The sequence below is a fragment of the Microcaecilia unicolor genome, chromosome 11, assembly GCF_901765095.1.
Source record: "Microcaecilia unicolor chromosome 11, aMicUni1.1, whole genome shotgun sequence".
In the NCBI taxonomy this organism is placed as follows: domain Eukaryota; kingdom Metazoa; phylum Chordata; class Amphibia; order Gymnophiona; family Siphonopidae; genus Microcaecilia; species Microcaecilia unicolor.
In genome coordinates, this window is record NC_044041.1 from 19,487,815 (window position 1) to 19,631,993 (window position 144,179).

A 144,179-nucleotide genomic window follows, 5' to 3' on the forward strand; every position below is an offset into this window, starting at 1 on the left:
ATCAAGATTTCTTTCAGTTCATCTGCATCGTCAAAACCATTTCCGACATAGGTGTTTTCTCCTTCCCTCTGAGCTACATTCATAGTATATTTATTTGGATTTTGCTCACACCTTATTCAGTAGTAACTCAAGGTGAGTTACATTCAGGTACACTGGGTACTTCCCTGTCCCTGGAGGGCTCACAATCTAAGTTTGTACCTGAGGCAATGGAGGGTTAAGTGACTTGCCCAAGATCACAAGGAGCAGCAGTGAGATTTGAACCAGCCACCTCTAGATTGCAAGACCGATGCTCTAACCATTAGGCCACTCCTCCACTATAGCAACATTCCATGTAGAATCCCAAATAGCAGCAACATTTGATGTAGAATCTTAAATATTTATTTAGATTTTGCTCACACCTTTTTCAGTAGTAGTTCAAGGTGAGTTACATTCAGGTATTCTGGATATTTCTCTGTCCCAGGAGAGCTCACAATCTAAGTTTGTACCTGAGGCAATGGAGGGTTAAGTGACTTGCCCCAGATCACAAGGAGCAGCAGTGGGATTTGAACCAGCCACCTCTAGATTGCAAGACCAGTGCTCTAACCACTAGGCTACATGATTGTGATGTAGTATATGCATGCTTGTTCTTGATCTTTCCTTTCTTTTCTCGGGTTACAGACCATAGAAATCTGCCTGGCACTGGCCTCATTATCCAACCACTGAAGCTGCCCTTGTACGGTATCTTAATTGTGGTGATCGTTGTTTATTTTTCTTAAGGAGGTTTGCAATAACATATGTTCTTTTGGTTTTAAAATATTGTCCCAAGACTACATCATATTTAATAGCCTATAGTGATTGGCATGATTGCAAATTGGCAACCACTGTTTAAGCATGAATGACTATAACCTACACAGAGTGGTGTGTACAGCTTTGCCTTTGTTGGGTAGACTGGATGGGCCATGCGGTCTTTTATCTGCCATCGTTTACTATGTTACCGTGAATGGGGTCTTCATTCTGCCTTTGCCTGCACAAATTAAGACAAATTCAGATTATTGAAACAAATATTTTTCTCTTTCTCTCTGCCCCTTGCCGAGAGGCGTGCCCTAAGTCACTCTTGACAAGTAGCTGTTGAAACAGAAAGGGTGCCCCAATTCTCCAACAAAAGAAACAATATTGCCCGGGTTTTCCCCCTCATAAGGTCAAAGGTTACAGTTCCCAGAAGAAAACAATGGCTTCTCAGGAGGTTTTGTGTGTGTGTGTGTGTGTGTGTGTGTGTGTGTGTGCATTATGTGTGACCCTCTTATCTAGATTTCACTGTTTCCTTTGTGGGCATGCATTCCTGGTATACTATCATCTGTCACAAATGTTTATTTTAAGAGCAGGAGGTGAGCTTTAGAAAGCCCTATCAAATAACTGAAAACCTGAACACGTATTGTGAAACTTACTGCATTTCTTACGATTTCTTACATGCTACTCTTGTCATCCCAGGAGCTCATCAGCCTTTGAGCTTGAAGGTGTAGGGTTTCATTTGTAACAGACAATTCTTTTGGTACATACCTATAAGAAAACAATGTAATATTATTCTAATAGAGTGTAGTTGAAATAGGACAGATTTAACAAAACGGCTTGAAGTTTTTCTCTATCATTCTCTCTTCCCTCTATTTTTTTCCCCCTAAATTCAAGATGTAGAGTGAGGGGGATGTGAGAAGGTGTGTGTGATTTTCTGGCAAATGTGAGCTAGACTGCAACTACCAGAATTGCCGTTTGCAGGGCTGGTTTAACCTATGGATCAGGTAAGAACCTGGCTCAGGGTGCCAGAGACAAAGAGGGGCATAATCGAACGGGGCGCCCCAGTTTTCCTGAGGGCGTCCTCGCAGGACATCCCCGCGAAGGGGCGGGGAAACCCGTATTATCAAAACAAGATGGGTGTCCATCTTTCGTTTCGATAATACGGTCGGGGACGCCCAAATCTCAACATTTAAGTTGACCTTAGAGATGGTTGTCCTTAGAGATGGTCGTCTCCGGTTTTCGGCGATAAAGGAAACCGAGGACGCCCATCTCAGAAATGACCAAATCCAAGCCATTTGGTCATGGGAGGAGCCAGCATTCATAGTGCACTGGTCCCCCTCACATGCCAGGACACCAACCGGACACCCTAGGGGGCACTGCAGTGGACTTCATAAATTGCTCCCAGGTGCATAGCTCCCTTACCTTTTGTGCTGAGCCCCCCAAAACCCACTCCCAACAACTGTACAACACTTCCATAGCCCTAAGGGGTGAAGGGGGGCACCTAGATGTGGGTACAGTGGGTTTCTGGTGGGTTTTGAAGGGCTCACATTTACCACCACAAGTGTAACAGGTAGGGGGGGATGGGCCTGGGTCCGCCTGCCTGAAGTGCACTGCAGTACCCACTGAAACTGCTCCAGGGACCTGCATACTGCTCATCTCTACAATCCAGTGTATTACATTTCATGAGTTTCACTCGTATTACCCACCATACACCTATGCAGTCGCGATTAAGTCCATACATTTATTCACGTTTTATTTGATAATAAAACCTAACCCCAGTGACACTCTATAAAGCTATGCAACTTCAACGATGATTGATTCAAATTTACTTCTTTTAAATTGACGTATTGACAGTTCACTCGTGACATATTCAATAACATTAGACACGTGACATATGCACGTCACCATACCACCACGATCGTCAGTAAAATACTTACAGAAATTTAGTTTTTTCCAATAGATGCAATTTCCAATATGGTTCCTAAAAGAAAGCGATATTTGTCCTCTCCAACTGCATTTTTTAATAAAAACACAAAAGTGAAAATCTCTAAGTTACAAACATTCATTCAAACGTCACTTCCTGAATATCAGTGCTTTAAACTTGTCCCACTCATGAATCCTCTCCGTTTACGTTGTTCACGCCATAGATGCGTTCTACCGTCACGGTGTACAGCAGCACTGGATTTTCTCAGTTTAAGGGTAAATTTTTTTCTCTCTTCCGATTTGACAATTTTTAAAATTTTTTAATTTTTATAGCTATACGCATTATGTACTTCATAGTCATCTTCACTAGTCTATCCGACTAGTCTAGTCCCTATGAAGAAAGACTAAGGAGGCTAGGGCTTTTCAGCTTGGAGAAGAGACGGCTGAGGGGAGACATGATAGATGTATATAAAATAATGAGTGGAGTGGAACAGGTGGATGTGAAGCGTCTGTTCACGCTTTCCAAAAATACTAGGACTAGGGGGCATGCGATGAAACTACAGTGTAGTAAATTTAAAACAAATAGGAGAAAAGTTTTCTTCACCCAACGCATAATTAAACTCTGGAATTCGTTGCCGGAGAACGTGGTGAAGGCGGTTAGCTTAGCAGAGTTCAAAAAGGGGTTAGACGGTTTCCTAAAGGACAAGTCCATAAACCACTACTAAATGGACTTGGGAAAAATCCACATTTCCAGGAATAACACATATAGAATGTTTGTACGTTTGGGAAGCTCGCCAGGTGCCCTTGGCCTGGATTGGCCGCTGTCGTGGACAGGATGCTGGGCTCGATGGACCCTTGGTCTTTCCCCAGTGTGGCATTACTTATGTACTGATGTACTGCACGCTGTTCTGTTTGAGTTTTTTTGGCGCCAATTACTTTTCCTCTTTCTGAATCCTTACCATAGATGCCGCACTATACATCCGCGTCTATTCTAGTACATTGAGGCATATGTCTCCGCAGCATTCTAACGTGACTCAAAGTCCGTCATATATTTCTGATCCGGTAGATTGTCACCACCGTTTCTTCTTTTTTCTTTATTTACCATTCAAATTATTGTCGGCCATACTTTTCAGCGTTTTAGTGTTTTATTTAGAGACTCATTTTTTCATCCTTTCAAAACATTGGCATCAACCATTGCAGTTCCACTGCATGTTAAGTTTGATACATTCAGGTTTGTCTAGATATATACTTTTAAATGCCTTAACCCTATTTTTCTATTCTTCAGAAGACTAACAGCTATACTTCTCTTGACTACGCCATCAGCCAAACACAAGAGGTAAAAATCTTTTTTCACATACATTTACAGATATTTATTATTAGGTCTGTGTGTACACACTACTGACAGCATTTTCACTCGTTTTTAGTTCGCACCCTTTGTTCCGATTTTAAACATATTGGATTGTTTATCATGATTACCTCTAATACATAATGTACAAGCCATGACTCGTCTTTTACCTTTGAATTTTTTATACTTTTCTAATTTCTGTATATCTACTATAATAAAACTCACCCTCAACGTTCTGAAGACAACGTTCTGAAGTCACTCAGTCACTCCCTGAAGGGTTCATGGATTCATGGTGGTGAAGCCACAACACTGACCATGTCTCTCAGCCCCGCCCTCGCATGACGGACCAATCAGAAAAAACACCCTCAACATTCTGAAACACAAAGGACCATCACAACACCGTTCCCAGGCAACACTAGGCAACGTAAGATGGACCAATCAGAGGAAACTACGTGACAATAAGGGAGGAGCAATCACCTGCAGAATGGCTCATTATCTGTGCAGCACGGAGAGCACAGAACCACCGCTTGAACGAGAGAAGAATATTCCTGCTGTGGGTATGTGCAAAAATAGATCGGAAGGGGGGGGGGGGGAAAGAAATTTTTTAATGCATAATGCCGGTACTGAAGAGTGCTGGAGGGCCTATAGCACAGACTATATTTGGGTTCGCTAGACGTGGAGTTGGTGGAGCCGGAGAACAATGTGCCCCTCACCATCTGGGACGTGGGCGAACAGGACAAGCTGTGGCCCAGCTGGAAGGATTACCCACGACCCAGCCAGCAGCAAATTTCCCTACTCCTTCCCTGCCTAGGAATCGCTGGAGACTGGTTGCAAAACTAACGAAACAACCGCACACCGACACACCACTTCCATCATTCGAAAGGCATCCACTCTTTCTACAACAGAAATGCAAACTAATAATACAAAACAAACAAAGAATACCCGGTTTCCCACGCGGCTGCAGGTAACTCCCTACCCCCTTCCTCTTCCCCTTTTGCTGAAGCGGCCAAGGACATGCCCAACCATCCCCAGCCTCAGGCAAGCCATCTCCCACCTCGGAGATTCCCTAAGCACCCGGAAAAAGACGGCGCTGCTTCCTGCAGCGCATAAATGTTTCAGCATTCCCCTGCAGCAGGCCTGAAATGGACAGAACATACCGGATCACCCCCTGACGGCCCGAGACCGTGCTCCTTTCCCTTCCGCCAACTTAAAACAACCATCCGCGTCCTCAGGCAAGCCGTCTCCCACCTCCAGGATGCCCAGAACCCCAGCCCAATGGAAAAAGACGGCGCTGCTTCCCACAGCACATTTCACTTCCAGCGTTCCCCTAGAGCAGCCCTGAAATGGCCAAAAAATACCGACAGATCAAGAACCTGCTCCTCTACTTTCCGCCCATCTAAAACAACACTGCTGCCTCAGCACAACACAAAAAAAGAAAACCCGGAAAAAACAATCCACCACTCAGCAAAGGCTGACCCCCCTACAACCACATTTACATTTCACCAACAGAAAGACCCCCATCCACAAACCTCCTTGACAGACAAAACCACACACACACAATACAACAGAAACACACCCTCAAAGCCACACACCAATCCATCCCACTTTGCTAGCACAGCACACACATCAACAACCTGCACACACACCCCACCCTCACACACTCACACACACACACACACACACACACACACACACACGAAAACTCTGTGACACATACACACACACAAAAAAAAGCCACATGCTAGCACCCGTTTCATTGGTTTCGGAAACGGGCCTTTTTTACTAGTATACTGTATATATATATGAATGCGATTATTGCAGAAGTTGATTTTATATATGTTACTATTTTATATATGTCACTTTTGTCTGATTGCATTACTTTTAATGTAATTAGTTATTTTGTTTTCTATGTAGATCTAACAGACCCCTAATGCAGGCCTTGGAGCCGAAACACGGCCATGTCGGGTCGTTTTTTTACCTGTTATATTAAAGACTTCTTGACATCCTCCTTCAGCTGTCCTCACTTTTTTTGTTCCATTGCCTTTGTTGCACGTGAGGGTTTCTTCTTCCTCTTTTTTGTTAACATGGAGACAAAGGCATTGCAGATGCACTTAAAGCCACCTATAGCTCCACATTATCTGCTGCCTTAAGACTTAATAGGGTAATTCAATACAGGTCATCTAAAGTTAGGCACTGGGATGCCATGTGTTAGACACAAATTCTATATCAGCAATTATGCTCCTAATTGCTGTTTGTTGAATACTAGTGTAAATTGGTACTTATACACCAACATTTAGCGCAGTCAATGGCTGGTGTAAATGTCTGTGACTAAGGGGAGAAGTTATCAACACGGGCTACTGTCAAGTCGAGTTGTTTTACCACAACTTGGGTTACTTTAGCACATTGGGTTATTTTAGCACAGGGTCCCATTTTATGCAACGAGACCCTGTGCTAAAGTAACCCAACTTGACAGTAGCCCATGTTGATGATTTCCCCCTAAACGTTGCAGTTGTGCCTTTGACTGTCAGTATTCTGTAACCTTAGTGTGTCTTTCAATCTCTTGTTAAGAGTCACTGGTTTCCAAAGAAGGAGAAAACCAAACACTCTCAAGGAAAAAGAAAACAGGTTGGGAATGACCAATAAGGTGAGCCAGGATAAATAACCAAGTCCTTTATTAAACATATGCAGCAGCACTTGCTTGAAGATAAAACATCAAACGGACTCAATAAAAATATTTGCTTGAAGATTGCTCAACATGGTCTATGTTTTGGCTAGCACGTCTTCGTCAGAAGTCCAGTTTCTCAACAAACAACGAAATGCATCATCGCTGCAATTACCTAATGGTGATTAAGCTGAAAGTGTTCCATGTAATGTACATCTGTAGTGCATTCATTGCTTGTTGAGAAACTGGACTCATGACGAAGGTGTGTTAGCTGAAACATGGACCATGTTGAGTCCATCTTCAAGCACATGTTTTTATTGAAGGAGGAGAAGAAAAAAAAAAAGTAATGGAGAAACAGGGTGATTAGCTGGAGGGTAAGAGAAATGTTTTTGAGAAAAGGAGGTTTTTCAGTGATTGTTTGAATAGGACAATGGAAGGTTGGCTTCTAATGTCACATGGAAGGTCATTCCAAAGCTTAGGCTCAAAGTACCTGTAAGTCGTTTCACTCTGTAGACTTTAGCTACCAAGGTGCTAAGTGGTGGAACTCACTGCCAATGGCAATCAAGGGTCAACCTGATTAATTTGTATTTTGCAAAAGACTGAAATCTTTCCTCTTTGAGAGGTTTCTACCCATTGATGGAGTGTGTTAGATTGTAACTGGCCATCAATGGTTTATTATTTCGTTCTTATTTGTATCTTATTTGTGCTACTCTGCTCTTACTTAATATTTTGTTTATGATATTGTAAACCTTGTTTGTCATTTTATTTATTGTAAGCCACTTTGAATTTGAATATGCTCGGATAATGCGGAGTATAAATATCAAAATAAATAAACCTCAAAGCGATATTTGGTACTGCTTGCGATCTTCTATTGATACACTTTGAGCACACCAATTATATCATGTTGCAATAATCAAGGTTGGATAATAAAAGAGATTGAACAACTAGTCTGAATTTAGCTTGCGGTATAAGGCTCCGAACATGCCTTAACTTGCAAAGTTAAAAAAAACAATTTTATAAATTTACTTGTGGTTCCAACGTTAGATTGCAATCAAGGATCACACTAAGGGGGGTCTTTTACTAAGGCGCACTGGCGTTTTTAGCATGCGCTAAATGCTAGAGATGCCCATAGGAATTAGCGTCTCTAGCACTTAGCTCGCACCTATTTTTAGCGCACGCTAAAAACGCTAGCGGGCTTTAGTAAAAGACCCCATAAGCATCTTTAGGGTAGTTTCTACTTTGAAAGATGTTTTATCTATGATCAGACAGCAGGTATTGTTATTTAGAGAAGTGCTTTTAATATTGACCCATATATTATTATTCGTAATGGGCTGAAAGACGGAGATCCTTTACTAGAGTTTTATTTATTTATTTATTTATTTATTTACTGCATTTGTATCCCACATTTTCCCACCTCTTTGCAGGCTCAATGTGGCTTACTTAATGCCGCCATGACAATTGTCATTAGCGAAATAAGAAGAACAAAGTATTATTTCAGTTAAGGTTCATAGGAAATCTACTACTACTACTATTTAGCATTTCTATAGTGCTACAAAGCGTACGCAGCGCTGTACAAACATAGAAGAAAGACAGTCCCTGCTCAAAGAGCTTACAATCTAATAGACAATAATAATAAAGCCAGCAAATCAATTAATGTGTAGAGGAAAGAGGCAAGTGGCTACAAGTGGTTACGAGTCAAAAGCAATGTTAAAGAGGTGGGCTTTTAATCTAGATTTAAAGATAGTCAAGGATGGGGCAAGACGTAGGGGCTCAGGAAGTCTATTCCAGGCATAGGACGCAGCAAGACAGAAGGAGCGAAGCCTGGAGTTGGCAGTAGCGGAGAAGGGAACAGATAAGAAGGATTTATCCAGGGAACGGAGTGCACGGGAAGGGGTGTAGGGAAGGACGAGTGTGGAGAGATACTGGGGAGCAGCAGGGTGAGTACATTTACAATAAAGAAAATGATTAATACATTACAGATATGCAAAGAGTAAAATGACAATATGATTAAACTAACCAATTTAAGGAATTCAGTGTTGATTGTTCTAATACAAATGTGAAGTGAGTCTTTTATGAAGAATTCATATTATAGGTCTTGTTGAATAAGTGCGTTTTCAGTGACCTCTGGAAAGTTGCTAGGTCGTGTGTTGTTTTCAAGGTATTCGGCAGTGCATTCCAACATTGCGCGCAGATGTAGGAGAAGCTGGATGCATATAATGATTTGTATTTGAGTCCTTCACAATTAGGGTAATGGAGGTTTAAGAAAGTACGTGAATAACATTTAGTATTTCTTGCTTATAGGATGAGATTATGAAAATAGAAAGATGTTTGGGGTCCATATTCAGAAACGAAAGAAAGCAACACTGGGCCTTCAGGGTTGAGATAAATGCAGTCCTTTTTATTCAGAAAATGACCCAACACGGGCTGTGTTTCGGCATACAAACGCCTGCCTGAGGGGTCGACAGTCCTTATGGGTATAATCACAGAAAGTTGGGGGAAAAAAACGAACAGTCAGGGTCCATATTCAACATAGCTTAAGGGAGCATGAGAGGCTCCTACCTGGTTAAACCACGCTGACCATGCTGGGCGCTGAAATTTAGCCACACTTAATCATGTAGAGCCACAGAATGTAGGCTTTGACAACCGCCCTGGCACAATCTGCACAGTGCAGGGACAGTTTGAGGGTGGAGTTGGGACATTCCCTGGAGTTTTACAAGCACCTGGTTCCTGAATATCTAACTGGGCAGGAAGGACTGCATAAAAAGCCGTCCTATCTTTGCCCAGTTAAGTATACAGGTGCAGACATTGAATAGTGGCTGGCACCCCGTAATTTTTGGGTCCGCTGAAAACATGACCATTGCCTGGACATGGCTTGGCATTGTGAAGCACCGGGATACATGACAGACCTCATCGGTCTGCCAACTAGAAACACACACGATCATTCCTAAACCTCCACTACCCAGCAGCAAGGGACTCAAGTACAAATCCACCTATGCATCCAGCTTTTCCTACTCAAGTGCACAAATATGGAACGCATTGCCAAAAGAAGTAAAAACTATGTTCGACCATCTAAACTTCCGGAAAGCACTAAAGATGGAACTGTTCAGAAGAGCATACCCCACCAACCCAACATAAAAACCTGGTCAACAGCGACACATCATAACCAAAGATCGCAATGAACTTGTACCTCATTCCACCACATTATCACTTTGTATTCATTCATACCATGTGTTTGTTCAGACCGGAATCGGCTAACACCGCTAACGGTAATACGTAAGCCACATTGAGCCTGCAAATGGGTGGGAAAATGTGGGATACAAAAGCAACAAATAATAATAATATCCAGGTCTAATTGAGCCTACGACTATCAGTGGGTTTAGAACTGCTGACTGGCACAGACTGAATATCGCCTGGGTTGCTTTTAGGAAATTTGTTAAGTGGTTTCTTTAAAATATTGTATTTATATAGATGTGGTTGTTGGGTGGGATATTATTATATTTTTTTGTTTTATTTGCAATATGATCAATTATAATGTAATTCATATAGGGGCCCTGCAGGGTAAAAAACACTTCCGCAGGGCTTGCTCAGGTGTCCGTTTTGGGATTGGCGCACACTTCCTATGCTCTAAAAAATAGACTTTATTTTTTAGCGCTGGGGTGGAGAGTAGGCGTGTACTATGCTAATCGGTTAGCGCATCTAAACCACCAAGCGCCAACCAATTAGCATATGGTTAGCACGTGAGCCCTTATCGCCTAGAAAATAGGTGTTTGTAAGCATTCATGTGTTAATGGCCGTACGCTAATGGGGAAATTTGCGCGTGCCCATTAATAGGGAGCATGGAAAATGAGGCCATTTTCCTGCCACGCTAAAAGTGGCCTCAGTGCGCGGGGAAAGACTCATGTTTTTAGAGCAGAGTGGAAAAACAGCCCCATAGAGATTTATTGATTGCTTGTAACCAAGTTTTAATAAACAGATTTATAATACAGTATAATTATATTTAGTGAGCATAGCTGCTGCTGTGTGAGTTTTATTAGATTTTGCAGATGGCTGTTCAGAGCCAGTGATTTGGGATTTGAACGTCTTCAGCCCCTGCCAGTGTAACGGGAAATGTATAGAAATGTGAAACCACTGTCAGTCCACATCCCTGTGAGTTGCTGAGTGAACTCCGGTTTCCTATCTTGCACCTTGAAGCGATCTGAAAACCAGATTTCTAATTTAACGTATCAGTGTTTTCACATGACCACATCCATAAAAAAGGGATCAAGATCTTTGCAACGTCATGCCCTTTGGGTGCACTAGAGTGTTCTGATGGCATGGAAGCAGGCTGGGTAAATTGGTGGTTTTCAGCTGCGGTCTCTTGTTTCTGAATTGTGGGTTTAAGTTTTGGGTTGCCTCAGGCTGCCGTGTAGGAGGACTTTGGTTTGATTGACTTTGGATGTGTTAGGGAGGTGGTATGTTTCTCCACATACATCAAAAGTAGCTCTGGGCAATAATGGACTTCATGTTAGGCCCTGCCAGCTTCAGGTTTCCAACTGCCTGGTGTAAGAAGCACATGCATGCCAGTAGTTGCGACGGGGGTGGGGGGTTGGGGGGGGGACATGCTTCTTTCATGCAATAGTGGTTGTGTCACACTGCCTGAGAATATATCTGTGCAAGTAGCACAGCGGCAGGCCTAGACTAGAGGGTGCGGCTTTTGCTGCCACTGTTGGAGGTGTAGAGATGTTTCCATTGCAGCAGGCTGTACGGAGAGGAGCTGCTGCCATTACATGAAGTGAGGAGCTGCTTCTGCTGCCACCATCATCATCTTCCTGAGGCAAAGTAGTGGAGAATTAGCATGGATGAACAAAACGAAACAAAAGAAAAGTATGTACAAGTACAAAAATTAAATAACAAGCAAGCTAGGTGATGCAACATAGGCGTAGGGTGTGGATTTTTTTCCTTGGCCAAGCCAGAATGTGATCATATGCATTGGGGGGGGTTAAGCAAGGGTGCGAGGAGATGTGATGAGTGGGCAAGAGTGAGTGCTGAGCTCAGAGGTGCTGCAGTGAGTGAGGAAGTCAGAAAGGGAGTGACAGGATGGGAAGACAAAGAGTGAAGGGATCAGGATCCCCTATTTCTCTCGTCCCTTCTCTTTGTTCTCTGATCCCCGATTCTTCCAACATACCTTCATTCCCCTTCCTTCCCCTATCTCTACCCCCCCCCCCCAAAAAAAAGCAGACAAATTTAACTGGAAGCGTCAGAAAATGATTTAATTTTTTTATAAAAGAGCAAAAATGCATATTATAAATCAATATGCAAATTTATGCAAAGTACCCCTTCCCCTTGTTGGCCAACATATAGTACTTGTTTTTTTTTGCAATGTGGCCTGATTTTGAAATGAGTTTAACACCCCTGCTGTAGACAGAAGCTTATACTTAATTCACTGCTGACCCAGCAGCCAGTGTAGACCAATTAGAGAGGGAGTGACATGCTTGACTTATCCAGAGCCCGTAGGAATCTGCCAGAGTTGTTCTGGGGTACCCATAACACCAGCAGCATCGATTTTGCTAATGTGTGCTAACAGCGCTGTGCAGTCTCTATTTACTAAATTGCTTTAAGGTTTTGCCCATGGTCATTGCCAAACTGGGCATGAAATAAGTGAGGACAATGGCTTACAGTTTATGAGGAGGTAGTTACCACACGTTAACTGCAGATATGGCAACTAACACAGCCCGGTAACCACCTCAAAGACTGTAGCTAACTGCATTCTGTTATCTGCAGTGGCGTTCCTAGGGCGGCTGACACCCAGGACGGATCGCCGATGCGTCCCCCCCCGGGTGCAGCGCCCCCCCGGGTGCATTTTTACCTGCTGGGGGGTGCCGCGCGCCTGTCGGCTTCGCTCGTTCCATGTGCTCCCTCTGCCACGGAACAGGAAATAACCTGTTCTGTGGCAGAGGGAGCACGGAACGAGCGGCGCCGACAGGCGCGTGGTACCCCCCCCAGCGGCATGCACCCGGGGCGGACCGCACCCACCGCACCCCCCCTTAGGAACGCCACTGGTTATCTGCCATGCTTGATAACTGCAAAACCTCTCTGTAAACTGTCAGGGCTGTTCCCAGCATCTTGTAACACATTAGCTGCATGGCAGATTTCGAGGTGGTTATTGTGTTGTATTATGTGCCACGTTAACAGTTACCATGTGCTACTTCCTTGTCAACTGTAAGCCATAGTCCTCACCCATTCCATACTTCCTTCCACGTTAGGTGGTTACCGGAAAAATGACCATGTGCTAACTGCTAAGGTGTTACGTTAGTGCATATCTATGGCCTGCTCCAAATAGATATCACAGCTTAGTAAATAGGGTCCTAGCTGTTTAATGCAGGCTTTAACGTGCACGAGTAATTTGACCCAGAACTTAGCTGTTTCTTAATGTGCATTACAGAGGTCATTCTATAATGGGATGCCTTCTTTAGGCACTCTGATGCCACACGGTGAAAGCTTATTCTTTAATGGCACCTGAGTGCCCAGAGTTTGCTGTAGGATACTCGAGCATAACCCAGCAATGGAGTGCCTAAAATCTAGGGGGTCGATATTGAGACCACAGGAGGGAGCCCGGCTAATTTCCGTGGTTGGTGGTGAACCCAGAAATTCAATGCCAGAGCTGTATCTGGCGACTGACATTGAATTTCTATTGTTACAAGCTATCAGTGGTCTTCAGGGGGAGGGTGGAGGTCAGATCTGTTTTTCTGATCCTAGGTTTTTGTTGCAAAACATTCTTATCTTATATGTTTGTATCTGTTTTCAGCAAAATTAATAACTCTGAAATTCATCATATCATGCTACACCAATATCCCTTGGTCAAGTCCAAGGTCGAGATGAATCGGGCTCCTCCCAGTCACTCGATGAGATAATCTACCCTTGGCATTGGATAGGCCTGTAATTTGGAAACAGCGTTCACCTTCCAGAAATCAACACAAAACCGGATACTCCCATCTGGTTTTGGCACCAGCACAATGGGAGATGACCAGTTACTGGTTGACGCCTTGATGACACCCAGCTCCAGCATTTCAGTGACCTCTTTTGCCACAGCTTGCTGCTGGGCTTCTGGAATCTGATAGGGACATTACCTCTTGCCTTGACTACTGCAACCTACTCCTCACTGGCCTCCCACTTAGCCATCTATCCCCCCATCAATCCGTTCAGAACTCTGCTGCACGTCTTATCTTCTGCCTGGACCGATATGCTCATATCACCCCACTCCTCAAGTCACTTCACTGGCTTCCGATCAGGTACCGCATACAGTTCAAGCTTCTCCTACTAACCTACAAATGCATGCAATCTGCAGCCCCTCATTACCTCTCTACCCTTATCTCCCCTTACGCTCCTACCCGAAACCTCCGCTCACAGGACATATCCCTCCTCTTTGTACCCTTCTCCACCACCGTCAACTCCAGGCTCCGCACTTTCTGCCTCGCCTCTCCCTATGCGTGGAATAAACTTCCTGAGCCCATACGCCAAGCCCCCTCCTTGCCCATCTTCAAATCCTTGCTCAAAGCCCACCTCTTCAATGTCGCCTTCGGCACCTAACCATTATACCTCTATTCAGGGAATCTAGACTGCCCCAATTTGTTTGACTGCACATTTTGTCCATTAGATTGTAAGCTCCTTTGAGCAGGGACTGTCTTTTTTGTTAAACTGTACAGCGCTGTGTAACCCTAGTAGCGCTTTAGAAATGTTAAGTAGTAGTAGTAGAATTATCACTCTCGGCTCAGTGAGAATGTCATGAGTTGCAAGATGGGTCCAGCCTGGCACTCCAGGAAATACATCCTGATTCTGACATACCAACTGCTCTAGGTCAGCCTTCTGCGAGATGGAGAGCTGGCTGTTAAATGGAAACTCCAAGGACACGGTCTCTGTTGCGACCTGTGGCCCAAAGTCATCTGTTTGGACCAGTGCTGCAGTTGTGGGGACCCACTTCTTCAACAAAGTAATGTGGAAGACCGTCCCCTTGTCCGATTGGGCCACCTTATAATTGAGAGGTCCTGTCTTTTCCACAACTCTATAAGGACCTTGACACTTGCATAATAGTTTACTCTCTGAGGAGGGTAAGAGGACCAAGACTCTGTCACCTGGCTGGAAGGTTCTCTGCATTGCTTTATTCCTTCCCTGAGCCTCTTTAACCCCAGTTTGACTGTACCTTTTATACTTCCTGGTTCCTGCACCTTCTGCTCAACCCCTCCCATCACACTTCCTTGCTGGGTGGGACTAATGGTTTTAAGGTGGCTCAGGCTATCTGAGGGCTTATCCTTAAGGATGAGGGCAGTGTTCTGTATACCCCGTCACAATCATCAAAATCGCATGTGCAATTTAAAAGGAATAATGAGCCAATTAGTGCCAATAATTGGCTTTTTAACAAGCAATTATTGGCACTAATTAGATTTACTTGGGACTTGCCTGTGTAAAGTTAGGTGTAAGAATCTGCGCCTAAAATTTACGCACAGCCTCAAAAAGGGGGTGCGGAAATGGGAGGGTCATGGACATTTCCGAACAGATTGGGGTGTGGTTTTGAGTTACGCATGCAATTGTAAAATAACCGTACTCCATGCTTAAACTGAGGCATGGACATTTGCACCACGCTTTCGTTGGTGCAAATGGCTGCACCTAAATTTACATGTGACCTCTCTGCTTAAGCATTAATTCTATAAACTGCACCAAATTTTAGGCACAGCTTATAGAATACTATTTATGCATGTGGGGGGGGGGGGGGGGTTGGCGCCATTTATAGAATCTACCCCTAAGTGTGTATGTCACCACGAAAGTGCTGGTATTCTGAAACATTAACATATGCAAATGGCATGTAAATATGAGTGCCCAGTAGTAGAGCTGCCCTTCACATGCAATGTACACAGTATAATTTTCTTTTTTTTTTTAATACTTTTTACTGTGTTATATTTGTGTTGTTTGTTTTATAGTATAAATGTTCACTTCCATTTCGCCTAGGTTATTAGCCCAGCAGCCCAGCGGTAGTTCTCTCCCCCTTCACATTCCATTTCTGGCACTGCAAAAATATTTCAATTTTGGTAGCACCAGTGTGTAGACGGCAGTAATCGGGCAGCCCTTATAGGAATGCCCCCAAAATAGCTGGTTTTCAATTCAGTGCTAACCGGTTATTTTCAGCAGAACAAACTGGTTAAGTGCCACTGAAATTTAGCAATTAGCCCTGAATAGGCGATTTAACCGGTCAGGAGCTGTTTCCGGCTGGTTAAATTGCTTTGGATATTGACCCCTTTATAATACAACAGAGATCAACAAGGCCTTTAACCATCTTCAGGTCAAAGAAATACAATCAATGAACATAACATAAGTAACAGGATTTCACAAGAATTCGCCGTGTCATACTTATTGAATCAACCGGGGTAAAGAACTCCCTCCTCCCCTGATGTGCTCTGATCCAGAGGGGTACATAACACATAAGCACCGCCATACTGGGAAAAGACCAAGGGTCCATCAAGTCCAGCATCCTGTCTCTGACAGCGGCCAATCCAGGCTTCAAGAACCTGGCAACCCCCCTCCCAAAAAAAAATTAATAATGTTCAATGGACTTTTCCTTCAGGAATCTGTCCAAATCCCCCTTAAACTCCGTAAGGCCAGCTGCTGTCACTACATTCTCCGGCAACGAGTTCCAGAGTCCAACTACACGCTGAGTAAAGAAAAACTTTCTCCTGTTTGTTTTAGATCTACCATGTTCTAGCTTCATCTTGTGTCCCCTGGTTCTATTATTGTTTGAAAGTGTAAACAAACGCTTCACATCTGTCCGCTCTACTCCGCTCATTATCTTGTAGACTTCTATCATATCACCCCTCAGCCGCCTTTTCTCCAAGCTGAAGAGCTCTAACCTTTCCTCATAGGGAAGTCGTTCCATCCCTTTTATCATTTTCGTTGCCCTTTCCAATTCCTTTATATCTTTTTTGAGGTGCAGCGACCAGACTTGGACACAATATGCGAGGTGACTGCAGCATTGCATTTTGTCAACCCCCACAGCCAGACAACTATGCAACACACACTAATACACGGACCACACATACATACTCCTACCCCTCCCCTTCCCCCCCTTTTCCCCAAACTCTGGGATCACACTTTGTGTTAGGATTTCCATCAAGTCTCTTCTTCCCCACTCTCCCTCAATCTGTCCTTATCAGAATGTGAATGCTTCTTGGTGAATTTCATCTTTTATAAATTAATGTGTGGATTTGGGTTATGGGCATTGCCATCTGTAATTGTTTAAGTTTGCGATTAGAAAGAGAAATAGCAAATGCGTTCAAGATGGAAAAATAAATGGGAGAATCAGGATAAACGTGAACATATTATGAAAATATGCTAGCAGCAAGTTAAATGTTACCACAGGTAACAAGAGTTTACATCATAAATCTGTGGCAGGAAACCGGCAATTGGTATCATTACTTCTAAGATAGCTAAATATGCTTCTGACGAGTGAAATGCAACTTTTTGGATCATAATTTTATTAAAGGGCATAAAACCAAAGAAAAATATGTTTCATGGAAGCAAATGAGGAGCAGGAGGTGCAGCCACAAATGCTTAAAAAAAATGGTGGGCAATCAGCTAGTAAATTGATTTTCCCAATTGGATTCATTTGCCAAAATATATTAAATTGGAAGTGGTTATACATTTTTGTTCCTTTTATATCCTGTCAAATCAAAAGAAAAAAAGCAGATCAAAAAAGACAAAAAAATAGAACAGGAGGGTAACAGAAGAAGTGGTTTATTACAAGTTACCCGACGTGGCCACGTTTCGCCCTCAGGCTGCGTCAGGGGTAAAAAAACTACAAAATAAAAATACATAATGAGTAAAACATAAACTTCACCATTGTATATTTGATAATAAAACATATCTAAAAACACTATCACATCATATAAAATAAAAACAGATCAAATCTAAAAACATAATACAATAAAATATAATATCAAATCAATATCAGTTAAAAACATTCAGATTAAATATGCATGCAATAAAATAATAATTTTAATACAAGACATGATAACACAAAATATAATAATATCAACACTAAATGTATATCAATAGAACTGCATCGGACAAATAGGTGGAGATATACAACACTAAAATAACTAAATGACCATACATACTAAATATCACCTACCTAATAGGGGTAAAAAGCAAAGTGAACCCCTAAAAGTAGTCCTACAACCACCTAAAAATACAAAATGAAATAAATAAATAAAATCTCACAATGCTTGGCCTCAATTGCCGTCTTTTAAGCACATTCAATGATCTAAAAATATTGAAATTAATATTCACTTTGTTAAAAAGTGAGAATCAGTGGGTTTCCATGTTCTAATAGATAGCAACTCAAATCAATAGAAATTGATACAAAGTACCTAAAAACATCATACTGTTCTATGACAATCACATGTATCCTGATGATGATATCATTCAAAAGAACTCCACAGTGGCCATGAAAAAAACAAAAAACTGATTACAACTCACAGGCAATCCAGCACTCATTGCTGTTGTTTGAATGTACAAACATCAATTGAAATTGTGCTGCTGCCATTAGAAAAAACTTTGTAATGGATGTAGCAATACTGATTCAGAGGCGCTCAGCCAAACTCACAGGCAATCCAGTGCCTTATGTTGCTATATCGCTCAGCACAACTGGCATGTAATGCAGTGTTCTTTACTGACACTTGAATAGGTAGATATACAATCATCTGTTTCAATCATAACTGTGGCAACATCCTAAACCCCCTCTAAGTATTGAAACTAACAGCACTAAGCTGATCAGATCACTTTGCTTTTTACCCCTATTAGGTAGGTGATATTTAGTATGTATGGTCATTTAGTTATTTTAGTGTTGTATATCTCCACCTATTTGTCCGATGCAGTTCTATTGATATACATTTAGTGTTGATATTATTATATTTTGTGTTGATATCATGTCTTGTATTAAAATTATTATTTTATTGCATGCATATTTAATCTGAATGTTTTTAACTGATATTGATTTGATATTATATTTTATTGTATTATGTTTTTAGATTTGATCTGTTTTTATTTTATATGATGTGATAGTGTTTTTAGATATGTTTTATTATCAAATATACAATGGTGAAGTTTATGTTTTACTCATTATGTATTTTTATTTTGTAGTTTTTTTACCCCTGACGCAGCCTGAGGGCGAAACGTGGCCACGTCGGGTAACTTGTAATAAACCACTTCTTCTGTTACCCTCCTGTTCTATTTTTTTGTCTTTTTTGATCTGCTTTTTTTCTTTTGATTTGCCATTTCTGTGGCAGATCTTTGCCTTTTTTTTGTTTCTGTCTCCTTTTATATCCTGGTCATGATTGATCTGTGTTTTACAGACTTTGCAGTATCATGTATTCAATGCTTTCGCATTCTGAATTCATTGCATAGCAGGCGAATAGTATCTTCATAAGCCCATCAATGGTAAGCGGGGGGAAGAGGGGTTGGAGGTTGAGAGGCTAGGATAGGGGAGGGCAGACTTATACGGGGTCTGTGCCGGAGCCGGAGATGGGAGGTGGGACTGGTGGTTGGGAGGCGGGAAATACTGCTGGACAGACTTATACGGTCTGTGCCCTGGAAAAGACAGGTACAAATCAAGGTAAGGTATACACATATGAGTTTATCTTGGGCAGACTAGATGGACCGTGCAGGTCTTTTTCTGCCGCCATCATCTACTATGTATATATTTCCATGTCACAAATGCAAAAGTTGGAGAGCAAAAATATAAATAGAATCAAAATAATGCTACAAATTTTTGCTCAAGACGACAACAACAGAACATTGCCAGACTTTAGATTGTAAGCTCTCTTGAGCAGGGACTGTCCTTCCCCATGTTTTAACTTGTACAGCGCTGCGTAACCCTAGTAGCGCTATAGAAATGCTAAGTAGTAGTAGTACCACATAAAAAACGTAAACAAACAAAACCTCAATTGGCTAGGAAGCCTACTTAGATTTATTTATTTAACACATTTATACCCCACATTTTCCCACTAGTTGTAGGCTCAATGCGGCTTACACAATACCGTAGTGGAGGCTACAGTTCAGTAAAATACAATGAAACAATGTAATAATAAGATAGTAATCATATATGCAACGTATAAAACAACAGAGATAATAAAAGATAATAGAGTCCATGAATTTTGCTGTAACACAGAAGAAGTAAGTTAGGCTGAGTCTGGAAGTTAAGCCTTCTGGAACAGGGTGGTCTTCAGTAATTTCCTGAAATTTAGATGGTTCTGAATTGATCTTAAGATTTTGGGTAGTGCATTCCATAGCTGTGTGTCTATGAAGGAGAAGCTGGATGCGTAGGTAGATTTGTATTTAAGGCCGTTGCAATCTGGCTAATGTAAATTTAGGAAGGATCGGGAAAAGCAGGAACTGTTTCTGGGTGGAAGATCCAATATCGACTTCTATCACAGGTTTCATAGGACGCTCTGAAAAAAGCCACAATAGAAAACAACTCTCTATTATGAAGAAAAAAAACTATTGTGATCAAAGAAATAGAGCAGACAATAGTAACATAGTAACATAGTAGATGACGGCAGAAAAAGACCTGCATGGTCCATCCAGTCTGCCCAAGACAAACTCATATGTGTATACCTTACCTTGAATTTGTACCTGTCCTTTTCAGGGCACAGACCATATAAGTCTGCCCAGCAGTATTTCCCGCCTCCCAACCACCAGTCCCGCCTCCCATCACCGGCTCTGGTACAGACCGTATAAGTCTGCCCTCCCCTATCCTCGCCTCCCAACCACCACCCCCTCTTCCCCCCAACTGCTCCGCTAGAAGCATAGCAATATTCTGTGCACAGTGAAAAAGTCAGTTAGGGGTCCTTTTACTAAGGTGCACCGAAAAGTGGCCTGCGCTGGTGTAGATACGTGTACTGGGCGCACACAGGTCCATTTTTCAGCGCATCTGCAAAAAAGGTCTTGGTGCATGTCCATTTTGGGCCCGAGACCTTACTGCTACCCATTGACTTAGCGGTAAGGTCTCACACGTTAATCAGGACGGTAATCATCAGCGTCCATACAATGTCAATTACCAGCCGGTTAGCTCTGCACACCGGAAAATTTCCAGCGCGCCTACTGGACGCTTGTACAAAATGAAATTACCACCAGGGCCATGCGGTAGCCAGGCGGTACTTCCAAATTGGCATGCGTTGGGCACACATAGATGCCTACGCAGTTTAGTAAACTTGCCACAAGGATTTCCAAAAAATGCAGCGGCTGTCAGCAACGCAATTCAGTAATCCAGTTCAGGCTATAAGGACATCTAAACATCACCATGACACAGGTCCATCCTCGACAAGGGACCCCCTTGTTTCATTATCTACATCAAGAGGAATCCACCAAACGTATCATCAGCTTGGTTACAAAACGGTGATGGCTAGTATAAAAACGCTCTCAGAAAACTCCGCCCACTTCACCATGTCAGTTCGAGGGGGCGGTTCTGCCAAATTAACGAACAATAACTCAACAGAAAGCATCCCATTTCATAGGTCCATTTAAACCTTTTGGTGCCATTGTTTGCAATTTGAAAATCCACTTTTGCTCTTTTTGATGTAAAAAACGGGAGATGTCTCCCCTCCGACAATTATCTTTCAATTGGTCAGCAGCCATAACTTGTAATTGATCAAAAGTATGTTGCATCATCTGACAATGTTTAACCAGAGGCATATTGACTTTACTAGCATTGGTACAATGTTTATGCTCATTCTGGTTTTTAATATGCGCATTGTTTGGCCCACATATTTCAATCCATAGGGCAAATAAATATATCACTGCTTTCGATATACATGAAGTAGAACATTTCATGTCAATCCATTTCTGTTGCTTTTCAGCTTCTATATAGGACTTCAATTGAGTCGAACATCGCTATGCTTCTAGTTGTTATATAGGTCTGCTCTGTTTTTTTTGGTCACAATAGGTTTTTTTCTTCCTAATAGGGAGTTGTTTTCTATTGTGGCTTTTTTCGGAGCATCCTATGAAACCTGTGATAAAAGCCAATATTGGAATGCCATCTATGTAGGCTTCCTAGGCAGTTGAGGTTTTGTTTGTTTAATAAGTTTTTTATGTGGTAGCTGGCAATGTTCTCTTATTGTTGTTCTAACAGAACAGTGGGTTTTTTTTAAGCCTGTAAACCTGCCTTAATTAATTCTTGAAGTGTATTTCTCTAGCTTGGCCAGCAGGTGGTGCATGTTTATGCTTAAAGATATTACAGAGAAAAAATCTGCAGTGCTGTGGCCAGCTTTGTTTTCTTCAACTTCTTGTGCTGGGCTCTGATTGGCCCAGGAAATCAATTTCATTTGTATTGTGCTGTGGTTTACCCCAGTCTTAGCCTGGGAGAAGAGTGAGACAGATCTCTTTGCTGAGGTCCTGTGATCAGTTATATTTGATAATCTGTGAGCAGCATATTTCCTGATCTCCCCAGGTACTTTTTAGAAAGTAAACAAATGTTTAGATAGTGTTATATAATTGATCCATATTTCAGTTACCTCTTATTGTTTACTTATTGCACTTTGTCTGTTCATTGTTCAATATTTTTTAAGACAATAAACAATTTTCAGTTTATTGCCTCTGCTTTCTGGATTGATAAAGAATCCTGGTGGTTTGAGTGTGGCCTCCATTAACCTAGAAATCACTGGGGATAATTTGAGAGCGGGAGACTTGCCCAGAGGCAGTTGAGACTCAGTCAGTAGGAGGAGGGTGCTAGTAGAAGAGCACAAGCAGCAGGTGCAGGCGGACCTGAGCTGTGCTGGGGACAGACCCTCTAAGTGGTCGTGGGGTAGCCCCAGGTGGGTGGCTAGGCGTTTCATGACAGTCATCTTGAGCAAAAAGCATTATTTTGATTCTATATATTTCCATGTGCAATAGGCAACTTGGTCATCAGCTGGATAAATTCTTAAATATTCCCATATGGTCAGGGTCCTGAGGCTCTTTAGATACTAGTTTTCTTTTCCAAAGTTTGATCCCATTTATGACACTATTGAGTAGCACATGAAAAATGTGGAAATATTTGAATTTGTACAATGACACAAAGTGATCGGGTTGCATTAGCCATGCCTCCTCTGCAGTGTTGCATGTTGTAGAGCTCTCCTCCTAGTATGAGGCTGTGAGATGTGGCCCCTCGATGACTGGCTAAAAAGTGGTTTTCAAGTCTGGCTATAATCAAGATGACATCACTACAACTATTCACTTTAATCATAAAGTCTTTGATACAGACACTAGTGAAAGAGGATGTAAGACACCATATTTGTTATGTGCTCATGAATACTGAGGCGTTCCACATCTGCGGCATTTTAGTGAGGTGGCATGATTTAAATAAAAATGTGATTGATTGATTCAAGATACTACATAAATGCCAAAATCATAATTCAACACTAAGAAAACTCTAGTTTCAAAACATTATGTTATTTTTTTAAATGAACAACTGATGGTTCTATCTGCCAACAGGCTAGTAGTGATTCAAAATACTAAAAGATGTACATATTGCTTTATGTACGACATTAGTTAGAAATAACTCTACCACCGTTTATTCTGAGAAAAAACAGATTCACTCAATAGAAGATCTTAGTCCACTTTGTTTCAAAAGAAAATGATAGAGAACCAATTTGTCTTCTATAATTAAGAAAAGACCTCAGTAACACACCTATATGTCTTCGTTAAAAAGCTCCTTTAAAACAGAAGTTACTTTGAGGGTAATTCTCTACAAGTTGCCTAAAGTAAGACTCTGGAATGCTGGCACTAAGCACGAATGTACATAACTGCCATGATAGAATACTAGTATAAGTCCACTATGATGGATTCTATAGGATGCTGCCCCTCTGCCTTGATAGCATTCCCTCACAGTGTCAGAGTCACCTTAAAACTTACAGTCCCACCCAGAAGGGAAGTGACATAAGAGGGGTGGAGCCAGAAGGCCATGGTCCAGGAAGTATATAAGTTAAGGCAAAGCTAGGTTAAGGAGGCCCAGAGGGAAGCAGCAATACCCTATGGCATATGCCTCCATCACGTATGTGTGAATTGCAACTGCTAGAGTCAAGTAGGCCAAGCTTAGGGTTACCATACGTCCGGATTTCCCCGGACATGTCCTCTTTTTGAGCACATATCCGGGCGTCTGGACGGGTTTTGGCCAGCCTGCCCATTTGTCCTGATTTCTGGACAAATGGGCGGTCTGACGCTGGCATGCGGTCGGGCGGCGGACCTCCCCTCCCCTTACTCATGATCTTCCCTGGTGGTCTAGTGACTTCAGGGCAGGAAAGAGCACCCTCTTTCCTGCCCGGCGCGCTGCTCTGCATCCTGTATGCTGCCTGTGACAGTCTCGGTGAGATTCAAAATGGCCGCCGAGAATTGAAGCCTTGTGAGGCCGCTTCAATTCTCGGTGGCCATTTTGAATCTTGCCGAGACTGTCACAGGCAGCATACAGGATGCAGAGCAGTACTCCGGGCAGGAAAGAGGGGGCTCTTTCCTGCCCCGAAGAAGTCACTAGATCACCAGGGAACATAGTAAGGGGAGAGGTGGTGACGGGGCCGGAGGGAGGTGAGGTGAGGGGGTGACCAGGGGGAGGGGAAAATGCGACAGGGGGCCGGGGTGAGGTGCGACAAGGGGCGGGGCGTAGGTGGAGCAACTGTCCTCTTTTTTTTTTTAAGGACAAAAAATGGTAACCCTAGCCAAGCTCCATGAGGAACTTTGCAGATTTTGTATTTGTGACCTGAGCAGTTGCTAGAGACTACACTAGTAACTTTGAGGAACCAGGCCAGGGCCAAGTAAAGTGTGCAATTGGACTGAGAGGCAGTAAGTTACATGGTGCCCCTGGAGGACCAGGCCACATGAGGACATTGTTATATGTATGGACTACTTTTATGTTGCCTTTTCCTCTTACATGTAGATGGAACAGGACTCCTGACCTAACAGCTTTAATAAATGTTATTTTCTTTCACCTGCAACTGCTGTGTGGCTCTGGCTTACCTGTGTTCGGGGCTTGCCCTCGTTCACATTACCACATCCACATTTATATGCCTAACTTTAGGCGTGACCACATATGCCATGTCAGACTGGTGTAAATGCTCACACCTAAATTCTTTCAGTATGTGCAGAACTGTAAATATTCTACAACCTTAGCGTGTAAGTGCTGAGCACGCCCTGATCCAGGGCTGCCCCTACCAGGCACGGCCTCCAAAGGGGGCCCGGCACTGGCAGCCCAGGTGAGATCCAGCATCTTTCCCTTCCTTCCAACCCCTTTGGTCCTCTACTTGCCTGGAGTCATTGAATGGCAGGCAACAGTGATCAAGAGGTACTGCTCTACCAGCCATGGGTCTTTCTTCCTGCTAGGTGGGGCCACCTAGCTGCCTATGTGGAAACAGGAAATTACTTCACAGGAGGTGGGATGTGGCAGGAAGAAGGACCAGTGGCTGGCAGAGCAGTGTCGCTCAATCACTGCTGCCTGCCACTCAATGTCTCCAGGCAAGTAAAGGACCTCGGGGGGGGGGGGGGGGAGAGGTAGCAGCAGCAGGGGTGTGGTGGTAGTGGGCCCCTTAACATTATTTGCCCCAGGCCCAGCTTTGTCTCTCGGCAGCCCTGTTCTGACCTGCTCGTGTCCTTGCAGGCAAAAGTAGAGGCTGTCAAAGGAAGAAACACCACCGGAGATATGAATCAACAGTCTTTATTGAAATATTCCAAAAAAAGGACCCAACACGGGCCATGTTACGATGCACGCAAGCGTCTACATCAGGGGTCAAACAGAAAACTCTGCTGTGGTTTAAAACTGTGGACCATACACAAATACTGTAGGAATCAAAGCAAGCTGACAAGCTTATTACAATGACTGTAGGAGCAAAATTCCCATGTCTGCACCTCCCTTGCAGTTGCTCACTATAGAATTTAGGTGCTCAGGTTATAGAATTACTAGGTGCAGTTATGCACATGAATGCAAATATGTGCTAATTAGAGCCAATTAACACCAATTATCACCAATAACTGGTTGTTGGTGTCAATGAGCAGTTAATTAGTCAATTACATTACACACATAGCTTTAGGTATTCTGTAACCTCTGTGCACAATTTTGCCTCCCAAACATAAAAGTGGGGGCACAAGATCATAGAATTAGAGGGTTTAACCATATGTGTTACAGTGAGCATTGGTACTTTTACATATGTTTTATAAGATACTTAAATAAATGCTAATTCCAACCATGCTCCAACTATTCTCCATCCCTGAAAATGCCTATGCATGAATGACATGAATGGAGGCACTTGTGTGGCAACTTAATAAACAAGATGCTACCATTTACCCACACATTACATGCACAAACACACTTCGAAAGTGCTTAACCTCTTCGAGAAAAGTTGCATTGACTCCCAATCAAAGAATGGATCATCTTCAAAATCTGCACCTTAGTCCACAAAATCATATACGGCGTAGTCCCAGAATACATGACAGACCTTATAGACTTACCAATAAGAAACAAAGTCAGATCATCAAGATCTTACCTAAATCTACACTACCCAAATTGCAAAGGACTGAAATACTACTACTATCATTTCTAAAGTGCTACTAGACGTACGCAGCGCTATACACTTGAACATGAAGAGACAGTCCCTGCTCGACAGAGCTTACAATCTAATTAGGACAGACAAACAGACAAATAAGGGATAAGGGAAAATTAAGTGAAGGTGATAAAATAAGGGTTCTGAACAAATGAATAAGGGTTAGGAGTTAAAAGCAGCATCAAAAAGGTGGGCTTTTAGCTTACAAAACAACTTACGCATCCAGCTTCTCCTACATAAGCGCACAACTATGGAATGGCTTCCCAAAAGCCCTGAAAACAATCCATGACCACCAGAACTTCAGGAAATCACTAAAAACCTTCCTCTTCAAAAAGGCCTACCCCAACAACCCCACGTAAACCTCTTCACCCAGCAACACAGCACAACGTTGATCGTACTGGACAACATGCAATCTTCATCCATCTCGACCCTCCACATATACCTCATACGATCACATTTCAACCTTGTACTTGTTATCAACCGACTGGGCAAACGTCTTCACAGTACTATGTAAGCCACATTGAGCCTGCAAATAGGTGGGAAAATGTGGGGTACAAATGCAACAAATAAATAAATAAATAAATAAAGTTTAGAATATTAGCATGCATGTGCCTATGTGCCAGCATGCCACCTAAATGCTATTCCACAGATACCCTCTTAACTTTCATAGTGCATATTTGTAAGAGGGCATGCAAAGGAAAGAACATAGGTGGGGCTCCGACTTACCCCTGCATTCTATATATGGCACCCGGATCTGCACGGCAAAATTTGTGAGCATGCTCGAGATGTGCTCACAAATTAATTGGCTAATGAGCAGTTAACCATCAATAATTGGGTGCCATATTTTGTAAGGAAAGGTACCTACTCCCATGACAAGTATCTCAAAAGGGGTGTGGTCATGGGAGGGGCAAGTGCATGTCACTTAAAGGAACATGCAGGACGTGCTGCACAGATCAGTGAAGTCGACGAATGCGCCGGAGACCGGCGCTGAAGAAGACTAAGGCTGACGGGGGTTGGGGAACCCCGCCAGCAAAGGTACCTTGCAGCGGCGGTGACGGTGGGGGAGTCGAAAGTGGAAGGCCAGGACTAAATCTGTGGGGGCCCATGCCCCCGTGGCCCCACCTAGCTACGCCCCGAACTCAAATAAGGAAAGGGAAATGTGACTTGATATCCCGCCTTTCTGTGGTTTTTACAACTACATTCAAAGAGGTTTACATTGTATATGCAGGTACTGGGGCAATGGAGGATTAAGTGACTTGCCCAAGGTCACCAGGAGCTGCAGTGGGAATTGAACCAAGGTTGCCAGAATCAAAGCCTGCTGTACTAACCATTAGGCTACTCCTCCCACTAAGGAGAAAGCGACATTAAGAGGTAGCAACTGTACTTTTGCGCCCACATTTATACCAGCTCCATGACTGGCATAAATGCCGACGCCTAAATGTTATGCAATGTATCCCCAGTTGTGTCAGTATTCTCCAGGTGCCTAATTCTAGATGCCCTGTTATAGAAGCGCCCACAATATTTTCCTAATGCCAACTTTTGTGTGTGTAAACACCGGAGTAATTTTATGTCTACTTCCGTGTGTAAAACACTGTTCTCTTCACTCGAGTCGCTGATAAAACCAGTCCCTTAACAGCGGCAGGATGATCGATTTGATATGTACTACTTTCATTTGTTTGCCTTTTAAAATATTAAACAAGAAATTATAGCGTTTTGTGGGCTGTCTCTTTGTGTGTTTTCTCACACTGCTCTTGAATTGAGCTGTGCATGATGCAGAGAAACAATGAATGTTATGTCACTCAGCAGGGTGAATGCCGACCTCCCCCCCCTCCCAAATATCCCTCATTTCTCTCTCTCATGTCCTCCCCTTCTCCTCCTCCTGCCAGCCCCCTGCTGCACTGTTGCTGATGAACCCCCCATGAATGGCACAGATGTTTCTCCTAACTAGCTGCATAGCTTCTGTTTATGCTGCATTTTAAAGACGAGAAACCCAGCGCCGCTGCTTTCTTACTCATCTAGGAATGAAAATAATACATTAAATTCCTGTACAGGTGTTGCTTATCCTGTATGTTACTGATAAAGGAGAGTTGCCAATGTTTTGTTGTTAAGCAACCCTGTCTCCATCTGGCCAAAAAAACTCATCTCCTAAAAGTTCCCAGTCTTCAGTGGAAGGAAGAACTAGAAAACCATTTTAAAAATTGTGAAAAATTGCAGAGCAGTTCATATGAGCCTTTTTAAAAAATGTTTCCAACCCAACGGAAGTAACCACTTGTAACCACTCGCCTCCACCTACCCTCCTCTCTTCCTTCCCGTACACATTAATTGATTTGATTTGCTTACTTTATTTTTTGTCTATTAGATTGTAAGCTCTTTGAGCAGGGACTGTCTTTCTTCTATGTTTGTGCAGCGCTGCGTACGCCTTGTAGTGCTATAGAAGTGATAAATAGTAGGTTAGTAGTCTCTTGTAACCAGAGCTAATATTGTGATGTCATAATGCCTCAGGCCACCAATAAGAGCCAACCTCATCAGTGATGTCACAATGGCTTGATTGTCCTATACTTGGCTCACTTTTATTACATAGCTCTTTGAGCAGGGACTGTCTTTCTTCTATGTTTGTGCAGTGCTGCGTACGCCTTGTAGCGCTATAGAAATGCTAAATAGTAGTAGTAGTAAATGGCCCTTCTCCACTACTGCCAGCTCCAGACTTTGCGCCTTCTGTCTCGCTGCACCCTACGCCTGGAATAAACTTCCTGAGCCCCTATGTCTTGCCCCATCCTTGGCCACCTTTAAATCTAGACTGAAAGCCCACCTCTTTAACATTGCTTTTGACTTGTAACCACTCGCCTCCACCTACCCTCCTCTCTTCCTTCCCGTTCACATTAATTGATTTGATTTGCTTACTTTATTTTTTGTCTATTAGATTGTAAGCTCTTTGAGCAGGGACTGTCTTTCTTCTATGTTTGTGCAGCGCTGCGTATGCCTTGTAGCGCTATAGAAATGCTAAATAGCAGTAGTAGTAGTCTCTTGTAACCAGAGCTAATATTGTGATGTCATAATGCCTCAGGCCACCAATAAGAGCCAACCTCATCAGTGATGTCACAATGGCTTGATTGTCCTATACTTGGCTCACTTTTATTACATAGCTCTTTGAGCAGGGACGGTCTTTCTTCTATGTTTGTGCAGCGCTGCCTACGCCTTGTAGCGCTATAGACATGCTAAATAGTAGTAGTAGTAGTAGAAGTAGGAAAGAATTATACAAAAAGGGCCCAGAAGTCTCTCTCTCTCTCTCTCTCTCTCTGTCTGCCTGGGGACAAAATAACGAAATGGACTGAAACTTGTCAAGAGAGAAAAACCAGTACAAAGATACAACAGGTTTGAAAATAAGCCAAATCGAACTTGACAATCCAAAGAAATAAGCACCCCCCCCCCCCCAAAAAAAAAATGTTCCAGCTTCTGCAGCATAGATAAATTAATAGTATGGGATGAAACTTGATATGTGGGAAAATTGGTAAAAAGATACACTGAGTTAAAAAAAATGAGTGAAATGAGCCCCCTAAAATATGTCCCAATCTATTTTTATGGGAAAAGGAATTCTAGCTTCCATAGCACAGAAACTGATACAGTGAAATGTAGCAGACAGAGAACAGGACAAGGTGGTTTAAAAGATGGAATTCACTAACTTTCCAAACCCCCAAATTGTCCCTATAGCCCAAACGTACCTCTCCCTACGAATTACCCCATACGCAAAACGTACCCCTGCAAACTACCCCATCCAGAAATACTACCCTCCTACAACTGCTTTACTACCCCCAAAATTGCCCCATCTCCAAATCCAGTCCCCCACAACTACTCTTCCATTCTATGGGCAGGGCCTTGAGTAAGCCATTGGTGAACTCTGACTGTACTTTGTGTCCATATGTTTAAAAGGGCCCTGGAGAATGGCTCATTGCCACTACAGTAGCCCTGCCCTCTTATGTGAGGTCAGTAGTAGGAAGTGCTGGCCCTTGAGTTTTGGAGCTGCATATGTGTCGGCCAGTGGCGTAGCTACATGGGGCTGGGGGGGCCTGGGCCCCGTAGATTTGGCCCTGGACCCCCCTGCCGACGACCCTTTCGACCTCCCTCCCGCCGCCAACCCTCCCCCACCATGGGCTACCTTTGCTGGCGGGGGACCACAATCCCCGCCAGCTGAGGAGGTCCTCTTCTTCCCGCGAAGGCTTCGTTCTGTTTCTGACATCCTGCACATTGTACATGCAGGACATCAGACTCACAGAAACAGAACGAAGCCTTGCAGATCAGCCAGCGAGGTCCTCTTCTTCAATGCTTCATTCTGTGAGTCTGACGTCAGAAACAGAACGAAGCCTTCGCGGGAAGAAGAGGACCTCCTTGGCTGGCGGGGATTGGGGTCCCCCGCCAGCAAAGGTAGCCCACGGCGACGGCAGGGGAGGGTTGGCAGCGGGAGGGGGGATCGAGTGGGTCATCGGCAGGGGTCATCAAAGTTGGCAGCAGTGGTGGGGGTGTGGCAATGGTGGGGGGGGGGGGGGTTGGCGGCACCGGGGGAGGGCTAAAATGTGCCCCCTCACCTCGGGCTCTGGACCCCCCTCCCACCGAAGTCTGGCACCGATGTAACAAAGCAGTATCAGCCATAGGGCAGGCTCCCTCTGCTCATCATCAGCTCCACGTTCTATGCAGTGGAGGAACAACATGAGCAACTACTGAAAGAAAGAAGCTGACCTAGCCACTTGGGAGAGGGGGGTGACATGGACAAATGGGTGGCGGCCCCAGGCACGGCTAGGTAAAGAGTCGGCGGGTGTAATAAGTAGGTAGGCAGTTTCAGGCAAGAACAAGGATAGAAGGTAGGGATAACTATAGTTAAAGAAAAAAGGGAAGTCTGAGAGGTGAGTTGAGGGGCAGGCTGCCAGGAGCATAAAGATGGGCGTTGGTAAGGGTGCAGTCGACACCTTGGCTCCTGCACCAATAGTTCACCCACCCACCTGCCCAGCCAGAGCTAGGGAGTTAGGGGTCTCGGCTCAGCGTTCGGCGGTGAGTCCTAGCCTGAGAGAGTACACTGCAGTATGTTTAGACCAAATCAAGCTGAAATAGTGGTAAAATGTGACGTGGTTTTGTCACATGCTAGAAATGAAATGGACAATGTCAAAGACCAGGAGCAGACCCTCTCTTCTACGGAGGGGGGCCAGTTCCAGGGTATCCGATGGACGGTGGTGCCTATCCCAAACGTGGACAGAATGCAGGGCGGGGGGCCAAAAGCATTAAGAAAAGGGTCAACGGTTAAGGAGGGGAATCTGCTTTTACAGCAACCCCTAACGAAGGAAGTGACGCTAGTGCCTTCGCACCTCTACGGTTTATGCCCAGATGGGGAAAAATACGCTCAGCCAGTAAGGCTGGAACTGTGTGACTTAAAGGCTAGGCCAGCCGCCCTGAAATACTCTAGATAGAAGATCGACAAGGTTTCATATAGTTTATTGACGTAGTTCGCATGTATGAATGTAACTGCATGACATTGTAAAATGCATGAATATATGTATGTAGTAGAATACTGTGGCCATAATAAATCCCACTTGTCTTCTCGGATGACTTGTCAAGTGCCGATGTTTTGGTGTATAAATATGGGGACAAATGGAGTGTGCCAAAGTGTCGCCTGCCCTGTTTGTGTTGCATGACAGCTCACCTAAGTCTCTTAGAAGGAACAGTGTGTATGTTTATTTCAGTTTCTACCTTTTGCATAGAAATACTTATTCTTAAAATTGATCGCTATGGGTTTAATAGTTGCAAAGGTGAAGGGCAGTTCTATAACAGTGTGTCTGCAGTGCAACTAAACGACCAGAATATTGGTGCAAGACAACAAAACCACAAAGGGCAAAGTCAGACCCCTACAAAGAGCAATCCAAAACCAAAGAGTAGGGTTATAAGAAGGGTAATCCAGGGAGAGTCCAGGCGGACAGTGACAGTCTCAACATTTATCGAGGACAAATAGAATACAAAGTTGTGTCTCGGCGATCAATCGCCTGCTTCAAGAGTCATGTAATCTACAGAAACACATTGAGGTGGCGGTAAGGGCTCCTGCACTAACCAGGCAGTGCCGATTACCGCCAGATAAGCATCGGTGCTACAAAAGTAGAAAATATTTTTGTAGCGCCAGAAATGGTGTGCACTGGCGATGGGAGCTACCACTGGGCTCCTGCAGTAGCTCGGCGATAGTTCCGGATTGGGGCGCTGCAAGCCTGTTGCCTCACGCCAACCCTTTAGTAAAAGGGCCCCTACAAATAGACACACAGTTCAAGTATTACCCCTGTGCAATGCAGTGGGTTAGAATGTCAGTTCCCTCCTCTATAGAGTGGAATTCAGCATTCGATAATGTAGCACACAGCTAGAACAAACTCTTGTCTATATCTTGCTGAGCTATGCATTAACCCAACTCTACGGTGTTGACTCAAGCTCAATAGGAGTACAGCATCCAATGGAGGAAGCTAAGTACTACCTAAACGAGACAAAAAGGATGAATTCTTTCCAGTGAGGATGACACCATTTTTGGTCTAATTATTCTTGGCATGTTGCCCATCACAGATCTGCTTTGGTGGAGAGAAATAGCAGTGTGCTCAGGAAACACTCGGAAAGACAAATTGCTATTAACAAACCTGTTAAATGGGAACTCCCTACTGAGGCCCTAAATAGAAGTTTTAAATATTTGTAATTGCAGGAATTGAGCAGTATGGGCGTGACATTTTCTGTGCTTTTGGTTTCATCTATTTCTTCCTTAGTATGCAGCAATGCTGATCGTTTTTACTTAAACACAACTGGTGATCTGAGACTTTCTTAGGAGTGTTTTACATCTCTCAACTATTGTACCTTGGAGGGTGCACATGTGAAAAATAACTTTGCTTTGCGTTTATTTATTTATTGGGATTTATTAACTGGTTTAATGAAGAGATTCACCCAAGATGGTGCACAGCAGGTGCAGTTTTAACATAAAACCAGGGCTTTTCTTGAGGGGGTACTTGGGGGTACTGAGTACCGGCACCTTTTCCATTGTCTGCTTAAACTGACCTAAGGAACCCAAGTTTTAATGAAAGAGCTCAGGCTCTACACAACAATTCTGCCTTGTCATAGATTCTGTGACTGGTTGCAGGGGGCCTGGCTATTGTGGGGAGGGTCCCTCAGTGATCACCCCACCCCTGAAGGGTGGCCTGGCATTTGAGTACCGGCACCTATTTTGCTAGAAAAACTGCACTGCATAAATCATATATATTAATAGCATAATGATGGTAAAAGGATTAAATATAAACATAAATACAATCGGGGGTCTTTTACAGATGTGCGCTAGCATTTTTAGTGCTCGCTAATGATTAGCATGCGCTAAACGCTAGAGATGCCTGGATGTATGAATGTAGGAGTATATGGGCATCTCTAGCATTTAGCGCGTGCATATTTATTTATTTATTTGTTACATTTGTACCCCGCACTTTCCCACTTACAGCAGGTTCAATGCGGCTTACATAGTAGTAGGATTACAACGTATAGTGTAGAGAAAGCAGGCAAAGCTTATGTCAGGTTTTCAAGGCAGAAACTAGGTTCGTGAGCCCATGGGCCACTGCCGTGGAGCAGCAGTGGCAGGCAAAACCACCCCACACCAGAGACAAGGCAGAACTCTGACAGGGACAGCTAGACTTCACCTGCACTTGACCGCTGTTCCTCAGGAGTTGAGCCCCTGGGTGCAGGCGGCCAGCAGGACTTACCGGACAGGGCAGGAACTGGATACCCACTAGGCTGAACAGGGACTGAGGGTCAGAGGGGAAAGGAATAAACATGGGCAGCAAAGCAGAAAACTGGGCTAGGACTCACAGACAGACAATACTACACTAGGCAGGAGATGAACAGGTTTAAGGGTCAGGACTGAAAGCTGCAAAGCAGCCACTAAGAAAGGAAACACAGACAGACAAGAGACAGAAGTGAAAGCTGCCAGGCAGCCACTAAACAAGAAACACAGACAACCAAGAACTAGACAGAGAAATACAAACAAGAAACAAGACTGGGAAACAAGCACTATAGTACAAGATAATCTACACAAAGACTAGACTAGAATCAGGCAAGAATCTCAGACAATAAACTGGACTAGGCAGAAGTGCACAGTGCACACCAGCATACCAGGGACCTTAGGCGATGCAAAGGCAAACTCAGAAGGTTCTAGGTGGTAATAAACCCATCAGCAGCTGAACTCAGCTGCAGGAATCATGAGGCAGCTACGGGTGAGGCTAGCTGCCAAGCTTCAAACCAAGTCTGGAGGGCTGGAATATCTGGACCAGACCAGAAAGAAAGTCTGGAAAGTCTATGGCAGCCACCGGTTCTGGTCACTAGAGGGCAAGAGGAACACAAACCAAGACACAGGCAGAAAGCATACTGAAGCACAGAGAGGCTTAACACACACCGGTGCAGTATAGTGGAGTAATCAGAGCCATGCTGGAAGCAGCCAGCACACAGAGACAGAGACAGAACTAACTCAGGAAGAACAGACAGAAGCCAGCTCAGAAGCTGACCGCTGGAAATAAGGTGAGTCTGAGAGGGGTCACGACCACAATCGTGACAGCTTATCAGAGTAATGGGGATGTATAGATAGGTAATATTATAAGGGAGAGGGGGTAGAGGAGAAAGGAGGAGGTGCTAGTATTAGGCTAGATTGAGATAATCAAGGGATAGGGTCATGGTAAGCATAGGGAAAAGTTAGAGGAGGCACGGTCTGAGTTATTGCCGTTGTTGGAGGATCAGGTGATGAATAGGTGGTTCATAGAGTTAGGTCATGGCGTTTGGATAAGCTTCCTTGAATAGATGGGTTTTCAGCGATTTTCTGAAGGGTAGGTAGTCTTTAATAGAACGAATGGATCTGGGTAAGGCGTTCCAGAGTTGACTGCCTTTAAAGGAGAAGTTGGAATCAAACGAGGATTTATACTTGAGTCCTTTACAGTTAGGGTAGTGTAGGTTGAGGTAATTCGAGAGGATTTCGAAGTGTTTCTGGTGGGTAGGTCGATCAAGTTGGTCATGTAGCTCGGAGATTTAATGCACGCTGTAAAAACACTAGCGCGCCTTTGTAAAAGGACCCCTCAATGAGGTAAACTTGGAAATCCAAATTGAAACCTAATAATTGGATCAACATGAAATAACATCAGCACTGTGGAACAAACATTTAACAGAAATATGATAAATGTCAGTACAATACAAAGGATACCATAACATACAGCATGGAAGAGCATTCAAATAACATAGGTATAATGCACTGTCAGCATAATACCAAAGAAACACCTAATAAGCACACTTTAGAACATTCAGATCGTGTAGCTACGACGTTATTCTGCAATCCAATGAAACATCTTAATATGTATTTGAGGTTACAAAGATGAGTAGTACAAAGTCAATTAAGATAAATAGATAGGTGGTTAAACTGAAGGCAAATTATTTGTACAGTGTGAAAATGACGCACGGCCATCAAAATTACAAGCGAACTAAAGACCTATCTGTTTTGAAAGGCCTACCCTATTGATTCTAGTTAAATGGCTCAACTCAGCAATGCATCTATACCTACATTGCAATGAATATATTATTTCTTATTTCCTTGTCCCTTATTGTATCCATTTACCCCTACCTTGCCTGATCCTTTTTCTAATTGTGTTTGTTTAAAACCTACCGTACTTGGCGTCCACCATTATGGTATTTTGTAAGCCACATTGAGCCTGCTAATATGTGAGAAAATGAAGGATACAAATGTTACAAATAAATAAATAAATAAAATAATAAAGTTAACTGTTTCTTGGACATCGTCTTCTGCTCCTTCTTTTGTCACCCTCGCTGTGATTGACTTGTTTTAAAAAGAGGCACATCTCTACAAATTCTCTATACAATGGCGGCAGTTTTGTAAAATGGGGCTTAGAGGTAGGCGCCACTTACGCATGTCACAGACGCCATTGTGCACTAGGCACTATTCAATAAGGTAGTACCTAAGTGCAAGGAAGGGGGGGGGGGGGTCGCACATGTGGGCGGAGCATGGACATTAACTCAAAAAAACTTTCTTACTGGCAGGGGCGTAGCCAGATGACAGATTTTGGGTGGGCCAGGGCAAGAAGTGGGTGGGCACCAAGTGTTCTCTTCCCCCCCCCCCCCCCCCCACTGCCAAAAAAATATCTCAGCTGGCGGGAAAACACTTCTTTCCACCTTGGCAGTCTGCAGCAGGCATGTGCTGAAAACTGAGCACGTGCAGGTGCCGGTATCGTGGGGAGTAGAAATTTTGTTACCATCGGGGGGGGGGGGGGGGAAGTCTTCAGCTGGTGGAGCTAAGGATCCCCACCAGCTACTGCTAAATGTGTGCTACTGTTGGGTGGGCCTGAGCCCTAAGTTGGCAGGCCCCTGCCCACCCAGGCCCACCTGTGGCTACGACACTGGTTACTGGTAACGCATTTATGAGATAAAATGAGGGAATCTGATGCACTCAAGATAATTGCATAAATCAATCCAGAACACCTAACTACAGTCTATAATAGCAAATGTCACAGTCCCTTATTCCCAAATCAGTGAATATCAAGCTGCTAGTGCTTCCAAATTCAGGGGTCCTTTTACTAAGGTGCGCTGAAAAATGGCCTGCGCTGTTGTAGGCGCGTGTATTGGATGTGTGCAGGTCCATTTTTTCAGCATGTGCAACACAGTTTCATTAAAACACGCGTGTGGGATGTGTGGGGAAGAGAGAGCAGGGCAGGCAATGTGGTGGAGACCAGCGCTGGAGAAATGTTTCAGCTGGCGGGGGTTGGGGACCCCCCAGCAGCCAAGGTATTTGCAGTGGGGGAGGGGGGGAGGCGGACCAAAATGTGCCTCCCCCACTTTGGGCTCTAGCCCCCTCCCACCTTGAGTTAGGCATATACTTTGTAGAATACTATGAACTATTCATGTCACTTGGCACATCTATGTGCTCCAACTCATGTCTCCAATTGGCCAACTCATGTCTCCATGGCTGCACCAATGCTGACCTTATGCTAGTACTAGTGGAACCATGCCCGTTTCCTCAACAATGAAACGGGCCCTAGGAAGGCTGTCATGTAAGCTTTTTTTCTCTCTCTCCCCTGCCTTCCCCTCCATGTCCATTAATTCTTCCCTCCCCTTCCCTCCATGTCCAGCGATTCTCCTCTTCCTTGCCCTCCCATCCGTGTCCCGCGATTCTCTCCTCTACTGTCCTCCCATCCCATCCATGTTCATCAATTCTCCTCTGCCCTGCTCTCCCCTTCCCTTCCCCTCCCTCCCTCCCTTCGATGTCCCGCGATTCTCTCCTCCCCTTGATTTGTACCTGAACGTTCTCTGGCTGGCTGGTGCTGGCTTCCGTTCCGTTCGTAACATCCCTCCTGACGTCAACTCGCCTCCAGCGTTCCCTTCCCTCTCACTGTTCCACCCTCTGACGTCATTACGTCTTGACGCGAGGGCGGGACAGTGAGGGGGAATGGAATGCTGGAGGCTGGCTGACATCAAGAGATGTTACGAACCCAGGCAGCCAGACATGGAATGTTGGAGGTGCAAATTATTATACAGGATTCTATAATGGAATCTTGGCACCAAGATGCCATTATAAATTGGCAATAACCCCCGGATTCTACATAGGGTGTCTAGCGTTCCTTGCTGAAATTGAATGGGGGCAGACTCAGGAGTAATGTCAGGAAGTATTTTTTCACAGAGAGGGTGGTGGATATGTGGAATACCCTCCCGTGGGAGGTGGTGGAAATGAAAACGGTAATGGAATTCAAACATGCATGGAATAAACACAAATGAATCCTGTTTAGAAGGAATGGTTCCGTGGAATCTTAGCGGAGATTGGGTGGCGACGCCGGTAATTAGGAAGCAAAACTGATGCTGGGCAGACTTCTACGGTCTGTGCCCTGATCGTGACTGAATAGATAGGGATGGGCTGGAGTGTAAATTTTAAGGGGCTTCGACGTTAGCTTCAGAACTTAGTACAAGAACAGTGCTGGGCAGACTTCTACGGTCTGTGCCCTGAGAAAGGCAAGGACAAATCAAACTCGGGTATACATATAAAGTATCTTGTTGGGCAGCCTGGATGGACCGTACAGGTCTTTATCTGCCGTCATTTACTATGTTACTCTTTGGGGTTCTACATGGAATGTTGCTACTAATTGGGATTCTGGAATCTTGTAACTCTAGGATTCCAGAATCTTCAGAACATTTAGTACAAGAACAGTGCTGGGCAGACTTCTACGGTCTGTGCCCTGAGAATGGCAAGGACAAATCAAACTCGAGTATAAAGTATCATTTTCATTGGTGTAAATGAAGGTGCTTAGTTTTAGGTGTTGTAATATCAACTAAGCATATTCTAGGCACCTCTTATAGAATACGCTTAGGTGGAAATGTTTTCCACGAGGATTTTTAGGCGCCATATATATAGAATCTGGCCCTAAGCGCACAACACTGAAGCACCTGGACTGAGCTGCCAATTTATAGATTTTCCTTTAATATTTCTAACTAGTAAAACATGCCCGTTTCTGGAGCAAATGAAACGGGCGCTAGCAACGTTTTCCTCCCGAACCCCCCCCCTACCCACCCCTTTGGCATTGTGAAGCCACTGACTGCCATTGTTCCGGACCTCGTCAACGCACGCCACCTTCATCTCCCGAGTCCTTGTTGGTTGTAAAGCCACTGACGCCATTGCTCCGCCCTCGACGTCATCACGTTTGACGCGAGGGCGGGGCCCAGACACAGCGATTTCGGTGGCTTCACCACCACGAACCCTTCGAACCAGAAGGAAGTGCCGGCAGGAACTGACAGTGACGTCAGTGTCCTCAGAACGTTGAGGGATTATTGAAAGACTCAACAATCTCACTCTTGCCTCAGCAGGGTGAATGTCGTGCTACAGCTGCCTTGAAGTCTTGTAGCTACATGGTCATTAAATATTCTAACCCTTTGGTTATATATGAAAATGAAGCTTTCTAATTAGTGGAAATTATCCTTCATCAGATCTTATTTACCATTTTGCTCTATTAAATGATGTCAATAATAAATGGAGAGACCCAGCTTAGCCTGAGTATCTGGGAATTCCCAGGACATCTGTAGCCAGCCATCTGTCTGTAACTTTGTTTTTCTTTCTCTTAAAAAATGTTTCTCCTGCCTCCTTCACATTTGACTTGCCATACAGCCATAACCTGAAGTGGAAAAAATCTTTAGAAAACTTGGGCACTAGCCAACAATTTTCACAAGCTTAGGGAATTTTTTTTTTGCTCTTATATTTAGTTTTGAGTTGCTTATTTGACTTTTTTCCCCACTTTTGAAGTCTTTGCACTTTCTCTTCTCCAGCTTCTTTTCCTCTTCCCTCTAGCTTTTGTTCTTTCTCCTTCCATCAGCTCCCCAATATTCTTCTATCCATTAGATGTTTCCTTCAGCCTCTTTATTTGCACAGGCTTCTCTACCTGGCAGTGACGTAGCTATGTGGGGCCACAGGGGCCTGGGCCCCCGTAGATTTGGCCCTGGACCCCCCTGCCGACAGCCCTCTCGACCCCCCCTCCCGTTGCCAACTCGCCGTCGCTGTCGCCTACCTTTGCTGGCGGGGGACCCCAACCCCCGCCAGCCGAGGTCATCTTCCGGCGCAAGGCTTCGTTCTGTTTCTGACGTCCTGCACGTACAACGTCAGACTCAGAAACAGAACGAAGCCTTGCACCGGAAGAAGAGGACCTTCGCTGGCAGGGGTTGGGTCCCCCGCCAGCAAAGGTAGGAGATGGTGGTGGCGGGGGAGGGTTGGTGGCGGGAGGGGGGTCAAGAGGGTCGTTGGCAGGAGGGGGGTTAAAGTTGTTGTTGGTGGTGGCGGGGGAGGGGGGTTGGCAATGGCAGGGGGGGGCTAAAATGTGCCCCCTCACCTTGGGCTCTGGACCCCCCTTCTGCCGAAGTCTGGCTGTGCCCCTGCTACCTGGGGACTAACCCCATAGCAGGTTTCCTATATTCAGGTCAGGCTAGAGCTCTTCCGCCCCGGTGGATATCAAACACTGAATTTTAGGCACTGAGGCACCTGGCACCCAGAGATTTTCTAGGCTTGGTCATAACACACCACCATCGAAAGAGTAGGAAAGCTGGGCTTACACATGAATGCAAAGAAAACCAAGTACGTGACATCAGACAGCACAAAAGTTGATCTACTAGTCTGTGGCATGCCAATAGACCAAGTGAAGGAATTTAAATATCTAAGATCAATGACCTCAGTGTTGAAAATCAGGGCTGCTGAGAGGGGGTGGGCAAAATTCTCCGGGCCTCCAAGGGGAGCCTGGTGCCAGGGTCTCTCTCACTCTCTCCTGCTTCTGACGGGACCCAAGTGATCGCATCCTGACAGTAGCAGGAGAGAGAAAACTCTGGCGGTAACTGGGGGGTAATGGTCTACATGCGTAAAATGCCAATTACAGCCCATGCGTCAGAAAATAAAAATATTTTCTGGCACGCGTCAAAAATGAAACTACTGCAAGGGCCACGCGGTAGCCGGCCAGTAACTCAATATTGACGCTCACTGGGCACGCACAGGGCTGCCCAGAGACTAGGCCGGGTCCGGAGCAAGGCAACCCCGCCTCCGCCCCCCCCCCCCGCTGCTCCCCCCTGCCGCTGCAGTCTGCGGTCTCACCTGCCTGCCTCCACGGCTCTAGGCCCCCTTCATTCAAAGCGGCAGTCGCAGATCGCCTCTCTTCTGGCCTTCCCTCCCTGTGTCCCGCCCTCGTCTGATGTAACTTCCGGTTTCCGCGAGGGCGGGACCCAGGGAGGGAAGGCCAGAAGAGAGGCGATCTGCGACTGCCGCTTTGAATGCAGGGGGCCCGGAGCCAAGGAGGCAGGCAGGTGAGACCGGGGACTGCAGCGCCGGCAGCCTGACCCCGGCGCCGGGCCCCCCTTGGAGGCCCGGGCCCGGGGAATTTTGCCTCCCCCTCTCGGCGGCCCTGGGCACGCGTGGGAGCCTACGCAGCTTAGCAAAAGGGCCCCTGAGTGTAGGATTCCTTTCTGATGGAATTTGTTCCCTTGGGACCAAAGCCCATGAGTGAGGTGGCAGATTTGCTCCTATAGGAAAGAGAGTCAATTGTCTGTCTATTATTATTATTATTAGCATTTGTATAGCGCTACCAGACGCACGCAGCGCTGAACACCTAATACAAAGAGACAATCCCTGCTCAAAAGAGCTTACAAACTAAGTAATACAGATAAACAAGACAGTTACGGGTGAGAGAAGTAAAGGGTGAGAAGGGAGGAAGGGACAAGGGGAGGGCAATTGTGGCTAGGAGCTAAAAGCAGCAGTGAAAAGGTGGGTTTTCAGCATAGATTTGAAAACAGGTAGAGATGGAGCTAGACGTAAAGGTCCAGGAAGTCTATTCCAGGCATAAGGTGCCGCGAGAGAAAAGGAGCGAAGCCTGGAGTTAGCAGTGGAGAAGAAGGAGGACGACAAGAGAGATTTGGATCAGGCGACCCTCAGGGGGAGGAATGCTGGCTTCGGCCTAACCCCTGGTAAGCCTTTCCTCAGCTGAGAGGTACCCACCTCTACCACCGGCTGCCTTTCAGGTGCTGTGGAGGACTTGCAGCTCATCTGCATATCCTTACAGCCTTCTCCGGGGTGACACCCAGGTCCACCCCGATCCACTCAGGGCCTCCGCTCTAGGTGCCGCGCGCCATCAGGCGCGCGGGGCATTTTTCTCTTTGTATCTAATCTTTTTCCAGTTGCTAAAGTACCTTAATCGTTTATGGCCCCTATTCACATTCTCTTCCTAGCTCTGTCCCTTCCTAATCTTTTCCCTCACCCCCTACCTCTCTCCGCTACAGGAACTCACTTCCCATCCATTGACTTCATCACCTCACCTTCTCTCCTACCCTCTTCCTCCCTCTTGGCTTTTAATCTCCGTCTCTTTCTTCCCTCCATTTGCCTTCCCCATTCCACCTAAATACCTCTCGCCTTCGACGCCTTCGTGGCCACACCTCTCCTACTCTCCTCCGCTCTCTTTTACTCCTTCTCTTACTCTCAGCTGGTGACATCAATCCCAATCCTGGCCCTCCTCACCAACTATTATCCAAACTCTACAGATCTCACCGTGACCTCTCTAACCTCATCTCTATTCCTCTACTCCCCTCCTCTTCTCTGCCCTTCTCTTGCGCCCTATGGAATGCCCGCTCTATCTGTAACAAACTCCCCTATATCCAGGACCTCTTTATCTCACGTCACCTCCATCTGCTCGCCATAACAGAAACCTGGCTCTGCCCTGATGACTCTGCTTCAGTCGCAGCCCTGTGCCATGGCGGTTATCTATTTTCACATACTCCTCGCCCTGCTGGCCGTGGGGGCGGTGTTGGACTACTTCTCTCTCCCTCCTCCAGATTTCAACCCCTTCTTCCACCTCAATCTCACTGTTTTTCCTCCTTTGAAGTCCACTCTATCCGCCTTTTTCTCTCCTCTGCCTCTTCGAATAGCGGTCATTTATCGTCCCCCTGATAAGTCCCTTTCATCCTTTCTCAGTGACTTTGATGCCTGGCTTGCCTTCTTCCATGATCCTTCCTCCCCCTCTCTCATCCTTGGTGACTTTAATATTCCTGCTAATGATCCTTCCAACTCTTATATTTCCAAGTTACTCGCTTTAACGTCGTCCTTTAATCTCCAACTATGCTCCACCTCCCCCACTCATCAAAATGGTCACTGTCTTGATCTCATCTTCTCCTCCAACTGTTCACCCTCTAGTTTCCTTGCCTCCGATCTTCCCCTCTCTGATCACCATCTTATAACTTTCACACTTAAATCTCCTCCCTCCCAGTCCCGTCCTATCCTATCTAATTTATCTAGGAATCTTCACGACATTGACCCTTCATCTCTATCCTCCCATGTTTCAAACCTCCTCTCTACTGTGGCACCATCCACGTCTGTCAACGAGGCTGTTTCTTCTTACAACAATACTCTATCCTCTGCCTTAGACACTCTTGCACCTTTGATGACCCGCCCTGTAAGGCGTACAAAACCCCAACCTTGGCTGACTTCTAATATCCGCTACCTACGTTCCTGTACCCGCTCCGCCGAACGCCTCTGGCGGAAATCTCGGGCCCTTGCTGATTTCTTACACTTTAAGTTCATGCTGACCTCCTTCCAATCTGCTCTTTTACGTGCCAAACAGGATTATTATATCCAACTGACCAACTCTCTTGGCTCTAATCCTCGACTTCTCTTCACCACATTGAACTCTCTCCTCAAGGTGCCCCCTCCCCCAACTCCCCCTTCATTATCTCCTCAGACCCTTGCTGAATTCTTTCACAACAAGGTTCAAAAGATAAACCTTGCTTTCTCTACCTCACCACCTCTCCCTCCACTAGTCCGTTCCCCTCTCTCTCCTTCCCCTCATTCCCTTTCCTCCTTTCCTGAAGTTACTATTGAGGAAACTACACTTCTCCTTTCTTCCTCAAAATGTACCACCTGTTCCTCTGATCCCATTCCCACCCACCTTCTTAATGCCATCTCTCCTGCTCTTATTCCTTTTATCTGTCACATTCTCAACCTCTCACTTTCCACTGCGACTGTCCCTGCTGCCTTTAAACATGCTGTGGTCACACCTCTCCTTAAGAAGCCTTCACTTGACCCTACTTGTCCCTCTAATTACCGACCCATCTCCCTCCTTCCTTTTCTCTCCAAATTACTTGAGCGTGCTGTTCACCGCCGCTGCCTTGATTTTCTCTCCTCACATGCTATTCTTGACCCATTACAATCTGGTTTTCGCCCTCTCCACTCAACCGAAACTGCGCTTACTAAAGTCTCCAATGACCTATTACTGGCTAAATCCAGAGGTCAATATTCCATCCTCATTCTTCTTGATCTTTCCGCTGCTTTTGACACTGTCGATCACAGCATACTTCTCGATACCCTGTCCTCACTTGGATTCCAGGGCTCTGTCTTCCTACCTCTCCCTCCGCACCTTTAGTGTTCACTCTGGTGGATCCTCTTCTACTTCTATCCCTCTGCCTGTCGGCGTACCTCAGGGTTCTGTTCTTGGTCCCCTCCTCTTTTCTATCTACACTTCTTCCCTTGGTTCATTAATCTCATCCCATGGCTTTTCCTACCACCTCTATGCTGATGACTCCCAAATCTACCTTTCTACCCCTGATATCTCACCTTGAATCCAAACCAAAGTTTCAGCGTGCTTGTCTGACATTGCTGCCTGGATGTCTCAACGCCACCTGAAATTAAATATGACCAAAACCGAGCTTCTCATTTTCCCCCCCAAACCCACCTCCCCGCTCCCCCCGTTTTCTATTTCTGTTGATGGCTCTCTCATTCTCCCTGTCTCCTCAGCTCGAAACCTTGGGGTCATCTTTGACTCTTCTCTCTCCTTCTCTGCTCATATCCAGCAGACCGCCAAGACCTGTCGTTTCTTTCTTTACAACATCCGTAAAATCCGCCCCTTTCTTTCCGAGCACTCTACCAAAACCCTCATCCACACCCTTGTCACCTCTCGTTTAGACTACTGCAATCTGCTTCTTGCTGGCCTCCCACTTAGTCACCTCTCCCCTCTCCAGTCGGTTCAAAACTCTGCTGCCCGTCTCATCTTCCGCCAGGGTCGCTTTACTCATACTACCCCTCTCCTCAAGACCCTTCACTGGCTCCCTATCCGTTTTCGCATCCTGTTCAAACTTCTTCTACTAACCTATAAATGTATTCACTCTGCTGCTCCCCAGTATCTCTCCACACTCGTCCTTCCCTACACCCCTTCCCGTGCACTCCGCTCCATGGATAAATCCTTCTTATCTGTTCCCTTCTCCACTACTGCCAACTCCAGACTTCGCGCCTTCTGTCTCGCTGCACCCTACGCCTGGAATAAACTTCCTGAGCCCCTACATCTTGCCCCATCCTTGGCCACCTTTAAATCTAGACTGAAAACCCACCTCTTTAACATTGCTTTTGACTCGTAACCACTTGTAACCACTCGCCTCCACCTACCCTCCTCTCTTCCTTCCCGTTCACATTAATTGATTTGATTTGCTTACTTTATTTATTTTTTGTCTATTAGATTGTAAGCTCTTTGAGCAGGGACTGTCTTTCTTCTATGTTTGTACAGCGCTGCGTATGCCTTGTAGCGCTATAGAAATGCTAAATAGTAGTAGTAGTAGTAGTAGTAGATTTGTCAAGCGATTGTCTAGTATTGGCTAGCACAGCCCTCCTGTTCTACCTGCAGTCTCTGTATCAAGGAACAGACAGATATGGCTAAATAGAGGACAAACTGTGAGATTAATAGAGAGAAGACACCGAGTTTGCCTGGTATTAAGGGCAGAGAGGAAATTCATATCTCTCACCTCAACCTATTTAGCAGCCGTGTCACAAGCGACTGCCAGAGACTGCAATTATCAGTTCTTATCAAACGTTCTGTGGCTGTGACCCCGTTATCACAGTCACAGAAAGCATGCAACCCCGGGAGGTACCAGCTGATGATGTTTCTATTTACTACCCACACGGGTCATGACCCAAAAATGTGAGTTTTGTGACCTGGTTTGGGGATGCAGATCCACAATTTGGAAAAGTCCTGCTCTAGACAGCAGATCAGTAGGAAAGACTCATGAAGAAGGGGATAGTACTCTATAAAGAGTCCCCCATCTAAGAACATTCCGGGCCTCTGTAATTTTGTTGAAATAAATAAATGAAAAAAAAACAAAAAACCCCAACCTTACTATACCAGCTGCAAAAATGTACACATGGTAAGTGCAAAGCCTGTGTGGTTAACTGTTAAGGGCGGGGGGGGGGGGGGGGGGGTGTCAGAATGTGTCCTGCAATTACTGCACAGAGCAGACATTAACTAGGGAATTTTACAAACATGTTTATGAGACCCGTTCCAATGGATGCAAGGCGACAAAATGGCAGATCGGTGCGTAGGTGCATTTTAATTTTATTTATTAGGATTTACTTACCGCCTTTTTGAGTGAATTCCTTCAAAATGGCGGTAAATAAGTCCTAAGAAATAAATAAAACATAAACACACTTGCATGCCCAGTTGCAGAATAATGCCAAAATGCATCCGTGTGCAACTGCAAAGGGACGTTCCCGTGGGAGGGGCATGGGCGGGTCGGAGGGTTCTGGAAAACCGCGCAGCGAGTTATAGAATATCGCACATGCATGCCCAACTTGTGGGCTAGAATCTTCACCTGGTTTCAGTCGGAGGAAGTCCTCACACCCAAACTTAGTTGTGTAATTCGGCTTCCAATGGGATTCTATAAAGAGCACCTATCCTGGAGCGCTCTCTATAGAACAGCGCTGGACACCATTTATTGAATCCCGCCCTTACCGCATGTAAACCGCTCTGAAGGCCCTTGCCCTAGGGTGATATATCAAGCCTTAAATAAACTTGAAACTTGTCAGTTGCACACCCAACTTAATTTAATAAATAGAGTTAATAGCCAATTATTGGCTTAAATTGGTGTTAGTTGGCACAAATTGACAGTTGTGCACTTAACTGACCATAGTCACTATTCTAGAAGCTGGAAGATAAAATTTCTGTTGCGTGCAGCTTCTAGGGTGTGTGGCCATGAAGTGGGTTAGGGGGAGGCATGGGCAGGTTAGGGACGGGCCTATGAGCCACACGTGCAAAGTTTGACATGGAATAAGTGCTTATACCTAAGGTTGAGGTGAAATAGTGAACTTACGCTAGAATTCTCGCTCAGTGTGCATCATCCCAGCACCATTTCTTTAATTTATCCCATAGCATGCAATTACAAGAGGGACATGGACCTAGGAGGGGCATGGGTGGATTGGGACATGTCTAGCACTTGCACACACATGTTACAGAATACTATCAATTAACCCCCGGATTCTATATATTGCACTGAAATCCAAGCATATTCTATGACAATGTGTGTAACTTAATTGGCTCAAGAAACTAATCAGCGTTGATAACAGAACTTAAGAAGCAATAATTGGCAATAATTAGAAGTTACACGCAGTGGCGCACTTAGGTCGTCTGCCACCCAGGGCGGATTGCCGCTGCACCCCCCCCCCCCCGGTGCAGCGGTGTCCGTCCCCACAGGGTACAGCACGACACCCCCCCTGGAGCAATGACACCCCCTCCACTGCGCATCAAGCCCCCCCCCCCCCCGGTCTACACCAATGCATAAGACATAAGCATAAGCATCGCCACACTGGGACAGACCAAAGGTCCATCTAGCCTACCACCCTGTCTCTGACAGTGGTCAATCCAGGTCACAATCACCCGACAAGACAAGATCCACGGAGCAAAGCATTTTGTACTGCTTGTCCCAGGAATAGTGGATTTTTCCCTACGTCCATTTAATAACATTCGATGGCCTTTTCCTTCAGGAAGCCGTCCAAACCTTTCTTAAACTCTGCTAAGCTAACCGCCTTAACCACATTCTCCGGCAACGAATTCCAGAGTCGAATTACGCACTGAGTAAAGAAAAATTTTCTGTTATTTGTATTAAACTTACTGCACTCCAGCTTCATCGCATGCCCCCTTGTCCTAGTATTTTTGGAAAGCGTAAACAGACGCTTCACATCTACCCATTCAACTCCACTCATTATTTTATCGATCTCTATCATATCACCCCTCAGCCGCCTTTTCTCCAAGCTGAAGAGCCCCAGCCGCTTTAGCCTTTCCTCATAGGAAAGTCGTCCCATCCCCTTTTTTCGGCACACCTTAGTAAAAGATCCTTCAGTGGCATTCCTAGAGGGGCTGACACCCGGGGCGGATCGCCGATGCGCCCCGCCCCCCCGGGTGCAGCGCCCCCCCCCCCGGTGAAAGGACACCCCCCACCCCAGCGAAAAAACCCCCCGGGTGCACGCCACTGGGTGGGGCCGCACGCCAGTCAGCGTAGTTCGTTTCCATGCTCCCTCTGCCCCGGAACAGGTTACTTCCTGTTCCGGGGCAGAGGGAGCATGGAAACGAACGACGCTGACCGGCACGCGGCACCCCCCCCCCCCAGCAGCATGCACCCGGGGCGGACCGCCCCCACTGCCCCCCCCTTGGTACGCCACTGAGATCCTTATTTATTTATTGCATTTGTATCCCACATTTTCCCACCTATTTGCAGGCTCAATGTGGCTTACAGAGTTTTGTTATGTCATAGTCATTACAGGATATCAGATAAGATTAGTAATATATAAAGATTAAGTATGGGAAGAGAGATGAAGGTTGTAGGCAGGTAGTATAGAAGGTGGACATTAATAGTTGAGTGGGTTGGTGAGGTAGTTTTGTAAGGTTATGGGTTCTCTTTGTAGGCTCTATTGAAGAGATGTGTCTTCAAAGATTTGCGAAAGTTGCTTAGATTGTCCATAGTTTTTAGGGCTGGTGGTAGCGCATTCCATAGCTGTGTGCTTCTGTAAGAGAAGGTAGTGGCGTATGCCTGCTTATATTTAAGTCCTTTACAACTGGGGAAGTTCAAATTGAGGACTTTGCGGGCTGATCTCTTGGCGTTTCTGGGCAGTAGGTCCACTAGGTTTAACATAGAGTCGATGAGTATCCTAATGGTTAGTGCAAGTGGACTGGGGAACTGGGTTTGAGCCTCACTGCAGCTCCTTGTGACTCTGGGCATCTCCCTTGCCCCAGGTACAAAATAATACGTCAAGCGCTTTGATTATAACCAGAGAAAGGCAGGATATCAAATCCCATCCCCTTTCCCTTTCTCAGAATGTGAGTGGTCTTTTCAATTTCAGCTGGTTGGAAACCAGGAATATAATATAACTGATTTAGGAAGAGCAATTTTAAAAAGCCATTTTACCCAAGTAAATACTAATGTACCCAGGAAAATTAGCTTTTACCATTTTCTGCTATGGCCGAAATTAACAATGATGCCAACCTCAATGGTTTCTGCATGATAATTCTTAAGACTGCCAAACATGACTTTTATCTTGAGCAGACAGAATCGGATCTTTCTCCGTGCATCTGTTTTCCCTTTTCTCCATGGAGGCAAGTCCCTCCTTGTCAAAGAGAAAGATGCCGTTTCTTGTGTTCTAATTATTGCTCTGCCATTGGCACCATAGGGTCAGGATCAATAGAGCCTCTTTACTAAAATGGCGAAAAGGAATCGTAATGAACAGTGTCTGGGATTTAATTAATTACACGGGTTAAGTACTTTAAAGTAAGCTAATCAGTGACTTCAGTTCTTCATTCGCTGATCATTTATTTGTCTGAGTGAAAAATAAATATGGAATGCTTTTAGAAATCTGTGTCACCAATTAAAAAGGGATGTGAGAACACTTCATAGTGCATTTCAGCTTTGACCGTTAGAAGCCAGGAAGTAAAGGGAATACGTGAAATAAAATAAAAGATTTTTTTTTAAAGTATGATTTTGAAAAAGAATTTTATTGTTTTCAGCACAAATGACATCAGGAGAGTAACCTCTCAAAGGAAAATTATCTTGTGATGACTCTAAATATCCCGTTATATCCAGGTTATCAGGAGAGGCAAATAAATCTATTCTACTCTCATGTTCATTTGTCACATGGACATTTTTAGACATATGGGGCCCTTTTACGTTACATTACATTACAATTTATTTTTACAGTCCACAATAACCACTAATTTCTATGTGGATTACAGTGTCAAAATAATCTAGGTAATTCCTGGAGAATTACAAATTACAATAATACCATACTGCAATTAACAAGATAAAAATTTCTTTAAAATGATTTTACAAATTTTATAAATTAGTCATAACTAGTTAAAGTCCTTAACTGAACCAGCAAAGTGTTCCAAACCTGAGCTGCTAAAAATGAAAAGGCAGTGGAAAATACTGATTTCAGACAAACATTCCTTTGACTTGGGTATTTTAACAATAAAGGATTCCTAGACACCCTAAACCGGATGGGAATAGGGAAACCTATTAATTCATAAGTACATAAGCAATGCCACACTGGGAAAAGACCAAGGGTCCATCGAGCCCAGCATCCTGTCCACGACAGCGGCCAATCCAGGCCAAGGGCACCTGGCGAGCTTTCCAAACGTACAAACATTCTATACTGGAATTGTGGATTTTTCCCAAGACCATTTAGTAGTGGTTTATGGACTTGTCCTTTAGGAAACTGTCTAACCCCATTTTAAACTCCGCTAAGCTAACCGCCTTCACCACGTTCTCCGGCAACAAATTCCAGAGTTTAATTATGCGTTGGGTGAAGAAACATTTTCTCAGATTTGTTTTAAATTTACTACACTGTCGTTTCATCGCATGCCCCCTAGTCCTAGTATTTTTGGAAAGCGTGAACAGACGCTTCACATCCACTCCACTCATTATTTTATATACCTCTATCATGTCTCCCCTCAGCTGTATCTTCTCCAAGCTGAAAAGCCCTAGCCTCTTAGTCTTTCTTCATTCCAGCATGTAAAATGGAATATTACCAAATAAAATATTAAAAATTATTACACAAATGTTTAAACTCAATCTTAGCCTCTACTGGCAACCAATGCAAACATATTAATAAATGGGTAATCCGCTCACTAACAAACACTGAAAATATTAATCTGGCAGCGGTATTTTGTGTTGGCTGCAATGTTTTTTAAGGAGAAATTTTGGACAACAAGGTTGACCAATAGTCCATCTAGCCCATTATCCTGCTTCCAGCAATGGCCAATCCAGGTCACAAGTATCTGACAGAATCCCAAGTAATAGCAAGCTTCCATGCTACCAATTTCAGGGCAAGCAGTGGCTTCCCCTATGTCCATCTCAGTAACAGACTATGGACGTTTCCTCCAGGAAATTGTCCAAACCTTTTTTAAACCCAGATACGCTAACCGCCATTACCACATCTTCTAGCAACGAGTTCCAGAGCTTAACCATTGAGTGAAAAATATTTCCACCTATTTGTTTTTAACGTATTTCCATGCAATTTCATTGAGTTTCCCCTGGTCTTTGTACTTTCGAATAAATGATAAATTGATTCGCTTCCACCCGCTCCACACTACCCAGGATTTTGTGGAACTCAATCATACCTCCCCTCAGCCATCTCTTTTCCAAGCTGAAGAGCCCTAACCTCGTTAGCCTTTCCTTATATGGAAGCAGTTCCATCCCCTTTATCATTTTGGTCGCTCTTCTTTGAACCTTTTCTAATTCTGCTATATATTTTTTTGAGATACGGCAATCGGAATTGAATACAATACTGAAGGTGAGGTTGCACCATGGAGCGATACAGAGGTATTGTAATATTTTTGGTCTTATTTTGTATCCCTCTTCTAATGATTCCTAGCATCCTGTTTGCTTTTTTTGGCCACTGCCGCACACTGGGCAGACACTTTCAGCATATTGTCTACAATGACACCTAGATCTTTTTCTTGAGTGCTGACTCCTAAGTTGGACCCTAGGATCAGGTAACTATGATCAGATTATTCTTCCCAATGGCATCATTTTGCATTTGTCTACATTAAATTTCATCTGCCATTTGGATGCCCAGTCTTCCGGTTTCCTAAGGTCTTCCTGCAATTTTTCATGATTTGCATGCGTTTTGACAACTTTGAATATGTTCGTCTCATCTGCAAATTTAATCAACTGACTTGTCAGTCTGATTTCCAGATCATTTATAAATATTTTAAATAGCACATACTACATTATAACGGCAAGCATTAATGTGGTAAGTTGAAAGGGTGGACAGTAATTACTGGTGGCAATCCCTGCACTAAAATGTACTTTACCATGTGTTAAGAGGGGAAATGGAAATGGGACTTAATATACTGCCTTTTGGAGGTTTTTGCAACTACATTCAAAGTGGTTTACATATATTCAGGTACTTATTTTGTACCAGGGGCAATGGAGGGTTAAGTGACTCGCCCAGTGTCACAAGGAGCTGCAGTAGGAATTGAACTCAGTTCCCCAGGATCCAAGTCCACTGCACTAACCACTAGGCTAGTCCTCCACTCCAAGGTCATAGTAACATAGTAGATGACGGCAGAAAAAGACCTGCACGGTCCATCCAGTCTGCCCAACAAGATAAACTCACATGTGCTACTTTTTGTGTAGAGCTTACCTTGATTTGTACCTGTCCTTTTCAGGGCACAGACCGTATAAGTCTGCCCAGCACTATCCCCGCCTCCCAACCACCAGTCCCGCCTCCCACCACCGGCTCTGGCACAGACTGTATAAGTCTGCCCAGCACCATCTCCGTCTCCCGCCACCGGCTTTGCCACCCAATCTCCACCCTGGGAAATTCAGAGATCTTCAAGTACTATATACAACAGTAAATCCTGCAGAAATGTTCCCTCAATGGCCCAATATATCCCTGAATAATCTGATATATCACTTTTGCAACAGGAGAAAAAAAAATATGTTACAGGCCAAATATCTGAAGATATTTGGTTATTTACATGGTGTAAGTAGTCTTTAGAACTGAGACGCTGCTCCCCGGTCCAGGCATAAATTTTGGTCTGTGCGAAGTGCTTTGGATTGCAAAACCTCTAAATCAATAAAAACTGCTTTCACTTATTTTCAGGAGAAGATACATGTCCTTTGGATGGCTACCAATGCACCCAAATTAGTGAGATGGAAGTTATGGACCTAACGAATGGGATGTATTGAATCTCTCTGAATTATGTAAGCTGAAAATTGGTCAGTTGGGCTGATTGGTTTGAGGTTATACACAGCTCAAGACTAGTGCAGTATTCTCTCACATTTTGTACCCATAGAAACGGGGCTTCAGTTGAACAAACTTTTAGCTCCAAGCCAAGGACATTTTGGGAACAATTTTCAAAAGCTTTTTAGAGAGACTAAACAGAGGTAAATTAACTCAGTACTGCAGGTTAGTAACTCCCACAGTAAATATTTGCATTGTTATAGCCAGGAGTATGTTCCTGGTTGCAGTAGTACAGATAGCAGGCCCACTATCTCTTAAAGGGGCTGTGATAAAAATATCCCACTCCCCAACCCTCTGACACCCCCAACCATACGCCTCCTCCCACCCACAAACCTCACAGGTCCCCTCCCTGGCATTTACTGGGGCTTTTCTGATGTCCAGCAGATGAGAAGGAGTGATCCCCAGTCACTTCAGCCCTGTCAAGTGCCTGGGTTCAAAATTGGTGCAGTCAACCTCTAATGGTAGTCTCATGGTACTACAGTAGAGGTCAAGCTGCCAAATAAGAGGAATGTGCAGCCTGACAGTTAGATTCAGGAATTCAGATGATCTCTTCACTTTTCTGCTTATTCCACACCCTCTTCAGCACTTTGGATAAGCACAGAGAATCCGTAGTAGAAAAAAGTGAAAAGAAAGCAAAAGAATTAGCAGCAGACAAAAGATGATGGCAGAAAAAGACCTGCACGGTCCATCCAGTCTGCCCAACAAGATCAACTCATATGAATATTCCTTTATTTCAGCATTTTATTGTGGCAGGGACCAGCCCCCCCTTCCTGGGGAGTTAGAAAAGAAGGGGGCAAATGAATAGTCAGTTGCCACAGGGGTCCTTGGAGGTCTGGTCCACCCTCCCCCCCCCCCCCCCACTTTGGGTTCAGGCCCCCTCCAAAATAGTAGCTCTTCCCCTTACCCAATCATGCGGGTTCAGCATTGATAAATAAAGCTGCTTCCTCCCCCCCCCCCCCCACCCAGAGAGGGATCCAGCATCTATCTGTGCTTCCACCCTCCCCCAGGAGTCCTCTAGTCATGGTGTGTGACCGGTAAAGGCAGTGAAACAGACTGCCTGCGGCAGGTCCTGCTGGGACCTTTCCTCTATTGTGTCCACCCACAAGAAGTTGCATCACAAGAGGCAGGACATGACAGAGGAAGGACCCTGGAAGGACCGGCCTCAGGCAGTTGGTTTCACTACTTCTGCCAGTCACGTGCCAGGACTGGAGGACTGCTGAGGGGGGAATGGGGAGCAGAGAGACACCAGACTTGCATAGGGGAACAGTGCAAGCAAGCAGCTGCAGAGATAGATGCTGGACCCACACTGGAGGAGGGGGAGCAGAGAGAGATGCTGGGTCTGCATGAGGGGGTGGAAAACAGGAGGAAATACATGCCCCTCCCCCCAAAATGGACTGCTAGCTATGCCCCTGGTAGGTGATGAAATGGTCAGGTCCTGAATAATGCCCAATACAGGTGCCATTTTGGTTTGCCTTATGATCAGAACACTGAGAGGAAACTTTAAAACAATCCAGTAACATAAGACCATTGAAGATAAGATGATGAAATATTTTGACACTTACCAGACAGGACTTAACACATTATAATCCATAAAATTGTGCTTTGTCACCTTATGATCTCCTACCCATTTCTTCTTGTTTCTCCACGCCCTGCCCTCCCCCCCCCCCCCCACCTACCTTTCTCTTCAGACTATCGTTGGAATGATTTTATGTTTCACTTATATATTTTGATACTGTCGTATTTTGCTCATTGCTGACCCGGGCAAGAAAGCTCTGTCTTCATAAACTTGTCAAAAATATTTTGTTTATAGTAACTATAGTAGATGACGGCAGAAAAAGACCTGCACGGTACATCCAGTCTGCCCAAGAAGATAAATTCATATGTGCTACTTTTTTTATTTGTACTGTCCTCTTCAGTGCACAGACCGTATAAGTCTGGCCAGCCCTATCCCCGCCTCCCAACCACCAACCCCGCCTCCCAACCACCAGCTATGGCACAGACCGTATAAGTCTGCCCAGCACTATCCCTGCCACCCACCACCGGCTCTGGCACAGACCGTATAAGTCTGCCCAGCACTATCCCTGCCACCCACCACCGGCTCTGGCACAGACCTTATAAGTCTGCCCAGCACTAGTCCCGCCTCCCAACCACCAGCCCCAGCACAGACCGTATAAGTCTGCCCACACTAGCCCCACCTCCCAACCACCAGCTCTGCCACCCATTCTAGGCTAAGCTAAGCTAGAATGGGTTTATGTATTTATTAGGATTTATTTACCACCTTTTTGAAGGAATTCACTCAAGGCGGTGTAGAATATTATTTATTTATTTACTTACTTACATTTATACCCCGCGCTATCCCACACATAGTAGGCTCAATGCGGCTTATATAGTAAAAAGTAAATAGAATTACAAAGTCTTGAAAGAGATTATTACAAATTGTAGTAAACGTAGAAATAATGGGAGTAAAGGATAAGTAAATTGAGGATGGAAAGGTAACAAAGATAGGATGCGTAAAAGGAAAAGTGTATGCGGAAACGGATAGGAAACCAGTGAAGTGACTTGAGGAGAGGGCTAATATGAGCATAACGACCCTGGCGGAATATTAGTCGTGCAGCAGAATTTTGAACAGATTGAAGAGGAGAGAGATGGCTAAGTGGGAGACCTATGAGGAGCAAGTTGCAATAGTCTAAGCGAGAGGTGATGAGAGCGTGGATGAGGGTTTTGGTAGTGTGCTCAGAAAGGAAAGGGCGAATTTTGCTGATATTATAGAGAAAGAAACGACAGGTTTTAGAAGTCTGCTGAATATGGGCAGAGAAGGAGAGGGAGGAGTTGAAGATGACCCCGAAGATGACTCTTTGTAGTTAAGTAGCTAAACACATAAATATATTAAGTTAATCCAATAAAAAAAGTTATCATCTTATTTTCCTTTTTATGTTTTGCTTCATTTCTATTTATTACCTAATGTGGACCACAACAACAATCACACAACCAGTGTGTTCTCTTTCCTCCTCAGGAAAATCAGGTGGCTAATACATGGCCTGATGCTCCTAGGGAGTCTTTTAAATGGGTTGGTGTTGAAAACAATTAACTGCTCACCTCTATTTCCATATACCGTATTTTTCGGACTATAAGACACACTTTTCCCCTCCTCTAAAACCTAGGTGCGTTTTATGGTCCGGTGTGTCTTGTCCGAATGCAGGGCCCCTGATCTCTCCATTTTCCAGGGCCCCCCTCCCTCCGTCCCTCCCTCTGTTTTGCAAGGTCCCCCCTCCCTCGGTTTTGCAAGGTCCCCCCCTCCCTCCCCGCTCCGTTTTGCAAGGTCCCCCCTCGCTCCCTCCAAATTTTAAAAGTTTTACCTGGTCGTGGTCGGGGCAGCAAAAAGCATGCACGCTGGGCGCGTCAGTCTTCCGTTCTGACGTCTCTCTCTGCTCTGGTCCCGCCCCTTGAGGGCGGGACCAGAGCTGAGAGAGACATCAGAACGGAAGACTGACGCGCCCAGTGTGCATCTTTTTGCTGCTGCTGCCGCAACCACGACCAGGTAAACCTTCTTTTAAAATTTGGAGGGAGCAAGGGGGGACCTTGCAAAATGAAGCGAGGGAGGGAGGGACCTTGCAAAACGAAGCGAGGGAGTGAGGGAGGGACCTTGCAAAATGGAATTACGGTGCTTTTAAAACTACATTCGGACTATAAGACACACCCTCCATTTTCCTCCCAAATTTGGGGGGGGGGGGGGAAGTGCGTCTTATAGTCTGAAAAATACGGTAACTTCCTACTCACTGTACCCCACAGTGCCTCCCTGTGTCTGGGAGTGGAGGGGCAGGAAGAAACCTTTAGGGACCCTTTTACTAAGCCACATAAGCATCTAAGCATGCCCAACGCGTGCCAAAATGGAGTTACCGCCAGGCTGCCGAGTGGCTCTTGTGGTAATTTCATTTTCAGCGCGTGTCTGATACGCTCATCTGAAAAATAATTTTTCATTTCAGATGTGCGTATTGGGCATGCACCAAGTGGCATTTGATACGCGTAGGTCATTACCGCCCGGTTACCGCGTGAGTCTTTACTGCTAGGTCAATGGCTGGCGGTAAGGACTCCGACCCAAAGTGGATGCGCGGCAATTTTCATTTTGCCGCATGTCAATTTTTTGTCAAACATTTTAAAAAGGCATGTTTTGCAGGTGCGCTGAAAAGTGATTCTGCGCCAGTGGCGTAGCCAAAAGTCAATTTTTGGGTGGGCCAACAGGTTGGATGGGTGGGCACTAGACAGTGGTGTGCTGGTAAATGTTTAACAACAGGCTCTCTCCCCGGTCCACCTCTGCACCTCCCCTCAAAATTGCAGAGCTGGCTATAGCCGGGGAGAGAGCCTGGGGGGGGGGGGGGGGGGGGCAATGCATTACTGTCTCCAGGAAAAAAAAATTAAATGATCCCAGGTTCCAATTTAATTCATGTTTAATGTGGGATAAAATGCCATAAATAAGTAAATAAATATAAACTTTTAATGTTGAGCACCTGATTCTCAAAGTGGACATATTCCAAACACTATAATGAAAATAAAATGATTTTTTTCTACCTTTGTTGTCTGGTGACTGTTTTTCTGATCATGCTGGCCCAGTATCTGATTCTGCTGCTATATGTCCTCTTTACTCCGTTTCCAGGGCTTCCTTTCCATTTATTTCTTTCCTTTCCTCCTTTCTTCTTCATTTCTGGTCCTCAGCTTCTGCCTATTTTCTTCATCCATGTGCAGTTTTTCTCCTCTCTTCCTTTTCCCTCATCTCATCTCCTTCCTCATTCTTCCATCCCCTCCATCCATGTTCAGCATTTCTTCTCTCTCCCTTCCCTCTCTTCCATCCATGTCCAGCAACCCTCCTCTCCCCTTCTTCCACCATGTCCAGCAACCCTCCTCTCCCCTTCCCTCCATCCAGCAACCCTCCTCTCCCCTTCTTCCACCATGTCCAGCAACCCTCCTCTCCCCTTCCCTCCATCCAGCAACCCTCCTCTCCCCTTCTTCCACCATATCCAGCAACCCTCCTCTCCCCTTCTTCCACCATGTCCAGCAACCCTCCTCTCCCCTTCCCTCCATCCAGCAACCCTCCTCTCCCCTTCTTCCACCATGTCCAGCAACCCTCCTCTCTCCTTCCCTTCATCCAGCAACCCTCCTCTCCCCTGCCCTCTCCTCTCCCCTTCTTCCACCATGTCCAGCAACCCTCCTCTCCCCTTCCCTCCATCCAGAAACCCTCCTCTCTCCTTCTTCCACCATGTCCAGCAACCCTCCTCTCCCCTTCTTCCACCATGTCCAGCAACCCTCCTCTCCCCTTCCCTCCATCCAGCAACCCTCCTCTCCCCTGCCCTCTCCTCTCCCCTTCTTCCACCATGTCCAGCAACCCTCCTCTCCCCTTCCCTCCATCCAGCAACCCTCCTCTCCCCTTCTTCCACCATGTCCAGCAACCCTCCTCTCTCCTTCCCTTCATCCAGCAACCCTCCTCTCCCCTGCCCTCTCCTCTCCCCTTCTTCCACCATGTCCAGCAACCCTCCTCTCCCCTTCCCTCCATCCAGCAACCCTCCTCTCTCCTGCCCTCTCCTCTCCCCTTCTTCCACCATGTCCAGCAACCCTCCTCTCCCCTTCCCTCCATCCAGCAACCCTCCTCTCCCCTTCTTCCACCATGTGCAGCAACCCTCCTCTCCCTTCCCTCCATCCAGCAACCCTCCTCTCTCCTGCCCTCTCCTCTCCCCTTCTTCCACCATGTCCAGCAACCCTCCTCTCCCCTTCCCTCCATCCAGCAACCCTTCTCTCCCCTTCTTCCACCATGTCCAGCAACCCTCCTCTCCCCTTCTTCCACCATGTGCAGCAACCCTCCTCTCCTCTCCCGTCTGCCCTGTTTCCTTCCTGCCCCCCCCCGTACCTTTAAATATTATAGCTTTGCTGGAGTCGCGGGCAGCCGGCATTGAAGACATCGGCAGGCTTACGCCGGTTCCAGCAGCCTTCCCTTCCCTCGTTGCAAGTCGGATGATGGCTCCGCCCTCGTAGATACAGGAAATACGTCAGAAGAGGGCGGAGCCATCATCCGACTTGCAACGAGGGAAGGGAAGGCTGCTGGAACCGGCGTAAGCCTGCCGATGTCTTCAATGCCGGCTGCCCGCGACTCCAGATAAACTGTAATATTTAAAGGTACGGCGGGGGGCGGGGCAGTGGCGGGCTGGGGAGGCAGATGCGGGATCGGAGCTCAGCCTGCTCCCTCCACTCCGCTGCCTCCACTGCTGGGTGGGCCTGAACCAAAACTGGGTGGGCCTGGGCCCACCCAGGCCCACCCGTGGCTACGCCCCTGTTCTGCGCGCACCCAAAACATGCATCTACACTACCGCAGGACATTTTTCAGTGCACCTTAGTAAAAAGACATCTCCTGGCTTGGTGGCTCCCATCTTCAAAATGGCCATCTTAGCCCCCTAGCAGTAGTTTTACAGTGCTACCCACTAGGATGTCAAGCTGCCAAATAAGTGATATGTATAAATACATGAAAAATGCAATGAAGAAACCAAGAGGCTCATTTGTGAGAGAGAAAAACATCTCAAAAGTGGCATAAAGCAGCATTTGGATGTTTTCCTCACCAAAACATCCAAATCTGTATCTTCGAAACCTGTTTTCCAGATTTTTTTCTATGCTGTTCACCTGCAGTGTGTCCAAATCTCAAGGGGGACAGGACTTGGGCATTCCTAAGACCTGGACATTTTTCAGCCATAATGGAACAAAACAGACTAAGACAGTTTGAGCTAGACCAGTCTTAATAACGACTAAGCCACACAAGAAAGTGTCCTAAATGACCAGATGACCTCCCCTTACTCCCCCAGTGGTCATTGACCACCTCCCACCCACCCCCAAAGATATAAAAGAAACAGTACATACCAGCCTCTATGGCAGCCTCAGATGTCACTGTAATGTTTTTGCTGCCAGTCCTATTAGAGCAGCAAGCAGGTCCCTGGAGTAGCCTAGTGGTCAGTGCACTGCATTGTGAAGAAGTGGACCCAGGCCAATAAACCACTCTGTTACACGTGTGGTGGAATGAGTCAGCCCTCCAAAACCCACCAAAAACCTACTGTACCCACATATAGCTGACACTTACAATTATAAGGGTTGTTGTAGTGGTGTATAATTGAGTACAGTAGGTTTTTGGTGAGGTTTGGAGGGTTCACTCTGTAGCATGATATGAGTTTAATTGTCAGAGTTATTGATTTTGCTGGATCAGATACAAATATAAAAAAAATATACAGCAAGACTTTACTTTCCCCTTCCCCCTGGAAATTACTGATAACAAAAGCTAGCTGGTGGTTAGGGTGGTTAGGGTGGTGGACTCTGGTCCTGGGGAACTGAGGAACTCTGGGCAAGTCACTTAACCCTTCATTGCCCCATGTAAGCTGCATTGAGCCTGCCATGAGTGGGAAAGCGCAGGGTACAAATGTAACAAATAGATACTATTGGAGATTCTACATGGAATGTTGCTACTATTGGAGATTCTACATGGAATGTTGCTATTCCACTAGCAACATTCCATGTAGAAAGCTGCGCAGGCTTCTGTTTCTGTGAGTCTGACGTCCTGCAGGACGTCAGACTCACAGAAGCAGAAGCCTGCGCGGCCACATTGGTGATCTGCAAGGGCCGACTTCTACATGGAATGTTGCTAGTGGAATAGCAACATTCCATGTAGAATCTCAAATAGTAGCAACAGTGGAGGAGTGGCCTAGTGGTTAGGGTGGTGGACTTTGGTCCTGGGGAACTGGGTTCGATTCCCACTTCAGGCACAGGCAGGTCCTTGTGACTTTGGGCAAGTCACTTAACCCTCCATTGCCCCATGTAAGCCGCATTGAGCCTGCCATGAGTGGGAAAGCGCAGGGTACAAATGTAACTAAAAAATAAAAAAATAAAGCTGGGTGGGTTACCTAAGTCCATCAACACATCCCCAAAGAACAAAACTCTGAAGATGGACAGCAATCACAGAAGACTACAGTTAACCAAAGAAAGTGAAATTCCACCTATTCTCAGACAAAAGAAGCCCACTTACTCTCAGACAATGGACCAGCAGATGTCCAGATGATGTCATTCAACATGTGACCTGTTACTAAAAATAGATGAAACCAGTTACTAAAAATAGATGAGACCAGTTACTAGAAAAGGGGCTTGAATTATCTTGCTGCTGGCTTCTTCCCTCTGGACACTTGGCTCATCAATTCCTGACCGGTCTCTCTCTTTGGATCTGCCTCCTGCCTCTCTGCTGGACTTCACCCTGATAACAATTCTCCAGGCAACAACAGCAACTCTGCAAGGATCTTCATCACTCCACCCAGCAGCTTCTATCAAAGTGAGTTACCATTATCCAACCTAATTTATAATTCAGAACTTTTAATCTTGAAGGCACATTTCCCATGTGAAAGATTCTTAAAACCTGCCTCTCTCTTGTAGCATTATTACATTACCTGTATTGTAAATAAACATTTTAAAGTTAACTATATGGTCTTTATGTTCTGAGCACATGTCTTTAAACCTTGCAGTGCAGGTTAATGTAATTCAACAAATATAATATTTAATTCCCCCTTTTTCTTACATATTTATCTTATTACCTTATAGGTAATTGGTGGAGAATAAAATATATATTATTACCACAACTCCACAATATAAGGGAGCAATGGTGAGATGTGTACCTGGGACTTTTTATGTAAAGCCTACTGCAGTGTTCTTTAGGGTGTCCCACTGCTCTGCTAAGATGTCTGTGTGGCCAGTCTACTGCTGGCTCCTCCTACATCCCAATGGCTTGATTTTGTGCATTTTTCACTTGGATTTTTTTATTTTAATGGATCAAAAAGATAAACACACAGAGCACAGAAACATCTAGCAAGCGGCCATTAAAAAAAAAAAAATACTATATTTGCTATTCGGATTCTGGATGTTTTGAGTAAAAAATAAAATCCGAGTTAGACATCATATCAAAAACGTCTCTCCATATATCTTCCAATGGAATCCTTTTTTTTTTTTTTGCTGTTGTTGCATTTGATTTTCCTTTTTAGCAAAAAGCACAAGCTGAAACAGAAACGCAATAAAAACAACAACAAAAACAAACCTGATCTCCCTCCCAGGAAATAACAGGGAACAAAATTAAACAAAAGAAAAACAGTGTAAACTATTACCAACATGTTACACCAGAAAACAAACATTAAAAACAACCACAGCAATAACAACCAAACACATAATGCAAGAAGAAATACAAGGACATCTACGGGTCTCTGAGTGGATCCCATATTATGACAGTTGCTCTCATTGTTCGTCATGGAGGACAAAAGTTTAGAGATAAATATTCAGCCGGTGGCCATCAATGATTTTTTTGCCACCGGGCGGCCTTATACCCAGACACTTAATACCAGGTCATGTTCGGGCACTAATATAAAATATTCCTCCTTAACTGGCTAAGTTAAACCAGACAACGATAGGACTGCTTTATATGCGTTCTTATTTGGCCAGTTAAGCTTAACCAGTTAAGGCTGAATATCGGCACTTAATCGGTTAAGTGGCAAGTCTACCTTGACTTTGCCCCGTTTTCTATTTCTGTTGATGGCTCTCTCATTCTCCCTGTCTTCTCAGCTTGAAACCTTGGGGTCATCTTTGACTCTTCTCTCTCCTTCTCTACTCATATCCAGCAGATTGCCAAGACCTGTCGTTTCTTTCTTTACAACATCCGTAAAATCCGCCCCTTTCTTTCCGAGCACTCTACCAAAACCCTCATCCACATCCTTGTCACCTCTCGTTTGGACTACTGCAATCTGCTTCTTGCTGACCTCCCACTTAGTCACCTCTCCCCTCTCCAATCGGTTTAAAACTCTACTGCCCATCTTGTCTTCCGCCAGGGTCGCTTTACTCATACTACCCCTCTCCTCAAGTCACTTCACTGGCTCGCTATCCGTTTTCGCATCCTGTTCAAACTTCTTCTACTAACCTATAAATGTACTCACTCTGCTGCTCCCCAGTATCTCTCCACACTTGTCCTCCCCTACACCCCTTCCCGTGCACTCCGTTCCATGGATAAATCCTTCTTATCTGTTCCCTTATCCATTACTGACAACTCCAGACTTCGCTCCTTCTGTCTCGCTGCACCCTATGCCTGGAATAAACTTCCTGAGCCCCTACGTCTTGCCCATCCTTGACCATCTTTAAATCTAGATTGAAAGTCCACCTCTTTAACATTGCTTTTGACTTGTAACCACTCGCCTCCACCTACCCTCCTCTCCTCTTTCCTCTACACATTAATTGATTTGCTTGCTTTATTTTTGTCTATTAGAATGTAAGCTCTTTGAGCAGGGACTGTCTTTCTTCTATGTTTGTGCAGCGCTGCATACGCTTTGTAGCACTATAGAAATGCTAAATAGTAGTAGTAGTAGTAGTAGGACTGCCCACAAAATAGCCGGTTCCACTTTGACGGATTAGTTTTGATACTCAGTGGCATTATCCAGTTAAGAGCCACTGAATTTCAATGGATTGCCCTGCACAGGTGATTTAACAGGCAGGAACCCCTATTTACCCAGTCCTTTGGATACTCTTTTGGGGAGAATGTTACTGTTGGTGAACCTTTTCCGGAGATTGGAAGGCGGTAAAACGAGAGGACATGAAATGAGATTGAAGGGGGGCAGACTCAAGAAAAATGTCAGGAAGTATTTTTTCACGGAGAGAGTGGTGGATGCCCTCCCGTTGGAGGTGGTGGAGATGAAAATGGTAACGGAATTCAAAAATGCATGGGATAAACATAAAGGAATCCTGTTCGGAAGGAAGGGATCCTCAGAAGCTTAGCCGAGATTGGGTGGCAGAGCCGGTGGGGGGAGGCGGGGCTGGTGGTTGGGGGTGGGCCTTGTTCTGGGCAGACTTCTACGGTTTGTGCCCTGAAAATGGCAGAAACAAATCAAACTCACTATAGTAAACTTGGGTTCAGAATAATTTATCTTTTTATATATATATATATATGTATGCACTTTAAAAAAATGCTAAAGTGTTTTAAATTGTTTTAAATGTGCTCAGACCATACCGTTTACACCCATTATATCCCCAAGAGGAATATGTGGTGGTGTCACAATGGAACCATCATTGCACATATGATGTTCCACCTCCTAATATTTGTGTATGTACATACAGCTGCGCCCAAGTAGATCTTACTCACCAATGTATGCGTATATCTATAATACATATGTATAAGCCATGGACTATTCACATTAAATATTGTTAGACTTGAGCTCAAACCTCCGCCCATAAATTATGGTACATTCCATATTACCTTCTGATACATGGATAATAAAACATACAGTTCACCGTTTGTTTAAACCTAAAGGAGGAATATGTTAATTTATGACACCCTGATTTCTCTTCCCCCACATATCTTACACAAACCAAGGCTCTCCAAGGAGTGAGGAAGGACTCCAGAGGCGATCCCACCCGGGGGATTTATGATGCCTGAAAATTGGTTTAAAAGATTAGTATTTTTCCCTTTCTGATGAAGACTTTTGAAACTCGGCCAGAGTTAAAGGGAGCAGTTATTTTGATGGCAAGATTGGAATGGATGAATGATATGTGATTTTAATGAAGCACAAGCACGAGCACAATATACCCCAAGGGAAGTGAAATAATTATGTGAATATATGTGTGTATATCGCATTGTGGGTTGGTTTGTGAAAGATATGTGGGGGAAGAGAAATCAGGGTGTCATAAATTAACATATTCCTCCTTTAGGTTTAAACAAACGGTGAACTGTATGTTTTATTATCCATGTATCAGAAGGTAATATGGAATGTACCATAATTTATGGGCGGAGGTTTGAGCTCAAGTCTAACAATATTTAATGTGAATAGTCCATGGCTTATACATATGTATTATAGATATACGCATACATTGGTGAGTAAGATCTACTTGGGCGCAGCTGTATGTACATACACAAATATTAGGAGGTGGAACATCATATGTGCAAGGATGGTTACATTGTGACACCACCACATATTCCTCTTGGGGATATAATGGGTGTAAACGGTATGGTCTGAGCACATTTAAAACAATTTAAAACACTTTAGCATTTTTTTAAAGTGCATACATATATATATACTGTATATAAAAAGATAAATTATTCTGAACCCAAGTTTACTATAGTGAGTTTAAGGTTTAACTTGGTTGGTTGGATTTGATCTTCCTGATTTTTTGTAATTTATTAGAAACAAATCAAAGTCAGGTATACACATAAAGTAGCACATATGAGTTTAAATTGTTGGGCAGACTAGATGGACCGTGCAGGTCTTTTTCTGCCGTCATCTACTATGTTACTATGACGGCTCATCTCGCTTCCTTTAGAACAGGCTTGTCCAACCTTTTTCTATCAGCGACCACATTTTATATTTTGTAACATTCGGAGGGCCAAAACATGAACCATCATATTTTGGCACCTGTTTTGTCAAATACTGGTAGAATACGACAGTGCATCACCCCCTTCCCAGCTTTCACTCAGTTTCGCTCTTGCTTACGTAACTCCCCAGTCTCCACCCAGTCTCTCTTGCTCGTGTAACTCCCAGCCTTCAACCAGTTTCTTTTCCCTCACCTATCTTCAGCTGCAGAAGAAACGGTAGGGTTCCTGCTTCCCCAACACGACTTGGTGCAAGCTTAAGCCACACCTTGCTGGAAATTCGGGTTGATCTCGAAGTTTCAAGTCTCGCGAGACTTGAAACGATGAGATGAGCCCAAACTTCTGGCACTGTATAGTTCATGCTTACAGAGAGCTGAGCTGTGTAGAGAAGCAGGAATCCCGCTCTAATCATTGCCAAGCTTCCGAGGGCCAGAAAAAAGCACTTGGTGGGCCAGGTTCTGGTCCGCGGGCCGTAGGTTGGACAAGCCTGCTTTAGAAAGACCAGATTTACTGCTGCGGTGTTTTATTTTGTTTTCCCCCACAGGGCTGGTGCAAGAGTGTTAAGCACCCTAGGCAAACCTATAGCCTTGTTCCCCTTCCAATTAAATTTAGGCCCTTTGTCCCTACCCCTCAACAATCATGGTCACTCCAACACTGCCCTCCTAGAATAGACTGGATAAATGATTATTTGAAAGCTTCCCACCCTCCTAGATGGTAAGAGTTTGTAGTTGTCAGGGCCTATCGTTTTGCTTTGAATGCAGCAACTCTATGTTGCATCACAAAAGCTGCTGTCCTGGGCGACTGCCTAGTCCTGTCTAATGGTTGGGCTGGCCTCGTACCCTTAGCTCTCTAGTAGAAATGGTGCCCAGGACAACTGAAGAAGGTTGTGCTTCATCGCAGTCTACAAAAGTCTCAATATGCATGTTAATTCTTTTTTCTTATTTTTAAAAGGTTTCATTGAGGACCCAAAAAATTACAGTGACTTTTCAACCATAGGGCAACACTGATCCCTATCAAAGTCATGAAAGCATGGGATATGGGTTAGCCAGTGAAATGACTAATGGGATGCAGCCTCCATGCACTCTCATTCTTTATACAGGGTACCTCAAACAGTGAAATGGTTTGCTGCCCAATCAGTGTCTTATGCCTTTGGACCTGAATGGCTCCTGAGGTACTCTGTAATTCAATTAGAGTGAAGCTTGGAAACCTCATAATCGTATATCATAAAAGGTTATAAGCATGATATGAATGGTATACCTGCAGTACATTTGCCAAAGAAATTAAAGCAGACCACTGAGCACTTGGCAGGTTGGTGAAAAAATAGACTTTTTTCTCCCCTTCGCGCAGGCAGTATGGAGACTCGGGAGAATAAATAATGTGATGACACTGGATCTTAAACCCTAGTGCAGCTGCATTGATTTTATCAAAGGGTTCTCCACAGTGTTATTGATCTAGCTTTCTCTTTTACCTGCAGTGATCGGGAATTATTACCGCCCTGCGCCATGCACTTGCAAAATGAATGTGAGACTCTAGTGCCATATTTCTTCTGGGTTTGTAGCCCACAGCTGGGGGGGGGGGGGGGGGGGTTCAGTGCAGTTCTCAGGTTGCTGGGCAGAGAGAGGAAGTCTCGGTGAAGGTTGTTGAGTTAATTATTGCCATCCTCAGTTAAGGATATATAAGTAGGCAGCCTAATTCTTTGTTTACCTATTTTAATTGCAGTCAGACTTCCAAGACTCATGCAAAAGCAACAGCATCCTTGTAATAACCCTTTGATTGCTGGGAGCTTTGAGGTTGGCATGTTAGTATGACATGCCCTTAGGGGAGTCTGCTTTTAGTCTTTAGACTAGGCTTTCTGCTCTTCCACTAAATACTTCCCTTCTCCCCAACTCACTATTCCCCTATAGTCCCTTTGGCTCCCCCTCCCCACCTTGTCTTTAACGAGGGCTCTACTCTTTCATGACCAGACTTTTTATGAATCATAATTTGCATTTTCCTCTGTGGTGCCTCGCCAAATAAGTGGTAACGACCCTTCTTAGCATTTTGTTTCCGAATTTGGCTAACGTCATCACACAATAAGCTCTTTCGTTGGCTAAAAGTGGAGATTATGATGACACAGCACTGCTTTCTTCCTTTCTCTAGGTTTCACTGATAATAGCATTGTTCTCAGCACAGACAATTTTTTTCTGTTCCCATATCTGATGTGACTGAAGAGAACTTGTTGTTATAAGTTGAACTTTAAAGTTCAGTTTTCACTTTTTTGGATTTTATTTCTAAGAAGCAGGGCCGCCGAGAGACTGAGCCGGGCCCGAGGCAAGGCCGCCGCCGCAGTCCCCAGTCTGCACCCACCTGCTGTCAGCTCCATCGACAGCCCCCCTCCATCCGCCACTGGGCCCCCTGCTTTCAAATCGGCAGCGCCTCACCTCCGTGTGAAAGCGCAGCAGCAGATCGCCTCCTTTCGGGCCTTCCCTCCCTGTGTCCCGCCCTCATGGAAACAGGAAGTTACATCAGACAAGGGCGGGACACAGGGAGGGAAGGCCCGAAGAGCGGTGATCTGCTGCTGTGCTTTCATACGGAGGTGAGGCGCTGCCGATTTGAATGCAGGGGGCCCGGTGGTGGACGAAGAGGGGCTGTCAACGGAGCTGAGGGCAGGCGGGTGAGACCGGGGACTGCGGCGCCTGGCCCCCCTTGGAGGCCCGGGGAATTTTGTCCCCCCCTGCCCCACCCCCCCTCGGCGGCCCTGCTAAGAAGTAATTCTAGATGGTTCTTGACCTGGTTAAGCCTCATTTACTGTTTTCATAAACTATGAAAAAAAATAACATGCACAGGAAAGATCGTACAATCTTCAGAGTTTGGTGGAAGGTTGTAGTACCTTTGAGAAGCCTTTTAAATGCACGGGCAGGACAATTTTTAAGGTGCTTTTACTCACATGAAATATTTGTAGAAAACTGTCTACATTCACGGTGGGTAAAAGGGGCATTCCTGGTATTTCCGAGGTGGGAAAACGGACATTTATTGGAATAAAAGGATGTGAGGAAATTTGATTTTCATTTCTCTGTATATATGGGAGGAGATTTTATATATGACAACTAAAAAAACAACGTGGTATATAGAATATGCTTAGTTGATATCTCAGCGCCTAACACTATGCGCTTCCATTTACACCATCGAAAACGTAGCGTAAATCCCAGCATGTAGATTTAGGCGCCCTGGGCCATATGCTATAACTATGCACATAAATTTCAGAACGCCCACAAAATGCCCATTTCTTCACCCATAACATGCCCCTTTTTGACTGTGCGCGTTAGAAGTTAGGCTCACTGCATTACAGAATGCGCTTAGTGAGTTGTGTGCATAAATTCTAATTATTGTCAATTAGTGTTCATTATAGCTTATTAAAAGCCATCAGCGTAGCTTGTTAAGCCAATTAAGTTATAGAACACGCTTGGATTTTGGCGTAGATTTCTAGGCGTACTACATAGATTCCGGAGGATGTTTCCCCAAATCTGCAGGTGCTCTATTCCAGAAGCAAACGTCTGTGGCTCCTGACTGAGGATCATCCCTGCAATGGACCATCTAGGGGGAAACACCCTAATTAGTTGTTGAATGAAGGCCTGCTTGTTCTATTGTATATAGCTGAGGCAGAAGCCCAAAGCAACAAAGGAAACTGCTCTCCATAATACAATGAAAACTAAAGGATCCTTTTATTATTATTTATTTATCTAGATTTTGCTCACACCTTTTTCAGTAGTAGCTCAAGGTGAGTTACATTCAGGTACTCTGAATATTTCTCTGTCCTAGGAGGACTCACAATCTAAGTTTGTACCTGAGACAATGGAGGATTAAGTGACTTGCCCAAGAACACAAGGAGCAGTAGCAGGATTTGAACTGGCCACCTCTGGATTACAAGACTGGTGCCCTAACCACTAGGCCACTCCTCCACTAGCAGCAGTCCATCTAGAATCTCAAATAGTAGCAACATTCCAGAATCTCAAAAAGTGGCAACATTCCATGTAGAATCTTCAATAGTAGCAACATTCCATGTATTTATTTAGATTTTGCTCACACCTTTTTCAGTGGTAGCTCAAGGTGAGTTACATTCAGGTACTCTGGATATTTCTCCAGAAGGGCTCACAATCTAACTTCAAGGGGGCGTTTCAGTCAGTGGCGTAGCCAGAAAACAATTTTTGGGTGGGCCAGCAGGTTGGATGGGTGGGCACCCATGCTCTGTCCCTACCCCACTCCATGCTGGACCTCTACCTTACTCCCCACATGGTCCACATCTCTCTCCTTTCCCTTCAGCCATCCCCAATCCCCTGCATATCCAGCACCTATCCCAGCCCCCCTTCTACATGTCCAGCATCTCACCTCCCCTTTCCCGCCAACCCCCCCGCCCACATATGCAGCTCCTCTCCCCTTCCCCCCTGCAAATCCAGCACCTCTCTGTATCCCCTTCCCTGCAACCTCCCCCCTGCAAGTCCAGTGCCTCCTCACCTCACAGTCTCTGTGTCCTACCCCCGCTGCAGCGCTTGCAATTTGCTATCGTCGGCGCTGCCTGACACAGCCGAGAGACGCGGCATGACATCCTGCTCCGGGGCCTTCCCTCTGCTGCGCTAATTCAACTTCCTGTTTACGCAGGGCGGAACGCACGCGGCAGAGGGAAGGTCCCGGAGTAGGACGTCATGCTGCGTCTGTCAGCTGTGGCAGCGTGCCGACGATAGCAAATTGCAAGCGCTGCTGTGGGGGTGGAAAACGGAGACTGTGAGGTGAGGAGGCAGCACCGATAGCGTTAAAGGGAAGCACTACGGTGGGGGTGGGAGAGGGTGTGAGGAGACACGTCGGTGACGGAGGTGTTGGGAGTCTTCTCTGGATGGGCCTGAGCCCAAACTGGCAGGCCTGGGCCCATCCAGGCCCACCCATAGCTATGCCCTTGGTTTCAGTAGGGTAGGGAAGGCGGGACGGGGGCATGGTTACGAGATGGCCGGCTTCACCTGATAATGGAAAAAAGAAAGCCGGCCCTGACGAGCATTTCGCCGGCTTCACTTGGTCCATTTATTTTTAGGACCAAGTCTCAAAAAAATGCTCCAATTGACCAGATGACCACCGGAGGGAATCGGGGATCACCTCCCCTTACTCCCTGGGACCAATTTTTGAAGTCCACTGCAGTGCCCCCCCCCCCCCAGGGTGCCTGGTTGGTGTCCTGGCATGTCAGGGGGACCAGTGCACTACAAATGCTGGCTTCTCCCATGACCAAATGCCTTGCATTTGGCCGTGTTTGAGATCGCCGGCATTAGTTTCCATTATCGCCGGAAACCGATGCCGGCCATCTCTAAAGCAGGCCCAAATGCTGATATTTGGCTGGCTCCAACTGTATTATCAAAACAAAAGATAGCCAGCTATCTTTTTCGATAATACCGTTTGGCCGCCGCTTTACCGCGCTGGCCATATAGATGGCCGGCGCCGTTCGATTATGCCCCTCCACGTGCGCCAAATGCACACCAAATTGGAGTTACTGCCTGGTTACCACATTGGCTTTGCGGTAAATTTTAATTTTGGCGCACGTCCGCTACGCACATCTGAAAATATTTTTTATTTTCTGGCGCGCGTAACAGACGCATGCCAAGTGGCATTTGATGCACATGTCATTACCGCCCAGATTCTTTACCGCTAGGTCAATGGCTGGCGGTAAGGTCTCAGACCCAAAACGGACGTGCGGCAATCTTGATTTCGCCGCACATCCATTTCTGGCAAAACAAAAAAGAGGCCTTTTTTTACAGGCGCGCTAGAAAATGGACCTGCGCGTGCCCAAATCCCACACCTACACTACCGCAAGCCATTTTTCAGCGCGCCTTTGTAAAAGGACCCCTGAGAATGTCCACACCAGGTAAGAGTTTCCAGGCTACATTAAACTAGGCTTCATATATTTGCTGATATAAACAGAGCCAGCAAGCAAAAGCAATCCAGTCCCACTTTATCCAATCGCTGGATTCCATGCCTTGACCAATAAAATCAGAAGCATCCACCTAGCACCAAAGAAATCACTGTTTCTTTCATTTGCACTTTTCCAGGCTTCTAGCAGTAGCTTTTTGTCTTCAGCTGAAAAATGTAAATTGGAGCACCGCTCACTGGTGCTTGCATTACAAAAGCGCTTCTCTTTGAGGCTAGAACCCAGTTTGACTTTTCTCCTATCTGAACCCTTCTACTTTAATAGTGGCTAAATACAATCTCTAGAGAGACCCTGGGACACAGGGCAAAGTCATGCTAATAGATGTTATCTCCATACAAATGAACCCTAGAAGTAGAATCATTCACGGGAATTTCCTGCAATGGTTCTCCAAGCATTGTAAGAGTTTCTTTCTTTCTTTTTTTAACTACTTCCAGCCCTATGACTTAAGATTTCTGTTTTAGGGATAAGGTATTGCAATGCTAGTTCACATGAATACATAGAAATGAGGTCTATAGTGAGACTTTTATATATATATATATATATATATATATATATATATATATATATATATATATATATATATATATATATTTATTTATTTATTGCATTTGTATCCCATATTTTCCCACCTCTTTGCAGGCTCAATGTGGCTTACAATATTTCATGGATAGTAGAAGTGTGAGGAGAGTAGACATTTGGTGTTACAGAGGATTAGGTTACATGGTAATGTCTGACTTGGTAGACTTGCCACCCAGAAATGCCAAAAAATCATCCAGGACTTTCCTCAACCTCCACTTCCCAAAGGGCAAAGGCATAAAGTATAAAGCACTACACGCATCAACCTTCACCTACAAGAGCACGCAACTCTGGAATGCACTGCCACGCGGCCTGAGAGCGGTCTATGAGTTGACAGACTTCCGCAAACGATTAAAGACCTATCTCTTTGAAAAAACATACCGCAAGGATTAAAACACATAAATCCCATATACATCATAATAATGCCTCAAGACATTACCTCACGTACTCCACTTCCCCGAACTCTCTCCCACTCAACAATCTACCCACAAATAAAAACTGTCTACCCATCACTCTCTTGCTATTATTCGATCATCGTAGTAATTCCCCAACGTCATATCCTATAGCTTCTACGCCCCAAAGGTGACCGATATAACTCTGTTTTCCTTAACTATTCACAATGTAACCAAAATCGTAATGTAACAAACTGTATTTCCATTATTTACAATGTATTGTAAGCCACACTGAGCCCGCAAATAGGTGGGAAAATGTGGGATACAAATGCAAATAAATAAATAAATAAATGTAATACATAATAATAAGGGGAAAAAAACAGAAGGCCTTAATATACATTCAGGGTATATGTGGGAAGTTCAGATGACTTGGTCTTTGCGATAGGTCTTGTCGAAGAGATGGGTCTTTAGCAGTTTCCGGAAGTTGGTCAGTTCATAGACCGCTTTCAGGTTACGTGGCAGTTCGTTCCAGAGTTGTGCAGTCATATAAGAAAAGGTTGATGCGTGCATTAGTTTGGACTTTAGTCCTTTACAGTTGGGGAAATGAAGATTGAGGAATGTGCGAGAAGATTTTTTAGCATTCCTGGGTGGTAAGTCTATCAGGTCTGACATATAGGCTGGGGCATCGCCATGGATGATCTTATGTACTAGGGTGCATACTTTGAACGTGATGCGTTCTTTGAGTGGGAGCCAGTGTAGCTTCTCTCGTAGGGGTTTTGCACTCTCGTATTTTGGTTTTCCGAATATGAGTCTGGCTGCCGTGTTCTGGGCTGTTTGGAGTTTTTTGAGTATTTGCTCTTTGCAGCCAGGTTACTTAATTGATGTATTGAATTAATCCATTAAAAGTGTATCAACTGCAGTTTCTTTGTCGATCTACATAATCTCTAGAATTTACAAATACCACATTTATAGCACAGCTTTTTCGTATTAATGATATATTTTTACTTATGGGGGTTATTTTATAAAGTAAAAGTCTACACAGATCAAATCCGCTGTATTAAAGAAACTGATCAAAATCAAAACCACACACAGCAGTTATGAAAATCATAAATTGGTCTATCTGGCAGAAGTGTGGGATTTGGTTCCTGAACCAGCTGATAACAGATGGTGTTTTTAAAACATTTGCATAGCTCCAAGCTGAGTTTCAAGTACCCGATTTTCAATTGTTACAGTGGTATCAGTTGCGTAGTGTACTTACAATTAAAAAGTGGACCTTCAATGGTGTCACCAATAATATGGCTCTCACTCACTTTTTCGCCACTCGGTGCAGGATGCAGCCCAAAGCCTCGCTGTTTTACAAAGCTATGAGGTCTCCTATTCCTGCTCCACGATCCTCTACGCAACATGTATGGGAAATGGACCTTCAGGACGCTTTGTCAGATGCTCAATGGACTCGCGTGTGGTCAAGGGGTCCAAGGGCTTCCCTGTCAGCTGCAATCTCACAATCTCTCTTTTTTACCTACCACAGGGCCCTTTGGACACCTAGAAAGAGCAAATTGTCTTGGACTTCAAGTTGTGATTTATGTTGGTCCTGTAAACAAACCACAGGAACTCTTACGCATCTTTCGCTAGAATGTCCTAATCTGGTATTGTTCTGGGCAGATGTTTGGGATAAGTTGCAAAGGATTTGGGGGTTTCGGGACTCTTTTCTACCAAAGTATGTAATCTGGAAGTCCATTTGCACCCCGTTTATATTTGCAGAGAGCGATAAACTGCTTTTTGACTTCTTGGTCTCTATTGCGTTGAAATTAATAATATCGCATTGGAAAGATAACTCTCCAGTCAATGTTATTCTTTGGTGGAATTGGGTCTTATTGTACAAGAAATATGAGCAACTTTCAGTGACTGATATCCCTGGGTCTCATTATGGTTCTCAGAAATGGAAAACTCTCGACCTCTTTCTTTTATCAGCTGTCTAACTGTATTGCCTAATGTTTGATCTCAGCTTAATGTATAACACTGTTTTGTATAGTATAAGTTGTTGTTTTTTTTCTTTTGTTTGCTGTATTTTTGAAAACCTCAATAAAAATATTTTTTAAAAAAGTCATCATCGACACCCCCCCCCCCCCCCAATTTTTTTTATAATTTATCATGAAATTAGGTTAAAAAAAATGTGTAGTAAACAACTTCACTCACATGGAGGGGCATAATCGAACGAAAACGTCTATCTCCATGGGCGTTTATCTCCGAGAACGGGTCCGTGAAGGGGCGGACCGAACCATATTTTCGAAAAAAATAGACGTCCATGTTTTATTCGACAATTTGTGAGCTGGGCGTTTTTGTTTTTCAGCGATAATGGAAAATGAAAGCGCCCGGCTCAAAAACGAATAAATCCAAGGCATTTGTTCGTGGGAGGGGCCAGGATTCGTACTGCACTGGTCCCCCTCACATGCCAGGACACCAACCGGGCACCCTAGGGGGCACTTTTACAAAAAAAAAAAAATGTAAAAGAGCTCCCAGGTGCATAGCACCCTTCCCTTGTGTGTTGAGCCCCCCAAATCCCCCTCAAAACCCACTGCCCACAAGTCTACACCATTACTATAGCCCTAAGGGGTGAAGGGGGGCACCTACAGTGGGTACAGTGGGTTTGGGGGGGTTGGACGACCTAAGCATTAAGCAGCAAAATTGTAACAGGTAGGGGGGATGGGCCTGGGTCCACCTGCCTGAAGTCCACTGCACCCCCTAACAACTGCTCCAGGGACCTGCATACTGCTGCCAGGGGACATTTGAGGGTGAAAATAAAAAGTTGTGAAACATCATTTTTTTGTGGTGGGAGGGGGTTAGTGACCACTGGGGGAGTCAGGGGAGGTCATCCCCGATTCCCTCTGGGGGTAATCTGGTCATTTAGAGCACTTTTTGGGGCCCTTATTCGTGAAAAAACAGGTCCAGGAAAAGTGCCCTAAATTCTAGCTACAAACCGCATACTTTTTTTCCATTATCGGCGAAAGGCGCCCATCTCTGTTCGGGTTGATAACCATGCCCCAGTCCCGCCTTCACCATGCCTCCGACACGCCCCGTCAACTTTGTACGCTTTCGCGATGGAGTGCAGTTGAAAACGTCCAAGTTTGGCTTTCGATTATACCGCGTATTCGTTTTTTGTGAGATAACGCCATCTCCCGATTTAGGTCGGGAACTTGGGCGTTTTTCTCGTTCGATTATAAGCAGGATAATATATTAATCCATATGCTTTGTCAAACAGTCCATACACAACAAAGTGCTTGGGATGAAAATATCTTTCATAAAAAACTTATCTGATCATCGTTCATCCCATTAAATGCCAGCGGTGGGTTCCTGCCAATTGCTTTGCTTGATGTTAAAGTCCCCTATATCAGTACCAATTCCTCCTATAACGTAAAACTGTGAAAGGGGGAGGACTATTCTTTAAAGCTCGCGGATGGCAACCTCCCATATGCAAGAGGGTATCTTATCAGTAGGTTTCTTAAAGACTGTAGTATGAAACATACCTTCTGAGAGCTCTGTCTTCACATTCAAAAATGGATGCTTCTTGTGCGGAACTCTCATAAGTAATTGCAAAGCAGAGTTGCGGGAATTCAACCATTCCACGAATTGAGATAGAGTGGAGGCATCACCTTTCCATACAGAAAACATCATCGATGAAACGTCTCCATAACCAATGGAATCATCAAACTGAGAATTTACCAGCCACGTGTTCTCAAACGGCCATATATAGATTGGCAACGGAGGGGGCAAAAGACGCCCCCCATTGCTACTCCAGAATCTGCTGGAAAAACTCATTTTGAAATAGAAAAAGGTTTTTGCATAGAGCCAACTCTGCTAAATCCATCAAAACTCTGATGGGACGTCACAAGGTCTAGGACGAGATTCTAGGGTTGGTTTTTATCACTTGTAGCGCTGCAATCCTGAGGATGGACGTATATAGGGATTTAATATCCAAAGTCACCATCAAAACATCGGTGGTGCTGTTCAAAGCTGTTCCTTCCAAAATTCCTAAAAAAAGAGCAGCATCTTTAACAAAAGAAGGTGACAAAAGTATGAAAGGTTTGTCGATGATTACTTTTTGTACTGTGTGCATTGAATTAGAAATCCCTCGCCACAGATTGATGAGACTTTACCCCTTATTGTTCAAGTCACATTTCACTATGTGTGGTTACTTTATAAGGCCTTTTTCACAAGGAAAATAATACTATCCAGCTTATAATCGAAAGACAAAAACGCCTATATTGCGACCTAAATCGGGAGATAGGCGTTTATCTCCCAAAAACGAATAACGCGGTATAATCGAAAGCCAAACTTGGACGTTTTCAACTGCACTCCATCGCGGAAGCGAACAAAGTTGACGGGGGCGTGTCGGAGGCGTGGTGAAGGCGGGACTGGGGCGTGGTTATCACCCGAACAGAGATGGGCGCCTTTCGCCGATAATTGAAAAAAGTATGCGTTTGTAGCTAGAATTTAGGGCACTTTTCCTGGACCCTGTTTTTTCACGAATAAGGCCCCAAAAAGTGCCTTAAATGACCAGATTACCCCCAGAGGGAATCGGGGATGACCTCCCCTGACTCCCCCAGTGGTCACTAACCCCCTCCCACCACAAAAAATGATGTTTCACAACTTTTTATTTTCACCCTCAAATGTCATACCCACCTCCCTGGCAGCAGTATGCAGGTCCCTGGAGCAGTTGTTAGGGGGTGCAGTGCACTTCAGGCAGGTGGACCCAGGCCCACCCTCCCCCCCTACCTGTTACAATTGTGCTGCTTAATGCTTAGTCGTCCAACCCCCCCAAACCCACTGTACCCACATGTAGGTGCCCCCCTTCACCCCTTAGGGCTATAGTAATGGTGTAGACTTGTGGGCAGTGGGTTTTGAGGGGGATTTGGGGGGCTCCTCACACAAGAGAAGGGTGCTATGCACCTGGGAGCTCTATTACCTTTTTTCTGTTTTTGTAAAAGTGCCCCCTAGGGTGCCCGGTTGGTGTCCTGGCATGTGAGGGGGACCAGTGCACTACGACTCCTGGCCCCTCCCACGAACAAATGCCTTGGATTTATTCGTTTTTGAGCTGGGCGCTTTCATTTTCCATTATCACTGAAAAACAAAAACGCCCAGCTCACAAATTGTCGAATAAAACATGGCCGTCTATTTTTTTCGAAAATACAGTTCGGTCCGCCCCTTCACGGACCCGTTCTCAGAGATAAACGCCCATGGAGATAGACGTTTTCGTTCAATTATGCCCCTCTATATATTATAAAACTTCCTGAGGAAACAGCCACAAGAAGTAGCCTGCACCACAAGACTGTGCCTCTTTTTACACAGTGTTGGGGGGAATTGTATGAATGGCGTTCAAAAGTGGGTGTCGAAAAAAGTCATTACTAAGCACTGTTCTATAAAGGGTGAGTAGGAATGGTGGTGCCCATGTTGGATGCGTTGACCCAGTATTCTGTAACTACGCATGTAGCTGTTCGGAACCAGTTAGCATGCGGTAACGTAGGGTTAGCACAGGAATGCCTACTCTCCACCCCTGACACACCCCCTCCAAAAATAAAAATAATTTTATAGCATGCAGGAGGTGCGAACACTTGTTGAAGTTACTGCAGGACACCTGAGCGTGTCCCATGGTAATTCATTTTTAGTCGCACGAGGCACATGCTAGCGCCTAACCTCTGGCGTAGCCACAGGTGGGCCTGGGTGGGCCAGGGCCCCACCCACTTAGAGCTTCAGGCCCACCCAACAGTAGCACATGTTTAGCGGTAGCTGGTGGAGATCCCAAGCTCTGTCAGCTGAAAGCTTTCCCTGATAGTAACAAAATTCTACTCTCCACAATACCGGCATCAGCGCATGCTCCGTTTTCAGCGCATGCCTGTTGCAGACTGCCAAGGTGGAAAGAAGCATTTCCTGCAGCTGAAATATTTTTTTGGTGGGGGGGGGGGGGGGGGGGGTGGAGGGAGAAAATTTGGTACACACCTACTTCTTACCTAGGGTCACCCAAAATCTGTTGTCTGGCTACGCCCCTGGCGCCTAATGTAGCTTAGTAAAAGGGCCCGTAAATGTATTAAATGATTTGTGACTAGTAGCAATATTTGGCTTTAATAAGCTCTGAGTGGCACTAATTCAGACAGCCTGAAAATCCTCGGCGTTACAATGGACCGTAACTTAACACTAGAGAGCCAAGTGACATCCACAACAAAGAAAATGTTCCACTCAATCTGGAAACTCAAACGCGTGAAACAATTCTTCCCGAGGGGAACATTTCGCAACCTGATACAATCAATGGTACTAAGCCATGTAGACTACTGCAATGGAATTTATGAGGGATGCAAAGAACAACCTTAAAGAAACGTCAGACCACTCAAAACACGGCAGCTAGGCTTATCTTCGAAAAACGTGATTTGAAAGCGCAAACCCCTTCGCGAAAAACTACACTGGCTCCCAATCAAAGAACGCATTGCTTTCAAAATCTGCACTCTGGTTCACAAAATTATCTGCGGTGAAGCTCCAGGATACATGACAGACTTGATTGACCTACCAACTAGAAACACGTCCGAATCAACACGAACATACCTAAATCTGCACTACCCAAGCTGCAAAGGACTCAAATACAAATCAACCTTCGCATCCAGTTTTTCCTACATAAGCACACAACTGTGGAACGCATTACCAAAAGCCTTGAAAACTACGAATGACCACCTAAACTTCCAGAAAACACTAAAAACTGATCTGTTTAAAAAGGCATACCCTACTAATCCAACATAAATGCTTGATCTCTGCAACACAACAAAACTAAAGTACGTAATGGACATAACACAACTCTTCCGTTGTACGATACCCTAATGTGGCTGTGCCACATGAACTTTATCTTACCACAACATCACTTTGTATTTGTTTACACCGGAGTCTGTAACGCCTCTCCGGTACTGTGTAAAGCCACATTGAGCCTACAAATAGGTGGGAAAATTGGGATATAAATGTAACAATAAAAATATAAAATAAAAAAAAATAATAATAATTTGTTATGTGCATAAGTGCACTTAGGGGCCCTCTTATAAAGGTGTAGAAGAGCTACCGCGTCGATTGTGCATGCCCAAATGGCACTACTGCCTGGGTAGCACGTGCGCCCGGTTGGTAATTCTGAATTTTGGCGCACACCAATCCCGCAGTAGAAAATAATTTTCTATTTTCTACCACAAGGGGCATTCCCGGCGGTAACCGGCAGTGCACCACCATTGGCAACATACTGCATGGCTGCTGTGTGCGTAGTGCAAGGGTCCTTACCGCTAAGTCAATGGGTGGCGGTAAGGGCTCAGGTGGGTAATAGGGTCCACGCTAGTTTTATATTAGCACAGGCCCATTAAAAAATAGCCTTTCCCCCAGCCGCAGTAGAAAAATGGCACAGCGTACGCCTAAAAAACACAGTCACACCACCGTAGGTCACTTTTTACTGTGGCTTTGTAAAAGGACCCCTAAGCTTGTATTCTATAACTTGGTCCCTAAATATTACATAAGTACATAGTATTGCCATACTGGGAAAGTCCAAAGGTCCATCAAGCCAGCATCCTGTTTCCAACAGTGGCCAATCCAGATCACAAATACCTGGCAAGATCCCAAAAAAGTACAAAATATTTTATACTGCTTATCCCAGAAATAGTGGATTTCCCAAGTCCATTTAATAACGGTCTAATGGACTTTTCCTTAGGAAGCCGTCCAAACCTTTTTTAAACTCCACTAAGCTAACGCCTTTACCACATTCTCTGCAACGAATTCCAGAGTTTAATTACACGTTGAGTGAAGAAAACGTTTCTCCGATTCGTTTAAATTTACTACATTGTAGCTGCATCTCATGCCCCCTAGTCCTAGTATTTTTGGAAAGCGTGAACAGACACTTCACATCTACCCGTTCAATTCCACTCATTATTTATAGACCTCTATCATATCTGTCCTCAGCCACCTTTTCTCCAAGCTGAGCCCTAGCCGCTTTAGCCTTTCCTCATAGGGAAGTCGTCCCATCCCGTTTATCATTTTCGTCGCCCTTCTCTGCACCTTTTCTATTCTAGTGCATAACTGCAAAGGGGGTGTTCACAAGGGAGGGGTATGGGTGGGTTATACCCGGGTAGCACACTTACATGCTAAGCTTAAAGAGTACTGTAAGTTGTACGGGTAATACCAACATTGAGGCACATGCGTTTACACCAGCTGTAGAGATGGGTGGTTGCACCAAACGTTGGGCAGATTGCTGCTAACTATAATGGAATCTCTGGGTGCTCACTACTACTACTACTTAGCATTTCTATAGCGCTGCCAGGGTTACGCAGCGCTGTACAAGTTTAAACATGGGGAGGACAGTCCCTGCTCAAGAGAGCTTACAATCTAAAGGTAACAAACTAAGTAGTCAGTGTAGGTATCATGAATGGGGAAGGTGGTTAGGCGCCAAAAGCAAGGGAGAAGAGATGGGCTTTGAGTAAGGACTTGAAAATGGGCAGGGAGGGCGCATGGCGTATGGGCTCGGGAAGTCTGTTCCAGGTATAAGGTGATGCGAGGCAGAAGGGGCGGAGTCTGGAGTTAGCGGTGGTGGAGAAGGGTACAGATAGGAGTGATTTGTCCATTTCTGGGTGCTCAGATGCTGTTATAGCAGGAGTGGGCAACCTCGGCCCTTGATTTTCAGGATTTACCAAATGAATATGTACGAGATCTATCTGCACACAACAGAGGCAGTGCATGCAAAGAGATCTCATGAATATTCATTAGGGGAATCCTAAAAAAAACCTGGGACTGGGTTGCAGCCCTTGAGGACCAAGATTGCCCTCCTCTGTGTGACAGAATACTAGCTTAGCTGTAATTATTTTAGCACCTAAATTTTACTGCCCTTTATAGAATTACTTCGTTAATATACAAGCGTCAATATACAAGCGTCTAAAAGTTGGAAAATTAATTTCATTTGTTTGCACTTCAAACATGCATGTAAGAGCGTGTCTTTTCAAGGCTTTTTTCTATACATAGACAGGCCCTCAATGGTACAATTTCAGCACAATTTCAGGCACTTGATTATCTTTGAAAATCTGCTTCAAATATTTAACATAAAAACTGGGGCATTCATCTCCCAGAGTTTGAACATTTGAGTCAAGCAGATTTGTTCATGCTTTTGTATAGGGCAAGGAGCATTCCACCTCTTGAAAGTAGAATTGAAATGATGGAAGCCTTGTGCCCGTCACTAACTTGCTGGATACAGCATTGCCTGATTTAATAGAGAACTTGTTTTCTGGTAGTAATTGACATATTCCCCACCCCACCCCCTTTTCCCCCCCCCTTCTCTGTTCCCTTCCTACTCAGAGTAAAGCTAGAAATGGACAGCAATAGTTTTTGATTGGCTACTCTCCCCCACTCCCAAACCAACCAATTTAGCAGTGTTCCCGGCTTGAATGACATTACGTGTTATTAAAAAAAAAAAAGTAGTTACAATCAATAAAAACTTTTCTTCTCCTCTGATCTTTTTCTTCCGTATCAGAGAGGGTTTTGTGTTTCTTCGCTTCCCTCCTCCCCTTGTTTCTCTTCACTCCCATTCTGATTTGCTTTTTGTGCCACTGTTCTTTCACGGAGGGGCTTCGGATTCAAACGTCCTAAAGGCTGGCCACCAAAGAAGCTCTGAATATATTACACATGGACTAATTGAGCCACATGCTGTAATAATTCAGTCTCAGGCTCCCCCCACCCCCACCCCACCGGTATCAGTAAAGTGCTGAAGCTCCAGGGCTCACTGCTTATACCATTAGCTGACATCTACTGATTGAGTTACAGAATTGCAATACTTAAATAGGAGAAAAGTCAGGGACTACCTATTATAAGTGTAAAACACATAATGCATCAGTGTTTTCTAGTAAATGTTTTTTCTGTGCACTATTTAGGCAGCTCTTTTCAGTGGGTGCTAATGCTCACAAATATTTTTCATCTGAAGTCTCTTATAAATTTGAGGGTAAATATTTTAGGTGCTGGGCAGTTAGTGATTTTTTTGTTTGTTTTTGCTGCCACCAATCTATAATTACCCTAATCTTCCCTTCCTTCTTCGTTCCTCCCTTACTTAATCTCTGCACAATACTAACTGTATCTGATATCCTGTAATGTCAAAGTTAGCAAAACTATGTAAGCCACATTGAGCCTGCAAATAGGTGGGAAAATGTGGGATACAAATGCAATAAATAAATAATCTTATGCTTGGATATTCAATGTCAGGTGGATTATCTTGGGCACCAGCATTGAAAAATCTGGGATCTGCGGATAGACAGTATTAACCAGTTAGTTCAACTGGACCAAAGACAGGACGGCTATTTACAGTGGTGGAAATAAGTATTTGATCCTTGCTGATTTGTAAGTTTGCCCACTGAACAAAGCCATGAGCAGCCCATAATGTTGAAGGGTAGGTTATTTGGTAACAGTGAGAGATAGCACATCACAAATTAAATCCGGAAAATCACATGTGGAAAGTATATGAAATTTATTTGCATTCTGCAGAGGGAAATAAGTATTTGATCCCCCACCAACCAGTAAGAGATCTGGCCCCTACAGACCAGGTATATGCTCAAATCAACTCGTTACCTGCATGACAGACAGCTGTCGGCAATGGTCACCTGTATGAAAGACACCTGTCCACAGACTCAGTGAATCAGTCAGACTCTAACCTCTACAAATGGCCAAGAGCAAGAGCTGTCTAAGGATGTCCAGGGACAAGATCATAAACCTGCACAAGGCTGGAATGGGCTACAAAACCATCAGTAAGACGCTGGGCTGAGAAGGAGACAACTGTTGGTGCCATAGTAAGAAAATGGAAGAAGTACAAAATGACTGTCAATCGACAAAGATCTGGGGCTCCACGCAAAATCTCACCTCGTGGGGTATCCTTGATCATGAGGAAGGTTAGAAATCAGCCTACAACTACAAGGGGGGAACTTGTCAATGATCTCAAGGCAGCTGGGACCACTGTCACCACGAAAACCATTGGTAACACATTACGACATAACGGATTGCAATCCTGCAGTGCCCGCAAGGTCCCCCTGCTCCGGAAGGCACATGTGACGGCCCGTCTGAAGTTTGCCAGTGAACACCTGGATGATGCCGAGAGTGATTGGGAGAAGGTGCTGTGGTCAGATGAGACAAAAATTGAGCTCTTTGGCATGAACTCAACTCGCCGTGTTTGGAGGAAGAGAAATGCTGCCTATGACCCAAAGAACACCGTCCCCACTGTCAAGCATGGAGGTGGAAATGTTATGTTTGGGGGTGTTTCTCTGCTAAGGGCACAGGACTACTTCACCGCATCAATGGGAGAATGGATGGGGCCATGTACCGTACAATTCTGAGTGACAACCTCCTTCCCTCCGCCAGGGCCTTAAAAATGGGTCGTGGCTGGGTCTTCCAGCACGACAATGACCCAAAACATACAGCCAAGGCAACAAAGGAGTGGCTCAGGAAGAAGCACATTAGGGTCATGGAGTGGCCTAGCCAGTCACCAGACCTTAATCCCATTGAAAACTTATGGAGGGAGCTGAAGCTGCGAGTTGCCAAGCGACAGCCCAGAACTCTTAATGATTTAGAGATGATCTGCAAAGAGGAGTGGACCAAAATTCCTCCTGACATGTGTGCAAACCTCATCATCAACTACAGAAGACGTCTGACCGCTGTGCTTGCCAATAAGGGTTTTGCCACCAAGTATTAGGTCTTGTTTGCCAGAGGGATTAAATACTTATTTCCCTCTGCAGAATGCAAATAAATTCATATACTTTCCACAATGTGATTTTCCGGATTTAATTTGTGATGTGCTATCTCTCACTGTTACCAATAACCTACCCTTCAATTATGGGCTGCTCATGTCTTTGTCAGTGGGCAAACTTACAAAATCAGCAAGGGATCAAATACTTATTTCCACCACTGTATGTGGTTCTATTTGGTCAACTAAATTAGGGTAGAAATTAACTTCTCTCAGGTCTCCCACTTAGTCACCTCTCTCCAATCTGTTCAAAATTCTGCTGCACGACTAATATTCCTCCAGGGTCGTTATGCTCATATTAGCCCTCTCCTCAAGTCACTTCACTGGCTTCCTATCCGTTTCCACATACAATTCAAACTCCTCTTATTGACCTATAAGTGCATTCACTCTGCAGCTCCTCAGTACCTCTCCACTCTCATCTCTCCCTACATTCCTCCCCGGGAACTCCGTTCACTGGGTAAATCTCTCTTATATCTGCACCCTTCTCCTCCACCGCTAACTCCAGACTCCGTTCCTTTTATCTTGCTGCACCATATGCCTGGAATAGACTTCCTGAGCCAGTACGTCAAGCTCCATCTCTGGCCGTCTTCAGATCTAAGCTAAAAGCCCACCTTTTTGATGCTGCTTTTAACTCCTAACCATTACTCACTTGTTCAGAACCCTTATTTTATCATCCTCACTTTAATATTCCCTTATCTCTTGTTTGTCCTGTTTGTCTGTCCTAATTAGATTGTAAGCTCTGTCGAGCAGGGACTGTCTCTTCTTGTTAAGGTGTACAGCGCTGCGTACGTCTAGTAGCGCTATAGAAATGATAAGTAGTAGTAGTACTCTTCGGGATTCCGCACAGAATCTTGCTACTATTTGGGATTCCAGAATGTTGCTGCTCTTTGGGATTCTGCACAGAATCTTGCTACTATGGGATTCCGGAATCTTGCTACTCTTTAGGATTCTGCATGGAATCTTGCTACTCTTTGTCCTTATCCCTTATTTGTTCTGTTTGTTTGTCTGTCCTAATTAGATAGTAAGCTCTGTCGAGCAGGGACTGTCTCTTCATGTTCAGGTGTACAGCGCTGCGTACATCTAGTAGCGCTACAGAAATGATAAGTAGTAGTAGTAGTAAATGCCGAGATGCCCATTATGGGGGGAGAATTCTATATATGGGCAACTACAAGATCACGCTGAAATCAGTGTTGACATAACCTGCTTAAATCGAACGAGAAAACGCCCAAGGTCCGACCTAAATCGGGAGATGGGACGTTTATCTCACCAAAACGGATAAATGCGTATAATCGAAAGCCGATTTTTGGACGTTTTCAACTGCCGTCCGTCGCGGATGCTGACAAGTTGATGGGGGCGTGTCAGAGGTGTGGCGAAGGCGGAACTGGGAGCGTGTTATCTGCCGAACAAAGATGGCGCATTTCACCGATAATGGGAAAAAAAGTATGCGTTTTAGCTAGAATTTAGGACACTTTTCCTGACCCTGTTTTTTTTCACCGAATAGGGCCCCAAAAAGGCCCTAAATGACCAGATGACCACTGGAGGGAATCGGGATGACCTCCCCTGACTCCCCCAGTGGTCACTAACCCCCTCCCACCACAAAAAAAAATGATTTTTCACAACTTTTTATTTCACCATCAAATGTCATACCCACCTCCCTGGCAGCAGTATGCAGGTCACTGGAGGAGTTGTTAGGGGGTGCAGTGGACTTCAGGCAGGTGGACCCAGGCCCATACCCCCCTACCTGTTACAATTGTGCTGCTTAATGCTTATTAGTCGGTCCAACTCCCCCAAACCCACTGTACCCACATGTAGGTGCCCCCCTTCACCCCTTAGGGCTATAGTAATGGTGTAGGACTTGTGGGCAGTGGGTTATGAGGGGGATTTGGGGGGCCTCAACACACAAGGGAAGGGTGCTATGCACCTGGGAGCTCTTTACCTGTTTTTTGGTTTTGTAAAAGTGCCCCCTAGGGTGCTCGGTTGATGTCCTGGCATGTGATGGGGACCAGTGCACTACGAATCCTGGCCCCTCCCACGAATAACTGTCTTGGATTTATTTATTTTTGAGCTGGGCGCTTTCATTTTCCATTATCGCTGAAAAACAAAAACGCCCAGCTCACACATTGCTGAATAAAACATGGGCGTCTATTTTTTCCCAAAATACGGTTCGGCCTAACCCCTAGTAAGCCTTTCCTCAGCTGAGAGGTGCCCACCTCTACCACCGGCTGCCTTTCAGGTGCTGTGGAGGACTTGCAGCTCATCTGCATATCCTTACAGCCTTCTCCGGGGTGACACCCAGGTCCACCCTGATCCACTCAGGGGCCTCCGCTCTAGGTGCCCAGCGCTCCCTCCAGGTGCTGTGGAGGACTTGCAGCTCATCTGCATATCCTTACAGCCTTCTCCGGGGGCATTTTTTCTCTTTGTATCTAATCTTTTTCCAGTTGCTAAGTACCCTTAATCGTTATGGCCCCTATTCACATTCTCTTCCTAGCTCTGTCCCTTCCTAATCTTTCCCTCACCCCCTACCTCTCTCCACTACAGGAACTCACTTCCCATCCATTGACTTCATCACCTCACCTTCTCTCCTACCCTCTTCCTCCCTCTTGGCTTTTAATCTCCGTCTCTTTCTTCCCTCCATTTTGCCTTCCCCCATTCCACCTAAATACCTCTCGCCTTCGACGCCTTCATGGCCACACCTCTCCTATTCTCCTCCGCTCTCTTTTACTCCTTCTCTTACTCTCAGCTGGTGACATCAATCCCAATCCTGGACCTCCGCACCAACTATTATCCAAACTCTACAGATCTCACCGTGACCTCTCTAACCTCATCTCTATTCCTCTACTCCCCTCCTCTTCTCTGCCCTTCTCTTGCGCCCTATGGAATGCCCGCTCTATCTGTAACAAACTCCCCTATATCCAGGACCTCTTTATCTCGCGTCACCTCCATCTGCTCCCCCATAACAGAAACCTGGCTCTGCCCTGATGACTCTGCTTCAGTCGCAGCCCTGTGCCATGGCGGTTATCTATTTTCACATACTCCTCGCCCTGCTGGCCGTGGGGGCGGTGTTGGACTACTTCTCTCTCCCTCCTCCAGATTTCAACCCCTTCTTCCACCTCAATCTCACTGTTTTTCCTCCTTTGAAGTCCACTCTATCCGCCTTTTCTCTCCTCTGCCTCTTCGAATAGCGGTCATTTATCGTCCCCCTGGTAAGTCCCTTTCATCCTTTCTCAGTGACTTTGACGCCTGGCTTCCTTCTTCCATGATCCTTCCTCCCCCTCTCTCATCCTTGGTGACTTTAATATTCCTGCTAATGATCCTTCCAATTCTTCTATTTCCAAGTTACTCGCTTTAACGTCGTCCTTTAATCTCCAACTATGCTCCACCTCCCCCACTCATCAAAATGGTCACTGTCTTGATCTCATCTTCTCCTCCAACTGTTCACCTTCTAGTTTCCTTGCCTCTGATCATCCCTCCTCTGATCACCATCTTATAACTTTCACACTTAAATCTCCCCCCTCCCAGTTCCGTCCTATCCTATCTAATTTATCTAGGAATCTTCATGATATTGACCCTTCATCTCTATCCTCCCATGTTTCTAACCTCCTCTCTACTGTGGCACCATCCACGTCTGTCAACGAGGCTGTTTCTTCTTACAACAATACCTATCCTCTGCCTTAGACACTCTTGCACCTTTGATGACCCGCCCTGTAAGGCGTACAAAACCCCAACCTTGGCTGACTTTCTAAGTATCCGCTACCTAGTCCTGTACCCGCTCCGCGAACGCCTCTGGCGGAAATCTCGGGCCCTTGCTGATTTCTTACACTTTAAGTTCATGCTGACCTCCTTCCAATCTGCTCTTTTACGTGCCAAACAGGATTATTATATCCAACTGACCAACTCTCTTGGCTCTAATCCTCGACTTCCTCTTCACCACATTGAACTCTCTCCTCAAGGTGCCCCCTCCCCCAACTCCCCCTTCATTATCTCCTCAGACCCCTTGCTGAATTCTTTCACAACAAGGTTCAAAAGATAAACCTTGCTTTCTCTACCTCACCACCTCTCCCTCCACTAGTCCGTCCCCCTCTCTCTCTCCTTCCCCTCATTCCCTTTCCTCCTTTCCTGAAGTTACTATTGAGGAAACTACACTTCTCCTTTCTTCCTCAAAATGTACCACCTGTTCCTCTGATCCCATTCCTACCCACCTTCTTAATGCCATCTCTCCTACTCTTATTCCTTTTATCTGTCACATTCTCAACCTCTCACTTTCCACTGCAACTGTCCCTGCTGCCTTTAAACATGCTGTGGTCACACCTCTCCTTAAGAAGCCTTCACTTGACCCTACTTGTTCCTCTAATTACCGACCCATCTCCCTCCTTCCTTTTCTCTCCAAATTACTTGAGCGTGCTGTTCACCGCCGCTGCCTTGATTTTCTCTCCTCACATGCTATTCTTGACCCATTACAATCTGGTTTTCGCCCTCTCCACTCAACCGAAACTGCGCTTACTAAAGTCTCCAATGACCTATTACTAGCTAAATCCAGAGGTCAATATTCCATCCTCATTCTTCTTGATCTTTCCGCTGCTTTTGACACTGTCGATCACAGCATACTTCTCGATACCCTGTCCTCACTTGGATTCCAGGGCTCTGTCCTTTCCTGGTTCTCTTCCTACCTCTCCCTCCGCACCTTTAGTGTTCACCTGGTGGATCCTCTTCTACTTCTATCCCTCTGCCTGTCGGCGTACCTCAGGGTTCTGTTCTTGGTCCCCTCCTCTTTTCTATCTACACTTCTTCCCTTGGTTCATTAATCTCATCCCATGGCTTTTCCTACCATCTCTATGCTGATGACTCCCAAATCTACCTTTCTACCCCTGATATCTCACCTTGCATCCAAACCAAAGTTTCAGCGTGCTTGTCTGACATGCTGTCTGGATGTCTCAACGCCACCTGAAATTAAATATGACCAAAACCGAGCTTCTCATTTTCCCTCCCAAACCCACCTCCCCGCTCCCCCCGTTTTCTATTTCTGTTGATGGCTCTCTCATTCTCCCTGTCTCCTCAGCTCGAAACCTTGGGGTCATCTTTGACTCTTCTCTCTCCTTCTCTGCTCATATCCAGCAGACCGCCAAGACCTGTCGTTTCTTTCTTTACAACATCCGTAAATCCGCCCCTTTCTTTCCGAGCACTCTACCAAAACCCTTATCCACACCCTTGTCACCTCTCGTTAGACTACTGCAATCTGCTTCTTGCTGGCCTCCCCACTTAGTCACCTCTCCCCTCTCCAGTCGGTTCAAAACTCTGCTGCCTGTCTCATCTTCCGCCAGGGGTCGCTTTACTCATACTACCCCTCTCCTCAAGACCCTTCAATGGCTCCCTATCCGTTTTCCGCATTCTGTTCAAACTTCTTCTACTAACCTATAAATGTATTCACCTCTGCTGCTCCCCAGTATCTCTCCACACTCGTCCTTTACCCTACACCCCTTTCCCGTGCACTCCGCTCCATGGATAATCCTTCTTATCTGTTCCCTTCTCCACTACTGCCAACTCCAGACTTCGCGCCTTCTGTCTCGCTGCACCCTACGCCTGGAATAAACTTCCTGAGCCCCTACGTCTTGCCCCATCCTTGGCCACCTTTAAATCTAGACTGAAAGCCCACCTCTTTAACATGCTTTTGACTAGTAACCACTTGTAACCACTCGCCTCCACCTACCCTCCTCTCTTCCTTCCCGTTCACATTAATTGATTTGATTTGCTTACTTTATTTATTTTTTGTCTATTAGATTGTAAGCTCTTTGAGCAGGGACTGTCTTTCTTCTATGTTTGTGCAGCGCTGCGTATGCCTTGTAGCGCTATAGAAATGCTAAATAGTAGTAGTAGTAGTAGTAGTAGTAGTGGTTCGGTCCGCCCCTTCACGGACCCGTTCTCGGAGATAACGCCCATGGAGATAGGCGTTTTCGTTCAATTATGGCCCCTCCAGTGTATTCTATGAACGGCGCCTACATTTAGGCACAGTATATAGAATATGCTTAATTGATATTTCAGTGCCCTTCCGAAAATCGCTAAAAGCCCATCTGTTCAAGCAGGCCTACCCAAATGACCCAAACTAATCCTATGAACCCATCTACCTAACACATATCCAGGAAACAATGATAATGACCCAGACTACATCTCCCACCAAATTTCCCTATGCTTATCCCGTGTCCCATCCCCCCTCCCTACCCTCCTCCAATGATCACCTACCCTTGCTCATAACTCTCTCCTACTCCCCTTCACCCTTGCCCATATCTACCTGCCTATCTCTTTATTAGTCTGCTATAATTAACTTATATTTTCTCTATCAATACTCTGTAATCCATATTATTATGTAAGCCGCATTGAACCTGCTTTGAGTGGGAAAGCGTACAAATGTAATAAATAAATAAATCTAAGCTCATCCATTTTTTACCAACTAGGCGTAAATCCCAGCGCATAGATTACACACTGGGCCATATTCTGTAACTATGTGCGTAACTTTGGGAATGCCCACAAAATGCCCATTTCCCCACCTACAGCCATGCCCCTTTTACCTGCATGCATTAGAATTAGGCACACTGCGTTTACAGAATATGCTTAGCGAGTTGCAAGCGTAAATTCTAATTAGTGCCAATTAGTGTTCATTATTGCTTGTACAGGGCTGATGATTAGCTTGTTAAGCCAATTAAGTTAGGTGCGGTATTATAGAATCTGCTTGGATTTCGGTACGGATCTCTAGGCACTCTGGGGGTCTATTTCTATGGGTGTTTCGGCATTCACTGCCAGCTGATTTCTACCGTGAACTAAAACTGCTACCACAGTTTAGTAAAAGACCCCCTTAACAGGTTAAGGGCTGAATATTGGCACTTAAGTGGTTATGTGCTAATGCTGCCCTGACTGCCCTGGACCACTCACAAAATATCTAGTTTCACTTTGACTGGTTAGTGCTGATACTCAGAAGAACTATCCGGTTATATGCCAATGAATATCAGTGGAAAGCCCCACATAGATGATTTCACTGGGATGGAGCCACTCCTGCCTGGTTAAATCGCTTTGAATATTGACCCCTTTGATAATATAGCCAGGCTTGAGGTTCATTCTTTGACTCTTTTACTGTCTGAAGACAGTGACTGAGAGTTGTCCTCCATTGAGGCTAACAAACGAATCCCTCATGTAGCCTAGGAAGTCAGGTCACTTTTGGTTTATTCCATGCCAGCTTTGCACGTGTCTAAATTAAACGTCATCAGTCAATTTGGTTACTCAGTCTCACAAGGTCCTCCTGCAATGCCTCACTGTCATTTTTAATGTAACAGCTTTGAATCAGTGGCGTAGCCAAGGGTGGGCCTGGGTGGGCCCAGGCCCACCTACTTTGGTCTCAGGCCCACCCAGTAGCAGCACACCTATGAGGTGTCTGGCAGGGATTCCCAAGCCCACTAGCTGAAACTTCCTGTCCTTCCTGCATACCAGCCTTCCCTCTGATGTATTCCTGCCTATGCGGAAACAGGAAGTTGCATCAGAGGGAAGGCTGTGGAGCCAGCATGAGCAGTGTGTATTATTTGCTGCTTGCTGCCAGTGAAAATCTGCTATTTAAAAGGTATGGGGGGAGGGGAATGTTTGAGAGACCATATGGCATTCAGGCGAGAGAGGGAGAGACCAAATCACTTGTGGGACAGGGTGGAGTTCTGCCCACCCATCTTGGGCCCAGGCCCACCCAAAATTGGGTGTCTGGCTACGCCCCTGCTTTGAATAATTATGTGTCATCTGCAAATTTGATCATCTTGCCATGGGTGGGCCTAGCAGCGTTGCCCTTACTATGGCTGGTGGGGATCTCCAAGCCTCACCAATTGAAGACTCCCGGCATCTTTCTCCCCCTCCCCTTCCCTCCATCGATAATCTAGCATCTCCCACATTCTCTCAACCCTCCCTACCGCAGTATACCATTTAAAACTTCCCTTCCAGAGGTCGGCAGCAATGAGCAGCGATTCACACACACTGCTCGCTCCAACCCCAAAACTTTCCCTCTAACATAACTTCCTGTTTCCTCATAGGTGGAACCAGTGGTGTTCCTAGGGGGGCGGACACCCGGGGCGGCGCCCCACCCCCGCGAAAGAGCCCCCCCCGGGTGCATGCCGCTGGGGGGGGGGGGTGCCGGTGCGAGTTTACTAACTTTGCTCGTTTGCTGCAGCTCTCTCTGCCCCGGAACAGGAAGTAACCTGTTCCGGGGCAGAGGGAGCTGCAGCGAACGAGAGAAGTTAACGAACTCTCGCAGCAGGCGCGCGCCGCGGCCCCCCCCCAGCGGCATGCACCTGGGGCGGACCGCCCCCACCGCCCCCCCCCCTTGGTACGCCACTGGGTGGAACCATGTCTGAGGGAAGGCACAAGCAGCACATGTGAATCGCTGCTCATGGCTGGTGTCTTCCAGAAGGGAAGAGAAGTTTGCACTCCCACATCTCACTTGCGATTTTCCACAAGGGTCTATCCTTTCCACTTGTCTTTTTTATCTTTTCCTTAGTCCCCTTGCACTCCTCATTCAAATACATAGTATCAGTTCCTCCTGTTACACAGACGACATTCTCCTGATTCATTATACTGACCCCATGACCCTGGAACCTCCTACCGCATCAGACTTGTCTTTCTGAAGCTGCCTGTTGGCTACAGACTCATAGGCTTGTCCTTAACCAGAAAAGACCGTAGCCTGCTGGATTTCTGGTAATCTAACTCCCCCCACTCTGACACCAGGTATTCAGTCAGCTAGTCACCCCAGTCCCGTTTTTCAAATACTTAGGTGTATATCTTGATTCAAGTCTTTCCTTTCACCAGCAGATCTCATCTATTCTTAAAATAGGTTTTTACTTTCTGCGCAAACTCAGGGTGGTTAGAAACTTTTTCAACCCCTTCCCCCTGCTCTTCGTAATTTTTTACGCCTATATTAACTCAAGATATGACTACTGTAATGTGATAAACGCAGGCCTCAGTAAATCAAGCCTAAAATGACTCCAGACGTTACAAAACATAGCTGCAAGAATACTTTGCCGAGCCTCACGCAGATTTCTGCACTGACTTCCAATTCCATTCCAGATTTAGTTTAAGATATTCACTCTCACATTCAAAGCCCTCCATGATGATAAACTGGAATATCTTGCTTCTCACACCATCCCCTACACTCCAGTCTGCTATTTAAGTGCCCTAAATGACCATCGACGTGTCCTCCTGCCCCCCTCCCAAGCTAGATGGGAAAAAAATGCATTCTTTTTCCTCGCTCCCTCACTTTGGAATTCTCTGCCTTGCTCTCTTAGAGCAGAATCCTCCAATTCCCTGATTTGTACAGCCCTTAAGACCTACCTTTTCACCTTAGCATTCTCGTCAACTTGACATTGGAATACTATGAGAGACTGACTAAAGGATACAGCGTTTCTCCCCCCTCCTTCCCATCCAACCCCTGTTTAATTTTAGTGTTTGCTTTTAGTTTCCTACCCCCGCCCCTTTCCTATCACCTCCTTCCCCATCTTCTAGGGTCCCTAAAAGATTGATGTGTCTGTGTGTATTTTTGTAAATAACTTTTCTATCCCTAAACTTTTGGAGCTCTTTTCACTTCTTGGTTATTTTATTGCTACTTTTGCAAACCACTTTGATTTGTGTTCAATATGAGCAGTATTACAAATGTTTAATTAATAATAAATGATAAGAGATGGGCAGGGGTGCTGGATTGCTGGTAGGGGAAAGGAGGGAAATAGAGATGCCAATTTGCAGGTGGGGTGAGGAGAGAGGGAAAGACTGTGAGCGGTGGGGAGGACTAGAAAGAAAAATTTGTGCTCACCTACTTTGGGCTAAGGTCCACCCAAAAAGCGTCCATCTGGCTACGACAGTGCACCTCACTCATCATTCCCATTTTCAGGTCATCTAGAAATATGTTAAAAAAGCACCGCTCCCAGTACAGATCCCTGGGGCACTCCACTGTTCACCCTTCTCATTCAGAAAACTGAAAATTTAATCCTACTCTACTTCCTATCTTTTTAATCTGTTCCCGATCCAAAATAGGATATTGCCTCCCATGGCTTTTCAATTTTCTCAGGGTTCTCTCATGAGGGACTTTGTCAAATGCCTTCTTAAAATCCTGATACACTCTCAGGCTCATTTTCGAAAGAAAAGGACGCCCATCTTTTGACACAAATCGGAAGATGGGCATCCTTCTCACAGGGTCGCCCAAATCTACTAATTGAAAGCAGATTTTGGGTGTCCCCAACTGCCTTCCGTCGTAGGGATGACCAAAGTTCACAGGGGCGTGCCGGAGGCGTAGCAAAGGCGGGACTTGGGCGTGCCTAACACATGGACGTCCTCGACCCATAATGAAAAAAAAAAGGGTGTCCCTGACGAGCACTTGGATGACTTTACCTGGTCCTGTTTTTCTTACAACCCAGGCACAAAAAGGTGCCTGAACTGACCAGATGACCACTGGAGAGAACCTCCCCTTACTCCCCCAGTGGTCACTAACCCCCTCCCACCCTGAAAAAAATCTTTCAAAATATTTTGTGCCAGCCTCTATACCCAGCTCCCTGACAGCAGTATGCAGGTCCCTGGAGCAGTTATAGTGGGTGCAGTGCACTTCAGACAGGCAGACCCAGGCCCATCCCCCACCTATCTCTTACACTTGTGGTGGTAAATGTGAGCCCTCCAAAACCCACCAGAAACCCACTGTACCCACATCTAGGTGCTCCCCTTCACCCATAAGGGCTATGGTAGTAGTGTACAGTTGTGGGTAGTGGGTTTTGAGGGGCTCAGCATACAAGGTAAGGGAGCTATGTACCTGGGGGCAATTTATGAAGTCCACTGCAGTGTCCCCTAGGGTGCCTGGTTGGTGTCCTGGCATGTCAGGGGGACCAGTGCACTATGAATGCTGGCTCCTCCCACAACCAAAGGGATTGCATTTGGTCGTTTCTGAGATGGGCGTCCTCGGTTTCCATTATCGCCGAAAATCAGAAACGACCAAATCTAGGGATGACCATCTCTAAGGATGACCTAAATATCAAGATTTGGGCACCCCCAACCATGTTATCAAAATGAAAGATGGACGTCCATCTTGTTTCAATAATACGGGTTTCCCTGCCCCTCCATCGGGACGTTTTGCGAGGACGTCCTCAGCAAAACTTGGGCGTTCCTTTCGATTATGCCCATCTACATCGACGGTACCACCTTAATTCATGATATTTTACAGAGCAATCTTTGGTTATCCATGCAGGGTCGTGGTGGTGGTGGTACCGTGTGTGTGTGTGTGGGGGGGGGGGGGGGGGTGAAAACAGAGATCAGACTGGCATAGGATCCTCCACAATGAAACTGAGGACATTTTTCTTTAGGTTCTTTCTTTAAATAACCAGTTTCATCTGCCAAAGAAGAACAATTTTTTAAAATAAAAACACAAATAAATAAAACCTTTTTTTTTTAAATGTTGCACTGTTTCCTTCTTTTATGGTAAAAAAAGAAGAAAATTGTAGTTGCAGGGAGCTTACTGTGGAGTTGTATATAAAGGAAACCCCCCAATGTCCCCTAGTATCTAAATATCACTGCATGTCAACTATTACACAGAAACTATGCTAAATGGATAGCATCCATTCTGTGTATGACATTTAATTATTTCGTAAATGTCTGACATTCATTTATGTTTCAGCGCATATGACTCAGCTCCATGGGCTGAAGCTCGGGGCCTGAAAAGCTTAAATATCTCTGTAAATTACAAGGGCCTCTATCAATCAGGGTGTGCAAAAATTGAAAAAGTGATGGATCTGTTGACCACAGACATCATTAGAGTGCTCTGGGACATGTAATTGAAAAAATACAAACAGCACGAGTGTACTGAAGTGTTTGTGAAAAACCAGAGCTACTGCAACCGAGGGGAGGCTTCTGTGCTGCTTACAGAACCATTCGTGCTGGGCTTATATGTCTTTTGAATCAAAGTAAGGTACATTTTTACGCATTTTTCTTCAACAACTCTCACCCTCCCCTATATAAAGCATTTCCTGAGAAAACTGGAGGACACTATGAGGAATGAAGATTTTATCTTCACCGAGGGGATCTGTTTCCTTGTTTCATTTCTGTGTTTGAATAGAAAGTGGTTGGTTAATGAATGTGTCTGTGTGTCTGAGGAAAGATTCGGTTAGGCGCCATTATGATCTGCGTGAAGACAGTATTCTGTAAAGGGTGCTCTGCTCAGAGTTGCTTTTACAGAATAATAGCTTGGCGTGCTTCCTGCGCCGAACTTTGGATGCGAGAACTTACACCTGCCAAAAGCTGGTATAAATGCTTGTGCCCAACTGATGGAAGTTATAATATTTATTTGTTTATTTTGGCAAACTTAATATCAGTGAAGGTTCGCCAAGGCAGAGGAACGCTGAGATCCCACGATGAAATAATAACACAAGGAGTGGGAAATAGACCAGGCTAACCAGAAACAAACGAGGAAACTTCAATCGATGATAGAATGTTTATTGGTGAAAACTTGACACAGTACCGTGTTTCGACTGCTTGCCTGCTTCAGGAGTCTTTATATAAAATACATGAAAACGTCACCTTCTGGTGGAATTCAGTGTGTCTTGTCTATAAATATGAATCTTGTTTGGCTGAAAAAAAAAAACCCAGTCGAATTACTGCTTTTCCAAAAATCATGGCAACCTCTCAAGGTTTTTTGGTTCCAATATAGCTGGAAAAGTGATATTAGTTGGAGAACAAGGCCAATGTCGGACAGACTTCTACAGTCTGTGCCCTGATAATGGGAAGGACAAATCAAGATCAAGTATACGTATGTGGTATCACATCATACCTTATGCTATGAGTTTATCTTGTTGGGCAGACTGGATGGTCTTTATCTGCCGCCATCTATTACATTATTATGTTAAAGCAGGTTACAAAGGAGAAAAATCAAACACAATATAACATGCAGGGGTCCTTTTACCAAACTGCAATAAAAGGTGGTCTTAGCGCAGGAGTAGCCTAGTGGTTAGTGCAGTGGACTTTGATCCTGGGGAACTGAGTTCGATTCCCACTGCAGCTCCTTGTGACTCTGGGCAAGTCACTTAACCCTCCGTTGCCCCAGGTACAAATAAGTACCACTTTGAATGTAGTTGCAAAAACCACAGAAAGGCGGTATATCAAGTCCCATTTCCCTTTCCCTATTTGAGATTCTAAATGGAATGTTGAGATTCTGTTGCTACTATTGGAGATTCTACATGGAATGTTGCTACTATTTGAGATTCTAGATGGAATGTTGCTACTATTGAGATTCTGTTGCTACTATTTGAGATTCTACATGGAATGTTGCTTTTCCACTAGCAACATTCCATGTAGAAGCCTGCCCTTGCAGATCAGCAACGCGGCTGTGCAGGCTTCTGTTTCTGTGAGTCTGACGTCCTGCACGTACGTGCAGGATGTCAGACTCACAGAAACAGAAGCCTGCGTGGCCGCATTGCTGATCTGCAAGGGCAGGCTTCTACATGGAATGTTGCTAGTGAAGGAGTAGCCTAGTGGTTAGTGCAGTGGACTTTGCTCCTGGGGAACTGAGTTCAATTCCCACTGCAGCTCCTTGTGACTCTGGGAAAGTCACATAACCCTCCATTGCCCCTGGTACAAAATAAGTATCTGAATATATGTAAACTGCTTTGAATGTAGTTGCAAAAACCTCAGAAAGGTGGTGTATTAAGTCCCATTTCCCTTTCCCTTACATAGGTCTTTCCTGTGCTCTGAGGCCATTTTTACCACACCAGTAAAATGGCCGAAAAACCTATTTTCTGTATCAATGGCCATGTGCTAATTTTCCCATTAGCACATGAGCCCCTACTGACAGGGCTGGCCCAAGGCAATATGCCGCCTGAGGCGGAGCTAACATGCCCATGGGCAAGAAGAGCTGTGGAAAGAATGGAGTGTCTCTCTAATATTTGTTGCCGCAGTTTGATGAGAACTTTTTTCCTCCTTGAATTGTGAGTGTTTTCTTCACTTATTTGTGGTTGAGTATTCTCGTATTGTCTACAGTGAAGTGGATCTTAGTTTGCTTTGTGCTTTAATGTAAAAAAAACAAAATTACCCTGAGAGCACCTACCAACTCTAATTTAGGAGGTGCTAAGGGCTCTTGCATTATGACTGTGCTAACCAGGACGGTGGTAATGTCTGTGGGCGAGCTGATTAGTTCATCCACGCCCATTCTCCGCCTCTTCCAAAACATTTGAAAATATTACTGTGCGCTTAGCATGTGCAGATGGGAAAACCAACGTGGAAGGCTTTAGTGTGTCCTACATTAGGCCATTTTTTCTTCTCCTATCCTCTTAAATGGCTTTCACGTTTCTGTTGAATGTTCCACACGCATTTTAGGATCTGTATTTGATTCTTCCCTTTCTTTCCATGATCATACCTCTAAGGTAGTCCAACATTCTTTTTACAAGCTATGTCTCATCAGATCTATTCAGACTCTACTAAATACTCCTGCTATTCATATCTTAATTCATTCTTTGGTCAATACAAAACTAGACTCTGGTCACGTGACAAGATGGCGGCACGTTAGTTTGTGGTCTGTGAGCTCCTGAAACTTGTTTCCCATAACGTTACCTCCTTATCCGAAATGCCCCATACCAAGCGGAAGGGATTGGTCAGAGGAGAGACCTCGAAGCCTAGACCCCCCCAGTGGGCAACAGACGATGGAGAGATACGCCACAACTACATCTACCCCAATATCCGGGAGAAGTCCTGCTGCCTAGTCGGAAGGAGACCCTCGAGGCTTGGGACTTGATGTCACCTTGTCTCCCCTGGAGCTCGAACCGCCGCCCCAACCCGAAGGATGCCCTCTCCAGCGTGAGACTCTGGGACCGGAAGTGGTGACACATGGCCCCACGGATCGAGGAGTGGAGAGGGCAAAAACCGACAGAGGGAAGGGAAAGGAAGTTTCCCTTCCTGAGCAAAGAGCTCCATTTACTAGGTCTGGGACGGTGACACTGGAGAGTATCTGGAATGCTCTACAGCGTTTGGATACTTCAGTAGCCAACTCCACGAAAGAAAATTCATCACTTGTAAGTAAAGTGGATTTGCTTTCTAAAACTATGGAAAATACAAAGCAAGAATTTAATCTGCAGGTGTTGGATTTAAAACAAGAAATGAAGAACTTACAGGAATTTAAAGTGACAACAGTAAAAGATAGGACTTTTCTCCATCGAAAATTAGAACAGAGTGAAAACTTTCATCGTAGATTAACACTACGTTTTTTGAATTTCCCAAGGTCCTTGGGAGTTAGCCCACTGGATGCATTTAAGAAATATTTGTTGGAAGTATTACATTATTCCCCTGAAATGTTTCCACCAATAAACAAGATTTACTATATACAACCAAAGAAAGTATCTGAAGTACAGTCAGATCCAGGGGCTCCCGAACGGCCAAAAAACAAGGATATTATGAATCTAACTGATTTTCTAGAAATTTCTATGACCGAAGACTCTGAAAGACTGACATTATTAGTGAACTTTCTATTTGAACAAGATCTGGAGGCGATTAAACGCCTTTATTTTAGAAATGCAAACTCACTTTTTTGGGGAAAAAAAATATGGATGTTCCCAGACGTAACTAAATTAACCCAGGAGAGAAGGAAAGCTTTTCTGTCTCTCAGGGCTGAAACTACAGCTCTGGGAGCATCCTTTTACCTCAATTACCCCTGTAAATATGTGGTTACATTTCTAGGGATAAAATATGTGTTTTTTCAACCAGAACAGCTTAGCGAATTTGTTACAATTAAAAAATTGGCTACTGGGTAGATTTAGTTCGATGACATTTAGATGGATAGATGTGTGCTAAGCTATATAATTTGATTTTGTTTTTGCTTCTCCTGTTGTATTTCCTTCATGTGGCCTCCTAATATTGTGGTCTAAAGAGGACAAAATGTTATATTTTCTTCTGGTTAATTTACCAATGTTCATTATATATTCTGGTCCGCATTACCAATGCAAGTTTATGTATGACTTGTAAAAGTATTATAAAAGCATTAATTTAAAAAAAATACAAAACTAGACTCTGTAACTCCCTTTATCTAGGCCTTCGGATCTAAGATCGTCAACGCTTACAATTATTCCAAAATACCGCCACTAGAGATCTTTTCCATCTCAAGAAATTTGATCATATTACTCCTTATCTTACATCCTCTCATTGGCTTCCAATCTCCCATTGTGTAACTTACAAAATCCTTCTGTTAATTTTTAAAACTCTTGCTGTCTCTGAACCTGTTTATCTTTTGAGGTATCTCACCTCTTACACTCAAACTCGAGCCCTAAGATCTTCGCAACTTAATCTCCTGTTTATTACAATGCATCAAGAACTCTTTCATGAGCATAGGAGACATACCATATTTTCATTCCAAGACCCACATCTATGGAATTCCTTACCATTTCACTTTAGATAGATCACCTCACTACACAAAGTTATTCAAAGTCGTTAAATCGCGACAGGATTGTGAAAAATTACAAGAGGACCTTACGAGACTGGGAGACTGGGCGGCTAAATGGCAGATGATGTTTAATGTGAGCAAGTGCAAGGTGATGCATGTGGGAAAAAAGAACCCGAATTATAGCTACGTCATGCAAGGTTCCACGTTAGGAGTTACGGACTAAGAAAGGGATCTCGGTGTCGTCGTCGATAACACACTGAAACCTTCTGCTCAGTGTGCTGCTGCGGCTAAGAAAGCGAATAGAATGTTGGGTATTATTAGGAAAGGTATGGAAAACAGGTGTGAGGATGTTATAATGCCGTTGTATCGCTCCATGGTGCCACCGCACCTTGAGTATTGTGTTCAATTCTGGTCGCCGCATCTCAAGAAAGATATAGTAGAATTGGAAAAGGTGCAGCGAAGGGCGACTAAAATGATAGCGGGGATGGGACGACTTCCCTATGAAGAAAGACTAAGGAGGCTAGGGCTATACAGCTTGGAGAAGAGACGGCTGAGGGGAGACATGATAGAGGTCTATAAAATAATGAGTGGAGTGGAACAGGTGGATGTGAAGCGTCTGTTCACGCTTTCCAAAAATACTAGGACTAGGGGGCATGTGATGAAACTACAGTGTAGTAAATTTAAAACAAATCGGAGAAAATGTTTCTTCACCCAACGTGTAATTAAACTCTGGAATTCGTTGCCGGAGAAAGTGGTGAAGGCGGTTAGCTTAGCAGAGTTTAAAAAGGGGTTGGACGGTTTCCTAAAGGACAAGTCCATAAACCGCTACTAAACGGACTTGGAAAAATCCAAAATTCCAGGAATAACATGTATAGAATGTTTGTACGTTTGGGAAGCTTGCCAGGTGCCCTTGGCCTGGATTGGCCGCTGTCGTGGACAGGATGCTGGGCTCGATGGACCCTTGGTCTTTTCCCAGTGTGGCATTACTTATGTACTTATGTACTTACCCCTCTGTAAAGCTGAGCTCAAGACATTTTTTTCAAGATACTTATACTTAAGTTTTCCCAGATGAAGCAACTCTTACCTGGCAGTTTCCCCATACCATGTTGTTTTTTTTCCTCTCCCCCCTCTTTCCTATTTATATTGTAGTTCTATTCCAGTTCCTTCTGGTTTTATGTTCATAGCGTACGTCCTTTCTTCTCGTTTCTTTTTTCGAGTGTACACCACCTAGATGGCTTGTTCGGTTGGCCATGACAGAAAGTCTTCAATGAAACTTTTGTTGCATTAGGTGTGTGTTAGAGCCTAATGCAGCTTAATAAAAGGGCCCCTTTAACTTTTTAAACAACATGTACATCCTTGTTTCTAAGCCTGAAGTAAGTTGGCGTTTGAAATCTTGCTGTGTTTTAAAGATGTTATCATGGGTTTTACGAGTGTCACTCAACATCTTTATATTATTTCATCAGATCCTGGAACAACTGCTTCATATAAAGGAGCAAATTTAACAGTAGGATTTAATGTGATTGAGTAATTCATTTGGCAAAGTCTACTGACGGTGGTTATTCAGCATCTGAGTCAGAATCATAAATTTCCACTACACAGCACTTCTGAAAGGGTGCTGATTTTATACGCAGCTAATTAAACAGTAAAGAGTATTGCAGCTGACATAGACCGGAAGCCAAAGAACAGAAAACATGGAATCCCCACATCAAGAACAAGTCCATATGAATGATTGGTAATCTAGTGACCAGCAATGTTCAAAAATCAGATTACAGTAAATATGTAAAATATTAACACTGAGCCATGTGTGGGTTTTAAATGGTAGATTTGGTCATGTTTCTGTATGGTTTTAATAGATGATTGGTTGATTTATTATTTTATTATTGTTCTATTGAAGCAGTGGCGTAGCTTCGTGAGGCCACGGGGGCCTGGGTCCCCATAGATTTGTCCCTGGACCCCCCTGCCAACGACCCTCTTGACCCCCCTCCTGCCGCCAACACTCCCCCGCTGCCGCCGCCGGCTACCTTTGCAGGACGTCAGACTTACAGAAACAGAATGAAGCCTTGTGACGAAGAGGACCTCGGCTGGCGGGGGTTGGGGGTCCCCCGCCAGCAAAGGTAGGAGACGGCGATGGTGGCGGCCGGGGAGGGTTGGTGGTGGGAGGGGGGGGTTGAGACTCTCGGCAAGGTCGTCGGCAGGGGGGAGGTCAAAGTTGTTGTTGTTGGTGGTGGTGATGGCAGCGGGGGCGGGGGGGGGTCGGCAGAACCGGGGGGGGGGGGGGGGTAAATGTGCCCCCTTACTTCGGGCTCTGGACCCCCCTCCCGCCAAAGTCTGGCTACGCCCCTGTTTGAAGTTTTATATATAAAATTTTTTATTGTGTTATTTCGTTTAATGTGTTATTGCGTATTCTGATTTTTGAATATTGATAGCTGCTAGACCAGGAGTGGGCAACCTTGGTCCTTGAGGGCCACAATGCAGTCGAGTTTTCAGGCTTTCCCCAATGAATATGCATAAGATCTATTTACATACAATGGAGGCAGTGCATGAAAATAGATCTCATGCATATTCACTGGGAAAATCCTGAAAACCCAACTGGGTTATGGCCCTCGAGGACCGAGATTGCCTACCTCAGTGCTGGACCCTACTCGTTAATTTGGATCAACTAGGAGCCACCAGCTGAAATATCGGAAGGGATGGGACAGGAGGGGAAAATATTACTTTGCAAATGTGTTTTTAGTTGCTACAGAAAACAAGTCAGTAGACTGCTACAGTTTACGGTAGGATTATTAATCTTGTGACATTGCAATCTGGTTGTTGGAAATTGAACTCTTCAGTTGAACCTTGATATCCACATAAATTCCGAGGTCTGCTTCTATTTTGGTTCACCATATCCTTTATGAATTTTTAGGTAATAATCATTTAGTGACTATGATATGATTTCGTCAAATATTAATGCTTCCTTTTGGTATCCATGTATCCACGTTCATACCCTTTCTCTCATTTCATATATCCTATATTCTCACAAAGTCCAATTTTGTGCTACAATTCCAAGGAGGTCACATGATCCATGTATCTTAAACTTCACGTGAAACACAATAACTGGCCATAGTCAACCGTGTGATGATTCTTTTAAGACTGTTTCTAAAAATAAGAGTGTTCTTCCTCCTCAATGCGTCTTAAACATTCCCTTATGGGCTCAACAAAGAGTCTGTTGTCATTCACGATGTCTGAGTCTTTCTTTTTTTTAAAGTCTCTTGAACAGTGCTGTTCCTGGATTTCAGTACCAGATTATTTCCTTGGAATCTTTTCAATATCCTTAGCACAAATACTCATCACCACCTTACTTCTGATGGTCGATCAAAAAACAGGCACCTTGTATTGTCAAGTTCGTCAAACCCTACGCGTGGCGATGCGTTTCAGCTGACGGCATCCTCATGGGTTTAACTGTAATAAAACAGATAGGGTACCATACTGGAATGCTAAATCTCAACTTTCCTGCTTTTAAATGTACTACATAATTATTTATTTTCATACCTTTTTACAACATTCTTGCTGCTTTTGAATTTTTAGGAGATTTTTTTGCACCTTAATAAAATGTGCAGTTTTTGGACATGGGAGGGATGCCATTCAATAACAGAATGCCCATATTTAAAGTCCTAAAAGGTGCCTATTTTAAACCTATTTAATAAAGGCAAAATAAGCATCTTTGTGATATTCAGGAACAGCTCCTGGCCAGTTAATTACATAAGTACATAAGTAATGCCACAATGGGAAAAGACCAATGGTCCATCGAGCCCAGCATCCTATCCACGACAGCGGCCAATCCAGGCCAAGGGCACCTGGCGAGCTTCCCAAATGTACAAACATTCTATACATGTTATTCCTGGAATTGTGGATTTTTCCCAAGTCCATTTAGTAGTGGTTTATGGACTTGTCCTTTAGGAAACCGTCTAACCCCTTTTTAAACTCTGCCAAGCAAACCGCCTTCACCACGTTCTCCGGCAACGAATTCCAGAGTTTAATTATGCGTTGGGTAAAGAAAAAAAGTTTCTCTGATTTGTTTTAAATTTACTACACTGTAGTTTCATTGCATGCCCCCTAGTCCTAGTATTTTTGGAAAGCGTGAACAAACGCTTCACATCCACCTGTTCCATTTTAGTCGCCCTTCGCTGCATCTTTTCCAATTCCACTATATCTTTCTTGAGATGTGGTGACCAGAATTGAACACAATACTCAAGGTGCGGTCGCACCATGGAGCGATATAACGGCATTATAACATCCTCACACCTGTTTTCCATATCTTTCCTAATAATACCCAACATTCTATTCGCTTTCTGAGCCGCAGCAGCACACTGAGCAGAAGGTTTCAGTGTTTTATCGATGACGACACCCAGATCCCTTTCTTGGTCCATAACTCCTAACGTGGAACTTTGCATGACGTAGCTATAATTCGGGTTCTTTTTTCCCACATGCATCACTTTGCACTTGCTCACATTAAACGTCATCTGCCATCTAGCCGCCCAGTCTCCCAGTCTCGTAAGGTCCTTCTGTAATTTTTCACAATCCTGTCGCGAGTTAACGACTTTGAATAGCTTTGTGTCATCAGCAAATTTAATTACCTCGCTAGTTACTCCCATCTCTACTGCCCTCGTTTTGTGAGAGGTACATTCATAGAGTGGTTGGTTAATTCCTCTATGTTGGAAGATTTTTTCATACCGTTCTTGCTCTTTAAAACTTCCACTGACCCCTGATGCAGCCTTATTAGGTGAAACGTGGCCACATTGGGCATATTTTTATTAAGAAACTTTGGAACTACTTTTTGAACTATTTTGTTTCCTGATGCTATCAGTTGTTTCCAGTGTGTACTTTCCATTCAGAGCTGGCATCATGGGGATACAAACAGGGCACTTGCACTGGGCCTCTATGCAAGAAAACGAGTCCGAAGCCTACCCCCAAAATTGAAGTTGGCACAAGCCATACGATCACTAAGAGACATCCAGGGACTGTGGTAGGGAGAGGAGGAACATAAAGTCATGCTCTTCACAGATGATATTTTACTTACCCTAGATTCCCCATTGACGTCTCTCCCAACGGTTTTGGCTGAGTTGCATGGTTATAGCGGAGCATCCTACTTCAAAATCAATATGACCAAGTCAGAAGTCTTAGGCATCAGACTGGCCCCTACTCAAATAGTTGTCCTCCAGCGCAAGTTCCCCTTTTGCTGGGTGAACCAGTATATTCGTTATTTGAGAGTCAATCTCACCTCCAAATTAGAAGAGCTGTATGAGGTTAACGTCCCCCTTTAAGATTCGAGAGCTTTTTTGAGGATCTAGACAGGTGAGAAAGTCTTAACCTCTCGTGGCTCGGTAGGACAGGGGCGTAGCCAGACTCCCAAATTTGGGTGGGCCTGGGCCCAAGATGGGTGGGCAGAAGAACTCCGCCTTGTCACACACGTGATTTGATCTCTCCCTCTCTTGCCTGCATCCATATGGTCTCTCAAACATCCGCCCGTCCCTGAATACCTTTTAAATAGCAGATTTTCACCAACAGCGAGCAGCAACTAATACACACTGCTCATGTTCGCCCCACAGCCTTTCCTCTGATGCAACTTCCTGTTTCCGCATAGGCGGGAATACATCAGAGGGAAGGCCTTGGGGCCGGTGCGAACAGTATGTATCAGTCACTGCTTGCTGCAGGCAAAGATCTGCTATGTAAAGGTATGCAGGAGGGACAGTTGGGAGTTTTCGGCTGGTGGGGCTTGAGAATCCCTGCCAACCACATTATAGATGTGCTGCTACTGGGTGGGCCTGAACCCAAAGTGGATGGGCCTGGGCCCACCCGAGCCCACCCTTGGCTACACCACTGCAGTAGGATCCACACTGTGAAAATGATGATACTATGGTAGCAGTTGTTTTTGCGCTATGTCCTTTTTGTGGAAGGACGTCGAGACAGTTTAACAGATACTTAGACTCCTGAAGCAGGCCTACTGTTGCCGAAACATGGGACCGTGTCGAGTCCATTGTATCTGCTCTCTAGCAATAAAGATGTTTACTTACCTACCTCTGGAATCCTACTTGTTTTTGGTTGACCTACGTCCCTACTTTGTTGGACAGTACTCCAGCCAATCGAGACAGATGGAGAAAGCTTGTTGTCCAATATACAGAGATGCATGAACCAAGAGAAGATGGTCTTATATTCTTATTCTGTTCATATGCGTAGCCTCGACCTATGTTATAACTGGTGGAAAAAATTAACTGATGTTCTTTTAAAAGAAAATCATCTTCCACATAAAACCTTCTAGTTGCTTTTACAGTTCTCCTTTTAGATATGCAGACCTGGATTTTATTGACTGCTGATATAACTTCCTTATACAAAACGTTACACTTCTGGAACACCTTTTCATGGCCCCAATTTATTTTTTCTTATGGAAGTAATTTTAGTTGAAAGAACATTTTGCATAGAAGAACACGTTCATCTGGTCCCCCAGGGAGTTCTCAGAGTTCAAGCCACTGTACTTGCTTTTAGCTGTGATTTAAGACACAAAAAGGGAGTGAATTACCGCACGCTTGCAACTCATGAGCTGTAATGCCAATTGTCAAGGTTTCAGTCCTAGTTTTGGCTGTGGCAGAAAAATAATATGAAAAAAATATCTGGTTAGGGCTCTGCTTTGAAAACAGAGGGCCCGATATTCAGCAGGCAGCAAACAGGAGTGGCCTAGTGGTTAGGGTGGTGGACTCTGGTCCTGGGGAACTGAGGAACTGAGTTTAATTCCTACTTCAGGCACAGGCAGCTCCTTGTGACTCTGGGGAAGTCACTTAACCCTCCATTGCCCCATGTAAGCGCAGGGTACAAATGTAACAAAAATAAAATAGATACTGTTGGAGATTCTACATGGAATGTTGCTACTATTGGAGATTCTACATGGAATGTTGCTATTCCACTAGCAACATTCCATGTAGAAGGCTGCACAGGCTTCTGTTTCTGTGAGTTTGACGTCCTGCACGCATTGAGCCTGCCATGAGTGGGAAAGCGCAGGGTACAAATGTAACAAAAATAAAATAGATACTATTGGAGATTCTACATGGAATGTTGCTACTATTGGAGATTCTACATGGAATGTTGCTATTCCACTAGCAACATTCCATGTAGAAGGCTGCGCAGGCTTCTGTTTCTGTGAGTCTGACGTCCTGCACGTACTCAAAGAAGCAGAAGCCTGCGCGGCCACATTGGTGATCTGCAAGGGCCGACTTCTACATGGAAGAATAGCAACATTTCATGTAGAATCTCCAATAGTAGCAACAGTGGAGGAGTGGCCTAGTGGTTAGGGTGGTGGACTTTGGTCCTGGGGAACTGAGGAACTGAGTTCGATTCCCACTTCAGGCACAGGCAGCTCCTTGTGACTCTGGGCAAGCCAACTTAACCCTCCATTGCCCCATGTAAGCCGCATTGAGCCTGCCATGAGTGGGAAAGCACAGGGTACAAATGTAACAAAAATAAAATAGATACTATTGGAGATTCTACATGGAATGTTGCTACTGTTGGAGATTCTACATGGAATGTTGCTACGGTATTCCACTAGCAACATTCCATGTACAAGGCTGCGCAGGCTTCTGTTTCTGTGAGTCTCAGACTCACAGAAGCAGAAGCCTGCGCGGCCGCCACATTGGTGATCTGCAAGGGCCAACTTCTACATGGAATGTTGCTAGTGGAATAGCAACTTTCCATGTAGAATCTCAAATAGTAGCAACAGTGGAGGAGTGGCCTAGTGGTTAGAGTGGTGGACCTTGGTCCTGGGGAACTGAGGAACTGGGTTTGATTCCCAGTTCAGGCACAGGCAGCTCCTTGTGACTCTGGGCAAGTCACTTAACCCTCCATTGCTCCATGTAAGCCGCATTGAGCCTGCCATGAGTGGGAAAGCACAGGGTACAAATGTAACAAAAAAAAAAAACAGCACTGTTGACCACTGCCAGCGTTCAATGCCAGGCCATGTCTGGGCACCAGCATTGAATTTCTGGGTTTCCGGAGCTGACTAACGCACAGCCAGTTAAGTGCAACATTCAGCACTTAACCAGCTATGGGTTAGTGCATAAAGATAGAACTGACTTTTATGTGGTCCTATTTATGCGGTTAACCTGGCCAGTTAAGTGCTGAATATTGGCACTTAACTGGCCATGTGCAGACTCTGCACCTGGAACACCCCCAAAATAGTCGGTTTTCAGTTCGGCACTAACTGGTTATTTTCAGCAGTAGCCTAGTGGTTAGTGCAGTGGGCTCAGAACCTTTGGAACTGGGTTCGATTCCCACTGCAGTTCCTTGTGACTCTGGGCAAGTCACTTAACCCTCCATTGCCCCAGGTACAAATAAGTAGCTGTATATACTATGTAAACCACCTTGCATGTAGTTGCAAAAAACCACAGAAAGGCAGTATATCAAGTCTCATTAACAAGATTCCATGCACAGTCTTAAAGAGTAGCAACATTCCATATAGAACCCCAAAGACTAGCAAGATTCCAGAATCCCAAGGAGTGGGGGAGTAGCCTAGTGGTTAGTGCAATGGACTTTGACTTTGATCCTGGTTCACCCATGACTCTGTCACGTACCAGGAACATCAGACATGGAGGCAGAGGATTTCCCTTAGCATACACTTTTCTCTTGGAGAGTGCTGTCCTGCCGATTCTACCCGTGAAACCGGCCAGATTTGACTGTTTGCTGGCTGCCACTGTTTTTCTTCTGCTGTTTACCGTTGAAGATGTCTGAGAGTGTGTGGGTCGCTGCGCTATTTGCCCTGGGAGCAGGAGTGGACGGTTAGAGGAGCGGATTTCAACTCCATGTCTATCATGCAAGGTCATCTTGAAGTGTCTGGTCGATTTACATCTCTTCTAGCCAGTGGAGGGTCAGCCAACTCCAAGGATTCCACGTCTGACCTGAAGTCCTTCCTACCAACATATATCTATGGACCATTTTAGACTCTCTTATCCATTCCCTATTTTCTTCTTTCCCTGTTCCTTCTATTCTAACCAATTCACTTGTAATCGTACCACCTCTGATCTGGCAATAGCCTATCAGTGCATTGTAAGCCACTTTGAGCCTGCAAAACTGTGGGAAAAACGTGGGGTATAAATGTACAATAAATAAATAAATACACTTTTCTCTTCAGTTCCGGTTTTATGTGCCCATATTTTTGACGAGCCTACATTTGGACGCGCCTACTCTGACGTCAGACGCCTTCACTTTAAAACTAGGAGTTTCCCTCCTCTCTTTGCCTCAGCTACTTCTTCCTGGTATCTGGTGCGTTCCTGTTGTGATTATTCCTGTTTTACCTGGTTTTGACTCTGTGCTTGGACCTGACTTCTACTGGATGCTGCCTGCCCTGACTCTATGCCTGGGCTTGACCTCTGCTGATTTGTTGCCCGTCTCTGTCATCTCCTGAGTCCTGCTGGCCACCTGAACCCAGGGGCTCAACCGCTGGGAAATGGTGGTTGCCGCGAGTGAAGCATTGGGAGTTCTGACTGCTGACCTTCGGATCAACACAAAGGTTCACTCCATTCCTAAACACTGTGACAGACTCTCCCATTTCCATCCCCCCCTTTTTTTTGACTCACATGTAAAATGTAGGCGCAGATCCCGCACCTAAACTTACATTTATTTAATTTAAAAAATGTATCTCTTTTAATTCAAAGCAGGTAAGAATAAAAACATACAAAATATAAAAAGACCATCAACAATAACAAACAATAAAATGTCATACTGTCAATACATCATTAACTTATAGACTTGTAGAGAGGGCTATTGAGACAAATCAATCCTTAATCATTCATACATGCTTTCATAAAATAAAAAGTCTTCAACAATTTTTTACAATTTCTGAAAATCTCAAATCATAGTAACATAGTAACATAGTAGATGACGGCAGAAAAAGACCTGCACGGTTCATCCAGTCTGCCCAAGAAGATAAATTCATATGTGCTACTTTTTTATTTGTACTGTCCTCTTCAGGGCACAGACTGTATAAGTCTGGCCAGCCCTATCCCCGCCTCCCAACCACCAACCCCGCCTCCCACCACCAGCTCTGGCACAGACCGTATAAGTCTGCCCAGCACTATCCCCGCCTCCCAACTACCAGTCCCGCCTACCACCACTGGCTCTGGCACAGACCGTATAAGTCTGCCCAGCACTATCCCCGCCTCCCAACTACCAGTCCCGCCTCCCACCACTGGCTCTGGCACAGACCGTATAAGTCTGCCCAGCACTATCCCTGCCTCCCACCACCAGCTCTGGCACAGACCGTATAAGTCTGCCCAGCACTATCCCCGCCTCCCAACTACCAGTCCCGCTTCCCACCACCAGCTCTGGCACAGACCGTATAAGTCTGCACAGCACTATCCCTGCCTCCCACCACCGGCTCTGGCACAGACCGTATAAGTCTGCCCAGCACTAGTCCCGCCGCCCAACCACCAGCTCCGGCACAGACCGTATAAGTCCGCCCAGCACTAGTCCCGCCACCCAACCACCAGCCCCGGCACAGACCGTATAAGTCAGCCCAGCACTAGCCCCGCCTCCCAACCACCAGCTCTGCCACCCATTCTAGGCTAAGGTTAATCAAATCAAATAAATTCTTGTATACCGCTAATATCCCCTTTCCAAGGTTCAGTGCGGTTTACATTCCAGGTGAGACAAAAGCTGATAATGTTAGTGTGGGGTATAAGAACAATTAGAGACCATTGGTATAATGCTAAAATCTGCACAAACTTTTAAACAGCCCGGCAGACAGTTCCACAATCAAGCTCCAGCTATAGAAAACACACAATTTTTTTTGTTTCAAATGAGAAACTTTCAAATGAGAAAATCATTCATGGAGACACACCAGCTTATATGTCTGACCTGATAGACCTACCACCTAGGAATGCCAAAAGATCATCCCGCACATTCCTTGATCTACACTTCCCCAGCTGCAAAGGAATGAAATACAAACTAATGCATGCATCAAACTTCACCTACCTGAGCACACAGTTATGGAACGCACTGCCGCGCAGCTTGAAATCGATCTACGAAAGAACGAACTTCCGCATACTACTGAAGACCCATCTCTTTAATAAAGCGTACCACAAAGATCAACCAATGTGAATATGCACAACTCGCCCATTTATATTCAGAACTGTTTCTCAATTATCTGCTTGTATACTATAACTTTGTTTATTTATTATCATGCTGACCAATACTCTGTAATACTAAATGTCTATTTACTAACATTCCTCCACTACTCATGATGTATTGCAAGCCACTTTGAGCCTGCAAAGAGGTGGGATAAGGTGGGATAAGGAGTGGCCTAGTGGTTAGGGTGGTGGACTTTGGTCCTGGGGAACTGAGGAACTGAGTTCGATTCCTGGCACAGGCAGCTCCTTGTGACTCTGGGCAAGTACCCTCCATTGCCCCATGTAAGCCGCATTGAGACTGCCATGAGTGGGAAAGTGCAGGGTACAAATGTAACAAAAATAAAATAGATACTATTGGAGATTCTACATGGAATGTTGCTACTATTGGAGATTCTACATGGAATGTTGTATTCCACTAGCAACTAGCAACATTCCATGTAGAAGGCTGCACAGGCTTCTGTTTCTGTGAGTCTGACGTCCTGCACGTACGTGCAGGACGTCAGACTCACAGAAGCAGAAGCCTGCGCGGCCACATTGGTGATCTGCAAGGGCCGACTTCGCTAGTGGAATAGCAACATTCCATGTAGAATCTCAAATAGTAGCAACAGTGGAGGAGTGGCCTGGTGGTTAGGGTGGTGGACTTTGGTCCTGAGGAACTGAGTTTGATTCCCACTTCAGGCACAGGCAGCTCCTTGTGACTCTGGGCAAGTCACTTAACCCTCCATTGCCCCATGTAAGCCGCATTGAGCCTGCCATGAGTGGGAAAGCGCGGGGTACAAATGTAACTAAAATAAATAAAAAAAATAAATGCTATAAATAAAATAAATAAACTTAAATTTGCAGCTGTTTCTTCACCATACAGTGTAATTCTCGTTACAGTTCATACGAGTAAAGAATAATTCGCCAATTATTGGTGCGAATCAGCACATTATTCAATTAAATTGTGTGCACGCCCTAATTTAAATGCACAATTTATAGTGAATTAGGTCAGTGTCTATCATAGAAAAACAGTGACAATGTACCTTACGGGAATCATACAGGATTTCTTTCAGCATTAAAAAAAATGCTTCAGAGTTCTGAGGGTGATAATGTGTTACCCATTTCCATTCTGACTTCTGCTTACTCCCAGGAAATTCAGTATGGAAGAAGTCTTAGAAAAGCTGTACTCCCATCTCAGCTAATTGTGTTGCCTGATTTCCTCCACTAGAAACAAGAATGCGTTCTTATCATTTACCTGTCGGTGGTAATATTTCATTGGTATTTATAGACCCTGCGTAATTATCACTACCAATCTCTTTAAAGTGACTTTGCCATTCCAAATATGCAGAAGGCCTGATTTATGAACGGTTTTGCCGCATTTTGTGGTGGAGAGAAAAAAAAGTCTGTTATAAATCAGGCCCACAATGTTTATAATTGTTGTATTTTTCATTTGCCTGTTTGTACTGAGCTCATTTTATCTATGGTTGGCGATCGAGCCATTATTTCAGGTTGCAAGGTACTGAATTTTATTGTCCTCAGCAGCGAATTCATTTATGTTTTGATAAGATTTCCATGGAGGAGCATTACTGGACATGAGGAGCACGTTTGAAGAATACTCCAAGGGACCAAGGACATTCCGCAGCACAGTATCTACAATAAAACAATAAGCTGTCAAATTTTATCACCAGATAACTGTGTGAAATAATGCATAGCATAAAAGATACCAGCTAAGGTTGTGTGAACACAGTAGTTTTTGGCAGACGAGTTAAATTATGTTGAATTATACCACGTTTGTTTGCAAACATATGTGAATCATATGTAAGCCCACCTCCAAAACTTCATAGGGCAAGGGGGTACTTCTAGGATCTAATGGGCCACGGTTGCACCCCATGGGATTCCTGTGGGAGCTTCAGGGCCTTAGGGATATTGCAAAGTTTTTATAGTCTAGAAATAGACTTATGTACTTATGAATTCGTTGCCAGAGAATGTGGTAAAGGCAGTTAGCTTAGCGGAGTTTAAAAAAAGGTTTGGACGGCTTCCTAAAGAAAAAGTCCATAGACCGTTATTAAATGGACTTGGGGAAAATCCACTATTTCTGGGACAAGCAGTATAAAATGTTTTGTACTTTTTGGGGATCTTGCCAGGTATTTGTGATCTGGATTGGCCACTGTTGGAAACAGGATGCTGTGCTTGATGGACCTTCGGTCTGTCCCAGTATGGCAATACTTATGCACTTATGTACTTGGGATTCTGAATGGAATCTTGCTACTCTTTGGGGTTCTACATGGAATGTTGCTACTATTGGGTACTTGTGACCTGGATTGGCCACTGTTGGAAACAGGATGCTGGGCTCGATGGACCTTTGGTCTTTCCCAGTATGGCAATACTTATGTACTTATAGCCACCATTCACATGGCTCCAAACAAAATTAATAACGCAAAACTTGATGAGTAGAGATAATTTGACAGATAGTGCATGTCCTTTGGGTCGTCTCCATAAACCCCCGGATTCTATATATGGCACCTTAATTTATGCACCTAAATTTGGGTGTGAGCCCAAGATGACACACAAGCTAATTGATTAACAAGCCCTTAACTAGCAATAATTGGCAGCTAATAACCAATTACAGTTAATTGGCATCAATCAGGATTTGCACATTCTATTTTATAAGGCGCCATGCCTCAGTCCCGTGGCATGGATATGGAAAGGTGGCATGACTAGGACAAGGTCAGGGGCATTTCTAAAAGTTATGCATGCAATTACAGAATACTGCCTGGTTTCAGTAGGTATAATTCTGGCGCCCAATTAGGCACAAGATCAGCGCATAAGCGTGATTCTGTAAAGGGTGTGAATCCTTTACAGAATCACGCTTACAGCTGTTCGTTTGGTGTGCCCATTTTAAAGCACCGTTTACTGAATCTAGTCCAAAATGCAGTTCCGTAGGCACAAATGCAAAATTAAGGATGTAGGAGCTTCCCTTAACTTAAGAACTCCCTCAAGGCTGTTACGAAGATTTCTCCTTTGCATCTGGACTCCAAATTTCTTTTACTTGAGTGATGGTAGGCAACACATTCCTTCAGGGACGTTGCAAGCCAGGAACGTGCCCTACGCAGCATGCCCCCTAATGCTCCTGATGCACTCCTGCCCTACCCACTTGCATCACACTGACAAGAGAATCCAATGGATGGGGCACAATTTTGGAACCCTAGCTTCCTGTATGCCTTGCACGACTGCACTGACCACACAAAGCTAGCTCCAGCCCTGCATGCCTTTTCATTCCTCATTCTTAGATCTGTAGTATCAATCCAACAGTGGTGCCAGCAGATAGAACTGTGCTGAAATCTTCCTGTTTCAGAAATTCCTCTTTCAGAAATTCCCATCCCCACCAGTGCTGGCCTTCCGACAGCCACCAAATTTAAAACACAAGCTGATCAGAAGTAAACTTCCAACACAGAGGGAAAAAGAAAAGGGCACGTTCCCGTGTAACACAGCCAGCTGCAAACTATGCCAAAACATTTCACAAGACCCCTCAGTCATTCACAAAGGAAAAATATTCAACATAAAGGACTATTTTACAAGCTCATCTTCCAATGTGGTATATATCATTCAGTGTAAAAAATGTAACGAAGGATGCTATATTGGAGAAACAGGCCAGATGCTTAAGACAAGATTCAATCTGAACAGACATCACATGAAAATAGCCGGTGTCAGTCAGGCCCCCACCCCTGTGGGCCAACACTTCACAAGACCAGAACACTGCACCAGTGATTTCACAGTAAGAATACTGAAAGGTAATTTTAAAACAATACAGGAACGTAAGACCTTTGAAATAAGAATGATTGAATATTTTGACACCCAACAAACAGGACTTAATAAGGATCTGGGTTTTCTAACTCATTATAAAACATAAAGCTGTAATTCTCTGTTTATTTCTCTGTTTAGTACCCTCCTCTCACCTACCAACACCCATCCTGTTAGAATATCAATGAAATGCTTGGATGTCCCCATGCATACCCCCACCCTCCCACTCTGTCAGACAAAGTAATGCTTTGATATTTCTCTCATATATACTATCTGCTACCTCATTTGCTTATTTCCGATCTGAGGAAGAAGGGCAACCTTTGAAAGCTAATCAAGAAATGTATTAAGTTATGTCCAATAAAAAAGGTATCATCTTATTTTCTTTTCCGTGTTTTATTTTGTTTGATTTCTATTGATAAGAAATACAAAACAAAACAAAAATAACTTTTGCCAAACTCCCTTTTTACTGCTTCTGATTATTATTTAGTCCAAGGCCTCCAGGGTTGGGGCCCAGTGCAAGGGTCTCTCTCTCCTGCTCCTGATGGGACCCGGGTGATTGCGTCCCGACAGGTGCAGGAGAGAGAAAACTCTGGCTCCGGGCCCACTTTGCATTGCCTGCCTAGCAGCTGCTTGCCCATCAGGCCGCCCATGCTCAGTTTTGAGACTGAGCATGTGCGACCTGAGGAAAGCAGCTGGTGGGGCCAGCCAAGGTACTTCGGGCAGGAGGGAGGTGGTGGCTATGACAATTCTGCCCCGGGCCTGGTGGCAGCAGCCCTATGCCGGGCCCGGCGACGTCCCTGCCTCGGGCCCAGCTCAGTCTCTCGGCGGCCCTGGACCAGAGAAGATGAACCTCACAGTGTAGAAATTTACTTCCTTAGGATACAGAAATTCCAACTTCTAGATGGCGAAGGTAGGAATCAAAAAAATTACAACAAGCAGCGTACTAGCATAGTGTAATGAATTGTGGAGCCGCACCTGCCAGCCACCACTAGTACGGAGACAGGAGGAGAAAGTCCTCATTTTCCAAGTTCTAAAGCAAGTCACCTGGAACTTTCTACAATACAAGAATTCTAAAAATTTACAGCCAGACCATTCTCATTAGTGGGTTGGAAGGCTGCTGGGAGTTCAGTTCAAATCCTGCCTTGACCTAGGAAAACAGAGAGAAGTTAACCTAGGCCCAACAAAATAATTATTTTTACCCCTGACAGTTAATGTTTCTCGGCTTCTTTTGGGCTAAGATCAGACATGAACTGAGATGGGTCATTTCTTAATCTTTGGACTGAAGAAATAAGTATTGCCATTCTAGGACAGACCGAAGGTCCATCAAGCCCAGCATCCTGTTTCCAACAGTGGCCAATCCAGGTTACAAGTACCTGGCAAGATCCTAAAACAGTACAACACATTTTATGTTGCTAGAAATAAGCAGTAGATTTTTCCCCAAGTCCATTTTAATAACGGCTTATGGACTTTTCTTTTAGGAAGCTCTCCAAACCTTTTTAAAACCCCGCTAAGCTGACTGCTTTCACTACATTCTCTGGCAATGAATTCCAGAGTTTAATTACACGTTGAGTGAAGAAATATTTTCTCCGATTCGTTTTAAATTTACTACATTGTAGCTTCATCGCGTGCCCCCTAGTCCTAGTATTTTTGGAAAGCGTGAACAGACGCTTCACATCTACCCGTTCAACTCCACTCATTATTTTATAGGCCTCTATCATATCTCCCCTCAGCCGTCTTTCCTGCCAGCTGAAGAGACCTAGCCACTTTAGCCTTTCCTCATACAACATGCAGGCATTGATATCTATCCTGCCACTGGACCCAATTACAGATGCAATATTACAACCATACTGAAGAATGAAGATTAAACGTCCTGTCAATAAAAGTATCTGTCTGTAACCCTTTCCAGGTGTAATCATCAGAGAGAGCTATACAAATACACTGGTTGAGGGCAGAGCTGGGGCTGGCAATGCTACGAGGCCAGCTGGCACAGAATCCACTCACTCCTTTCAGTTCTCACAGACAATAAACAGTCCACACAGGTTGCGTCACACCGGGAAGTGTTTACTGCAACAACTTGGACAGCCGACAAGGGTAACATCTCCAACAACTGTGTACAATCCTTTATATATTATTCCAGTAGAGTTAAATGAGTTCAATAAAGATATGAACGGTTATAATTTTCTAGTAGTCTTCTTCCTTGTTCCCCTTATTTATCAGCAGGTCTTAAACTCCAAACTGCTACTTTCTCCCCAGGGCTATCTGATATGGAGAGCCTTATCTTGGTTGCTAGGTTGCTCCAGTTGGATTTTGTAGTATTTATTCTACTTTTTGTTCTTTCTGCTAAGGCAGTGGTGTAGGACAGGGCTCCGGTACCTGTTGTAACCAGGTCTCCCTTCCAGGTGGGAGCCAGGGTTGACCCTGCTTAGCTTTCACCGGCTTCCGTCTGCTTTGCTAGCCAGCCACCGCACTTTCGCTCTCTCTCTCTCTCTCTCTCTCCACCTTGCCAGCTGCTGAGAAACTCAGTCCCACTCCAGCAGTAAGAGCAATCCAAGTTCTTTATTGTTACAGATGTCAGCCTTGTTTAAACACCTCAAACTATCAGCAAACTTTAATCCATTTCCATTACAGGCTTTTGTTTTAAATTCTCCGTCCCAAACCTCCAGCCACACTATCTTCACCACAGATAGTTTTGGAGATTTAGCTGGAACCACCTCCTCTCTCACCTCCTACAGTTTTAAGTTCCCTAAATGCACATGCCTTTCTGTCTTAAACCCTTCCCCCCCCCCCCCCCCCCCCCCCCCCCCCCCCCTTTTCACTGCACTACCTCTTGGGAACAGCCTTATGGTAGCAAGTTGTGCTTTCCAGTTGCTCCCCCACTGCTTTGCTCCCAGCTTCCCCCAACTCCACAACCGGGGCCACAAAAGCTCTCACCCTGTCTGCACGGGTTAGAGCCAAACCACCCACCTCCATACATTCCCCCTTACCTTCTCCTTCTACCTCTTCTTTATTCCACTCCATCTCCTCCTCCTCCCCAAGCTCCACCAGCTGTTCCCCATCTCCAGGATCAGACCTCATCTCCCAATCAGTCATTCCACCCTCCCCCTCCTGAGTGTTCAGCTGACCCTGCACTGGCTTCTGGGGAGTGTAGTTTTTCTCCTGCATTACAGCTTTCCCTGGCACTTTGATCCCTAGAGGGCGCCCTGCTCTCCTAGCTGGGCTGAATGACCGGGGATGATGCTGGCTGAAAGAACCACTATCCCCTTTCCCTCGTACCAGCCCTCCAGAGTGCTCACACTGTGCACCCTGAAACAGTCCAGAAGCTTTATAGGCTCCGAGGCTCTTTAATGACTGAATTAGTCAAAGACCTCTGTGTAGTGGGTTACATAATGATACAGCTTGGAAGTTAAAATATTTTAGCCCCTTGCATAGATGGTGCTTTTCCCAAGGAGATAATCCAAAGACAGTGACATTCCCCCAGGGCCAAGTATCTATACTAGCCTTGTTTTTCTTCCAAGGACTGGGCTGGACCTCCTACCCTGCCAGTCATGTAGGGAAGGCGCAGCCCCTGTTCTGCATGCTGTAGGGTTCAGAAAAGGCCAGAACTGCTTCTATTCTGGCATCGTGCAGAAGGTTGTCATACTGCCGCATAGGAAGAACCTCAGCCATCTCTACAACAAGATGATGGGTTGTATTGAAATATGAAATGGATTTAGCAGGGTTGACCAACAAATGGAGACGAGAAAACCAAGTGCATAAAGTGTCATTTATTGGAACATCAATTACGAATCCCAGATGATCAATCTGATAAAGTCTCGATATGGGCTGTGTTTCGGCTCAACTGCCTGCATCAGGAGTTCATTTTACTCCCTGAGCCCACACGTCAAGCCCCCTCCCTGACCATCTTCAAATGCTTACTCAAAGCCCACCTCTTCGATGTCACCTTCGGCACCTAACCATTATACCTCCATGGAGGAAATCTAGACTACCCCAACTTGACATTTCGTCCTTTAGATCGTAAGCGCCCTTGAGCAGGGACTGTCCTTCTTTGTTAAACTGTACAGCGCTGCGTAACCCTAGTAGCGCTCTAGAAATGTTAAGTAGTAGTAGTAGAGTTCATTTTCTCTGAGATTAAGTAAAAAGTTGCAAATGAACACCACTGTGATCTTGGATGCTTATGAAACTATCTGCACAAACTTTATGGACAACAATTCTTGAAAAGCTGGATTGCAAAATCATTTAGCTAAGTCTAGAGTTTGAGTTGCTCGACCTGCTACCTCCATTTGCTTGTGTGTATTGTGCGGTTCCCACTTCTTCTCTGTTGAAGCACGGGCTATATTGAAATAACACAGTAACATAGTAAGTATCGACAGATGAAGACCTACATGGTTCATCCAGTCTACCCAATAAGGTGGCCAGAGTTGTATCTGGCACTCTGCATTGGTTTCACTTCTTCATGATTAAGCACCAACATATCTAATCTCTCTCCCTGCCAATGTTGAGGCACAGACCATAGGAGTGGAGGAGTGGCCTAGTGGTTAGGGTGGTGGACTTTGGTCCTGAGGAACTGAGTTGGATTCCCACTTCAGGCACAGGCAGCTCCTTGTGACTCTGGGCAAGTCACTTAACCCTCCATTGCCCCATGTAAGCTGCATTGAGCCTGCCATGAGTGGGAAAGCGCAGGGTACAAATGTAACAAAAATAAAATAGATACTATTGGAGATTCTACATGGAATGTTGCTACTAGTGGAGATTCTATATGGAATGTTGCAACTATTGGAGAGTCTACATGGAATGTTGCTATTCCACTAGCAACATTCCATGTAAAAGGCTGCGCAGGCTTCTGTTTCTGTGAGTTTGACGTCCTGCACGCATTGAGCCTGCCATGAGTGGGAAAGCGCAGGGTACAAATGTAACAAAAATAAAATAGATACTATTGGAGATTCTACATGGAATGTTGCTACTAGTGGAGATTCTACATGGATTGTTGCTATTCCACTAGCAACATTCCATGTAGAAGCCTGCGCGGCCACATTGGTGATCTGCAAGGGCCGACTTCTACATGGAATGTTGCTAGTGGAATAGCAACATTCCATGTAGAATCTCAAATAGTAGCAACAGTGGAGGAGTGGCCTAGTGGTTAGGGTGGTGGACTTTGGTCCTGGGGAACTGAGGAACTGAGTTTGATTCCCACTTCAGGCACAGGCAGCTCCTTGTGACTCTGGGCAAGTCACTTAACCCTCCATTGCCCCATGTAAGCCGCATTGAGCCTGCCATGAGTGGGAAAGCGCAGGGTACAAATGTAACAAAAATAAAATAGATACTATTGGAGATTCTACATGGAATGTTGCTATTCCACTAGTGGAATAGCAACATTCCATGTAGAAGGCTGTGCAGGCTTCTGTTTCTGTGAGTCTGACGTCCTGCACATATGTTAAGGACGTCAGACTCGCAGAAGCCTGTGCGGCCACATTCGTGATCTGCAAGGGCTGACTTCTACATGGAATGTTGCTAGTGGAATAGCAACATTCCATGTAGAATCTCAAATAGTAGCAACAGTGGAGGAGTGGCCTGGTGGTTAGGGTGGTGGACTTTGGTCCTGAGGAACTGAGTTTGATTCCCACTTCAGGCACAGGCAGCTCCTTGTGACTCTGGGCAAGTCACTTAACCCTCCATTGCCCCACGTAAGCCGCATTGAGCCTGCCATGAGTGGGAAAGAGCGGGGTACAAATGTAACAACAACAAAAAAAAAGTCTGCTCAGCACCAGTCCTATTCCCAGCCACTGGAGTAACCCTCAAAGCTCACTCCATCTATGAGGTCATTTAAGTTTTGTTTTAATTGGATTCCATCCTTTTTTGTCTGTATACAGACCCTCTGGTGTTTATCCCAGACATTCTTGAATTCCATCATCATTTTTGTTTTCACAACCTCCCCCGGGAGGACATTCATCCAACCACTCTTTCTGTGAAAAAGTATTACCTGCTGATGCTCCTAAGTCTCCCGCCCTGCGACCTCAACTCTTGACCTCTAGTTCCTCATCTCTTAAATAATTCTTCCAATACAATGATTGCTAACCTAGTGAACATCTGATGAGGAGGGATAAGAGACTTTTTGAATTTGACTGTCCTAGTAGTTATAGTAGAACATTAGGGAAAAGCTACAAACCAAAGGTGATCCCAGATGACTGACACGGTAAACATATGTTTATGTGTGGGACTTTGTACAGGGGTAGACACAAGAGCCGTTGAGCACATATTTTCCTGGAACTGGAGTGCACAGCCAATCATTTATTTATTTATTTTTAATGTCACCTTGCCAGGCAATAAAAAAAAAAAACCCAGCTATGATGGTTAGAGTGCTAAACTCTTGACAGAAATTACTGCCTTACAGCGCAGTGAGAGGACAAGAAACCGAGATGAAAAATACACATCACAGGCTGGAACCACTTTTTCAGAGGCCGGTGATTACTAGCTGTTAATACTGTTGGACGGCCACACGGGCAAATGTAAGATTAAGAAAACTGCTCAGTCTTGAACCACATGCAATGAGCTGTCCCAGGCAAGTATTATTTTGGGAAAAGGGTGGGGCTAAATAAGGGAAAAATTGGGGGCGTGTTAAAAAAAATTTGATTCAGGTCCGCACGCTTTGCCGTGCGATTTAAATCTGGCGCTTTTATTAAATGTCTTTAAGAAATCAAACATTCTGATAGGCTGAATACAATCACTTGTCTGGGCATATATTTTCTTTTGATGCTTACCAGTGCATATTTTCTAGCAAAAAAGGTGCCGGTACTCAAATGCCTTCAGGGGGTGGGGTGATCATTAAGGGACCCACTCCACAATAACCAGGCCCCCTGCAACCAGTCGCAGAATCTATGACAAGGCAGAATTGGTGTGTAGAGCCTGAGCTCTTTCATTAAAACTTGGAAACCATGGGTCAATTTTTGCAGACAATGGAAAAGGTGCCAGTACTCAGTACCCCCAAGTACCCCCTCAAAAAAAGCCCTGATGCTTACTCAAGATGTTTTTTGTGAAAAGCTGAACCTTTCTCCGGACAATTTCATAAGCTCAATAAGACACGGTGTATAATGAAAAAATTACTTCTGTTCAGGGTAATAAAGAGTAACTTGTAGAAGTTTACCAGGTACTAGTGATTGTAGGAGGCAACCAGGTGGTTAAGTGCTTAACATCGCACTTAACTGCATAAGGGATAGTTGACCACACAAACCCAGACCTGGCCTGGCCTTTAATATCTGGGCATAATGCTGGTGGCAGCCAAAAAACAAAATGCTGACTGACGCTGGCTGAATACATAGTATCATAGTAACATAGTAACATAGTAGATGACGGCAGAAAAAGACCTGCACGGTCCATCCAGTCTGCCCAACAAGATAAACTCATATGTGCTACTTTTTGTGTACCTGTCCTTTTCAGGGCACAGACCGTGTAAGTCTGCCCAGCACTATCCCCGCCTCCCAACCACCAGCCCCTCCTCCCACCACCGGCTCTGGCACAGACCGTATAAGTCTGCCCAGCACTATCCCCACCTCCCGCCACCGGCTCTGCCACCCAATCTCGGCTAAGCTCCTTAGGATCCATTCCTTCTGAACAGGATTCCTTTATGTTTGTCCCACGCGTGTTTGAATTCTGTATAATTTTTTGACCCTCTCCGACTGTGTCCAGACCATGTCCCCTTTAAAACTATATGTTCCAGGCCATATGCATGAAAGTATATTGGCATTCTGAAACTGCCATTTACAATTGTATCCAGAAGAAAGGAGAAGCACAAAAAAGCCACAGCTGCAATCCAGAGGACAGGAAAAAAGCAGTGAAAAGAACCAACCAGTGGCTGAATAGTCCACTGAAATTTATTAAAAGCAATCTTTAAGTGCTTGTATGGTCCTACCATGCGCTAACATAAGCCCAACATGTTTCAGCAACAGACTGCCTGCATCAGGGGCACATTAGGTCTCTATCATAACGACATATAACACACCATAAAACAAAATACTTAAAGCTGGATTCAGTAAATGGAACCCAGCACTATTCTATAAAGGACGCTCCGGGTAAGTGCTCTTTACAGAATACTGTCGGTTGCCGAATTGCATGCCCAACTTTGGGCACAAGAACTTACATCAAATGCAACTAGGTGTAAATCCTTGGCAATTACATACTTTTACCGTACATAGGACATTCAACAGACATGACAAACGATTAACATAAGGCCTTCGTCGTGAATACCCCAAAGCATGTAGAATGGATCGCAAATTTGTTTAAGTCATTAACTGTCGAATAGGAAGGTTTTCAGTTTTTTTCTAAAGGTAGAGTAAGAGATCCAGATGTCTGTTCGTCTGTCCAATTTAGATTGTAAGCTCTGTTGAGCAGGGACTGTCTCTTCATGATCATTTGTACAGCGCTGCGCAAATCTAGTAGCGCTATAGAAATGTTTAGTAGTAGTAGTATTGTGGTAAGTATGGAGTTCCGTAGAGGAATGACCATGAAAGAAAATAGAACATTGAAGAATTTGAAGAAGCGGACATTTTTCGCACTTGGGGAACAGCATATCAAGAGGTGTTGTAACCCTGCAGAGTGACCAAACATGAAGTCTTTAAAAACATTAATTAGCATTTCTGAGGTTGATCCATATATGGCTTGGAAGAATAGGTAGGCAGTTTTGAAGAGGATTCTTTTCTGAACAGGAAGCCAGTGTAGTAGTTTAAAGTAGGGCGTGACTGTCGAATTTTCGCAATCTGAAGATCAGACGGGCCGATGTGTTCTGCACAAGTTGGAGCTTGGACATCAATTATGTTGATAGGCCTAGATATAGAGCGTTACAGTAATCTGTATGGGAGAATAAGTGTTTGAACGAGTAAGGTGAAGGAGGATTGGTCAAAATAGGCTCTGATCAACTACTACTACTACTACTTAGCATTTCTATAGCGCTGCCAGGGTTACGCAGCGCTGTACAAGTTTAACACAGGGAAGGACCGTCCCTGCTCAAAAGAGCTTACAATCTAAAGGTTACAAACTATGTAGTCAGTGTAGGTATCAAGAGTGGGGAAGGTGGTTATGTGCCAAAAGCAAGGGAGAAGAGATGGGTTTTGAGTAAGGACTTGAAGATGGGCAGGGAGGGCGCATGACGTATGGGCTCGGGAAGGCTGTTCCAGGCATATGGTGATGCGAGGCAGAATGGGTGGAGTCTGGAGTTAGCGGTGGTGGAGAAGGGTACAGATAGGAGTGATTTGTCCTGAGAGCGGAGGTTACGGGTGGGAACATACGGGGAGAGGAGGGTAGAGAGGTAATGGGGGGCTGCAGATTGAGTGCATTTGAAGGTTAAAAGGAGAAGCTTCCCCCTCCGAAGGGACACCACCTTGTAAGTGGTGGAGGGGCTTCCGTGTTTCAATGACTCAGAGGGCTATGCTGAAGGGTTACCCATATCAGACAGGCCTCTGAGGAGAAACCAGACAAAGAGTGTCCCAAATTAGGGAGAGGGGAAAGATGGTGACCTGAAGCTCGTACACTCAACGGCCCAGCTGTCCTCTGAAGTTCAGTTTTTGTTCACTTGAAATTTCCTCTCTGCATTGCAGTTGCCTTAACAGAGGAAGGGGACAATGGGGGGTCAGCCGCCGATGACCAGCGTTTTGTCCCCTGTGCAGCAAGTGTGGGACCGCTGTATGACGAGCTGCCCATAGATGACTGGGTTGATGAGTCCTTTGATTAGCACCGACGAAGGAGCGTCGATGCTCTTGGACCTGGAAACAACTTCATCGCTCAAAAATCATTTAACCACCATGTCCAAAGGGGTGGAGGAGTGAGTCAGGAGTGTATGCTGAAACGGAAGTCGTTTACAGCTGAACCCGTGTCGGCGGTGCTACTCCTAAACCCTTAAGAGTTATCAGCTTGGAGTTTTTGGCTCCCGTGGAGGTTGCATTGAATGTCATCTGGAGGGTGCTCCAGGACCTGACGGTGGTAGAGAATGACTTTGCTTCAGATATAGTCTTGTTAATGAGCCACATGGATAATCTAATCGAATCATTTGAGAATATACAGCAAATGAAGTTCTACTGAAGTAGAAACGGTTAAGATTTGAAAATGATAATAAGACCAGAAAAAATTTGAACAAAATGAATATTGTTGTAGATGATTAATATCGAGTTCCAGGTATGACTCCTAATGTTTTTTTTTCCTCTGAAATGATTCCTCTTAATATATTAATTCAAAAGGAGTGAAGCCTGTGAAACTGGGATTACTTTAATCAGCGGGAATTGGATTGGAGATTCAAGGGTTTGTATTGTTAAACAATTTCTGGTTTTAAAAGGGAAAAAAAATGAAATCAGGTGTATTACTTTCACTAATATTGGACAATAAGTATGTTTCCAATGAAATTGATGGACTATGCACCGTTATGGTCTTGAAGAAACCAACCAGATGATCAATGTGGAAAATGATTTAGATAAATAATAACTGGGGATAATCGGGTTAATACCACGTTTTCTTTGTTTGCTGTTGCTTAAATTGATCTCCTTGTCTTGTTTCACTCTCCCTATTTATTTTGTGGTCTAAGAAAGAGAAAGATTGTACAAAATCCATTTATCTTGTTGAGATTGTTTTCTTCAAATATTGTTTTAATGTACAATCATCTCTGTTTTACTGTTTTGCAAGTGATCCTTGTAAAATGAAAAAATTATAAATAAATGATTTAAAAAAAAAAAGGAGAAGCTTGAACTGTATACGGTAGCGGATCGGGAGCCAGTGAAGTGACTTGAGGAGAGGGGTGATATGAGAGTATCGGTTCACGCGGTAGATAAGACGTGCGGCAGAATTTTGGACAGATTGAAGGGGGGATAGATGGTTAAGCGGGAGGCCAGTGAGAAGAAGGTTGCAATAGTCAAGACAAGAGGTGACGAGCGAGTGGACGAGGGTTCGGGTGGTCTGTTCAGAGAGGAATGGGCGAATTTTGCTAATATTATAGAGGAAGAAGCGACAGGTCTTAGCTGTCTGCTGGATATGGGTAGAGAAGGAGAGGGAGGAGTCGAAGATGACTCCGAGATTGCGGTCTTAACTGTTTGAGTTTGTAAACTGTCTTTTGCCATAGATGATTGATTTGTGGATCGAAGGATAGTGAAGAGTCCAGGATCACTCCTAGTACCTTTGATTTTTTGGGGACTCACATCTGCGGTATTCAATAATAATGTGCGCAATTTTCTGGAATGCCCCTGACCCACCCATGTCTCTCTCATAGGAACGTTCCCTTTGTAATTGCATGTGGATACAATTAGGAGTCATCCTATAACTGGGCATATTAATTAATTTCTGCTATTTCAGCCCTGTTCCGGTGCCTTGAATCCATTGGAACGCATTTCTGCACTGAAATTTGGCCGCAGACTTAGCGCCAATTATAGAATTCCCTAGTTAGGGCATAAAGTTTGCTTACGCTGGCTTCCTCAAGCCCAATATGAGTAGCTCTAAGAACAGCTGAAAAACACTCATTTTTAACTCAAAGGTTGCTTTTAATAAACTTCAATTGACAATTCAGCAACTGGTTGGTTCTTTTGGCTGCTTCTTTCCATTTACAACTTGTAGGCAATCTGCATACAGCTATTTACTCGGGGATATGCTGCACAAGACTTCTAAAATGACTTCCAAATAACCACTATCTTTAAAAATGTTACTATTAATCTTTCTTGAAATCCTTTTAAGAGATGCCTTCTTTGCATCAGCAAAAGAGTCACAACTGCCTTTTGCATATCGAGGAGGAGTAATCAACGTGGGCCACTGTTAAGACTTGTTTATTTTACAGATAACCCAATTATTTGTGACTAGATCCCATGACATAAAATGGGACCTGTGCTAAAAGAGCACGAGTTAGTGGTAAAATAACATAACATTAATAACTATGTCCCTGAACTTGATTGTTCCATGTTGCTAAATGGAAATGATGTCACAAGCAGTGCATGAGCCAATCACATTTCATCCCACTCAAGGAACATTCTGACACTTTTCGTTGCCTGGCTGTCTCCTGAACTTTAGAGGCATGCAAGCAGGGCCGGTCCTAGGGTCTCTGGCGCCCCCCTGCAGACTATGAGTTGGCGCCCGCATGCCCCCCCTCCGGCACCCGCGTGCCCCAGCCCCCCCCCAGCATCTCCTTTCTCTCTTCTCCCACCCTGCCCCTGTCCAGCGATTCTCCTTCGCCCCCATCCCCCGCCGCCCTTGGTGCTTTAAATCTTTAATTTACCTCTGTTTCAGCAGCCGCGTCATTTGAAAGCCTTGCCCCGTCTCTAGCCTTCCCTCCCTTTGTGAGTTCGTTCTGCAGTCCCGCCCTCGAGGAAATGAGGTCAGAAGGCGGGACTGCAGAACGAACTCACGAAGGGAGGGAAGGCTAGAGACGGGGCAGGGCTTTCAAATGATGCGGCTGCTGGAACGGAGGTAAATTAAAGATTTAAAGCACCAAGGGCAGCGTGGTATGGCGGCGCAGCGCTGCAGCGGCGCCCTTGAAGGCAGGCACCCCCCTGCGGCGCTTACCCCGCTTACCGGGTTTGACCGGCCCTGCATGCAAGCTCTTTAGACAATAAAAATATAGAAGCCCTTTAACTAAAGCTTAATGTGTGCTAAATGCTGCGTGCCCTATTTTATACCTATGGTTCACGTTAGTGGCATATCAAGGGCAGGGCAGTGGGGGCAGTCCACTCCGGGTGCACGCTGCAAGGGGATGCAGGGAGCAGCTGTGCCACTGTCGGCTCTGATGGTTCCCTGCTCCCTCTGACGTTACTTCCTGTTCCGAGGCAGGGAACCAGCGAAGCCGACAGCCACACGACTGCTCCCTGCACCCCCAGGAAGTAAGAGCAATGCTCTTGGGGGAGTGGAGGTGATGTTACGGGGGAGGGGGTGATTCGCTGGGGGTGCGGCAGTGATCCGCCCCATGTGGCAACCAACCTAGGAACGCCACTAGGCCACTTGGCACTAGTACGCTGATATCCGTTAGCGTATACTAAACTTTAGTAAAAGTGCCCTATAATGAAGAACTGGGAATATTTTTCTAAGTGATCACCAATGTCATTTCTATCACTTGTGTGTACACAAAATGCACAGCCGTCTTTAAAATAATACAAATAATTTTGTGCAGTTTACCAGATCAGATAATGCTTTGACTTTTCCTTTTTTTTTTTTATCAGGGAGAAAAGAAAACGGACTGTGGCTTCAAATCTCCCCTGGCTTTCCTTTGCTTCTTATCTCTGTTTCCCCTGCCTGCTGCATGCGGTGTCTTGTTTTTCTCTTGGGTATTCCTTTAACCCAATTGATTGGTTTGTTTTAAATAGCTCTTGCTACTGAGTCATTACTAACGGCTGCTGTATAATTCATTGATAGAAATATTGGCCGACTAGCAGACAGTGGTATTGACTTTCCGCATGTTAACCCTTTGGGTGACTGCAGTGAATACTACCATGTTGTGCATCGCAGGAAGGATTCCTTGAGTCTTGAAATGAACTGGCACAAAATGAGTGATGTATAGGTCGTGATCTGAAACACCCCCCCGGCTAACAATGCATAGTTCAGTTTTTTTATTTTTACGATACTGCCCGGTGATTTGTTCAGTTGCCATCAGATAGATTTGATCCAGCAAAGGAGTTTATTGCAGGGCCCGTGTGTGACTCCATAGTTGGAGTGGTAAGACTAATAAAATAGAAAGGGAGGGGGAGAAGAACTTAATTTTAAACCAAAATGCTGCACCTGGGGTGAATGATTGCTCAGTGGTTTGTCCTCACAGGTGTGTAGCTCTCAGCAAATCACACTACTACTACTACTACTATTTAGCATTTCTATAGCGCTACAAGGCATACGCAGCGCTGCACAAACATAGAAGAAAGACAGTCCCTGCTCAAAGAGCTTACAATCTAATAGACAAAAAATAAATAAAGTAAGCAAATCAAGTCAATTAATGTGAACGGGAAGGAAGAGAGGAGGGTAGGTGGAGGCGAGTGGTTACAAGTGGTTACGAGTCAAAAGCAATGTTAAAGAGGTGGGCTTTCAGTCTAGATTTAAAGGTGGCCAAGGATGGGGCAAGACGTAGGGGCTCAGGAAGTTTATTCCAGGCGTAGGGTGCAGCGAGACAGAAGGCGCGAAGTCTGGAGTTGGCAGTAGCGGAGAAGGGGACAGATAAGAAGGATTTATCCATGGAGCGGAGTGCACGGGAAGGGGTGTAGGGAAGGACGAGTGTGGAGAGATACTGGGGAGCAGCAGAGTGAGTACATTTATAGGTTAGTAGAAGAAGTTTGAACAGGATGCGAAAACGGATAGGGAGCCAGTGAAGGGTCTTGAGGAGAGGGATAGTATGAGTAAAGCGACCCTGGCGGAAGATGAGATGGGCAGCATAGTTTTGAACCGACTGGAGAGGGGAGAGGTGACTAAGTGGGAGGCCAGCAAAAAGCAGATTGCAGTAGTCTAAACGAGAGGTGACAAGGGTGTGGATGAGGGTTTTGGTAGAGTGCTCGGAAAGAAAGGGGCGGATTTTACGGATGTTGTAAAGAAAGAAACGACAGGTCTTGGCAATCTGCTGGATATGAGCAGAGAAGGAGAGAGAAGAGTCAAAGATGACCCCAAGGTTTCGAGCTGAGGAGACAGGGAGAATGAGAGAGCCATCAACAGAAATAGAAAACGGGGGGAGCGGGGAGGTGGGTTTGGGGGGGAAAATGAGAAGCTCGGTTTTGGTCATATTTAATTTCAGGTGGCGTTGAGACATCCAGACAGCAATGTCAGACTAACAACCCTCAGCATGGTGCCACACACTGCTGCTTCCTCCATTACCTGGTAATGTGGATTCGAAGTCTGGCCACTAGGTGTCGCCATTTATTATTGACAGACGCTGCCTCTGTGGGTCCTCCAACCTTGCCTGGTTCCAGGAGCCTAAGCCATGTCCTGAAGTGAACCCAGATTCTCCACATGGAAATAGACGGTATTTACCAGTGAGCTAATGGGTCAGCCCCAAAATGTGCAATGTTAAAATAGTTCTAATAGCATCTCATAAGCTATTCCACTTAACAGATGTTTCTAGCTTTATTTTTCACTGACCGTTGATCTCTGAAAGCTCTTCTGGATCTGTGAACCAGCTATGGGAATAAAGTACTTAAGAGAAAGGATAGACATTAATTCAGGTGGCAGGTGTTGTGCATTGCCGTGCAGAGGGTCTCTAGTTTTTTTTGTTACATTTGTACCCCCGTGCTTTCCCACTCATGGCAGGCTCAATGTGGCTTACATGGGGCAATGGAGGGTTAAGTGACTTGCCCAGAGTCACAAGGAACTGCCTATGCCTGAAGTGGGAATTGAACTCAGTTCCTCAGGACCAAAGTCCACCACCCTAACCACTAGGCCACTCCTCCACTGTTGCTACTATTTGAGATTCTACATGGAATGTTGCAAGTCGGCCCTTGCAGATCACCAATGTGGCTGCGCAGGCTTCTGCGAGGACGTCAGGACGTACGTGCAGGACGTCAGACTCACAGAAACAGAAGCCTGCGCAGCCTTCTACATGGAATGTTGCTAGTGGAATAGCAACATTCCATGTAGAATCTCCAATAGTAGCAACATTCCATGTAGAATCTCCAATAGTATCTATTTTATTTTTATTACATTTGTACCCCGCGCTTTCCCACTCATGGCAGGCTCAATGCGGCTTACATGGGGCAATGGAGGGTTAAGTGACTTGCCCAGAGTCACAAGGAACTGCCTGTGCCTGAAGTGGGAATCGAACTCAGTTCCTCAGTTCCCCAGGACCAAAGTCCACCACCCTAACCACTAGGCCACTCCTCCACTCCAAGCCTCATACTGGGCTTTCTGCTCCACAGTTCAGCTAGGGCAGGGGATGCTAAGGAAGTTCACAGAGGGGAGGGATTCATGATTATTGTTTAAGTGTGACAGCTGGTAGCTGGACTGTAGGTTTCCGGAAGGAGGTCTGGTGCAATGGCCAGTCTCGGAATGTGGAGGGTTGGGGGGACATAAAGGAAAACATCCCTAGGTAGTTGTGAATGAAGGCTTATGGAAGTGTAAAAGAAGCTGGAGAAAGTTCTGGATCAAAAGCAAACATACAAAAATGTTAGAACATAGGAACTGACACACAGGATCAGCCCAAACTCCATGCATGCAGCCCCGAATCCAGGTCACAGATACCTAGCAGGATTTTTATTTATTTATTGCATTTGTATCCCACATTACCCCACCTATTTGCAGGCTCAATGTGACTTACATAGTTTTGTAAACGTGGAGGGGCATAATCGAACGAAAACGGCTATCTCCATGGGCGTTTATAAGTACATAAGTACATAAGTAGTGCCATACTGGGAAAGACCAAAGGTCCATCTAGCCCAGCATCCTGTCACCGACAGTGGCCAATCCAGGTCAAGGGCACCTGGCACGCTCCCCAAACGTAAAAACATTCCAGACAAGTTATACCTAAAAATGAGGAATTTTTCCAGTCCATTTAATAGCGGTCTATGGACTTGTCCTTTAGGAATCTATCTAACCCCTTTTTAAACTCCGTCAAGCTAACCGCCCGTACCACGTTCTCCGGCAATGAATTCCAGAGTCTAATTACACGTTGGGGGAAGAAAAATTTTCTCCGATTCGTTTTAAATTTACCACACTGTAGCTTCAACTCATGCCCTCTAGTCCTAGTATTTTTGGATAGCGTGAACAGTCGCTTCACATCCACCCGATCCATTCCACTCATTATTTATACACTTCTATCATATCTCCCCTCAGCCGTCTCTTCTCCAAGCTGAAAAGCCCTAGCCTTCTCAGCCTCTCTTCATAGGAAAGTCGTCCCATCCCCACTATCATTTTCGTCGCCCTTCGCTGTACCTTTTCCAATTCTACTATATCTTTTTTGAGATACGGAGACCAGTACTGAACACAATACTCCAGGTGCGGTCGCACCATGGAGCGATACAACGGCATTATAACATCCGCACACCTGGACTCCATACCCTTCTTAATAACACCCAACATTCTATTCGCTTTCCTAGCCGCAGCAGCACACTGAGCAGAAGGTTTCAGCGTATCATCGACGACGACACCCAGATCCCTTTCTTGATCCGTAACTCCTAACGCGGAACCTTGCAAGACGTAGCTATAATTCGGGTTCCTCTTACCCACATGCATCACTTTGCACTTGTCAACATTGAACTTCATCTGCCACTTGCACGCCCATTCTCCCAGTCTCGCAAGGTCCTCCTGTAATCGTTCACATTCCTCCTGCGACTTGACGACCCTGAATAATTTTGTGTCATCGGCGAATTTAATTACCTCACTAGTTATTCCCATCTCTAGGTCATTTATAAATACATTAAAAAGCAACGGACCCAGCACAGACCCCTGCGGGACCCCACTAACTACCCTCCTCCACTGAGAATACTGGCCACGCAATCCTACTCTCTGCTTCCTATCTTTCAACCAGTTCTTAATCCATAATAATACCCTACCTCCGATTCCATGACTCTGCAATTTCTTCAGGAGTCTTTCGTGCGGCACTTTGTCAAACGCCTTCTGAAAATCCAGATATACAATATCAACCGGCTCCCCATTGTCCACATGTTTGCTTACCCCCTCAAAAAAATGCATTAGATTGGTGAGGCAAGACTTCCCTTCACTAAATCCGTGCTGACTTTGTCTCATCAGTCCATGTTTTTGTATATGCTCTGCAATTTTATTCTTAATAATAGCCTCCACCATCTTGCCCGGCACCGACGTCAGACTCACCGGTCTATAATTTCCCGGATCTCCTCTGGAACCTTTCTTAAAAATCGGAGTAACATTGGCTACCCTCCAGTCTTCCGGTATTACACTCGATTTTAGGGACAGATTGCATATTTCTAACAGTAGCTCCGCAAGTTCATTTTTTAGTTCTATTAATACTCTGGGATGAATACCATCAGGTCCCGGTGATTTACTACTCTTCAGCTTGCTGAACTGACCCATTACATCCTCCAAGGTTACAGAGAATTTGTTTAGTTTCTCCGACTCCCCCGCTTCAAATATTCTTTCCGGCACCGGTGTCCCCCCCAAATCCTCCTCGGTGAAGACCGAAGCAAAGAATTCATTTAATTTCTCCGCTACGGCTTTGTCCTCCTTGATCGCCCCTTTAACACCATTTTCGTCCGAGAACGGGTCCGTGAAGGGGCGGACCGAACTGTATTTTCGAAAAAAATAGACGTCCATGTTTTATTCGACAATGTGTGAGCTGGGCGTTTTTGATTTTCAGCGATAATGGAAAATGAAAGCGCCCAGCTCAAAAACGAATAAATCCAAGGCATTTGTTCGTGGGAGGGGCCAGGATTTGTAGTGCACTGGTCCTCGTCACATGCCAGGACACCAACCGGGCACCCTAGGGGGCACTTTTACAAAAACAAAAAAAAAGGTAAAAGAGCTCCCAGGTGCATAGCACCCTTCCCTTGTGTGTTGAGCCCCCTAAATCCCCCTCAAAACTCACCGCCCACAAGTCTACACCATTACTATAGCCCTAAGGGGTGAAGGGGGGGCACCTACATGTGGGTACAGTGGGTTTGGGGGGGTTGGACGACTAATAAGCATTACGCAGCACAATTGTAACAGGTAGGGGGGATGGGCCTGGGTCCACCTGCCTGAAGTCCACTGCACCCCCTAACAACTGCTCCAGGGACCTGCGTACTGCTGCCAGGGAGGTGGGTATGACATATGAGGGTGAAAATAAAAAGTTGTGAAACTTCATTTTTTGTGGTGGGAGGGGGTTAATGACCACTGGGGGAGTCAGGGGAGGTCATCCCCGATTCCCTCCAGTGGTCATCTGGTCATTTAGGGCACTTTTTGGGGCCTTATTCGTGAAAAAACAGGGTCCAGGAAAAGTGTCCTAAATTCTAGCTAAAAACGCATACTTTTTTCCCATTATCGGTGAAATGCGCCCATCTCTGTTCGGCAGATAACCACGCCCCAGTTCCGCCTTCGCCACACCTCTGACACGCCCCCATCAACTTTGTCTGCATCCGCGACGGAGTGCAGTTGAAAACGTCCAAAATCGGCTTTCGATTATACCGCTTTATTCGTTTTTGTGAGATAAATGTCCATCTCCCGATTTAGGTCGGAACTTGGGCGTTTTTCTCGTTCGATTATAAGCAGGATTGTCATTACAGGATAGCAGATACATTTAGTGTTGTGTAGAAATTAAGTGAGGGAAGAGAGAAGAAGGAAGGGGGGAGAGTAGGGTAATTATAGGAGGTGGGTTATTTTAACTGAGTGGGTTGGTGAGGTGGACTAGTGTGGATCTCAAAATGCAGCCAAGATTCCAACCTGCTTACCTCCAGGGAAAAGCAGTAGCCATCCCCATGGCTACCTTAACAACGGTTGGCTTTTCCTCCAGGACCTTGTCTAAAACTCTCCCCCCCCCCCCCCCCCCCCCCCCATCAGCACAAATTCTGTACTAATTGCTTTGACTGCATCTTCTGCTCCAGAGTTTAACTATGCAATCAGAGGATACACCGCAATAAGGTTGAAAAATAAGGATGCAGCATTCCGTGCCATGAGATGCAAAGCACATTTCTTGAAATCATATCTCCCAAGTATGATCTGCGGTCTTTTGCATTCTTCTGTCAGGGATCATTTTAGTACTGATTGTCTTCCCTAAAACGTCTTACACGGTGGGTTCCCAGAACATGCCTCATTTAATTTCCCTACAGAACAAAAGTTGCTTTTCATTTCAGAGCCGCGTTTTCGTAACCATGTTTTGATCTTAAATGGAATACATTTCAAACTCATTTCAGGGAAAGTTAAGAGCAGCTTGACCTGTGCAGTTCAGGAAACCAGGCAGGTTTCCACTTGCAAATTCAACCCCAGTGCTGCTTCACAGATTAAGTGTCAGAGGTCTCTCAAGAAGGATGTGGTCTGTCTCCTGTTGGAAGATGAAGTTAGTCTGCATCAGTGCCAGAACTGCAACATGAGTCGACCCCTCTAACCCGACTCTCCTGTTTTGCAGGGCTCTGCATTGTGTTTTTCTGTCTTCAGACAAAGGTGCCTTGTGTAGAAACTTAGGTGAGCTAAGAACCTTGATGCCCATTGCCCGTCTTGGAGGGGTGCAAAAGGAAAGCAGCATGACGATTCTGTTACCGCCTTGCAATAAAATACTCTTTGGAACTTTTAATACCATAACATTGGTTCCATTTTTTACGCTCTAAGTATCACATTATTTCTTGTGCTTACATATATGCATTTCTTCGTTGTTTCATATCATGAGGTACCTGTTCACTGCCTACAGTGGATAATGTTTGTACTATTCTCTTGTTCCTTTTTTAAATGTGTTAACCATGTCACTGTCTTCATTTATATTTTTTCCGTTTTTTAAAAAAAATTCCTTGTTTAGAGTTCATATATGATATTGATGTGTCATTAATTCTTATCTCTTGGCGCATTTTAGGATTTTAAGTTTTCATCTTGTTTGGTTTTATTCATGTTTTTAATTTTGTTGATTTGCATTTGCTTTTGTGAAAACATTTCATGCATTTTTGTAATTATAACTTTACTAGCCGTTGAGCCCATTAAAACGGGCTATTGGGTCGTCGCTGGCCCCTCCCCCCGAGTTCGCCGCTGCTGGTACCCCCCCCCCCCGAGTCGCCACCGCCGGCCCGTCTCTTCGCTATTCAACTTACATCTCTGGAGCAGGCAGATCAGCTGAGCTCCCGTTGGCCTTCCTTCTCTGCCTGTGTCCCGCCCTCGTGTGACGTAATGTCGGCGAGGGCGGGACACAGGTAGGGAAGGAAGGCCAACGACAGCTCAGCTGATCTGCCTGCTCCAGAGAGGTAAGTTGAATAGCGAAGAGACGGGCCGGGTGGAGGGGTGGCAGCGGCGGTGACTCCGGGGGGGGGGGGGGTGTACCAGTGGCGGCGACCTTGGGGGGGGAGGGGGAGCGGTGGTGACCTCGGCGGTTCCCTCCCCTTCATGCAGTTTCCCTCTCTGTCCCGCCCCCCCATCATCACGTATTGATGCGGGGGCGGGACAGAGAGGGAAGTCTACTGCGCATTTGCGAGTGAGTACGGTCACTCGCCGTTTATATGTTTGATTTGATGTGGTTAAATGGCACATAACTGGTTATCCGGCAATATTCGGCTTCCCACGTGTCAAAATGCACTACTGCGGGGCTGCGCTCAGGCGCCGTGCAGTAGTTTAGACATACTGTATGTGCATGCTTCCCCAGTGTGTTTAGGGGGCAGAGAGTAGGCGTTGCCCAGCGCTAATCGGTTAGCGCAGCTACATTGCTATATGCCAGCCGATTAGTGCACAGTTAGTGCGCGAGTCCACTAAATAGGTGTCGGTAAGCGCTCAAGTGCTATTGGGCACACGCTAATATGGAAATTAGCACCTGGCCATTAAGAGGAAAAATGGAAATGCAACCATTTTATACCTGCACTAAAAGTGGTCTCAGCATGCGGGGAAACCCACGTGCTAATCATAGCGCAGCTTAGTAAAACGGCCCCCAAATCTCCTTGCGCGGGGGGGGGGGGGGGGCTACACCTGGTTATTTAAACAAACTAGTCACCCAGTTACTCTTGTTTCTCTCTCTCTCTCTATCTACCCCTCCCCCCAATCTATACAATGCTATTAATGATAAGTTTTTTTTTTATATAATTTATGTAAGCCACATTGTGCCTGCATTTGTGGGAAAATGTGGGGTAGAAATGAACCATAAATAAATAAATATTAAAATGGTAACAAAATGAATCCTGCTGTTTAATTTATCAGATGATTGCACTAATGACTGGACAACCGATTTGCAGTAGCATAATTTAGAGGAGCAAATTATCCAGACTAAAAGGCCTAGGAAGAAGCAAGAGAATTGTGATTAGGAATGCCTTTCATTTACTTAAATCAACTTGAAAGCTACAGTTGAAAGCATGACGTACACAACACAAGTCAACACAATCAAATACATTTAAATGTTAAAACCATTTCAGTTATTCAAAAACCTAATGTGCTGGAATGTTCCCTTGCAGTTGTATAGAATTTATGGTGTACCGAATTCAAATCAGTAATATTTTTAAAACTATTTTGCCTGTCATTTTTAGACTAGCATGTACTATCAAAACCCATTTCCCCTTCTTGAAGAGCTCGTATCCCTACTGTTTGGCTAGAAGAGTCCCTGATAGATTCTAGGAAGAGTTAGAAGTCATTTTCGAAATGCTGTAAAGGGAAACGACTTGAAAAAGACGGAATAGATTTTGCAAAATATATATATTTTTTTGCCTCAGAAAATCCTGACATTAATTTCTTAGGAGGCAATTTCTCCGAATGGGTTATTTTTGCACATACCATGACAGTAATGAACCTCACTCCTAAGCCATGCTGTGTGGAGTATGATTTCAGTTTCTCAAATTTACCGCTAATGGTTACTGAAATACCTGCATTGTGCCAAAGAGAGTTTCTTTCTGGAGTTCATCAGATTTAACACGTATAGAGGGGCATAATTGAACGAAAACGCCTATCTCCATGGGCGTTTATCTCCAAGAACGGGTCCGTGAAGGGGCGGACCGAACCGTATTTTGGGAAAAAATAGACGCCCATGTTTTATTCAACAATGTGTGAGCTGGGCGTTTTTGTTTTTCAGCGATAATGGAAAATGAAAGCGTCCAGCTCAAAAACGAATACATCCAAGGCATTTGTTCGTGGGAGGGGCCAGGATTCGTAGTGCACTGGTCCCCCTCACATGCCAGGACACCAACCGGGCACCCTAGGGGGCACTTTTACAAAAACAAAAAAAAAGGTAAAAGAGCTCCCAGGTGCATAGCACCCTTCCCTTGTGTGTTGAGCCCCCCAAATCCCCCTCAAAACCCACTGCCCACAAGTCTACACCATTACTATAGCCCTAAGGGGTGAAGGGGGGCACCTACATGTGAGTACAGTGGGTTTGGGGGGGTTGGACGACTAATAAGCATTAAGCAGCACAATTGTAACAAGTAGGGGGGATGGGCCTGGGTCCACCTGCCTGAAGTCCACTGCACCCCCTAACAACTCCTCCAGTGACCTGCATACTGCTGTATGACATTTGAGGGTGAAAATAAAAAGTTGAGAAACTTCATTTTTTGTGGTGGGAGGGGATTAGTGACCACTGGGGGAGTCAGGGGAGGTCATCCCCGATTCCCTCCAGTGGTCATCTGGTCATTTAGGGCACTTTTTGGGGCCTTATTCGTGAAAAAACAGGGTCCAGGAAAAGTGTCCTAAATTCTAGCTAAAAACGCATACTTTTTTCCCATTATCGGTGAAATGCGCCCATCTCTGTTCGGCAGATAACCACGCCCCAGTTCCGCCTTCACCACACCTCTGACACGCCCCCATCAACTTTGTCCGCATCCGCGACGGATTGCAGTTGAAAACGTCCAAAAATCGGCTTTCGATTATACCGCTTTATTCGTTTTTGTGAGATAAACATCCATCTCCCGATTTAGGTCGGAACTTGGGCGTTTTTCTCATTCGATTATAAGCAGGATAGGCAACTTAGCCAGGTGCACTTGGAAGTTCGTTTTTGATCAAACCTGTGGCACCCAAAATGATGGCAAATATTTCTGTATCTTTCTGCCTCATTTTCTTGGTCTCAAACTGCATTTCTTGGTTATTGATATTTGCATTACTTATTTTATGATTACTTGCATGTGGGAGCATTTTACCTGAAATGGGACTTGATATACCACCTTTCTGTGGTATTTTGCAACTACATTCAAAGCGGTTTACATACATACAGGTTATTGTACCTGGGGCAATGGAGGGTTAAGTGACTTGCCCAGAGTCACAAGGAGCTGCAGTGGGAATTGAACTCAGCTCCCCAGGATCAAAGTCCACTGCACTAACCACTAGGCTACTCCTCCACTAGCAACATTCCATATAAAATCTTCAAATAGTACCAACATTCCAGAATCTCAAATAGTAGCAACAGCAACATTCCATGTAGAATCTCAAATAGGTAAAGGGAAATGGGACTGGGACTTGATATACTGCCTTTCTGAGGTTTTTGCAACTACATCCAAAGCGGTTTACATATATTCAGGTACTTATTCTGTACCAGGGGCAATGGAGGGTGAAGTGACTTGCCCACAGTCACAAGGAGCTGCAGTGGAAATCAAACCCAGTTCCCCAGGATGAAAGTCCACTGCACTAACCACTAGGCTACTCCTGGTCACTTGTGTTGAAACTGTTGAGACACACATATATACATGAGTGACCAGGGGCATAGCCAGAACTCGTGGTGGGAGGGGGCCATAGCCTGAGGTGGGGGGGCACATTTTTGTCTGCTGCCCCGCAGCTGCCCCCCCTCGCCGTCCCCCACCCACTACCGCAGCAAATATCTTGGCTGGCCAAACCCCTGCCAGCTGAAGCCTTGTCCAGTGCTGGTCTCCAGTGCCGCCGTGTTGCCTGCTCTGCTCTGTCTTCCCCTCACGTCCTGTACGCTCCTTTAGTGAAACTGAGCATACTCAGTTTTACTAAAAGGAGCATGCCGGACGTGAGGGGAAATAGCAGGGCAGGCAATGCGGTGGCGCCGAAGACCGGTGCTGGACAAGGCTTCGGCTGGCATGGGTGCTCCCTGCCAGCAAAACCAGGGGCCCAGAGGAAATTTGGGGGGGCCCAGGCCCCCATGGAGCTACGCCACTAGGAGTGACACCGGCTGCACATACTACAGCAGGACATGTTTATCCACTCCTACCCGATAATTTTCAAGCACCATTCTAATCTAAACTAATCTTAAAGTTGTAGACCACACTAATAGTGGAGGAGTGGCCTAGTGGTTAGGGTGGTGGACTTTGGTCCTGGGGAACTGAGGAACTGAGTTGGATTCCCACTTCAGGCACAGGCAGCTCCTTGTGACTCTGGGCAAGTCACTTAACCCTCCATTGCCCCATGTAAGCCGCATTGAGCCTGCCATGAGTGGGAAAGCGCAGGGTACAAATGTAACAAAAATAAAATAGATACTATTGGAGATTCTACATGGAATGTTGCTATTCCACTAGCAACATTCCATGTAGAAGACTGCGCAGGCTTCTGTTTCTGTGAGTCTGATGTCCTGCAGGACGTCAGACTCACAGAAGCAGAAGCCTGCGCGGCCACATTGGTGATCTGCAAGGGCCGACTTCTAGTGGAATAGCAACATTCCATGTAGAATCTCAAATAGTAGCAACAGTGGAGGAGTGGCCCAGTGGTTATGGTGGTGGACTTTGGTCCTAGGGAACTGAGGAATTGAGTTCGATTCCCACTGCAGGCACAGGCAGCTCCTTGTGACTCTGGGCAAGTCACTTAACCCTCCATTGCCCTATGTAAGCCACATTGAGCCTGCCATGAGTGGGAAAGCGCAGGGTTCAAATGTAACAAAAATAATATCAGCAGGAGGTTACAGGCAGTTAACAAAAAACAGTAGCTCAGACAGTATGAGGAATTACAGAGAACTAGGTCATATTAATGTCCAGTTAAAATTTACCAGTCTCAAGTTTTTTACATAAGTGCATCTAATTAGTCTCAGAGCGAATTTGCAAAGGAAGAGTGTTCCAAACGGAACTTGCCTGATAGGAAAACAATGCCTCAAACTGATGCTTAATTTGAATACCCTTGAATGATGGGTATTTCAATAAGAACTGATCACATTGTCTTAATGAGGAAAAACACTAATCAGGGAACAGTTGAATTAGCAGATTGGAAGTGTTACCATATAAGACTTGAAACACTGTACAAACAACTGTAAAGACAATTTGTGCCTTAACAGGAAGTCAATGAAGCTTTAGAAGGTAAGAAGACACTCATCAAATTTCTCCAGACGGAAAACTAAACATACTGCTGAATTTTGAACTAACTGCAATTTATACGATAGTTTGGCATTTAACTCAATATGCAAGGAATACAATAGACAACACCAACTTCTGGACTAATAAAGCAAAATGTGATTCTAAAAAGCAGGAAGTAAATGCAGTTATCTCAGGCGATAAACTTTTAATCTGGGAATCATGAGTAAGAGCAGAATTCAGTATCGGTCTGTCATGAAATGCCTAGCCACCCTCCTGGGGTTACCCCCGGCAACTTAGACCTGCACCTGCACCTGACGCTTCTGCTCTACACTAACACCCTCCTCCTATCGACTGGGTCACAACTGCCTCCGGGCGAGTCTCCCACTCTTACGTTATCCCCAGTGATTTCTTGGTTACTGGAGGCCACACTCCCAGTGGTCCCACAGTTCCAAGAAAGCATTTACAGACCCAAGACACAAACCACCAGGATTCTTTATCAGTCCAAACAGCAGAGTCAACAAACTGAAAACTGTTTATTGTCTTAAAAATTGAACAGTGAAATGTAAAAAGTGCAGTCAGCAAACAATAACAGGTAACTGAAATATGGATCAATTATAACACTAACTAAACATTTGTTTACTTTTAAAAGGTACCTGGGAAGATCAGGACAAATAACTGTTTACAGAGCCTCAGCAAAGAGATCCTACTCTCTTTTCTTCCTGGCTAAGACTGGGGCAAAAACCAGTACAATCCAAATGAAATGGAGCTCTGGGCCAATCAGAGCCCAGAACAACAAGATTGAAAGTATACTGTAGACTGCCTTTCCAAAAGGCTTAAACAAAGAAAACAGCCTTGGGTCTGCAGCAGCTTCAAAGAATAAACATGCACCACCTGCTGGCCAAACTAGAGAAATACACTTCAGGAAATAAGACAGTTTTATAGGCTTCAAACACACTGTTCTATCACAACTCCCAAAACTCTCGATTCTCTCTGAACCTTTAAGCTTTTCCCCTCGGCCAACGGTATTAAGTCTGGAATTGTTAGTAAAGAGTTAGTAAACCAAAGTACTTTAGGTTTTAGCAGAATTAAGTTTGAGCATATTTCTTAAAGCCCAGTGCTGAATTTTATCAATACAATCAGAAACAGGTAAAAGTGTCATCTAAAGAAAGACAAACTGGTACCAACATCAAAATATCATCAGCATAAGAAAACAGACCTATACTGTCGATAAAGGTAACTAAACCTAAAGAGTACATGAAAAGATTATACAACATGGGGGGATAGGGGACAGCCCTGAGGTACCCCACATGTCGAACTCCAATCTTCAGAAAGAACCCCACCTTTGCAAACCTTATAAGTACGATTGCTCAAAAATCTGCCAGACCAATTCAAAACAGTACCCGCTAACCCCAGTTCATTTAATTTCAACAGCAATAACTCACGATCTACTGATTCAAACGCTGCAGATATATTAAACTGCAATAATAGTATTTGTTTTCCCTTACATAAATATTCATAAACTATTGTTGTCGGTATAAGGAATAGAGATTCTGTACTGTGCTGAGTACATTCCAACCTCATGTACAACTTTCTTTAAATTAGTCCCTTTATTTTCTTACTCCTGTTACTCTGTTTTATCTATCTATATGTTCCATCTTTGCTTACACCCTATGCTGTTTATTAAAATGTTTTATTGCATATTGTATTGACAATCCTGCTTATAATGAGAACGAGAAAAATGCCCAAGTTCCGACCTAAATCGGGAGATGGACGTTTATCTCACAAAAACGAATAACGCGGTATAATCGAAAGCCGAACATGGACGTTTTCAACTGCACTCCATCGCGGAAGCGTACAAAGTTGACGGGGGCGTGTCGGAGGCATGGTGAAGGCGGGACTGGGGCATGGTTATCACCCGAACAGAGATGGGCGCCTTTCGCCGATAATGGTAAAAAAAGTATGCGTTTGTAGCTAGAATTTAGGGCACTTTTCCTGGACCCTGTTTTTTCACGAATAAGGCCCCAAAAAGTGCCCTAAATGACCAGATTACCCCCAGAGGGAATCGGGGATGACCTCCCCTGACTCCCCCAGTGGTCACTAACCCCCTCCCACCACAAAAAAATGATGTTTCACAACTTTTTATTTTCACCCTCAAATGTCATACCCACCTCCCTGGCAGCAGTATGCAGGTCCCTGGAGCAGTTGTTAGGGGGTGCAGTGGACTTCAGGCAGGTGGACCCAGGCCCATCCCCCCTACCTGTTACAATTGTGCTGCTTAATGCTTAGTCGTCCAACCCCCCAAACCCACTGTACCCACATGTAGGTGCCCCCCTTCACCCCTTAGGGCTTTAGTAATGGTGTAGACTTGTGGGCAGTGAGTTTTGAGGGGGATTTGGGGGGCTCAACACACAAGGGAAGGGTGCTATGCACCTGGGAGCTCTTTTACCTTTTTTTTTTGTTTTTGTAAAAGTGCACCCTAGGGTGCCCGGTTGGTGTCCTGGCATGTGAGGGGGACCAGTGCACTACGAATCCTGGCCCCTCCCACAAACAAATGCCTTGGATTTATTCGTTTTTGAGCCGGGCGCTTTCATTTTCCATTATCGCTGAAAAGCAAAAACGCCCAGCTCACAAATTGTCGAATAAAACATGGACGTCTATTTTTTGCGAAAATACGGTTCGGTCCGCCCCTTCACGGACCCGTTCTTGGAGATAAATGCCCATGGAGATAGACGTTTTCATTCGATTATGCCCTTCATTGTAATGTAGCATAATATGTCATACTTTCTATCGCTATAAATAAATATAAAAACAACCATAACTTAAAGCTTGCAACTGCTGTAAGACCACCGGGTGGCACTGTTCTGTTTAAGGGGTTAATGGTTTTACTTAATACCTGCCCTTTGTATTATGTGTCAGTTGCTGCTGTACAGTTGCTAATTCTGTTTTAAGAACATGCTCCCTCCCTCAAACTTTAAGAAAATGAAAAGACTTCTGTTCTAAAGTCTAGTTTCGGGTTCCTGCTACATGTTGTTCTTTATTATATTAGAATATGTTCACTCTGCCTCACATCTCCAGCTATTTTTAAAATGTGT